Source organism: Manis javanica, chromosome 5 (genome assembly GCF_040802235.1).
Source record: "Manis javanica isolate MJ-LG chromosome 5, MJ_LKY, whole genome shotgun sequence".
Lineage (NCBI taxonomy): Eukaryota > Metazoa > Chordata > Mammalia > Pholidota > Manidae > Manis > Manis javanica.
The window spans coordinates 20,276,561-20,410,911 of NC_133160.1; the positions used below are offsets into that span (position 1 = coordinate 20,276,561).

The 134,351-nt window shown below is 38.8% G+C and overlaps 3 protein-coding genes across 8 annotated transcripts; 2 read left to right on the top strand and 1 right to left on the bottom strand.

The window, feature by feature from the left end:
* Positions 1-683: 683 nt before the first annotated feature.
* Positions 684-67,911, top strand: RBL1 (RB transcriptional corepressor like 1). Of its 2 annotated transcripts, XM_037012926.2 has the most exons (22): positions 691-1,204; positions 4,289-4,422; positions 14,013-14,213; positions 14,585-14,649; positions 14,751-14,879; positions 14,991-15,151; positions 16,859-16,908; positions 17,513-17,699; positions 18,413-18,579; positions 22,510-22,622; positions 22,812-22,915; positions 26,446-26,583; positions 28,135-28,299; positions 30,124-30,256; positions 33,950-34,216; positions 35,196-35,407; positions 42,164-42,340; positions 43,874-43,945; positions 45,350-45,440; positions 62,033-62,181; positions 63,407-63,571; positions 65,072-67,896. In XM_037012926.2, exons 1-22 carry the CDS (start codon positions 914-916, stop codon positions 65,240-65,242), a joined length of 3,342 nt encoding a protein of 1,113 aa, XP_036868821.2. In that variant the 5' UTR covers positions 691-913; the 3' UTR covers positions 65,243-67,896. The 2 variants fall into 2 exon arrangements, with proteins under 2 accessions (XP_036868822.2, XP_036868821.2); XM_037012927.2 differs by lacking the exons at positions 26,446-26,583; positions 28,135-28,299 and having other exon boundaries at positions 684-1,204; positions 65,072-67,911.
* A 6,637-nt stretch (positions 67,912-74,548) lies between these two features.
* On the top strand, positions 74,549-115,058 carry SAMHD1 (SAM and HD domain containing deoxynucleoside triphosphate triphosphohydrolase 1). 2 transcript variants are annotated; one of them, XM_037012780.2, is made up of 16 exons: positions 74,549-74,849; positions 78,455-78,521; positions 82,922-82,994; positions 87,424-87,584; positions 89,270-89,385; positions 90,823-90,893; positions 97,472-97,627; positions 98,635-98,735; positions 98,919-99,027; positions 99,825-99,916; positions 101,050-101,165; positions 106,210-106,349; positions 107,284-107,379; positions 110,534-110,638; positions 111,173-111,310; positions 112,441-114,213. In XM_037012780.2, the coding sequence occupies exons 1-16, from the start codon at positions 74,642-74,644 to the stop codon at positions 112,477-112,479; spliced, it is 1,788 nt and encodes a 595-aa protein (XP_036868675.2). In that variant the 5' UTR covers positions 74,549-74,641; the 3' UTR covers positions 112,480-114,213. The 2 variants fall into 2 exon arrangements, with proteins under 2 accessions (XP_036868675.2, XP_036868674.2); XM_037012779.2 differs by lacking the exon at positions 112,441-114,213 and adding an exon at positions 114,220-115,058 and having other exon boundaries at positions 74,552-74,849.
* Positions 115,059-116,293: 1,235 nt separating this feature from the next.
* Positions 116,294-129,511, bottom strand: TLDC2 (TBC/LysM-associated domain containing 2). Of its 4 annotated transcripts, none has more exons than XM_017674442.3 (7): positions 128,823-129,223; positions 127,157-127,232; positions 125,851-125,997; positions 125,181-125,333; positions 122,994-123,089; positions 118,598-118,671; positions 116,294-117,648 (listed from the first exon to the last, which is right to left on the bottom strand). In XM_017674442.3, exons 1-7 carry the CDS (start codon positions 129,125-129,127, stop codon positions 117,489-117,491), a joined length of 1,011 nt encoding a protein of 336 aa, XP_017529931.3. In that variant the 5' UTR covers positions 129,128-129,223; the 3' UTR covers positions 116,294-117,488. The 4 variants fall into 4 exon arrangements, with proteins under 4 accessions (XP_017529931.3, XP_017529932.3, XP_017529933.3 ...); XM_017674443.3 differs by having other exon boundaries at positions 116,294-117,619; positions 128,823-129,221; XM_017674444.3 differs by lacking the exon at positions 125,851-125,997 and having other exon boundaries at positions 128,823-129,511.
* Positions 129,512-134,351: the final 4,840 nt, after the last annotated feature.

Genomic DNA, 134,351 nt, shown 5'->3' on the forward strand with positions numbered 1-134,351 from the left:
TTGTCCCGCCGCAACAAAGAATTGAAAGGCAGAGACACAGTAGTGAAGCAGAATGGAAGTTTTCTTTGAATACACTCCAAAGGAGGAACAGGCTGAGTCAAGGTCGATAAAAGCAGTTTTATTTGATTACACTCCAAGGGAGCAGTAGGCCAGTTAAGGCAAAGGCAGGCTGATACCGTGAGGCTGTTTTTATGGTTTTTCTTTTGGCAAGGCAAAGAAGTCCTTGATTGACATTTTTTGGCCTTGGGGCTTGATCTGACTGGAGAATTGAAGAGGCTGCTGTGAAATTTTTTTATCTGGGTAAGTTTGTCATCTGCGGAGTACCTGTGCCCTTCATGTCACTCTCAGCCCCTGTAGGTTCATTTAATTAATCCTGAGTCATCTCTGGCTCTCTGGCCTCATCTGATTAACTCCCTGAGTTCTTGGTGGGCCCACAGTCTTTCATTCCGCTCACATCTGTCTTCCTGCTTAGCACCAGGAGTGCCCCCATCTCAAGGAGCTACTTTTTTATGTACCCGCTTACATCTCCTAACTCAGGGGGCAAGTCTCAATCTATGTTTGACGCCATACAAACCCAGGCCCATGGGTTGGCCGGACGGGGAGGTTTCTCCCTAAGACTGACGAAACCACCTCGCAACCGGCAGTCCGGTCCTGCCAGAGCAAAGAACCTCTGAGAAGAGGGCGGAGCCGTCGGCTTCAGGGTAGCATATGGACTACAACTCCCAGCAGACTCCGCGCTCGAACTGCCGATCCCTCCGCTACCAATTTGCCTCGCCGACTGTGTGCACCGCTGCCCTCCAAGCACCAATTCCAGGTTCATTCAGGATCCAAATTCCGTTTTTTCATCACATTTCCTGAGAGGGACCTCTGAGACCCCGGAAGGAGAAACGGACTTTTTTGAGGAGAAGCGCGGATGCAGACTATTAAAGGTCGTCGCTCTGAAGCTGCTGATTTTCGCGCGCTTTGGCGCGGGTGGTTGTGGGTAGCGCGCCCAGGAGTGAGAAAGGAGCTGGGGGTTATGATCGTGCCGCCCGCAGGGCCTGAGGGGATGTTCGAGAACGAGCCTCAGCCTGAGGGGGCCGCGGAGGTCGCCGCCGCAGGGGAGGCGCTGCAGGCTCTGTGTCAGGAGCTGAACCTGGACGAAGGGAGCGCGGCCGAAGCCCTGGACGACTTCACCACCATCCGGGGCAACTACAGCCTAGAGGTAAGCGGCAGCAGGTGGGGCGGCCGGACCCGACCCTCGCCACGCCCCGCCTCCGCCCCGCCCCTGGCCCGGCCTGTGTGGTGGTGGGAGTTTCCCCCACCGAAGGGGGTTCCTTCCCGGCCAGGCGCTGAGTAGCTTGAAGCCGGAAGGACGAGTGTAAAGCACCCTGTTCTTTTTTTTTTTTTTTTGAGGCGGGAAACTTAAGTCCGGAAAAGGAACGGCTTGTCCAAGGTCGCACCCCACTCGCGGGTCCCCTAAACTCCAGATCATACTTCCATACGCCCCGCCAAGCGCCTCGAACGTCATGGTGTTGCCCCTAAATGTATTTTAAAAATCAAGCACTATAGTGGTAAAAGTTAAAATGAATTGTAGTGCCAAGACACCACTGCCTTAAATATGTCATCTCATTTCGTTCTCGCCACGGCCCTCTGAACGCGTGCTGTGATCCCCATTCCACCGACGGGGAGGCTGAGCCCCAAAGAGGCTGCACTGCCGGCCCCAAGGCGCCGGTCCGTGTGGAACCCGACCGAGGAGGCCGCCGCCGGCCTCTCCAGCCTCCTGCCTCATCAGGCGCGGCGTGTGCCGCTCACGTCGTAGCGCAGCGTCGTGCCGCAGCCTGATCGAAGCCAGTCTGTGTACAATGCCCATCAGCCCCGCGCGCCTCCTCTCTCGCGGGAATAAGCAGATTATCCTGATGCTTCGCACAGTGGCTCTGAGTAAAATTAATGTAGGCTGACGTTATTGGCCTTTTCCCGAGCATTCTTGCATTTAGCTGTCACAACAGCCCTGTGGACGTGGGAGGGCAGTATTGAACCTGCTCTCCGGGTAATTCTGTCAAGGCCCAGAGGACTGTGTTGCCCGGGGTCATTCTACTAATTACAGGAATCGGGAAAAGCGTAAGCCCGGTGTGGAGACGGAATCGAGATGGAATGTATTTCATCTTGCTACTCCCAGTGGTCTTACGGCTTTCGTGATCCAAGGGCACAGGACTCACACGTACGAGTGCCCCGCTTACTCACCACCCAGTGAAATAATTAATTGTTGGATTCAAAGGCATAGAGTTGGGAATTTGGAGTTGAGTGTGACTATGTACGAGGGAATGAGTAGCTAAGAGAGACTTGTACGTCTCAGGGTGGAACTAGATAGACTGGATAAAGGTAAGTGATCTGAATCTGTGGGTGGTGTGACTGGAAAGCTGAGGGAAGAGGAAGTAAGGGAGACTATGGATTATGGCCTCGCAATGAAAACAGACTGATTTTTAAAAGCCTGAGAAAGCATTTCTGTTATCCGAGGCCCTCATTTGTCTCTCACTGAACAGGCATTTACCAAGTGCAAACTGGTCAAGGTATTAACCTAGGCACCTATTTCAGAATCTTGAATATGCCAAGCTTGTGCCCACTGTGTGCTTTCTCCATACCATTCCCTCTACTGGAACTTCTCCCTCTCACCCCTCCCCACTCCCTACTCCAAGCAAATTGAAGAGCTAAACCTCCAGTTAGGCAGAGTTGATCAGGACATCTTAAATGTTTGATTTAGAAAGCACAGGTGTGTGAATTAAGATTTTGTGAGTGTTATAATCTATGCAGAGTGTTTTATTTTCCTCTTCTTTTTTGTTTGTTTTTGGTGAAAGGCTCCTGGGAGTAGGCATTTTCATGTATCTGCTGTTCCTAAAAACCCCTTGCCTTGCCGCAGGCCCTACCCCTCCCTAGTAACCTGACGAGCTCCTGTTTACACTTGCCCTAGCCCTCCCACTTACATTTTGGTGACTTAACCTCTTACCAATTTGAAGTCTTTCTCTGAATCCTTCCCTGACCTCCAGTCAAAATCAGTTGCTCACTGCATTTTGTTCTCCCACAACACTGTTTTCAATTCTTCTTACATCATGTATCTCACCACTTACAGATAATAGTATTTGTTCCTCTTCTTAGCTCTACACTTGGAGTTCCATGAGGTCAGAAACCGTCTTTGTATTTCTAAGGCCTTAGCATCAAGGAATTAAAATAAATAATGTAGGTGTCTTCTTTTTTTTTAAGTAAAATATCAAAACAATCATTCCAGTACTTAAGTTTTCTCTGTCTTAGTGGAGTCTTTATCTAATAGCCTGTATCCAAAGGCTCTGGAATATTTGGTTGCAATTCCCAAACAATTTGTTAATCAAGACTTCTAAAAATATTCAGATTTACCTGCTTCATTCAATGACTTGAGCAAATAAGACTGCTCACTTACTTTAGGATAGGAACACTTGGTAGCTTTATTGGTGGCCTGTTATTTCTTCCCACCCCTTTTAGATTATTGCAAAAAATCTTTAATCAATCCTTTTATCCTCGGGTCTGGTCTTGAGGATCTGCAGAACAGAGTATTGAAACAGTCGTATGTTGTGCTATGAGATTTGTGCTTAATTCTTAATCCTTAAATTTCAATTATAGTTCAGGAATGAAGTCATAAAGTGATTCTAGCTTGGAGATTTCTCAAATCTAAAACAGAGAATTAAGTGTTGAATTCCCAAATGTCACCTTTTTTGTAGCATTGTAAATTGAGATATCTGTTAAAATAGAGAGCCATATATATATTTTAAAGATTGAGGTTAATAATTCCCCAAATTTGTTCTTCACAAAAATGACAGTCTCTTTTATCTTGTGCAAAATAGGCATTCATTTTTTAATGTGTCTCCCTTGCCATCTTTCTACTCTATTCTTTCTGTTCTCTGCCAAACTGATTAAAAAAAGAAACATAAAAACTAAGATGGTTGAAAGGAACTAAAGCATTATCAAGGCTATGACTGGTGTTTTAAAATCAAGAACATTAAACTGAGAAATAAGAGAACTCTTTCAATAATATTAGATTTGGGGTATAGGTGAGACATCTGTTCTGGATTAGTACTGGTTTAACCTGTTACACAAAACTGAGAGGAGTCCCATTACTGTAGCCAAATAAGCTTTGTGACCTTGGGTACATGTCTGAAGAATTCTGGCCTGTTACACACAGTGAAAATTAGACCAGATAATTCTAAGATCTCTTACGGTTCTAGAATTCAATCATTTTAACATGCTACATCCATTTTGCTGTTTGTCTTTTGCCTGTCAGGGAGAAGTTATACACTGGTTGGCATGTTCATTATATGTTGCATGCCGCAGAAGCATTATTCCTACAGTTGGAAAGGGTATCATGGAAGGAAATTGTGTTTCACTTACCAGAATACTGCGTTCAGCTAAATTAAGGTAAAGTACTTAGATTTTTTAATTAATTAATTTTTATATGTGTGTATTTATTGTAGGCATTAGTTTTGTGGTTACCAAAGGTTCAAGGACAGCTTCTTTACTATATAATAGTCTGTCTTAAATTGCTATTTCAAACACATACTGTAAAGGTATTTTTTTTCCTTCTTCCTCCTCCACATTTTTCATATTAGATGTCATAATCTGCACTTTTTGTGTATCCCTTGACTGATTTTGTATATAGTTGATTTTGCTTCTTTTGTTTTAATTTCATACTTGGTCTACTGCCTGTGGTTTATTTTCACTGGTGAAAGCTATTTAGCCTTAGGGTCATTTCCATCTACAACAATTCCATAACATCTGTGAGACTGGCTTAGTTGTGGTGATTCCTTCAACTTTTATCTGGAAATTGTTTAATCCCTGCTTCAAATTTAAATGATAATCTTGCATGGTAGAGGATTCTTGGTTGGAGATCCTTCTGTTTCAGTACATTAAATATATCATGCCATTCCCTCTGGCCTTTAGAGTTTCTGTTGAGAAGTCTGCTGATAACCTGATGAAATTTCCTTTATAAGTAATTTTTTTTGTCTTTCTGACTGCATGCAACAAACTCTCCTATTCTTGATCTTCACCATTTTAATTATTATATGTCTTGGTGTTGTCTTCCTGGGGTTCCTTTTGTTAGGGGATCTCTGTGCTTCCATGACCTGAGTGTCTATTTCTTACCCCAGATTGGGGAAGTTTTCAGCAATTATTTCCTTAAAGAGACTTTCTATCCCTTCTTCTTTCTCTTCTCCTTCTGGTACCCCTATTATGTGAATATGTTTTGTTAGATTGGTCACCTAGCTCTCTTATTCTTTCATTCCCAGAGATCCTTTCTTCTGTTTCTCAGCTTTGTTTTCCTGTTCTAATTTTTTATTTCTGTTCCATTTACCATCTCCTCTATATGATTTAATCTACTTTTAAATCCCTCCATTGTATGTTTCATTTCAGATACCATATTCTTCAGCTCTGAGTGGCTTTTTCAGGTTTTTTCTTTGTTGAAGTCCTCCCTGAGATCTTGAATACTTTTCTGTAAATCCAAGAGCATGTTCATGACTTTTATTTTGAAATCTTTATGAAGAAGTTTGGTGATCTGTTTCATTTAGCCCTGTTTCTGGGGTTCTGTCTTGTAGTTTTGTTTGGATCAAATACCTCTGCCTGCTCATTTATCAGGGATTCTGTGTTTCTTCCTTTGTATTAGCTGTCTCTGCTATGCTTTCTGGTCTAAAGAGTAATAGCTTTGTGAAGAAGGTGTACTATTGTGCCCAGAAGCTCAAGATTCTTTACTCTCTGTGCCTGGTTCTATTTTGCGGGGACCCCAGTTGTTGGTGTGCCGTGGGTGGGGTGCCTTTCTCTTTGGCCTCTGTAGTGGCCTAAAGTCTGGGTGGGCAGTTTGCTTGAGCTGCTGCCTTTGTGATTAGCTCAGAAATCTCTGTTGAGCTCACTGTGGGTGAGGCTACCCTCTACCTGGCCAGCAGCAATGGTGGGGCAGCGGAGTTAATGGGGTGGGCAGACAGATGTGTCCCGGCTGGACATGCAGCACTGGGTTTGGATACCCACAGGGAGGCAGGAGCTCTTGGGGCGGGCTCCTGCAGGCACCTCTCTGGTTGGGCTGAAATGGAGCCAAGCAAGCTGGGAGAGTCTCCCTCTGCCTGCCAGGCAGCAAAGTCTGATGCTGCCACTGGGCCAGGTGGGTTCTCTGTCAGCAGTGCACTTAGGGAGTAGCCTTGGACTACATTGCCCACAAGAGGAATGGAGCTTCTGGGGCTCCTGAGAGTTCCCAATCTGTTGGGTCAAGAAAGGGCTGAGAGGTATCCTCCACCTGTCCTTTCTCCTGAGGAGAGAGAGAGTTCCATCCAAGCCTCGTCCTCTGGTACCACTTTCACTGCTGGCAAGTCTTTCAAACTGCCGCTTCTGCTTTGGGTCTCAGGACTGGCAGAGCATGCCTGCTCTCCACTCTGGCTGGAGTCTCAGCCTCCCAGAGTGTTCTGCCTGCCCCTGGTGTCCAGCATCACCAGAAGCCAGTGTATGTGGACTCGTGCCCCTGGAGCCAATCTCCAGGGCCAGAAATGCAGCATTCCTGGCTCCTACCCCCTCCCTGGTCCATTCCTCTTTCTCCTGCCTGCAGGCTGGGGTGTAGGGAGGGCTTGGGTCCCACTCGATCTTGGCTTTGCTACCTCACTCTTTTCTGTGTGGTCCTCTATTCTTCCTCAGGTGTAGGGGGTCTGTTCTGCAGTCTTAGGTTGTTTTCAGGCCTAGTTGCATTTGCTGTATTTTCCTCTTTTATATGTTTTTGGGAGGAGGTTTCTGTCTTGCCTTCCAAGTCCACCATCTTTAATCCACTCTGGGCTACTCAGTAAAGTACTTTGATTTTTTAAACATTGTTTTATAAGTCCTACATTTAAATTTAGGTCTTAATTTCTCTTTATCTTAAATCATTTAAATCATTCCATTCTGTTTGTTATCATATAGGTGCCCTTTCCCAATTCTCACATTCTTCCACAGCCTTTCTTCCTCAAATTCTGACTACCGCCAGAGGCCTGTGCACTAAATCTTTATCTGTAATGTTTTCACTAGTTTTTAAAAATTTGGGAATAATTTCAAGCTTTTAGAAAAGTTGCAAATATAAGAAAAGTACAAAATACTCATATATACCTTTGACTCACATTCACCTATTACAGACATTTTACCCCATTTGCTTTGTCATTTGATCTTTCTCTCCTTAAATGTTTTCCACAACCATATCAGAGTAAGTAGCATACATTATAGGCTTTTACCCCTAAATGCTTTAGTACGTATGTCCTTAAATAACAATAGTACAGTTACGAACTTTAGCAAAGTTAGCTCTAATAGAGTAAATTTATGTAATTTATCATCTCTATTCTAGTTTTATTAGTCGATCCAATTATTTTTTTGATTCAATTATTTTTAATAGCTTTTTTTCAAGTACAGTCTCCAATCTAAGATCAGATACTATATTCACTTATCATGTCTCTATAATTTCCTTCAATTAGGAATATTTCCACAGCCTTTGTCTTATATGACCTTTCTGAAGCATAACTACCCCACTCTCCTTTTTAATAGATTGTTTCTCATTTTGGATTTGTCTCATGTTTCCTTATAATTAGATGCAGATTATATACATTCCCATATGAAAACTACATCAGTGATTGTCCTCAGTATATCATATCGTAGGCACATGATGTCCGTTTGCCTCTCATTGATGATGTTAATTTTGATCATCTGCTCAAGATGTTGTCCTCTTTTTCTACTGTTTGGTTAATGTTTTTTCCCTTGCAGCTACTAAGCAATCAGTGGGTCTTAGCTATAGCTTTTACTTACTCTGGTATCACCATATGGATCTTTTTGCCAGAAACAAAAGAAATGGAGTGATCCAGATTTGGATAGGCGTCAGTATTTGCTGTTTCTGTTTTTTTACCCATGACAAAAACTATTTTAGGTTGTTGTCTCTTTGTTATTCTGGGTTTCTAGCAAAGAAAAGAAACAAACCGTAAAGCCCTTTCCAGGGAGGGCAATTAGGTTTCAGTCCATGTTAAATAAAAAAATTTTTTTCTAGAGTAATTTTGATTCCTGTAAATGGAAAAAGAATAAAGTCAAGATAATTATTAAAACCTTAATAAGTATCAATTTTTGTCATTGATGATAAAAATTAATGAAAATACAGTTAGTATTGATGGAGTTCAAGTAATTTTTTTCATTGAGCGCAAAACCTTGTCCACTAGGTATAAAATAGTCTGATTTTTTTTCTATGTTTCTCATTGACCATAAAAATTTTTTTAATCTTTGTAATAATTTGTTGGGGAAACTGAACAAAAAAAGAACACCTTAAAATTTAGAGCAGTACAAGCACATGATAAAAACTGCAAATAATGAAGAGTCATGGTGATGGTAAAATGGTAAATTTTGTTATACTTTTATCACAATTTTTAAAGAGGTTTAAAATTTTCAAATAATACAGACACGTTGAAGAAGAAATCTCTTCCTTTTTTCACAACCCAGAATTAACCACTGTTAACAATTTACTGTTAACAAGTTGATAAAACTTGTTTTTCAGACTTTTGGTTGTTTTTTTAAAGTATAAATGAGATAATAATATTTACATTGTTCTGCAGTTGCTTTTCTTTATATTCTGGAAATCCTTTCATATCTACCTCATTCTTTTTTTTTTTTTTTTTAATGATTCTCAGATTTTAAGATATAAGGATGTTTCATAAAATTTAGCCAGCCCCTTATTGATGGACATTTAGTTTGTGTCCAGTCGTTTGTGATTATAGACAAGTGAATGTCATTGTGAATATGCATTTCATGTAAACTCCTAAAAAGTGTAGGGATGGGTCAAAAGATATGTTTTTTAAGTGTAGATTGTAAGAAAAATTCAAGTGTCAGATTTTTAATTGCTAAAAGAGTAGTAGACCAGTATTATCAGGTCCATTCAGACAAATTTTTAAAAATTGCAAGTGATCTTGTTTTGTGTTGATTTATGATAATTTGAGCTGTTTTCAAAATTTCAACTTAAAATGTAATTTTAAATGATTATGTAGATCTTTATGCACATGAGAAAATACCCATCAAATGTTGTTAATAAATTGTACTGCAAATATTATATAAGTATATGTGATATATAAGTATATAATCTGTAAGTATTGATTATAGATACACATGTAAAACTAGCAGATTTTTATTGAGTGCTAGGCACTCACTATGTGCTAAGGATTTGCAGGCCTTTATTCATTTAATCCTCACAGTTAATCCCATGAAATGGATCTAGTTTTACAGATAAGGTAACCCAGTCACAAAAAGGTTAAATTACTACCTAGTAAGTGACAGAGGCTCCCAAGTCCATGATGTATTAAACATATAGCTTAACAAAATGTTGGTATGGATTTTAAACTGTATTAATATTCAGCTTCAGTTTGCACAAAAGAAACTTTTCAACTTAAAAAAGTTTCATGTAAAAATTTATTTTGCTATTGTATTAAAAAATAGTATGTTTTAGGCGATTTGAATTTTTAATTCATTTTAATAAGGAAGTTGTCTTCATCTCACTGTTTTAAGTATTGAGAAGTAATTTTTCCATATTTTCTCTCAAGTTTTTCAGTAACTTGGGATTCAAATCAAGATGACTTTTACTCATACATCATTATTTTCATATTTGAACAGAACCTGAATGAACCTACATTTTAATTGAAACATTGATAATACTTATTTTTTACAAAGTAACTTTCTTTTTTATCTTTTGAGTGCCATTAAAATTTAGTAGACATATGCCCCATATTCACCATCCCTACTCAGTATTTGTTTTGGTGTGTGTATGAAGGGGTAAAATGTACATAACATAAAATTTACCATTTTGACTAATTTTAAGTGTACAATTCAGTGGTATTAAATAGATTGACATTGTTTTGCAGCCATTAGCACCAGAACCGTCACCTCCAGAGCTTTTCATCTTCCCAAACTGAAATCTGTGACAAATAGCAACTTTTTTCTTCCCTTTTCTCCTTGACAACCACCTTTCTACTGTCCCTATGAATTTGATTATTCTAGGTAACTCATGTAAGTGTAATCATACAATATTTGGCCTTTTGCAACTGGCCTATTTCACGTAGCATAATGTCTTCAAGGAATAGTTTAGCATAATGTCTTCAATGAAGGACACTGAATATGAATTCTTAGCATGAGAATTGTCTTCAAAGACAATTTTATCAGTATGTCTTCAAGATAATATTGTCAGTGTCTTCAAGAAAATGGCTGATTGAAAAGCTGGGGCAGATTAGTTTTTGCTGATGAACCTAGAACAACATATGCCAGAAAGTAAGGAAGTGGTAAAAAATCCCCCCTAGAAATATCTTGTCCAAGGAACATAGGAGCTAGCTTGAAAAGCCTCCCATTAGTAGCCAAATCTGGGATAATTTGAGCATCAAAATGAATGGGGATAGTAATAGATTGTAACTCACTAAGTGAAATCTGGACTGATGATAAATAGAGGAGAAGAAAAAGCTCTTCCTTACATTAGAATGCCAACTAATAAATGTGGAAGAAGTGATAAAGTTGGGGGGGGAAAAATCACCATTTTGTAACTTCATAGTCATTGATTAAAGCAAAAATCAGCAATGGATGCTAAAACTGGTGGATAGAAGTTTGATGAGAAGCAGAATAGTTACATAATTGCAAAGTTTCTCCCTATAAGTCACTTATTAATTACTAAAGGAAAAATAGTAACTTTGAAATAGAAAACCTGGCAGGTATCACCTAAATCAAGTACAGTTATCATTAATGAGACAAATGGGTATGATCTGTTAATAAAGATAACATCACTTATGTAGTACTCTGTCAAAAATACATAGCCTACGTCTCATAATGAGACAGACCCAAAGTAGGGATATACTGCAAAGATGCCTGCTGCTCCCTTCCAAAATGGGGTGTCATAAAAGATAAGAGTCTGAGCAACTGTTGCAGGTTGAAGGAAACAAAAAGAAATTAACACATAAATGCAATGTATGCTACTGGATTAGGTCTTAGATTTGGAAATTTAAAATTGTTATAAAGATCATTAATGAGACAGGGAGTCCTAAAATTAAATTTAAATATGGCCTAATAGTGTTTTATCAATGTAAAATTTTCTGATTTTGATAATTGCATTTGGTTATGTAAGACAATAAGTCTTTCTAAAAAAATAGAAACTTAAGTATGAGTAAAGGCATGATATCCACACTTAGATGGTTTGGAAAAAATTATATGCATATTGTATTAGGGTTTTCTGGACAAACAGAACCAGTAGAATGTGTAAATAAAAATACACACACATATATATATAAAAGAGCATGAGCAAGTGAATGCATGCGCATGTGTGGGGTGGGAAGAGGGATTTATTTTGAGGAATTGGCTTAAGTGATTGTTGAGGTTTGGAGAGTCCAAAATGTAGGGTAGGCCTGCCGGTTGTAGACCCAGGAGAGAGTTGCATTTTGAGTCCAAAGGCAGTCTGCATATTTTCTTTTTAGTTGGGAGGAGGTTAGTCTTTGTTGTATTAAGGTGTTCAGTTGAGAGGATATCTCACACTATGGAGAGTAATATGCCTTACGGAGTCCACTAATCTAAATGTTAATTTCATCCAAAAAAACCCCACCTCTACAGAAACATTTAGAATGACCAAATACCTGGGTACCCATATACACCTCCTTAAACTCTACTTAATCCCCAAATAAAGACAAAAACAAGATCATACTTCCACCTAATGACACAAGTATGGGTATCCCTGGCTTTTTAAAAGTTCGTATTATGCTACTTCACTTTTATGAAAGACCTACATTAGTACCTGTATTCCCTAACCAAAAGAAATCCAAGGAGGATTTCACTTTTATGAATAAAGGTGAAGCAAAAATTGCATTCAGCATTTGTTTTGTGGCTTGCTGATAGACAGCATGCACCCCAAGCAGTGAGAGTGGCACCACCAAGCTCTTTCCTCATGATCTCCTTCCTAAGGATCTAAGCGTCAAGCCATTATACCTTTGAACTGTGTGCAAGCATCTGTGCTTTATGTCAGTTTATTTTGTGTATCTGTTAGCAAGATGTGTTCTGAAGTATCAGAAAAGCTAAGAGAGGTTATTTTTGGAGCCTGGGAATACTCAAAAATTTTTCATATAAACTAATGGCAATTGCTTCTCCGCTTTTCACCATTTTGGCTTACAAAAGGTTTCATAGGAACACTATTAATTTTGAATAGTGGGGCAAATTTTTGTCCTGCATATAATCAAAATGAACTAATCCTTTCCCCCATGGAAGATGCAAAGTCCTTGGGTGATGTTTACTCTTCTTGATATCCTGTAACTTAAATACTATTATGTAAAGTTAATAATACCTAAATAGTATGGTATAAAGTTGACTTATATTATGACAAGTGGATAAGGAAAGGATACAAAGATGTTTGATAGACACGCAAATATATAATGAAGAAAGAAATATTCATGACATAGTTTTCAGCTCTGTAACTGGTCACATGTCGTAGTGGGTATTTATAACTACATTCTTCCACTAACCAGTCCATATTTCCTTTGTTTTGAAAGCTGTGAAGTTTACTTTGCTTCTTATTTTAGTTTAAAAAATCATAGTCATAATTTTAAGTGAAAGCGGTGCTATATGTTTTTTTGTTTTCAAACACTCTAATGCACTTTGTTATGGATTAGAACAGCCATTTTTGGGATGGCAGTAAGAATAATGTATGTATATGGGGATATACTAGTTAAAGGTCTTATTTATAAAAATACATACCAACTACCAACTTTGAAAAGAAGAAATTTACTAAAAGGATATTGGATATCTGAGAAATTAGACTTGGAAAATGGCCAGGAACAAAAATCAGCTGACTGCACAGCCAAAAAGCACATCACAGAATCCATCCAACAAGGACACAGTTTGCATGGCCGGAAGTGCCATCTCTGGACGTTGCCATTGTATTGTCCCAAAGAGCTGAACATTACTATTGATTGTGCTGTAAGAATTTACTACTTCCTCGGTTTTGTGTACCACCAGTTACAGATTAAAAATCCCAAGCAGATATATCTAATCAAAGACCTCAATTTTATGCCTTTACCCTAATTTGCAATAATGCTGGTCTGTCCAGTAGAAGGCAAGGCTCCAAAGTGGGAAGTTCCTCAAAGGAAAGGATTTCACATGTTGAGCATCCCCACCTCCAAAACACAGTTCCTCTGTAAAGTACTGTAATTTGGCAGCCAAAATAAATATTTAGCCAAAAATGGTAGTTGTTTTTTTTTTTTTTGCTGCTATTGATTAAATTCTTTTAAAAAGACTCTTAGATTCTCCGATATCAGTCAGCATGTCTGTAGCTTGAATACCTATAAACAGTCAATGATATATGTATTCTATCTTTTAAATAAAAATTACAAGTGTAATTCTGTATATACAGTGTTAGACACTTAAATGAGCTTTAACACTAGCATTTCAGTCTAAGATCATACTAACAGGGACATAAAAAAATGTGTTCTTAATTGAATTAAACCAGTAAGGTGGAGTAATAATCTGTTAAGTGATTTTCTGATATGTGCTACCTTCTTGATTTATATTTGGTGGTGGTCCCTCATGTTAGAACACAAACACTTGAATTTTTTCCTAACCTGTAACTGGTGCTTTGTGGTCAACTTCCAGGATTCACTATTTGGGAGATTTCTTTGTTTCCTCAAACTAATTTTGTGAACTCCTCAATCTGTTGACTGCCATTTACCTTGTAATTTACATGCAGGTTATTGTTTAGGTCCTATAAGGAATAAAAAGTAGGTAGGTACTGTCACTCCCTGCATAGTAGAAGACATTTTATGTAATGACCACTAATTCAAAACCTACATTTCTGTGAAAACCGAAGTAATTTTATAGCACTTAGAAGTGAGGATTTTTTTGCTCTTTTGCCTTTTTTTTTCAATTCAGGCTTTTAAAAAATATTCTTAGGCATACCTGGCATGTTTCCTTTTGTATTGATTATATGGAGCCATTTTAAAGTTGCTTTTTTTCTATTTGTTTAGTTTAATACAATTTTTCAGTAAAATGAAGAAGTGGATGGACATGTCAAACCTGACACAAGAATTCCGTGAACGTATAGAGAGGCTAGAAAGAAATTTTGAAGTGTCTACTGTAATTTTCAAAAAATTTGAGCCAATTTTTTTAGATATATTTCAAAATCCATATGAAGAGCTACCAAAGTTAGCATGGAGCAGGAAACAAAGGTGAGACTCTTAATCATTATATATTTGAACTAAAAATTATGATGTAAACTTATTAAGGGAACTTGCATTTCTAAAAGTCTACTTTTTACCAGAAGTATCCATCTACAAAAAACTTAAGCTTCTTTTTAAGTCTGTTTATAATTATCCATATCCAGAAATTCAGGATAAATATTTTATGCAAACTGAAAAGGCCTATGTAAGTCCATTTAATGAACCATAGGTGAACTAATTCACCTTTTGTGAATCAAATTTTATATGTAATTTGACTTTACTATTTCTTATTTATATTTGCTGTTTCAATTTAAATGATGAATGTGGAGTGATATTTATCAAGTTAATCCAATAAAAGTATTTTTTTTTCCCATTTCTAGGAGGATTCCTTGCAGTGTTAAGGATCTCTTTAATTTCTGTTGGACACTCTTTGTTTATACTAAGGGTAAGGTGACTCTTTCAGTGGCTTAACATGTCTACTATGGGAACTGGTTGCTATTTGATGTGAAAGGTTTCTGGCTTTTGCGTCTCTTTTTTCTTATAAAGGTAATTTTCGTATGATTGGAGATGATTTAGTAAACTCTTATCATTTACTTCTGTGCTGCTTGGATCTGATTTTTGCCAATGCCATTATATGCCCACATAGACGAGACTTGCTAAATCCATCATTTAAAGGTAAGGCCTTATTTGTTTTTAAAAACTGATCATCAATATTTAGAAAAAGAGTTTTAAAAGTTGACCATATTCTTTCTCTACCTTATTTCTCTTCACACATTATCAAACTAGGTTTACCATCTGATTTCCATACTACTGCCTTTAGGGCTTCTGAAGAGCCTCCCTGCATCATTGCTGTGCTGTGTGAACTGCATGACGGACTTCTAGTAGAAGCAAAAGGAATAAAGGAGCACTACTTTAAGCCATATATTTCAAAACTCTTTGACAAAAAGGTACTGTAATTAAATATAATTAAATAACTGAGATTTTTAGAGGTTAGCAGCAGCAGCCTCAAAATAAAAAACAACATTTTAAGCAAGTTATCAAGATAGGACTCAGGGTCAAGATTTCCAGGTTTCAGTCTCTGATGTGATACAAAATGGCCCTATGAACTTCCGTGATGTGTAAAGTTGAGCTATTGAAAAATTGGCCAAACCTATGTACTTTCAAGTAAATGCACTGTCAGAAGCAACTGTAGGAAGTTCTGATAAAGAATTATGAAGAACAGAACATCAGAGTAAGCTGCATAAAGAATTATGAAAAGCAAGAGGTCAGGGTAAGCTAATTTACTGCCACAATTTAAATAAGTGCTGACTGTCTACTAAAAGTAAGGTGATGTGTAACAACTGTAGCTTCAATTCCATGTAAATAGAGCATGAAATCCCTAATAGTTTTGGAGCCATTTATAGGCTACCTGCATGCCTTCTGGGTTTTTTCTCAGTGATTTATTTAGCTACTTCTGTATTTATGAATTGGCTTGTTCTTTTGGGTCTCAGTTTCTTATTTCCCCCAACATTTCACCACCTTATGTTTTCTCTTCGGTAAAAGAAGGTGTGTGGATTAGGTCATCACTGTGGTCCCCCTCTTTGCAGATATATATATATTATAAGATTTTTCTTTAAGCATAAGTCTTCTCTAGCTGGGTTCTCCCTTACACAAACTTTTGTATTTAGTCTTATCTTTCCTGAAGTGTATTTTATATATATACATCATGGCTTCTTACCTGTATATTAAATATCTCCAACAAAGTAAACTTTTAAAGGAACTCAAGAATTATATATGTTGTGCCCTGCAGAAGCAGCACACTAGTGGTCCTTGGTTGGTTTGTGTGGATTATCTGGTTTTTGGTTGTTGTCTTGGCATAGTCATTATAGCACTTTCAGTCCAGAAATACCCTGGTTTGAATGATGGTCCTCCTGCGTATTAGCCACAGATGTTTCTTTTGGCCTGTGTACGGTGTTCTTCATTTTTATTTTGTTCAATTTTTAATTTAAGTATAAGACCTTTTATATGAAAATCTTTCAAAAATCAGAAGCTATGGCAATACTGGCTTAGAATTTCTACATGAATTTCTACATGGGTAACAGTTGTTAAGCTAAATGATGGCTATCTCTTTTGGAATGAGAAGTATGCTTTGTGCCCTCTTCATTTATGTATGTTGAACTCTGTTCCCTGAAGGAATTTGAGTTTGTAAGCCCTGATGTGTAGTAATCTTAGCACACAGAAAATTCTAAAAGCAGTAGTTTCCCTCTCTTACCAGTGGGAGTACATATATCTCCCTTGAATCTTTTGCTTACCTGACACATATAATCATTTATTAAATGTTAGTTTCCCTTCTCCATTGACCAGCTCTTAAAATTGGACAGTTTGCATCAAAATCACTTGAGGAACTTACTGAAAATGCTCAGGTCAGACCTTGGTCTTGAGGTCCATCATTCTGCATTTTTAACATGTTCCCCAAAATGATTCTTAGGTCATTAAAATTTGGAAACTGCCGTCATAGACTAACTTCAAAGTATTATCAAAAATTGACTTAAAAAAATTTTTGTGTTTATATTTGTAACAACTACCAATGTGAAAATTTAGATAAATTTCATGTTTTTATGTGTATACTACTATGCTTAGTTATATGATATCACAAAATGACTTTTACTTTCCAGATTTTAAAAGGAGAATGCCTCCTGGATCTTTCCAGTTTTACTGATAACAGGTAAGTATCCAGCACTAATAGTATTTGCCATGTTATAGGCCATCAATAATTATTTTTTGTAGTTTGTTAAATTAAGCATTACATCAAGGTAACCCCTCCAAATTCAGATTCTTTTTGTGTTAGTGACACTGAGTGGTTGTTGTCACTAAGCCTTGTTATCTGTAAGTACATTTATTTTAAGAAACCATTGACACTTAAAACAGCTCCTCCACAGAAATGCATAAATAGACCCAGTGCCTTCTATATTTGAGTTTATATTCTTCTATTAATCAAATATTGACAAATTCAGAATGTGTTTATATTTCAAAGCCACAGTTGTTTCCTCAACGATCAGATATATCTTAATTAGGCTCAACTAGCTTTCAGATTAAGTGTATATTTTCTTTTCACTCATCTTTCAAAGTAAATTATTGTTCTGTATGTAAATGTGAAGAATGTCCATAATCAAATAGTAACCTCTGATCTGTTACATGGGCAGAGTTAATAAAAACTAGAAAGGTAACAGCGTTTCTAGGTTGTGAAGTCTAAATCTATCTTTAAGTCAAGATAAATCCATTGTGTAACTTGGTTGTATTCTATCAGCTTAAAATAATTCTCTTTTCAGCAAAGCAGTGAACAAGGAGTATGAAGAATATGTTTTAACTGTTGGTGATTTTGATGAAAGGATCTTTTTGGGAGCAGATGCAGAAGAGGAAATTGGAACTCCTCAAAAGTTCACTGGTGATGCCCCATTAGGGAAATGGACAGCACAGGCTAATGTGGAGTACAACCTTCAACAACACTTTGAAAAAGTAATATAACCTAGCCTTGTCTCAGTTTTGAATGATCTTTTTCTCTGTATGTGTGTTTCTACTAACAGCGGAAGCATCTTTCAAGTTAAATCTTGAGTTTCTTTTACTAATTCATATTTCCTATGAAAGCCTTAAAAGGTAATTTTTAAAACATAAAGATTTATGCTTTCTTACCATTCTTTCTTGGCATCACTTTAGCCACTGTTCTGCTGCTTTAAAATGTAGTTTGCTTTTCTACCTATGACAGACTATGTGCCCTCCCAAACTTCAGCCATGTAACTCTGGAATTGATTAAGAGCCAAGGCTTAATTCTATATATTTCTGTGTAAACTGGGTTGGAGAATGAGATCTAATGGAAAAGTCACTGGTCTAGCAGGTGGAAAACCTGTTTTAGTCCAAGCTATGCCATCCCCTCTGTCAGCTGAAATTTTTCTCTGTTCCTGTTTCCTCATATGTAAAATGAAAATGTGTGTTATGTTTTAAATGTGTGTTAAAAGAGAAAATGAGGTTATAGATAGTAAATACTTTGAAAAAAAAGTTTCTCAAATGTAAGGATGTTATTATCATAATATTACTAAAAATTTGGTGGATAACCAAAAGAGGGAGAAAATGTAATCTAAATATGAATAGAGAAGATGGTATGTGTTCTGAATTAAACACATAATGAGAGAGAAAGAAACTTTTTAATTTCACAGATTTTTCTCTTCTGACAGAAAACATCATTTGCACCTTCTACTCCACTGACAGGACGGCGATATTTACGAGAAAAAGAAGCAGTCATTACTCCTGTTGCTTCAGCCACTCAAAGCGTGAGCCGGTTACAGAGTATTGTAGCTGGGCTGAAAAATGCACCAAGTGAACAACTAATAAATATTTTTGAGTAAGTATAGCATTATTTTTTTCTAAGTGTCTCTTTTAGATTAGATTTTGTATTCCATTTTTGTTTTTAGTATATGCAGAATTCTTAAGATAGTGGATATACATCAGGCAAGTTTTACTATACCTTTTCAATCACAAAGTACATTGACCTAAAATCAGAAGCACCTATTAAAAATTGTATATAAATACTATTTCACATTATTATAGACTTTCATTGTTAAATACATCTTAAAGGTTATTTAGTTCAGACATTCTCCTCTTATAACTACCCCTAAATTATATATTATTGCTTTTCTTTTTCACATTGAATTTAAATGGATTCAATCTAAATGTCCATGAAATGAGACTTGATTATATATTGATGGTATAGTCATAAAATGGAATTTTATGCAATTAAGAAAAAGAGGCATGTTTCCTAGTGAAGATGGTAGAATGAAGCCAAATCAGAGAACCCTCTTTCCTAATACCTAATGAAATAAGAAAGTAGTAAAAACCAGCAAACTATTTACCAGCAGTGACCAAATGAAGAGAGTGATATGATTTCATCACTAAAAATCTCCGCAGCAGTGGTCAAGAAAGGAAATGGGTGGTTCTGATATGCCCATCCCCAAGAATTATTACTGGAGAAAGAGAGTATTTTGAGAGGCTCTTGAGAATGCTCATTAATACCCCAAATGTGGAGAGAAACAAATGGGTGAGTAGGAAGATCTTTAAAAAGTCATAGAAACCTCCCCACATGAAATTCCCTATGTACAACCACCATGATTCTGACAGAAAGAGGAAGACTCCCAGGGCCTGCCATTTTCCAAAGTTCTGTACTGATTTGGGGAAAGATCATAGAACTAGAAGATATCCCTGACTAGCTGTAGTGAACCCTGGAATGGGAGCATTTAACTAAATCTCACAATAGAAAGCAAGGCCCTAGGCCTCCAACAAAAGCTGAGTATAGCACCAGCTTAGCTCTCCCCCTACTGCCCATTCCTTCAGTCTACAGAAAACTGGGCAGAACAATTTCCAGCCTCAGAACAGCTCAAAAGATAAGCAGATTGTGGGTAAGTAGGAAGATTGTCATGAAAAGCTTTCCTCATAGCATTGGAATAAATACATCTGGACTGAACTACCCATTTAAGCAAGAACATGTTAAAAAGAAGTGGCAAGGCAAATATGCAAACATTTTATAGCCAACAAGAAAAGGAAGGAAGGAAGGAAGGAAACATAGTATGCAAAAGACGACCTAGAAACAAATAAATGGGAAGATATCCCATATTCATAGATCAAAAATTTAATATTGTTAAAATGTCCTTATTACCTAAAGCAATGTATAGATTGAATGCGATCTCTATAAAAATCCCAGTGACATTTTTTACAGAAATAAAATTCATATGGAATTGCAAGGGACCAAAACAATCTTGAGAAAGAAGAACAAACCTGGAAGCCTCACCCTTCCTGGTTTCAAAACATATTACAAAGCTATAGTAATCAGAACAGTATGGTACTGACAAAAAGACAGCCATGTAAACCAAAGGAACAAACTAGAAAACCCCAGAATAAACCTTCATGTATATGGTCAAATGATCTTTGATAAGGGTGCAAGACTACACTATGGGGAAAGGATAATCTTCAACAGATGGTGTCAGGAAAACTGGATATCCAAATATGCAAAAAGCTGGGACTCATATCTTACACTGTATGTAAAAGTTAACTCAAAATGGATTAAAGACCTAAATAGTAGACCTGAGACTATGCAACTAGAAAAAAACGGGAAAAGCTTCCTAACCTTAGCATGGGCAATGAAATCTTGGAATAACACCAAAAGTACAAGTAACAAAAGCAAAAATAGATAAGTGGAACTACATCAAATTTAAATACTTCTATACAGCAAAGGAAATAATCAACAGGGTGAAAAGGCAACTTAATGGAATAGGAGAAAATAATTGCAAACCATATATAAGATAAGGGGTAATACCCAGAATAGATTAAAGAACTCCTACAACCAGTAACAAAACAAAACAAAAAAATTGTTTAGAAATGTGCAAAGGACTTGAATGGACATTTCTCCGAGGAAGATATACAAATGGCAAACAAGCATGTAAAAACATTCTCAACATCACTAATCATCAGGGAAATGCAAATTAAAATTACAGTGAGATGTCACTTCACACCCAGGAGAATGGCCACTATCAAAAAAAAAAAAAAACACCTAGAAAATTACAAGTGCTGGAAAGTACGTGAAGAAATTGGAACTCCTGGTGGGATTGTAAGATGTTATAGCTGATATGGAAAACAGTATAGATGTTCCTCAAATAGTTAAAAATAGAATTTTTATGACCTAGCAATCCCACTTCTGTGTATATATACAAAAGAATTGAAAACAAGATCTCAGATATTTGGACACCTAAGTTCACTGCAGCATTAATCTCAATAGCCAAGGTGCGGAAGCAACCTAAATGTCTATCGGTGGATGAATAGGTAAAGAAAATGGAGAGAGTGAGTGAGAGAGAGAGATACAATGGAATATTATTCAGTCTTAAAAAGAAGGAAATCCTCATATTACAACATGGATGAACCTTGAGGACATTATACTAAGTGGAAAAAGCTTATTGTGAAAGGATATATACTGCATGATTCCACTTACATGAGGTATCTAAAGTAATTAGACTGATAGAAAATGGTGGTCGCCAGGGTTTGAGGGAAGGGGAAATAAGGAGTTGTTCAATGGGTATAGAGTTGTAGTCATTGGAAGATGCAAAAGTTCTAAGGATCTATTGTGCAGCAGTGCGCAAATAGTTAACAATACTGTAATGTACACTTAAAAATTAAGAGAGTAGATTTGTTACATGTTTTTTACCACATAATTTTAAAAAACACCTAGTTGGAAGAAAACATAACTCATTAAGCACAGATACGCATTAGAATAAGAACATAAAGTAGTTTTGAAATGTGTGCTACCTACCTCTCTGCACATGATGCTAGTCTGTTTGAACATGGGATTGGGAGTCCTGAGCCATGCACTAGTTTCTTGGCTTTGGGCAAATCACTTTCTCACAGTTTTGGATTTGTTTGTCTTTCAGAATTAAGACTTGTATTCTGTGTTTGAATGATAGAAAGGTAATAGAATTAATAATATAACAGGGTTGTTTTAGTTACAGCATATACTACATTATATACAGATATATAACATCTATATATTTTAATACAGGTAACTAATATTTAATATATATAACAGGGTATATTATAAAATACAATATAGTATATTACAATAATAGTTGATAGGGTAGTTAATTGCTTCTTGCCAAATGTCTTCCTTTTAGGTCTGTATTTTTCTATTTGTTATTCTTTTGGCTTTAATAAGAACTACATGCATTTATTGTTCTAGTGCTATACATATATATATTATATATATTTATATATAGCACTGCCACATCATCATCTGTTTTTCTTAAGTCAGGTTTGTTGAAGTATAATTTATATACAGTAGGACTTATCCTTTTTACTATACAGGTGTATGAGGTTTGACGAATGCATGCAGTTGTGTAACTGCCACCACCATAAGCAAGAATAAAACAGTTCCATTATCCCCCAAAATTTATTCCCCTTTGTAGTCAACCCCTGTGCCATCCACAGCCTCTGGCAACCACTGATACATTTTCTGTCTCTATAGTTTTGCTCTTCCTAGAATGTCATATAAACAGAAGCATAATGTAGAGAACATTGATTCTTCTAATGTTAAAATTCCAAAACAGTATGCCAAATTATTTTATTTAAAGGCTGTAAATTTATTTGAAGTATGCTATGTTTACATATCTAGGTTTACAACTGAGAGTAGAACTTGGTCACTAAAAACCAAACTAATTTCTTTCTTCTTGAAAGAACAAATGTTGGTACTCTGGATTTTTTTCTTGATAATTAGGTTCCTCTTGTATTTTTATAGATCTTGTATGCGTAATCCTATGGAAAACATTACAAAAATAGTGAAAGTAGTAGGAGAGACTTTCTGCCAGCACTATACTCAATCAACAGATGAACAGCCAGGATCACACATAGGTAAGAAGATAAAACTAAAGTTGACACAGTGTTAAAAGTAGATAGATTGTCCTCCAAAAGGTAGAAATTCAAGGTTTCTCCTTCCTTCTATTCTTAATTACCAGATTTAAGTTTCTGTAAGTTTTGTTCTTTGGTCCTTAACAGCTACATTTCTTTAGCGCATGTTTTCTCTTTATTTGCTCCCCACAGACTTCGCTGTAAACAGACTAAAGCTTGCAGAAATTTTGTATTATAAAATATTAGAGACTGTAATGGTTCAGGAAACTCGAAGACTTCATGGAATGGACATGTCAGTAAGTATATCCACTCCACCAGCTATTAGCAAGATCCAAAAATCCGCCTGAAAACAGTGTATTGAGAGGCTCTATAATGCATTGTGGAGGGTCAACATTTAAATGGCAAATTTAGACAATGGGACATATTAGTTGGCCTTAGTTGTCTTTCACACATTGAGAGCTACCCACATCCAGGCAGAAGTGTGAAATATATAAAATATGTCAATTCACCATCAGTACCCTTTCCCTTCAAGTCCTTTTTTTGTCTGTTCCCAGCTAGCTAATAATGAAAGCCCCCAACTAAGCCAACTGACAATTAAGATATTTGCCCATACTTGCCAGGGATTTTAAGGGAATGAAAAACTGGTGGCATTTTTTAAAAAACTGCTTCATTTTCTTAGAACATATCAAATCTGCCTACTCTCTCCAATAGTTACGTAAAGGAATTTTTCTAAAAAATCACACCCGTCATATGATCTTGCAGTTTCTTCCTCCTCCTCCCTTTCATCACTCTTAGAGTCTTCTGACCTTCAATTCCAATAAGAACAGGTTAGTGTCTAGGGGTGCTGCATAACTATCTTAATAAAGTTTCTCTTTGTTTTCATCCTGGAAATTTTCATCTCTCTTCTGTGTTGGTTCCAATTTTTCCTAGATTCCATGTCTTTCTCTTTCATGAATTACCCCAACATTTGATAGAGCATATGCTCCTATAACTTCCTGAGAAAGAAGTAAATTTTCAACTTTTTATTTTGAAATAATTATGCAGATTCAGAAAATTTCAGAAACAGTACAGAGAGATGCCATGTGCATAGTTGGTCCCAGTAGTTACATTTTACGTAGTACAATACCAAAATCAGGAAATTGACATTGGAACAATGTATGTGTCTTCCTCTTTACCATCATATCACATGTAGATTATGTAACCATTACCAAAATCAAAACAAAACTATTCTATCACCACAAAGATCTCCCTCATGCTACCCTTTTAGAGTCACACTCACTTCCTTCAGCCACTAATCTGTTCTTTATTTCTGTACTTTTAATAACAAACTCTGTATGAGTTCAATTCTTTTAAAATTGTTGAGGTTTATTTTATGACCCAGGGTGTGGTTTATCTTGATAAGTGTTCTGGGCACTTGAAAAGAATGTGTATCTGCTGCTGTTGGGTGGAGTGTTCTGTAAATGTCAATTCTATACTGTTGGTTAATGGGGGTGGTGAGTTGATCTGAATTCTTGTTGATTTTTTGTCCCGTCCTGTCAGTTGTTGAAAGAAGGGTACTGAAGTCTCAAAATATAATTGTGGATTTATCTATTTCTCCTTTCAGTTCTATCAGGTTTTTTTATTTACATATTTCGAAGCTCTGCTATTTGATGCATACACTTTTAAGATTGCTATGCCTTTTTGGTAGCTGATTGTTTATCATGATATAATGTTTCTCTCTGAACCTAATTGTCTTTGTTCCAAAGTCTGTTTTTGTGTTTATATTTAGCCACTCCTACTTTCTTCTGATTAATGTATTCCTGGTATCTTTTTCTATCCTTTTACTTTCTAGCTACCTGTCATTGTCTTTGAAGTGAGTTTCCTTTAAGCATCATATAATTGAATCATGTTTGTTTTGTTTTGATATCGTTAATATATAATTACTTGAACAACATTATAGTTACTAGACTCCCCCTATTATCAAGTTCCCCTCACATACCCCATTACAGTCACTGTCCATCAGTGTATTAAGATGCTATAGAATCATTACTTGTCTTCTCTGTACATACTGCCTTTCCCGTGTCCCCCCCAACCCCCGCTACATTATCTGTGCTAATCACAATGCCCCCGTTTCCCCCTTATCCCTCCCTTCCCACCCATCCTCCTTAATCCCTTTCCCTTTGGTAACTGTTAGTCCATTCTTTGGTTCTGTGAGTCTGCTGCTGTATTGCTCCTTAAGTTTTTGCTTTGTTCTTATACTCCACAGGTGAGTGAAATCATTTGATACTTGTCTTTCTCCACCTGGCTTATTTCACTGAGCATAATACCCTCTAGCTCCATCCATGTTATTGCAAATGGTAGGATTTGTTTTCTTCTTATGGCTGAATAATATTCCACTGTGTATATGTATCACATCGTTTTTTCTTTGTATCATTAATCTACAATTACATGAGCAACATTGTTTACTAGACTCCCCCCATCGTCAAGTCCCCCCCACATACCCCATTATAGTCACTGTCCATCAGCATAGTAAGGTGCTATAGAATCACTACTTGTCTTCTCAGTGCTTTTCTGTATATACTGCCTTCCCTGTGCGCCCCACCCCCCACATGTGTGCTAATCGTAATGCCCCTTTTCTTCCCCTTATCCCTCCCTTCCCACCCATCCTGCCCAGTCCCTTTCCCTTTGGTAACTGTTAGTCCATTCTTGGGTTCTCTGAGTCTGCTGCTGTTTTGTTCCTTCAGTTTTTGCTTTGTTCTTATACTCCACGGATGAATGAAATCATTTGATACTTGTCTTTTTCCACCTGGTTTCACTGAGCATAATACCCTCTAGCTCCATCCATGTTGTTGAAAATGGTAGGATTTGTTTTCTTCTTATAGCTGAATAATATTCCATTGTGTATATCTTCTTTATCCATTCATCTACTGATGGACACTTAGGTTGCTTCCATTTCTTGGCTATTGTAAATAGTGCTACGATAAACATGGGGGTGCATGTGTCTTTTTCAAACTGGGCTACTGCATTCTTAGGGTAAATTCCTAGGAGTGGAATTCCTGGGTCAAATGGTATTTCTATTTTGAGTTTTTTGAGGAATCTCCATACTGCTTTCTACAATGGTTGAACTAATTTACATTCCCACCAGCAGTGTAGGAGGGTTCCCCTTTCTCCACATCCTCACCAACATGTTGTTTGTCTTTTGGATGGTGGCCATCCTTACTGATGTGAGGTGGTATCTCATTGTGGTTTTAATTTGCATTTCTCTGATGACAAGCAATGTGGAGCATCTTTTTCTGTGCCTGTTGGCCATCTGAATTTCTTCTTTGGAGAAGTGTCTGTTCAGATCCTGTGCCCATTTTTAAATTGGATTGTTTGCTTTTTGTTTGTTAACAAAGACTATTTTTAAAACCAAAAAAACCTATGTTAAATCATAAATTCAATGGTGAAACTGTACTTTATCTTCTTAGTAAAATCTTTTTCTCAACTTTTTATAAGTCTTATCTGTAATATTATATAATGCCTTTGGTTTTAGTGTTTTCATTAATCCTTATAATGACAAAACAGTTATAAAAATGTCATTTTAAAGGGTGGAACCAATTCTAATGTTTTTTTTTCTTGATGGAAATATTCTCAAATTTCAAAGCAGATTGTTGTGTATGCCTCATTTAAATTTAGAATCTACCACCAATTAAGATTATATATTAAAAGAAAACTCTTTACCAGTTTGAGAGCTCAAATTTTCATCTCTGATACGCAAATTATTTTATCGTGTTTCTATGGTCTTCTTTATAGAATAGCAAAGACTGAAATTGCTGAGAAATATTAAACTGTGGTCTTTCTCTTCAAGGTTCTTTTAGAGCAGGATATATTTCATCGCTCCCTGATGGCCTGTTGTTTGGAAATTGTGCTCTTTGCCTATAGTTCACCTCGTACTTTTCCCTGGATTATTGATATTCTCAATTTGCGACCATTTTATTTTTATAAGGTGAGATGAGAGCAATGTTATGTTATGGTGTACCTCACATAAACATTCTTTTTATCTTGGTGCTAAAGAAACAAGCTGAAGTGACATCTGGAGAATATTTCCAGAGGCATTCTGAAAACGTACTTTTTTTGGGTGGAATCAAGGACAAAGGAAGAGGATGAGGATAAGGATATCAATAATAAATTAAGCTCATCTCACAGCTTCAGTTCTTTTTCCACCACTGATTTGCAAATGTGACCAGGAAATAAGTAGTTAACTCTGAACTTTCCATACGTATGAATGAAAATGATAATCCTGTTAAATAGACGCATAATGAACAACAAAAACTCTCCCAAGAGAAAGAGGTCTAAAATTGATCATGGTTATGGTCTAGCAAATGAAGCTGAAGTAACAGATCATGTTCCTTCCCCAAATTTGAGCTAATTCAGTGTGGATGAATCTTACACTCTTTTTCTGCTGTAACTATTTTATGAATGTTTTTCTTAGACAACATAGAGATCACAGCTACAATAACACTTAGTGTTCTCTGAATCTGTGTCCAAATTTAAGACTGATGCTACCATTACACTTACTGGCATGGTTTAATCAATATTTCATCATCAGTGCTACTTTCAAATGATTGATGGTAGAAAAGTTAGTTTGGAGAGTTAAACTTTTATACCCAAAAATGCCTAAAGTTGTAGAAAATGGAGATCATTGGAAAGCTTATCCATTTGAATTGTTGACTAAGTGGAATTAAATATTTTTTTCAGTTTTGTACGGAAAATTGCTTCTATGTATTTTCATATTGATGTGTCTGTTCAGATTTTCTATTAGAAAACATATGTAATTTTATTTAAGGAAAAAAGTTGTTTTGCCCTCAGCTAATAGCAATTTGTTTTTATTTGTAACATTTTTTCATTCAAGAAGTTAAATGCTTTTGTTTTTTAACCACATAAATAATATATAGCCTTAAAAAAACAGAAAACACACATAAATATAAATATTAAAACTACATACTATAGAGAGGGAAGGTGGGGAGCAAAAAGCAAAACAAACAAAAATACCAGACATTATAATCCTAATTATAAATAATAATCACTATTAATATTTTTGTATAGTATACTTAATAGGTTTTTTGTTCTAGATATTTACTCTTTTTAAAATGGAATTATCTATAAGCAAAGTTCTTTTTAAATATGTTATTATTTCTGTTCTTTGATGCTATTGGGAAGAATAGTTTGAGAAGAGGCAGTAAATTTAAAATAGTATTTGACCAGGAACTCAAGCCCTGCCTTCTTCCACTATTGGGCTTTTGACCACTGTCCATTTATCATTGCCTCAGTCTTCCATGAATAAAAGAAAACATGAACAACAGAATTGCATGTGAAAGTATTTTGACAGTGTAAAAAATTCTTTTATAAATTAAAATATATTAATAAGCCACGGAATTATAGTTCAGTAATATCCTTGGTTCTTTGTCATTAATAAGACCAGAGCTTGTATGTGTGCAAGCCCAGTCTAGAACTGACTGCTTGAGACTACTTACCTTCTCAATTACCTCTTCTCTAGGTTATCGAGGTGGTGATCCGCTCAGAGGAGGGACTTTCCAGGGACATGGTGAAACATCTGAATAGCATTGAAGAACAGATTTTGGAGAGTTTAGCATGGAGTCATGATTCTGCACTATGGGAGGCTCTCCAGGCCTCTGCAAATAAAGTTCCTACCTGTGAAGAAGTGAGTCAGGACAAGGCTGATAATCCCATTATTTTATAAAATGACAACTTTACTAAGATACAATTCATATACCCTATAATTCACCCATTTAAATTGTACAACTCAATTGTTTTTAGTATATTCATAGATATATGCAGCCATCACCACAGTCAATCTTGAAACATATTCATCACCTCAACCAGAAATTATACCTTTTAGCAATCACTTTCCTACCTCCTATCCCCCACCACCCCAAACAACCAATAATCTAGTTTATATCTCTGTTGATTTGCCTATTCTGTACTTTTTTGTAAAACATACTGTATGTGGTCCTTTGTAACTGGCTTCTTTCATTTAGTATGTTCTCAGAGTTCCTGCATGTTGTAGAATATATCAACACTTCATTCCTTTTTAAGACCTAATAATATTTCAGTGCATGTATATGCTGTTTTTGTTTATTTATTTATCAATTGATGAACATTTGAGTTATTTCTGTCTTTTGGCTATTATGAATAATGCTGCTATGAACATTCATGCAAGTTTTTGTGTAAATATGTGTTGTCATTTTTCTTGGGTATATGTTGGGGAGTAGAATTGCTAGGTCATTCAGTAACTCTGTTAAGCTTTTGGGGAACTGTCAGACCATTTTCCAAAGTAGTTGCATCATTTAACATTCCCACCATTAGTGTATAAATTTTCTAATTTCTCCACATCCTCTCTAACACTTACCTGTTGTTTTGATTCTAGCTGTTCTAGTAGGTATGAAGAGATATCTCATAGTTTTAATTTGCATTTCTCTGATGGCTAATGATGTTCAACATTTTTTCATGTGCTTATTGGTCATTTATATATCTTCTTTGGAGAAATATCTGTTCAGATCCTTTGCCCATTTTTTTAATTGAGCATATTTTAATTTTTTAATTCAGTCTTTATTACTAAATTATAGGAGCTCTTTATATTTACATATAACTTTCTTATCTGATACATGATTTGCGAAACTTTTCTCCCATTCTATGGTTTGTCTTTTGGAACATAGAATTTTTTTATTTTGATGTCTAGTTTGTCTGTTTTTTCTTTTATTGCTTGTGCTTTCAGTGTCATCTATGGAACCATTCATCCCATCATTTTTTATTTTCAAATGTCCATGTAAACATTTTCATTGGTAGTAATTTAGAATTAAAAAAATCAAAAGTTTGTGCTTAATACACACAAATCACACATTTCAGTTTTGTATCATGTGAGAAGTCAAGCCTTTTCCTCCACCTCTGTGTTGTTCTTTTACAACTCCTGTCTTTTCATTCTTCTGTGCTTTTCTGTGTCTCCTTATACTTCATTAATCTTCTTGAATTTTTCCTTAATCCCAAACTTTTGGAAGAATTGTCCAAGATCAGGAAGAACTAAAGAGATGTTTTCTTGAAATCTCTCTCATCTTTGGATAATCTTTGGTATTCATCAATATTTCCATTGTAGAATCTATTGAGAGAATGAAAAAAGCTACGAGCTTGAAGGAAAAGGATTTGGGTCAAAGCCCTTGCTCTTATTTAGGGGTGTGTCCTTGGGCAGATTTCACATTATAAGCTTCAATTTTCTCATCCCTAAATGGAGAATGATAGTGCCTACCTCATTGGTTTATTTCTAGTAGTCAGTAAACTTAAGTAGAAATTATAAGATCAAGTGAGGTGAACTGTTTACATATATTTAACAATATTAACTATTGAGTACTTTATTGTGAAGAAGCAGGAAAGAGAAAATAGTAAAAAAACACTTTTCCTCATTTTTTTCTGTTAAAAGTTTTCATCAGTGGGTTTATCTGTATGTAAAGCAAAGAGTTTTTGTTTTCGACAGGTTATATTCCCGAATAACTTTGAAACAGGAAATGGAGGAAATGTACAGGGACATCTGCCCATGATGCCAATGTCTCCTCTAATGCACCCAAGGGTGAAAGAAGTTCGGACTGACAGTGGGAGTCTTCGAAGAGGTAGGTTCAACATGAGTAAAACAGTGAAAAAATAACAGAGATCTTTTTTTTTTCTCAGAAAAGTTTCAAATCTTGCTAATATATTTTTAAAAATCTGGTTTCTTTATCAGGATTTGAAAAGGGGCTTAATGCTTATGCCAACACCCTGTGTGGCTCATTGCCTTCTTTTTTATGTTAGTAAGAGTTCCACTCTGATTTTGGAAGTAATTTTTTTTAATTGCAATGTCAATCATTGGAAATAATATTTTTGCCTTTTAATAAACACGCATAGCCTTTCCTAAATGCTAATAGAAAATTTTAAATGAGATAATTCCCTACTTTTCAAATGTGACAGAACTTACATTCTTCCTCTGTGTATGTCTAAGAGATAAACATTTAAAGCAGAGCAGAACTCTCTGGGATGCTTAAATTCATCTAATAAATGACTTATCTATACTCTCTTAAAATAGTTCATTTGAGCCTTTCAGTGAATTCTTATTTTTAATGAATTCTTATTTTCTTTTGTGATGTGACATAGCAAACCTATGTGTGCATCTTCTCGATTATGTAGATCTTGAGTTTTTTTTAAGTCAGTTAAGAAAATCTTTTGTCCACAGAATATCCTTGAACAAACCTCAGATGAACAAGTATTCAGATTACATATAGCTCCAGGTCCATTTTTGCACTATAATTATGTGTGTGTATGTGCATGTGTAGTCATTGCTTTATACGTACTGCAGGATCATAAAAATATGTAAGCTGTGCATGCAAAACAATCTTGGTAAGCAATGGGAATAATTTTAAGATTGTTTTATACTTTTAAAGATCTTGTGAAAGCTTTAAAAAACTATTATGTTTAGAGAAATGAAAAATAGTACAAATATTTAGTATAGTATAACTTAAAGCATTGGAAACATTAAAAATGAAAGTGTTTATTTTTTTTAATTAAAAAGAATCAATAGTGCTTACTGCCTTCTTCTCATATAACTTACACTGAATATGAGCATATTTTCTGTGCCTTGATTGAACTGTTGTATTCCTTTCTAAGTTTGGATCAACTTTCAACGTTTTATTCTTTGTGCTTTCAATGCTGTGAAATATCTCTGAGAATTCCTTTACTGTGAAGTTTTTTACCATCATCACTTTGTTTTGGACATCCTTAATCTTTCCATCTCAACAACTTAACTCATTTATATTTCATCTACACAAAGTTTTTTCTAGCTGCACATCTAATCTTCAATGGCATTGTCAGTGTTCCCAAAGTCAGCTATTGCTTCTATAACTCCACTGACACTCTATTTTCATTTTACTTTCAGCATTATCACTTTTTATTTTATTGTGTATTTTTGTCTTTTTTTAAAAATAATTCCCTCTTTCATTTTTCTGCTTTTATAAAATGTCACGTGAGTTTATCACTGGGAGGCAAGAAGGCAACATAACTATATATGCTTTGCTGTCTGCATGAACTGAATAATAGGTGTGCCCTGACCAGTCACCAACATACTTTGAAAAAAGTGATGTGATTGGGTCACCGATCATTATGCACATCTGTTATTTACATAATCATTTGTGGACTAAACCTAGTAGTTCATGGAATTATTCACAGTTAATATACCACGGCAACTGAAATTTGAAATTTAAACCATTTGGTTAGGGCTGTTGTTAATTTTAAAAACTATGTAACTGAAATTCATGTATATTGGAACTGCACAAAGCTTGAACCATGTGTGTATGTGTGTGTGGGTATCTGTGACTCTAACTTGTAAATACATATTATATATACGTGTGTGTGTGTATATTTGCAGCCTAGCTAGAGATCTGAGAACTAAGATCATGAAGAATGGTCACCAAAATGTGATTCTCTCCAGGTGGTGGGATTTTGAGTGAGTGTTAACTTTCTTAATTACAGTTTTTTGGCATTGTTTGAGTGTTTTTCAGTGACCTTTTTTTTTTTTTGAGGTAAAATTCACATACCGTTAAATTTACCCTTTTAAAGTGTACAATTCAGTAGTTTTTAATATATTCACAAGACTATCACCATTATCTAATTCTAGAACATATTCGTCATCCCAGAAAGAAACCCCCTATCCAATAGCAATCACTCCAGTTTCCCTTCCCCAAGCTCTTGGGACTACTAATGTACTTTTTGTCTCTGAATTTCCCTATTCTGGACATTTCATGTACATGGAATCATTTAACATGCTGCTGTTGTGATTGGCTTATTTACCTTTGCATGTTTTCAAGGTGTGTCTGTTGCAGTATGTATCAGCACTTTATTCATCTTTATAGCTGAATAATATTTCATTGTGTGAATATGCCACATACTGTTTGTTCATTAGTTGATCGGCATTTGGATTATTTTCATTTGTTGGCTATTGTGAATAATGCTGCTGTGAACAGACAGGGTATATATTATTTTTATAATTAAAAGTATTTTCTTGTAGGGGTTCAGGCAAGAGTGTCAAGTAATGGAAAATCCTTAGAGAACAATAATAATGAGCCTTGACTCCCTGGAGAGAAAAAGATAATTAATTTGCATATTTATTAAATTTTTGTTGTGTGTCCATAGCTTTTCTAGTGCTGTGCTAGGAAATGATCCTAAAGAGGTTTGCACTTCATGGCTATTAATATGAATCCTCTCTTGAATGTCAGCTTTGAACATTCCTACTCAGATTCAAGGACTGCTTTGGATTTCTTAAGATACAGGGTAAACAGGTAGACTCTATTAAAGAATAATAGGAGCTACAATAGAACTTCCCACTTTTTACTAAGGACAAGAAGTCAGAGCTACTTTCATAACCCCCAGAATTATGGGGAGATTTTTATTAAACTATGACTATTTCCCCACTCCTCTGGGCAATACAAAGAGCTGTCAAATCATTGCCAGAGATCATTTTTATACCTCTGTTTTGAAAATAAATTACGTGGCTGTCTATTTATCTAGTAAATGTAAAAATAGTGAAATGCTTTCAGTTTAGAAGTATATACCTGCAAAGAAACAGTGGGTTGGGGGAAGTTGGGGAGAATTGTGGAAAAACATGTAGCATTGTAAGGGGCTAGGAGAATCTTTGCACCTAGTTGAGATGGAAAGCAGTTTATAACACTGGAAGATATAATCCGTACCCTTACTTTCTTTTTGATCAACACTCTTATTGCCAATCCTCAGGTTAAGCCATATCAGGTTAACAGTCATATCAGCTTTCATCATCTTCATCATCTTGTAAAAGATGATTCTGTATCTACTATTAAATCAAAAAGCCATAGCTACTGCCTTAAACTGCTTGACACATAGGGGTGTGGGAGGAGGCAAAACTGTGAACCAAGTCACTGATTTTTCCTTCTCAGGTGTTATTTACTAGATAGGATTGGGAGACAGAAGCGAATTGGATTCCTTCTTAAATTTAGTGGTCACCTCATACTACCTCTCAGCTTCTACTTTACCTTTAATATTTTGCTACCGTAATAGAGGCACAGGTTCAAAAAACCAGAAAGGTGAGCTATCATAATTTTCAGTTTATTGTACTGACTTATTTCATGCCTCTCTCTCCCACTAGACATGATATCCCACGAGGACAGAGGCCATGTTATTCCCTGCTGGATCCCTAGTGCATAGCATAGTAACTCAATATCTATTTGTTGAATTAATGAGTAAGCCTGATTTATAATTTTGGAATACATATCAAACTGTTTTAAATTTATTTTTCTCTTTATTAGATATGCAACCATTGTCTCCAATTTCTGTCCATGAACGCTACAGTTCTCCTACCGCAGGGAGTGCTAAAAGAAGACTTTTTGGGGAAGACCCCCCAAAAGAAATGCTTATGGACAGGATCATAACAGAAGGAACAAAATTGAAAATTGCTCCTTCTTCAAGCATTACTGCTGAAAATACATCAATTTCACCTGGGCAGAGTCTTCTGACAATGGCTACAGCCATAGTAACAGGGACAACAGGACATAAAGTTACGATCCCATTGCATGGTAGTATTTCAATGCTTTTATTTTGTATTTTTTCTAAGTTGGATAAAAATTTAAGAAATGTTTTATTAGGTTGAATCACATGACCCAGTAGGTTAGAATAGGTTTTTATTTATTTTTATTTATTTTTTTATTTTGGTATCATTAATCTACAATTACATTAAAGACATTATGTTTACGCCGCTCCCCCCTTCACCAAGTCCCCCCCACAAACCCCTTCACTGTCACTGTCCATCAGTGTGGTAAGATGCTGTAAAATCACTACTTGTCTTCTCTGTGTTGCGCAGCCCTCCCTGTGCCCCAGAATAGGTTTTTTCTTGAACCTATACTATTTTTTTTTTGAAGTTGACTTTTCAGAGCAGCTTTAGGTTCACAGCAAAATTGGGTGGAAGGACAGAGATTTCCCATTTACCCACATGCAGCCTCCTTCACCATCAACCTTCTGCACCATAAAGGTACATTTGTTACAGTCTACACTGACCCATCATTATCACCCTAAATCCATAGTTTACAGTAAGGTTCACTTTGATATTATACGTTCTGTAGATTTTGACAAATGGTCTAATGACACATCCACCATTATAGTATTATACAGAATAGTTTAACTGTCCTAAATATCCTGTGTCCCACCTTTTGTTTGGAACCTATATTGTTTTATGAATTTTCATATTTTATAAATTTACTACACTCTTTGTTAGAACTTACTTTCTTATCTGAGCTTTGCTAATGAATATATTAAACAAGAATTTTGTTTTTTGATTAAATCATCTTAAGAGCTCAAAATAATATTGTTTCAGAGAAGAAATAGAAAATAAGAATATTATAACCTAACATTACTAATGTTGTGACTTTTCGCTCCTTTTTTTAACATATTCCTGTGCATCCATAGATAGGTAGGTAGGTAGGTAGGTAGATAAAGTTAACTTTTCTGAAACACATGCAGCTTATTACTAAAACAGAGAACTCTTGCTTGTACATTCAGGTGTTGCAAATGATGCTGGAGAGATCACACTGATACCAGTTTCCATGAACACAACTCAGGAGGCCAAAGTCGAGATTCCTGTATCACTTAATGCTCAGTCATTAATTGGTGCTTCTCCAAAACAGACCCATCTAACTAAAGTACAAGAGATACATCCAACTGGAATAAGCAAACCAAAGAGAACTGGATCCTTAGCACTGTTTTATAGAAAGGTATGTGTATTTATATCATGTAAAAAGATTTCATTTAATCAATATAAGAAAGATTAAGGAACAGAGAGCAGCTTTAGCTTTCTTTTTTTGTATGTGGTAAAATATAACAAAATTTACCATTTTAACCATTTTAGATGTTCAGTTAAGTGTGATTAAGTACATTCACATTGTTGTTCAACTTTCACCACCATCCACCTCCAGAACTTTTCAACTCTTTAAACTGAAACTCTGTACCCATTAAACAATAACTCCCCATTCCTCTCCCTTCCAACAGCCTCTGGTGTCCACCATTCTACTTTCTGTCTCTGTGAATTTGATTATTCTAGGTACCTCTTAAAAGTAGAATCATGTAATTTGTCCTTTTGTGACTAACTTGCTTCACTTATTCCTGTGGGTGAATGGATGGATGGATGGATGGAGAGATAGATAATTTGTCCTTTAGTCACTGGCTTACTTCACTTAGCATAATGTTTTCAAAGTTTATTCATGTCATAGAGTGTCAGAATTTACTTTCTGTATGTACCACATTTTGTTTATCCATTCATCTGTAGATGGACATTTGAGTTGTTTCTCCACCTGTTGGTTATTGTGATTAATGCTATGAAACATCTACTTGAATATCTATTCAAGTTTCTGCTTTCAGTTCTTTTGGGTATATAACCAGAAGTAGGATAATAATTCTAAATTTAATTTTTTAAGGAACTCCCACATCATTTTGCACAGCAATTGCACCATTTTATATTCCTGCCACAGTGTACAAGGGTTCCAAGTTCTCCATATCCTTGTCAACACTTGTTATTTTGATTTTTTTTTATTATAGCCATCCTAATGAGAATGAAATGGCATCTCATTGTAATTTTGATGTGTTTCCCTGATGATGAGTGAGGTTGAACATCTTTATATGTGCTTCTTGGGTGGTTGTGTATATTGTGTAGATAAATGTCTATTCATTTCCTTTGCCCATTTTTCATTTTAGTTTTTTTTGTTGAATTGTAGAATTTCTTTGTATATTCTGGATAATAATCCCTTATCAGAAATACGATTTGCAAATGTTTTCTCCCATTCCACCTGTTGCCTTTATACCATGTTGAAAGTGTCCTTAGATGCACAGAAGTTTTTAATTTTGATGAAATCTAGTTTAACTGTCTTGTTTCGTTATCTTGTGCTTTTGGTATCATTGAAATGTGTTACATGGTGCCATATTATTGCCCATGCTAATGTCCTAAAGCTTTTCTCTTGTTTTCTTAAAGGAGTTTTATAGTTTGAGCAATTATGTTTAGTTCTTTCATACATTTTGAGTTAATTTTGTATCTGTTGTAAGATAAAGATACATTTTCATTTTGTTATAAGTTGATATCCATTATCTCTACACAATTTGTTGAAAAGACTGTCTTTTCCCGTTTGAATAGTCTTAGCACTCTTATCAAGAGTCATTTGACCATGTTTGTGAGAGTTTATTTCTGGGCTCTCTATTCTGTTTATTGGCCTCTTTATGTCTGTCTTTATGCCAGTACCACACAGTTTTAATTACTAACTTCGTAGTAAGTTTTAAAGTCAAGAAATGAGAGACCTCCCACTTTGTTCTTCTTTTTCCAGATTACTTTGGCTATTCAGAGTTCCTTGAAATTCCATACGCATTTTAGTTTGGATTTTTCTATTTCTGCAAAAAACATCATTGGGATTTTGATAGGGATTGCTTTGAATCTGTAGACTGCTTTGAATAGTGTTATCATAACAATATTAAGTCTTCAAGTCCATGAACATGGGATATCTTTCCATTTATTTGTTTTTTCTTTGATTTCTTTCAGCTGCATTTTGGAATTTTGGTGTACAAGTTGCTGCATTGGTTAAGTTTATTCCTAAATATTTTACTATTTGTCATGCTATTATAAATGAAATCATTTTCTTAATTTCTTTTTTGGATTATTCATTGTTAGTGGCATAGGAGTGAAAGTGATGTTCGTGTAGTGATTTTGTATCCTGCAGTTTTGCTCAATTCATTTATTAGCTCTAACATTCTTTTATGAACTCTTCAGGCTCTATTTCTTTTCCTTGCCTAACTGCTCTGGCTAGTACTTCCAATACTAACTATACTGAATAGGGGTGCTGAAATTGAGCATCCTTGTCCTATTCCTGATCTTAGAGGAGGTTTTCTCTCTTTCACTTTGTAAGATTTTAGCTATGGGTTTTTCATATATGGCATTTATTATGTTGAGGTAGTTTCCTTCTATTCCTAGTTCATTGAGTGTTTTTTTAACAAAAATGTGTTGAATTTTTATCATATCCTTGTTCTGGATCACTTGAGATGATGATATATTGCTGGAGTCTAGCTCCAGCAGGCGGGTGTGAAGCCCGAAAGGATGAGACGGAGTCAGTGCATGGAGAGACAGGACACAGAGTCAGATGGAGGTGGTCTCTCGACAAAGTGCTGATGACAGCTTTATTTATACCATTTTGCACAAGGATATGATTATTTTTTATTGTTCTGTTGATTAATTGGTATAGGCAGTTGATTAATAGGTATAGGCAAGCTTTTTTCTTTCTTCTTCTTTCTAATCTATTCATGGTTGGTCAAGTGTTAGACAGGTGATCGTTTTCTGTTCCTTGACCAAAACTTTTCCTAGCAACATGGACTCTATTGTGTTTTACTTTTCTATGCAATGCAGTTTCTAAGTAGTGCATGTAACCGTAGAAGCGTGCAGTATGTAGCAGTGACTATGGAGTCTATCAGCTCAGGGTGAAATACAGGTCACCTACTGCCACAGTTAGCTAGGATTCTTTCCCACAAAAATATTCTTAGAAGCTTTAATAAATTTATAATCAATCTAAAATCATAAATTCATATCTTCATTATACACCCCTTTATAGGGCACAGTAAGCAGCAAACTACATTTCCCATTCTTATCTACATTTCTCTTTCTTCTGGGTGGATACCAAAATCTCCCTGACATGCTACACAGGTCTCCATGACTCCACTACTGCAGGGACTAAACAAGTTCTTACATGGTGAGCAGTGCAAGGGCATTCATATCATAGAAACTGTTTCTGTTTTAACTACAGACCTTAAACTATAAACAATCAAGACATATGATATATGATTATTCATTTGATTTTTATACTTTATATGCGAATCTAATAAAATGTTGATGTAGTAGGTAGATGTAAGATATAGATAGAAAGCATGATTTAGTGCTGTAAGAGAGCAAGTGTAGATGATGATCAGGTCTGTGCCTATAGACTAGGTATTAATTCCAAGCTGGACAAGGGCAACAAAACATCCACGGGTGTAGACAATGTCTCTCAACACTGGGGGGGTGAGGTTCTAAGTATCACCTCTGCTGGCCCCCATTTTCTCACCTGATGGCCCCCCTGCAACTGCGCCTGTCTTAGGTTGTCCCTCCCTTGAGGAATCTTACCTGTCTCTGGCTAACCAGCTGTCTTCCGGGGCCATACAGGGAGATGTAAAGCTGGTAAGTGAGAGAGAAGTAATGTTCTTTGAAAATGTTAGTTTTTTACTTCTTTGCAGATTTATGCCCTGTGGCTTCCAGGCCCAGCACTTGTCTTGAGGTATCCTTACTTCTTGGAAAATTATGATAATTGGTAATTTCACATATAAGGCACGAATTTTAGTAAAGGGCTGTAATTAGGAAGGAAGAAGAAAAACTATAGAAGTAGCACATTGAAGAAAACAGAAGATGGATTAAGTGTCAAACAGGGTTATTCTATTCAATATTCTCTCATAACTATTTCTATAAGACTTTCCATCACTAGTTTCACTAGCATTGTAATAAAAAAGGGGGGCATTCCCACTTAGTGGAGATGGGGCGGTCAATGTTTGACTAACTAACAGTAGGTTTCAGTATTTCATGCCAAGATCGCCATCTGGCCCCTGCGTGTTCCATTCTTCAGGGGCACAGTCCTGAAAAGCTCCTGGGAAACTTATGTTCTCATCCTTTCCACACTGCTCAGCAAAGGTTAGTTAACCCTTAGCAAAAATGCAAGTAAAAGCAAAGCCAATAGTATAATAGAGAATAACAAAATCAAGGTGGGTAATAGGGGGAGCCAGCTGCGAAGGCCCTTGATTTATGGGGGTCTTCCTCCAGCCTGAGCTTTGCTACACAGCTTGAATGGCATGACTCCCGCCAATATATCATTTTTTTTCCTTCATTCTGTTAATGTAGCATATTGGTTTTCATATATTAAACTATCCTTATATTTTGTCATACTGTAAAATCCTCTTAGTGAATGCAGTTACATTCAGTTTGCTAGTACTTTGTTGAGAATTTTCAGTAAATATTCATGAGATATTGGTATGTAATTTTCTTTTCTTGTGGTGTCTGTCTAGTTTGCATCAGGAAATGTACCATTAGCCTTTTTAAAAAACATTTGACCTCTTAAGAGAACACTGTGACTTTACTGAGCCATGTTTAAACTCAGGCTGATATGATTTGACTCCACTTCCTGATATAACTTATGTTTCATGTCAGTTATGTCTTACATAACTTTGAGTAAGTAGTTGGCCATCATCTAGAATTTACTGGAACTCCATTGTGTTATGTAGCTATAGATGGGAATTCACTGTGGGACAAATTCATTTTGGACCTATGGATAAGCTTAAATTACTGAAGAATCATTATAAAGATTGGTAGGATACTGTGGGGAGGCTACACAGTTTTTATCATAAATCCAATGTGTTACCTTTTAAATTAAGATTTGACCAGTTCCCATTATAATACCTAGTATTAATGAAAAGGGACTGAAATGTTTAACATAGAAATAATTTCAACTTGTTCTGTCATTTATAAGCACCATCAACTTCTGCTAAGACAGACATATTAATCAGATGTTTCTAACAAAACAGGATTTTTCTCTAAACCCCACACAGGAAAGTACCTCTCCAGTCGACTCCATAAGTGGCTAGCTCAGTCTTAAGAACTGTAAAGTAAAAAGAAGACACTGCTTTTTGGTTTTTTTCCCAGCATTTTTTTAAGCATTAGTGTTTTAAATTTTTCATTTTTAAGAAATTAATGTTTTTTTTTAAATTATCTCTTGATGCCAACCTAAGTTTATTTCCTCTAGTCTGTTTTATAAATAATTCTTCAGAGACTTGACTTTTCTCTGCCTTCCACTGACTTTTCTACTCTATCTACCCCCTCATCTTGGGCTTACCTATTAATGCCTAAGACCCATTTTAAAAGCACAGTTCCAAAATGCAGCATTTTCCTCCTTCATTCACTATTTTTAATTTTCAAAATGGCAAATTAGTGCCTATGATAATTAATATTGACAAAAATAAGGCTTTATTTCTGAATTCTTAATTCTGAATTTACTTCAGAATCTAGCTTTTTTTTCTTCCATTTAATTATAGCCTACTTGATGTAGATTAAAAACTAGAAAAATTTATCCTAAAAGGGACTAGGATGTCCTTATCTACAATGAACATAAAAGTCTATATCTGTAATGAGTTCAAAGTAACCATTCCTTGAATAAATTACAGCTATTATCATGTTGAATTCAGTATGATGCTAGTGTTCAATGCCTGAAAAGAATTTACTGTGAATTTTTTGTTAGAATCAGAATGCTTTTCCAGAGTATGTGTATCTTTATAAGGCACTGGATCAACTCTGTAAAAGACACTTACCAAATATTACATAATTAGATACTGTTTTTAATCTTTCTAGCTAGCCCTCTGTCTGTTATTTTCTCCTGCCATGAATGTAAAGTTCTACATCTTTCTTACCTCTCTGACCCCAGTGGTTTCTGTTTATCTTTCAGCCAGCTGGACCAGAAACAAAGGAATAGGGAGCAGAAAATGAGTTTGCTATAACATGAGTCACTGTTGGCTTTGGAGTCAATCAGTTAGTTGTCTGTCTAACAAATTAGTGTATTGGATGGCTTACATTTGCTTTTAAGTTCTAATTTATGGATTTTTTTCCTGCCAAAGATACTATTCTGCAACAGATACAGTAATCATTTTTTCCCTTCAACATTTAAGTTAAAGACTTAATTCAAAACAAGATAATCTGCTTTAGGAATATCATAGCAGTGTTGCCTATTCTAAAACAATAAAACATAATGCTTCTTGGATGTTTAGAAGCCATTTTAGAAACTTGTAAGACCTTCTGGTCCTTTGCAATAAGATCAATTCATATAAAGACTGTACACATGGAAAGGTTCCAGACATTGAACTGAATTTACTCTGATGTAGTTACAAACAACAAAAATAAAAAAATCTGGTATCTCATTTACTTTAACATTGTTTTCATGTACTCATAAAAACAATGTAGAAAACAATATAGGGGAAACTTTTGTAATGGTTTTGTTTTCTGACTCATTTTTAGAGTCAAAAATGTTAGTTCTTTATTATCTGACATTTTAAGCTTTCTAACAATTTAACCTGAAGCAAAAATGAAGAGAGAGAAAGACTTCTGAACACTTGAAAAAATTATGTATTCATAGTGATCCGGATGCAGGTAAATTCTGCATTTTATCTCACTTTACATTGATGGCAGCATAGAGTAGCAGATGACATCTTTTCAAAAAGAATTTTTAAAGTAGTTTTCCAAATAGAATTTGGCTTTAATCTATATTCTTCTGCCAGCATTGACTTAGTACTATAAACTAGAAATTTTATGCATTTAATATCTCAGCAACCTAGGTGTTAATCTTGGCCTGAAAGCTTATGTTCATGGTAAGGCATAAATTTGAGAAATTATTTACCTGTTGTTTGCATCTATGGACTATCTTCCATTTTAGGTCTATCATTTGGCAAGTGTACGCTTACGTGATTTATGTTTAAAACTGGATGTTTCAAATGAGTTACGAAGGAAAATATGGACATGTTTTGAATTCACTTTAGTTCACTGCCCTGATCTAATGAAAAGCAGACATTTGGATCAGCTTCTCCTTTGTGCCTTTTACATCATGGCGAAGGTAATGTAAAAGTTGGGGGAAAGCATGAGATGAAAATCTGTTGCACTTGATCATTAGTTGGCCTTAAGTGCTATAAGCCAGTAGTGCCCATCATTGTTAATTAAGTAGTAAATTCCAGCTACTTTATCTGTTCTCTGGGCTCCTCCATTTAGTTTTGTAATAATCAGCTTTCCCACTTCATAAGAATACTACTGGCAGTAAAGAAGTTGGAAAAGTTTGTAGAGAACATTTGTAGTAAAGTGGCTTTCCACACTATTAATATGAACAACCCCCACTCCCACCTCTGTGACACCTCTAATCTGGTACTTTCAAGTACAATGATCATACATTGTAGGTGATTAATTGAGGCTCAGAGCTGAATATCTTGGCCAAAGTTACACAATTAATAAGTGGCAACTGAGAATCTCCTAATTCATGATCTAGTGTAAAGTAGTTTCTATAACTTGCCTTCTGGTAATTTGTTGCACTGCCTCAGAAGAGCATTTTACTTGCTAGTTGCTATAACATGTTTTATGTTATAAAATAGCATATCTTTATGTGAACATAGGTTTTTATTTCACTTGAGTAAATACTCCCTGGTTAACTGACTCTTACAGCATAAATAAAAAAACTTGCCAGTTTCAATTTAAAAAAAAATAGTATATCTTGTTTTTTAAAATTCTCACATATCTGAAATGTTCATCTGGTAACTTTGGTCTTGACTATATTGGCCACATTGCCAGTCCTAGCCTATGTACACAATTTTTAAGCTTTTTGAGGCAAAGGACATGTTTTCAAATTCCTTTGTGACTCTACTCTCATGATGCCTCTTTGAAATCTCTATTCAAAATAGGTATTAATACATGTTACTAATTAGTCATTTGTGTTTACCAGAGAACTATCAGCATTCAGGCTTTGCCATTTTTAGCTCCTCATTATGGACAACAGATTTAATGCTAATGGACAGTGAAGCAGAGGAAAGGAAATTTAACTGAACTTTATCATAACAAATAGTCCTGAAGGGATTCCTTAATGGATCACTAATCCATTTTCCTCTTGACCACCACTGAGACTTTTCTGTATAAGCATTAGAAACCCTATAGTCCATCCTGAAATGTTAAAAGCTTAATCCTATAATAACTGCTCAGTTTTATTGTGAGTCACCACAAGACATTTTCTGTCCTTTAGTATGTGGTTAATTTACTTGGAAATAAGTACTTAAAAACTAATAAAACAGGAGCCTGTAGGGGATTCAGCAGATCTGAGTTTTCATATGTCATTCTTTTTATAAAGAAATGCATTTTCAGTGGAGTTATACCATAGCATCTCAGTGTTTTTGATTAATGAAACTATTAGCTGAGTCCTACAGGCCACAAAGCCTGAACTTTAAAGGTAGTAAAAAAATCATAAATGGTAGTGGTTTTTAGTTATGGACTGGCCTAGGGTTAATAGCTTTCTGCAAGACTGTTCTCAGTGCCAATCTGTAATTGAAGTTTTTGTTCAGAGCCATTTTTCTTTTAAAAGCAATTGATAAATGCAGTTTTTTTTCCTTAGGTAACAAAAGAAGAAAGAACTTTTCAAGAAATAATGAAAAGTTACAGGAACCAACCGCAAGCTAATAGTCATGTGAGTTACATTATGTTTCCTCCTGTCCAAACATAGATTTGTACTGTTTCTTTGCTGACAGGTCATATATAAAAGGTAAACTTCCTTATGGTTTTACTATACTTAAGGATTTTTAGTTTAATGGATACCATTAAACTCAAGAGACAGTTTCCAGTAGAAGCTAGGAAATTGGCTATTTCTGACTCATCCATTTATTTGTACATAACTTCTCATACATTCTTATCTTCCTTTGTTGAATGGGAACATTTTTCACTAGAAAATCTAATGAAAAGTATCTATTATAATCGTCTTTAATTATATGAGACTTTAATCTCTGATATTGTTTAAATCCAGTGAAATTTGATGATTTATTAAATCCAGCTTCTTTGCTATCTGCTAAGAATCCTTTTTGCATCTTGATATAGATGTCAAGCATTTCTGATAATGTTCTTACAATAGCCGTGGTGAAAATTCTGTACAACTTTTCAGTCATGAAAATATAAGATGTCATATTGGCCTGGCACTTTGTAAATATTTAGTGATCTTAGCTCCGTATTATTATTGTAACTGAAGAAAGTGTTTGGTACCTAAAGGCTTTGGTCATTCAAGAGCTTCCTTGCTCTGCTGTAAGGGAGCATTATGGCCTCTTTTCTAGCCCTGATGATCTGCCATTTTAGACAGGAAGAGAGGTGTGGTAGCTCAGATATTCCAGACCCAAGTACTGGTTGTCACACCCACTTCTAAGAGCCCCACAAATAGTTTCACTTCTTAAGCCCCAAAATACGGTGATACTGAGTGATACACAGATATTAGAAGAGCCATTTATTATATCCTGTAATAGAGTTTCTAGGCTTCTTCAGAAAAATTCCTCAGGAACAGGTCCTAGAAAGGTCCAGACGATCCTTAAAGATCATTAAGGTGACTTTAGTATAGATGAGGGGGAATGGATCATGCCTTTCAGCTATCTTGGAGGGAGGAAAGAGTTTGGGGTAAGAGAGGGGAACAGATTCCATGTGTCCATCTAAAAGGAGGTGGGAAAGAGATAGGAGTAGAAAAACAAGCCCCAATGAGATCAGATGATTCTCACATAACTAATTAAAAGGAAAGAGGAACAAATTGTCATTGAAGTTGCTTTTTTTTGGCAAAATCTGCTCATCAGTGTTTAGTTGCTGCTTGCTTACTTAATTCTATTGTAAACTCCTATAATGTCATATTTTAGATAGTAGACTCTGCTTTTGTGCTTTTGTATCCCCTCTTCTCAGATGTTTGCTATAATTTACATTTACCAGGCTATTAACATCTTGCCCTTGGTTATCACTCATATAGATAATTACTTTTTAATTGGCTTGATATTGTTCTTATTTTAGTTTTGCTTAACCTATGCCTCTTTGTGACTTAGCAATCTTTCCTCCCAACAACCTGTAGGTCTATAGAAGTGTACTGTTGAAAAGTATTCCAAGAGAAGCTCTGACATACAATAAAAACATAAATGGTGATTTTGAAATGACAGATTGTGGTAAGTTGCCCAATTTATTCTGTACTAATATACCTTTGATTACATTGTAACATAATATGGTGGATGTCAGACAACATGGAGTTAATGATGTAGGTGGAGTGGATGATGCATAAGTGTTTGTTTTAGAAGTTCCCTCATCTGTTTATACACATTAATAAAACACAAAAGGCACTTAATAGATTTTCAAAGTAAATCTGAATAATAAGGAAAGTAAGATAACTGTCAGTGACAACTTGGGGAGACAATTAAGGAAATGACCTGTTCATTAATAAGTATATTTGTATTCTGCCACTGCTAGCAAGGCTTGCCACACTTTGTAACTTTATCATTATGCTAAGATTTGAGGTACTAGTAATTTTTTCAAAGAAAAGAAAATCAAATGGTCAGTATTCATATATTGATAAGTTATGAAAATGCCTCTTCTGCACATCTCCTTTTCTTTGTTTTAGCTTTCCATTACTTAACATGTACATATGTGGACATGTGTATCATATGTACCTTGATTTATTCAGTTCCACAATGTGGAATATTTAGGTTGTTTCTGATTATACACAGCTTTGTGAGGAACATCTTTGTAGCTTAATCTTTGGTCCACATTCTTAGAGAAGATTGTCTGGGTCAGAGGCATTTTTTAAAATTACACAATATCTATGACCATTCTGGTGTCTGCTGGGATCTGAGCTTTTAAGATCTTACCAAAAACTCCTTTAATAATAATGTTCCAGAATATGACCACATTTAAGGGTACATAGGCCAAACTCAGTTCTTTTTACATATATTATTCTTGAGCCTTTTCAAGGCAATGAATGAGTAGTATATTAAACAGTAACCTGATGAAATACAAAAAGAAAACCAAAAACCCTATTTTTGTTACCCATGTTTGCTCATCTATCCTGGGTGGTTTTTCTGTCCTCACAAAATCAGGCCTCAGATGTTAGCTAAGAAAGAGTGAGCTCTATGAGATACAAAGTAACTGCTAGGAAGTATCTGGCATACAGGGAGAGTGAAGTTCAAGAGAACATAAAAGCAAAAGGAAATAGATCATGGTTTCTAATGCAGCATCTCCCAGTGAAGTTTGAGGTTAAATGAGGGTTAGCTACTCTCTAACCTAAAGGTTTCAGGTCAAATTCTGTGTTATATATATATATATTTGTTAACTAGATATTTATTAGCAGATAAAAAAAAAAAGGAAATTGGCAGCTTTTTTTTTTTTTTTTTTTTTGAGAGGGCATCTCTCATATTTATTGATCAAATGGTTGTTAACAACAATAAAATTCAGTATAGGGGAGTCAACGCTCAATGTACAATCTTTAATCCATCTCAAGCCTAATTCTCGTCAGTCTCCAATCTTCTGAAGCATAACGAACAAGTTCTTACATGGTGAACGAATTCTTACATAGTGAATAAATTCTTACATGGTGAACAGTACAAGGGCATTCATCACAGAAACTTTCGGTTTTGATCATGCAATATGACCTATAAACAATCAGGTCAAATATGAATATTCGTTTGATTTTTGTACTTGATTTATATGTTGATCCCACATTTCTCCTCTTATTATTATTATTATTATTTTTAATAAAATGCTGAAGTGGTAGGTAGATGCAAGATAAAGGTAGAAAACATAGTTTAGTGCTGTAAGAAGGCAAATGTAGATGATCAGATGATCAGGTGTGTGCCTATGGACTAAGTATTAATCCAGGCCAGACAAGGGCAGCAAGACATCCACGGATGCAGAAGATTTCTCTCAAAGCAGGGGGGGTGAGGTTCTGAGCCTCACCTCTGTTGATCCCCAAATTCTCACCTGATGGCCCCCCTGCGACTGTGCCTGTCTTAGGTTGTTCCTCCCTTGAGGAATCTTACCCGTCTCTGGCTAACCAGTCATCTTCCGGGGCCATACAGGGAAATGTAAAGTTGGTAAGTGAGAGAGAAGCCATATTGTTTGCAAAGGTTAGCTTTTTACTTCTTTGCAGATTTATGCCCTGTGGCTTCTATGCCCAGCACTTGTCTCGAGGTATCTTTACCACCTGGAGGAATTATACTGGGTAAATTCGATATGAGGCACGAATTCTATTAAAGGGTTGTAATTAGGAAGGAAGAAGAAAAGCTATAGATGTAGGATATGAAGGAAACATGGGAGGATTGATTATTTCTTTGACATATCTTCTTGTATAGTACCTTAAGTATGTATAGGTTTTAAACTACTAACTAATTTGCCCACACATATTAACATAATAGGAATACGGTGACATAAACAAAGCAAATCTATAATTACCATCCATCTCCAGTGAAGCCAAGAAAACCATTTAGGCACCCTAGGCATTTGTGAAAATTTATCTATGATATGATGGATATTGTCCAACTGTACTTGAACCATCAGACAAATTAAAGCAGCCCATTTCTGGGATCTGTTCACATCCCATATGTTCTTTTAACAATAGATAGTCTATAGTCATGAGATTTTGGAGTGCTACAACTTGCACCCCTTCCAACTCCTGGTTGAGTTCCAACAGTACAGATCCGGTCAAATTCGTTGTCTCACTGTATGCACATGCCAGCCTAGACATCTCCCTCCTCCTTCTTATGGCAAGTCCAGGAGATGGTGGGCTGGATGCAGCCACAACCGCAGCATCGTCCGGATCCCTGTGGAGGCTTTTTGATGATCATCCCCCGGCACAAGTCCTCCAGAGAGTGCTGATGCCGGAAGCTCCTCCTCATATCGTATCTTAGTTCATTTTCTGGGTATCCAAGCTAGGCCTTGATCTTCTGCGTAGAAACAAACAGCCCCTTTGCCCACACTTTGACATGCCCTCTATACCACTGTGCAGAACTCATTGGAGGTCAGCACACAGTAACTGCTTTTTTTTTTTTTTTTTTTAATTAAGAGAAAGGAATATTATCAGAAAAGAGTACCTCCATAGCTGATCATCTGACACCCTTTAAGTGATCAACATTAAGGATATTTAAAGCATGCGTTGATCTTTGATTTACCAATAGTTTTATCCTGTTAAGGAGTAATCCCCCTTTTCTTTCTTTCTTTCTTTTTTTTTTTTTTTTTTAAATTTTTAATCTACACTTACATGAAGAATACTATGTTTACTATGCTCTCCCCTATATCAGGTCCCTCCTAACAACCACATCACGGTTACTGTCCATCAGCTTAGCAAAATGTTGTAGAGTCACTACTTGTCCTCTCTGTGTTGTGCAGCCCACCCTCCCCTTGCTCCCTCCCCCCCATGCATGCTAATCTTAATACCCCCCTTCTTCTTCCCCCCCCTTATCCCTCCCTGCCCACCCATCCTCCCCAGTTCCTTTCCCTTTGGTACCTGTTAGTCCATTTTTGGGTTCTGTAATTCCACTGCTGTTTTGTTCCTTCAGTTTTTCCTTTGTTCCTATACTCCTCAGATGAGTGAAATCATTTGGTATTTCTCTTTCTCCGCTTGGCTTATTTCACTGAGCATAATACTCTCCAGCTCCATCCATGTTGCTGCAAATGGTTGGATTTTTCCACTTCTTATGGCTGAGTAGTATTCCATTGTGTATATGTACCACATCTTCTTTATCCATTCATCTACCGATGGACATTTAGGTTGCTTCCAATTCTTGGCTATTGTAAATAGTGCTGCGATAAACATAGGAGTGCATCTGTCTTTCTCAAACTTGATTGCTGCGTTCATAGGGTAAATTCCTAGGAGTGGAATTCCTGGGTCAAATGGTAGGTCTGTTTTGAGCATTTTGATGCACCTCCATACTGCTTTCCACAATGGTTGAACTAATTTACATTCCCACCAGCAGTGTAGGAGGGTTCCCCTTTCTCCACAGCCTCGCCAACATTTGTTGTTGTTTGTCTTTTGGATGGCAGCTATCCTTACTGGTGTGAGGTGATACCTCATTGTAGTTTTAATTGGCATTTCTCTGATAATGAGCGATGTGGAGCATCTTTTCATGTGTCTCTTGGCCATCTGTATTTCTTTTTTGGAGAACTGTCTGTTCAGTTACTCTGCCCATTTTTTAATTGGGTTATTTGTTTTTTGTTTGTTGAGGCGTGTGAGCTCTTTATATATTCTGGACGTCAAGCCTTTATCAGATCTGTCATTTTCAAATATATTCTACCATACTGTAGGGTTCCTTTTTGTTCTATTGATGGTGTCTTTCGCTGTACAGAAGCTTTTCAGCTTAATGTAGTCCCACTTGCTCATTTTTGCTGTTGTTTTCCTTCCCCGGGGAGATATGTTCAAGAAGAGATCACTCATGTTTATGTCTAAGAGGTTTTTGCCTATGTTTTTTTCCAAGAGTTTAATGGTTTCATGACTTACATTCAGGTCTTTGATCCATTTTGAGTTTACCTTTGTATATGGGGTTAGACAATGGTCCAGTTCCTACATGTAGCTGTCCAGTTTTGCCAGCACCATCTGTTGAAGAGACTGTCATTTTGCCATTGTATGTCCATGGCTCCTTTATCAAATATTAATTGACCATATATGTTTGGGTTAATTTCTGGAGTCTCTAATCTGTTCCACTGGTCTGTGGCTCTGTTCTTGTGCCAGTACCAAATTGTCTTGATTACTATGGCTTTGTAGTAGAGCTTGAAGTTGGGGAGTGAGATCCCCCCTACTTTATTCTTCTTTTTCAGGATTGCTTTGGCTATTCGGGGTCTTTGGTGTTTCCATAAGAATTTTTGAATTATTTGTTCCAATTCATTGAAGAATGTTGCTGGTAATTTGAGAGGGATTGCATCAAATCTGTATATTGCTTTGGGCAGGATGGCCATTTCGACGATATTAATTCTTCCTAGCCATGAGCATGGGATGAGTTTCCATTTATTAGTGTCCCCTTTAATTTCTCTTAAGAGTGACTTGTAGTTTTCAGAGTATAAGTCATTCACTTCTTTGGTTAGGTTTATTCCTAGGTATTTTATTCTTTTTGATGCAATGGTGAATGGAATTGTTTTCCTGATTTCTCTTTCTATTGATTCGTTGTTAGTGTATAGGAAAGCTACAGATTTCTGTGTGTTAATTTTGTATCCTGCAACTTTGCTGTATTCCGATATCAGTTCTAGTAGTTTTAGAGTGGAGTCTTTAGGGTTTTTTATGTACAGTATCATATCATCTGCAAATAGTGACAGTTTGACTTCTTCTTTACCAATCTGGATTCCTTGTATTTCTTTGTTTTGTCTGATTGCCGTGGCTAGGACCTCCAGTACTATGTTAAATAACAGTGGGGAGAGTGGGCATCCCTGTCTGGTTCCCGATCTCAGTGGAAATGCTTTCAGCTTCTCGCTGTTCAGTATAATGCTGGCTGTGGGTTTATCATATATGGCCTTTATTATGTTGAGGTACTTGCCCTCTATTCCCATTTTGCTGAGAGTTTTTATCATGAATGGATATTGAATTTTGTCAAATGCTTTTTCAGCATCTATGGAGATGATCATGTGGTTTTTGTCTTTCTTTTTGTTGATGTGGTGGATGATGTTGATGGATTTTCGAATGTTGTACCATCCTTGCATCCCTGGGATGAACCCCACTTGGTCATGGTGTATGATCCTTTTGATATACTGTTGAATTCTGTTTGCTAATATTTTATTGAGTATTTTTGCATCTACATTCATCAGGGATATTGGTCTGTAATTTTCTTTTTTGGTGGGGCCTTTTCCTGGTTTTGGTATTAGGGTGATGTTGGCTTCATAGAATGAGTTTGGGAGTATTCCCTCCTCTTCTATTTTTTGGAACACTTTAAGGAGAATGGGTATTATGTCTTCTCTGTGTGTCTGATAAAATTCCGAGGTAAATCCGTCCGGCCCCGGGGTTTTGTTCTTGGGTAGTTTTTTGATTACTGTTTCAATTTCTTTGCTTGTAATTGGTTTGTTTAACTTTTGTGTTTCTTCCTTGGTCAGTCTTGGGAGGTTGTATTTTTCTAGGAAGTTGCCCATTTCTTCTAGGTTTTCCAGCTTGTTGGCATATAGGTTTTCATAGTAGTCTTTAATAATTCTTTGTATTTCTGTGGAGTCTGTCGTGATTTTTCCATTCTCATTTCTGATTATGTTGATTTGTGTTGACTCTCTTTTTCTCTTAATAAGTTGGGCTAGAGGCTTATCTATTTTGTTTATTTTCTCAAAGAACCAGCTCTTGGTTTCGTTGATTTTTGCTATTGTTTTATTCTTCTCAATTTTGTTTATTTCTTCTCTGATCTTTATTATGTCCCTCCTTCTGCTGACTTTAGGCCTCATTTGTTCTTCTTTTTCCAGTTTTAATAATTGTGATGTTAGACTATTCATTTGGGATTGTTCTTCCTTCTTCAAGTGTGCCTGGATTGCTATATACTTTCCTCTTAAGACTGCTTTCGCTGCATCCCACAGAAGTTGGGGCTTAGTGTTGTTGTTGTCATTTGTTTCTATATATTCCTTGATCTCTATTTTGATTTGTTCATTGATCCATTGATTATTTAGTAGCATGTTGTTAAGCCTCCATGTGTTTGTGAGCCTTTTTGTTTTCTTTGTAGAATTTATTTCTACTTTCATACCTTTGTGGTCTGAAAAATTGGTTGGTAGAATTTCAATATTTTGGAATTTACTGAGGCTCTTTTTGTGAGCTAGTATGTGGTCTATTCTGGAGAATGTTCCATGTGCACTTGAGAAGAATGTATATCTTGTTGCTTTTGGATGTAGAGTTCTGTAGATTTCTATTAGGTCCATCTGTTCTAGTGTGTTGTTCAGTGCCTGTGTGTCTTTACTTATTTTCTGCCCGGTGGATCTATCCTTTGGGGTGAGTGGTGTGTTGAAGTCTCCTACAATGAATGCATTGCAGTCTATTTCCCTCTTTAGTTCTGTTAGTATTTGCTCCACATATGCTGGTGCTCCTGTATTGGGTGCATATATATTTAGAATGGTTATATCCTCTTGTTGGACTGAGCTCTTTATCATTATGTAGTGGCCTTCTTTATCTCTTGTTACTTTCTTTGTTTTGAAGTCTATTTTGTCTGATATTAGTACTGCAACCCCTGCTTTCTTCTCACTGTTGTTTGCCTGAAATATGTTTTTCCATCCCTTGACTTTTAGTCTATGCTTATCTTTGGGTTTAAGGTGAGTTTCTTGTAAGCAGCATATAGATGGGTCTTGCTTTTTTATCCATTCTATTACTCTATGTCTTTTGATTGGTGCATTAAGTCCATTTACATTTAGGGTGACTATTGAGAGATATGTACTTATTGCCATTTCAGGCTTTAGATTCGTGGTTACCAAAGGTTCAAGGTTAGCTTCTTTAGTATCTTACTGCCTAACTTAGCTCGCTTATTGAGCTGTTATATACACTGTCTGGAGATTCTTTTCTTCTCTCCCTTCTTATTCCTCCTCCTCCATTCTTCATATGTTGTGTGTTTTGTTCTGTGCTCTTTTTAGGGGTGCTCCCATCTAGAGCAGTCCCTGTAGGATGCCCTGTAGAGGTGGTTTGTGGGAAGCAAATTCCCTCAGCTTTTGCTTGTCTGGGAATTGTTTGATCCCACCATCATATTTAAATGATAGTCGTGCTGGATACAGTATCCTTGGTTCAAGGCCCTTCTGTTTCATTGCATTAAGTATATCATGCCATTCTCTTCTGGCCTGTAGGGTTTCTGTTGAGAAGTCTGATGTTAGCCTGATTGGTTTTCCTTTATAGGTGACCTTTTTCTCTCTAGCTGCCTTTAAAACTCTTTCCTTGTCCTTGATCCTTGCCATTTTAATTACTATGTGTCTTGGTGTTGTCTTCCTTGGATCCTTTCTGTTGGGGGTTCTGTGTAATTCCATGGTCTGTTCGATTATTTCCTCCCTCAGTTTGGGGAAGTTTTCAGCAATTATTTCTTCAAAGACACTTTCTATCCCTTTTCCTCTTTCTTCCTCTTCTGGTATCCCTATAATACGAATGTTTTTCCTTTTGTATTGGTCACATAGTTCTCTTAGTGTTGTTTCATTCCTGGAGATCCTTTTATCTCTCTCTATGTCAGCTTCTATACGTTCCTGTTTTCTGGCTTCTATTCCTTCAATGGCCTCTTGCATCTTATCCATTCTGCTTATAAATCCTTCCAGGGATTGTTTCACTTCTGTGATCTCTTTCCTGACATCTGTGATCTCCTTCCGGACTTCATCCCACTGCTCTTGCATTTTTCTCTGCATCTCATCCCACTGCTCTTGCATTTTTCTCTGCATCTCATCCCATTGCTCTTGCATTTTTTTCTGCATCTCTGTCAGCATGTTCATGATTTTTATTTTGAATTCTTTTTCAGGAGGACTAGTTAGGTCTGTCTCCTTCTCAGGTGTTGTCTCTGTGATCTTTGTCTGCCTGTAGTTTTGCCTTTTCATGGTGATAGAGATAGTTTGCAGAGCTGGTACAAGTGACCGCTGGAAGAGCTTCCCTTCTTGTTGGTTTGTAGCCTTTTCCTGGGAGAATAGCGACCTCTAGTTGCTTGTGCTGGGCAGCTGTGCGCATACAGGGCTTCTGCTTCCTGCCCAGTTGCTTTGGGGTTTATCTCCGCTGTTGCTGTGGGCTTGGCCTGGCTGGGGCTGTTCCTCCAAAATGGTGGAGCCCCGTTGGAGAGGGAGCGGCCAGGAGGCTATTTATCTCCGTAAGGGGCCTCTGTGCTCCCTGCTGCCCAGGGGGTTAGAGTGCCCAGAGATCCCCAGATTCCCTGCCTCTGGTCTAAGTGACCTGTCCTGCCCCTTTAAGACTTCCAAAAAGCACTCTCCAAACCAAAACAACAACAGCAACAATGAGAGAGGGAACAGAAAGAAAGAGAAAAAAAAAAAAAAAAGGAAAAAACAAGCGATTTTTTTTTTTTTTTTTTTTTTTTATCCTCAGGTGCCAGTCCTAGGCACCCGCTCACTGGTCCTGCTGCCCTGTCTCCCTAGCACCAGGGTCCCTGTCCTTTCAAGGCTTCCAAAAAGCACCCACCCACCGGTCCCGCAGGGAAGGAACGCTCGATATTCTTTGTCCTCAGGCACTGGTCCCAGGCACCCGCTCACCAGTCCCGCCGCCCTGCCTCCCTAGCACCGGGGTCCCTGTCCCTTCAAGGCTTCCAAAAAGCACTCGCCAAAAAGAGAGAAAAAAAGGGGAAAAACGCGCGATTTCTTCCGTCCTCAGGTGCCGGTCTCAGGCACCCACCCACCTGTCCCACAGGGAAAAACGTGGGATATTCTTTGTCCTCAGGCGCCGGTCCCAGGCACCCGCTCACCAGTCCCGCCACCCTGCCTCCCTAGCACTGGGGTCCCCGTCCCTTCAAGGCTTCCAAAAAGCGCTCGCCAAAAAGAGAAAAAAAAAAAGGGGGAAAAACGCGCAACCTCCTCCGTCCTCAGGCACCAGTCTCAGGCACCTGCCCGCCGGTCCCGCAGGGAGAAACGCGGGATATTCTTTGTCCTCCGGTGCCGTTCCCAGGCACCTGCTCCCGGTCCCGCCACCCTGCCTCCCCAGCAACGGGGGCCCGTCCCTCTAAGGCTTCCAAAAAGCGCTCGCCAAAAAAAAAAAAACCGCTCCGGTTTCTCTCCACCCGCCGGGAGCCGGGGGGAGGGGCGCTCGGGTCCCGCCGGGCCGGGGCTTGTATCTTACCCCCTTCGCAAGGCGCTGGGTTCTTGCAGGTGTGGATGTGGTCTGGATGTTGTCCTGTGTCCTGTGGTCTCTATTTTAGGAAGATTTTTCTTTGTTATATTTTCATAGCTCTATGTGTTTTTGGGAGGAGATTTCCACTGTTCTACTCACGCCGCCATCCTGGCTCCGCCCCCGAGCTTTTTTTTTTTTAAGATCCTAGCCAGTGGTGGTGAGCTCCCTCACAAAGCAGGGAGAGTATCCAGTGATAACAGACTCAGGAATTATGGCACCAAAAAAGGGAAAACATTACAAAGGACGATAGTCAGGCAAGTCTATGTTCAGATAAGGTAAGTTCCACTTATGAAGCTATGGCTAGATGCTATGACCTAGACTTGGACACACCAAGGAACACTACGTTGATAAGAACAGTTCTGGTTCTGTAAAATTCACAACTAAGTATAAAATACTATTTAAAAAGCACTCACAGTTTGTGCATCCAGTACATTAGCTCAAAGTCTCAGTTGTCCAACTACCACTTCACATAAAAGGTTCACTTGAGGCAGGTGCCAAGATTCCAGATGAAAGATTCTGCTAGCCTTAAAGCCAGGATCAAGCCAACAACATGCAGTCATCAGAGTTCAGGGCTGGGCATCATCTGTAACAGGAAAGCCCTGCAGACCTCCCCAGATCCCTCATCACTTTCATGGTATTGTGAATAATGCCTCACATATTTTAATCAATTTATTTAGATACTTCTAATATCCCCATTTTTAACATTGGGTATACTTAATCACTGGTCACTGTTTGATCAGTAAAAACCCATTTCTGATGTTGAGTATGTTAATTAACAATTCAGTGGTCACTGATTGAGATTTATGCCTAACAGAAATCCTTATAGTAGCCACCTGTAAAGAATGAGCTTCCTGATTAAAACATCAATTCAGTCATGGACCATGTATTTTCATTATCATATTAGCAGACATCTCACCAAGCTGGCATTCTTTTTGTTTTTTATTGAAGATTGCCAACAGTCTTATGTTGTTTGCAAATGTACAACACAGTGGTTCAGCAGTTACCCACATTATCAAAATGTCATCCCCTCTGGTATGGTTACTCTCTATCAACATAGAAAGATGTTACAGAATCATTGACTATATTCTCCATGATGTACTACTGTCCCCATGACCAGCTTATATTGTGATTACAAATTATTGCACCCCTTTATCCTCCCCTGCTACCTACCCCAACCCCTCCCACTTGGTAACCATTAGTCCCTTCTCAGTGCCTCTGAGTCTACTGCCATTTTGTTCCTTCTGTTTTGGTTTGTTTTTATATTCCACAAATATATGAAATCATATGATATTTGTCTTTCTCTGCCTGGCTTATTTCTCTGAGCCCTCTAGATCCACAAATGTTATTGCAAATAGCAGAATTTCTTTTCTTTTTATGGCTGAATAATATTCCATTGTGTATATATACCACATCTTCTTTATCCATTTATCTATTGATGAACACTTAGGTTGCTTCCATATCTGGGCTGTTGCAAATAGTGCAGTGATAAACATAGGGGTGCATATATCTTTTCAAAACAGGGATTTAGTTTTCTTCAGGTAAATTCCTAGAAGTAGAATTACTGGATTGAATGGTATTTCTATTTTTAGTTTTTTGAGGAACCTCCATATTGCTTTCCACAGTGGTTACACCAATTTGCAGGCCTACCAACAGTGTAGGAGGGTTCCAATTTCTCCACATCCTTGCCAGCATTTGTTGTTCCTTCTCTTTTGGATGTTGGCCATCCTAACTGGTGTGAGGTGATATCTCATTATGGTTTTAATTTGCATTTCCCTGGTGATTACCAATGTGGAGCATCTTTTCATTTGCTTGTTGGCCATTTGTATTTCTTCTTTGGAGAAGTGTCTGTTCAGGTCCTCTGCCTATTTTTTGATCGAGTTATTTGTTTTTTTGGGTGCTGAGACATATGAGTTCTCTATGTATTTTGGGTGTTAACCCCTTATCAGATGAGTCATTTATGAATATATTTTCTCATATTGTAGGATGTCTTTTTGTTCTGACAATGTTCTTTGTTGTACAAAAGCTTCTAGGCTTATGTAGCCCCACTTGTTCTTTTTTTATTTTGTTTCCTTTGCCCAAGGAGATGTGTCCAGGAAAAAGTTGCTCATGCTTATATTCAAGAGATTTTTGCCCATGTTTTCTTCTAAGAGTTTTATGGTTGCATGACTTACATTCAGGTCTTTGATCCATTTGGAGTTTACTTTTGTGTATGGAGTTAGACAGTAATTCAGTTTCATTCTCTTAAAGGTAGCTGTCCAGTTTTGCCAACACCAATTGTTGAAGAGGCTGTTGTTTCCCCATTGTATATCCATGGCTTCTTTATCATATATTAATTGACCATATATGTATGGGTTTGTATCTGGGCTCTCTGTTCTGTTCTGTTGATCTATGGGTCTGTTCCTGTGCCAGTATCAAACTGCTTTGATTACTGTGGCTTTGTAGTAGAGCTTGAAGTCAGGGAACGTAATCCCCCCAGGTTTCTTGTTCTTTCTCAGGATTGCTTTGGCTATTGGGGGTCTTTTGTGGTTCCATATGAATTTTAGAACTATTTGTTCTAGTTCATTGAAGAATGCTCTTGGTATTTTGATAGGGATTGCACTGACTCTGTAGATTGCTTTGGGCAGGTTGGCCATTTTGACAGTATTGAATCTTCCTATCCATGAACACAGGGTAGATTTCCATTTTTTCGTGTCTACTTTAATTTCTCTCATGAGTGTCTTACAGTTTTGAAAGTACAGGTCTTTCACTTCCTTGGTTAGGTTTATTCCTAGGTATTTTATTCTTTTTGATGCAATTGTAAATATAGTTTTCCTGATTTCTCTTTCTGCTAGTTCATTGTTTAGTATGTAGGAATGTAACAGATTTCTGTGTATTAATTTTGTATACTGCCACTTTGCTGAATTCAGTTATTAGTTCTAATAGTTTTTTGGTGGATTCTTTAGAGCTTTCGATGCATAGTATGTCATGTACTGATAGTGACTTCTTCCAGTTTAATTTCTTTCTTACCAATTTGGATGCCTTTTTTCTTTTGTGTTGTCTGATTGCGATGGCTAGGACCTCCAGTACTGTGTTGAATAAAACTGATGAAAATGGGCATCCTTGTCTTGTTCCTGATCTTAGAGGAAAAGCTGTCAGCTTTTCGCTGTTAAGTCTGATGTTTGCTATGGGTTTGTCCCATCTGGTCTTTATTATGTTGAGGTACTTGCCCTCTATATGCATTTTGTTGAGTTTTTATCATGAATGGATGTGAACTTTGTCAAATGCCTCTTCAGCATCTATTGAGATGATCGTGTGGTTTTTATCCTTTGTTTTTTAATGTGGTGTATATTACTGATTGATTTATGAATATTTTACCATCTTTGCATCCCTGGAATAGATCCTGCTTGGTCATGATGGATGATCTTTTTGATGTAATTTTTAATTTGGTTTGCTATTATTTTGTTGAGGATTTTTGCATCTGTATTCATCAGGGATTTTCTTTTTTTGTGGTGTCTTTGTCTGGTCTTGGTATTATTAGAGTGATGCTGGCAATGTACAATGAGCTTGGAAGTATTCCCTCCTACTTTTTGGAATCCTTTAGGAAGGAGAGATATAAGCTCTTCTTTAAATGTTTAGTAGAATTCAGCTGTGAAGCCATCTGGGTCTAGTTTTGTTTTTTGTTTTTTTTTGAGAGTTTGTTGATTACTAGTTCAATTTCATTGCTGGTCATTGGTCTGTTCAGATTTTCTGTTTCTTCCTGAGTCAGTCTCAGAAGGTTGTATTTATCTAGAAAGTTGTCCATTTCTTCTAGGTTGTCCAATATATTGGCATATAATTTTTCATAGTATTATCTAATAATTCTTTGTATTTCTATGGTATCTGTTGTGATTATTCCTTTCTTTCTGATTTTGTTTATATGTGTACATTCTGTTTTTTCTTGATAAGTCTGGCTAGGAGTTTATCTGTTTTGTTTTTCTCAAAGAACCCATCCAGGCTGGCATTCTTGATTAAAACACTTGAGAGACCCCAATCATTAATCTAAGTAACACAGACATGGTACTTAACTGTATTATAGTAAATTGAAAACTTACAGTTCTTCCTCAGAGGCTTGTTTTAACAGTTAAAGAGAGTTGGGTGGGGGTAGTGTTTAACACAAGGTCTGTTCATTATAAGGCCTCAGTAAATAGTAGCTATTATTTATTGTTTTGTATATAAGCAATGTAAAATGATTTTAATTAAGTTTGGCTCTTTACATGTCTTTTTTTTTTTTCATTTTTTAAAAATGCTAATTTGTCTAATCCCATATTCCTTACTTAAAATTCTTTAAATGTTGAAGACTAGTTCACACATGTACAAAAAAGGAAAACAGTTAAAGCAAATTCTCTCAAGGAACAAAAATTCTGTACATATGAGATGTAAAATTGTTCACGAATTAGTAATCAGGTGACTTTATTTTACATTATACCCATTTTATAGTCACCAGAAGACAACGAAATATAGAGTACATTTCTCCTGATTTTTAGATTATATTGGTACCTTCTAGAGCTCACAAAAAACTACCAAAATATCACTGAAATGGTTAAAAGTTTTAAATTGGTCTGTGGTCAGTAGCTTTTACATAACTAGAGCTAAATAGCATTGTCTTCTCAGTCATAAAGCCAGTCTTACTTACTGCATGCTGTGATTGTGAGGAGCGAAAAGGATGAGTGAGTAGTAGGAGAAATAGAAAACGAATGCCAAATGCTGCTATGCTGGTCAAGCCCACCATATCTCACCCTGAGCTTTTGATTTATAAATAAATTCTGATCTTGTTACTTTCATCTTAAAATAATTTTGCTTCTTTACTTCCTCCATTTTTAAGGGTAAGAATAAAAATATATGCTTCTCCATCTGAAGACTAATGACAGTGTGTGCAAAGAAACCAGCATCATTTAAACAGCTCCTCTGAGGGTAACAGTTTGGGTGTGCCCAGCCTCTGAAAGCAGTTCCCCTGAGAAATGATACCACTGTTCCCTCAACATCTTTCCCTTGGAAACAGATGTATTGTCCTGGAATATAAAACTAACTGTATATTATGGTTGCAGTAGTTAGCCACCTGTAACCCTGGGATAATTTGCCTTCTTCCTTCCTATGCTCACTTTAGAACCTTGGAATTTCTGAAGCCAACAACAGTCCAGGCTAAAAAATCAGCATTTCTCTCTGGAACTCAGCAGATATCTCCATTCTCTTAAAAGTTTTATCTCATTCACTGGTAATTTATATAAAACCACATTTTAATTGCTTGACAGTTTATACGATAATCCAAAAAGGACATTCCTCTTATTTGTGGGAGCAGTAGGGAAAATTATGAAACCATAATAGTTCACTGGTTCATTTCACAAATATATATATCAAATGTATATGTACCTTGTGCCTAAAATTATATATTCAGAGGTCCCTCCTACCCTCGGGGGAGAAAACAGATTTGTAACAATTATACCACCAGACTCTCCCAGTCTTTCATAAAATCGATCTGTGTATCGTGTATATGTGTAAGATAGTCACCAGGCCTACTGAGACTTCAATCTCAGAGTGTTAGAGTCCTTAAAGGGGTGAGGGTATGGGGTAGAGATCTTTCTCCTACATAAAGGATAACTGACATCTTGTCCATTATTTTGAAATGAGAAAAACATAGCTAAATAAAATCGTTTCATTAGAATCCAGGGTCCTAGAGAATTTCATGTTTAGTTTGTTCAAACTAAGTATAGCTCCTTATCTTATGTAAATATTAATAGCTGGAATTGGAATGACACAAATATAAAGACTATAGGCTCTGCCTCCAGAAATTGCTAATTCAAGGAAGACATTCAATAATTTTAATTGATCCACATAATAAGAATAACCTCCAACAACTCTTACCAAGTCAGTATGCCTTGAAACAGTGTTCCCCAGGATAGTAGTCTTAGGGGAAAGAGGGACTATACATGAAAAATTTGAGTGAAGTATGAAATTAAAGTGACCATGTGTTTTTTTCCAACTACTTCAGAGCCTCTAATATACTAACATATATTATAAATTTCCAAGAGGAAGAGATAATATGCTATATTTTGTCAACTTATTTGCGTAGCTTTTTCCCCTCTATTAAGATCCTTCAAAAATAGCAAGAGTAGAAAAGGCATCCAAATTGAGTCTGAGATCCCTATGATTCTCTGGGGCTGCTTGGCCCATGTTTGAGTTTTCTGGTTTTCCTAAGGTAGAAGCATGCATCTACCCATGTTCTCAGTGTTTGTGGGTCAACATATTGAGAATGAAAACTTTTTTTATATGCTGAATTCATTTTAATTGCCAGTGGTTTTCTTAGCTCCTGTAATCAGATGATTACTGAATGTATAAGTAGATAGTAATACTAGTTTATATACCAATTTATATATATGTAATGCTATAACACTAGTTACAAACTGAGAAATAAGTTTCCTGTTGTGCATGGTTAAATAAGGCTCTTTCAACATCTGTCATCTGCCATGTATTTGTAGAAAAATAAACACAGGCAATTCATCTTGCCTCTTCCTTAACCCATGAGGATATGCTTTACCTCATAAGAGTCTTTCCACCTTCTCAAAAAGCCAGTATGAATACCTGCAGGCCCTTTGATTATCTGAAGCTCAAGGCTTGCCACTGCCACCCATACTCTGGAGCTCATTTTAGCTAAACCGCAACCTAGGACTAGTGCCTCTCTAAGGGCCATCAGTAACAGAGAGCTCAAAAGGTATGGTTATGAAAACATTCTTGCCAAAGTGGTATGTAGAGAGTACCACATTAAGTTTATACATTTGCGTTTCTCAAGGTTCCAACTTCATTTATATATAATATAGATGGATTTCTGTTTCTGAAAATATTAATTGCTTTACATACATATTTGTGTTTACTTGATTTTTTAACATTATAGAGTTGTAATTCAAATCACCAACTTGTATCTTAAAGTACATCTATTATACCACTGAATTTTTTTAACAGACTTGGAAGATGTCACAAAAACACCTGACTGTTCCAGTGGCCCAGTGAAAGAGGAAAGATGTGATCTTATCAAATTTTACAATACAATATATGTAGGAAGAGTGAAGTCATTTGCACTGAAATATGACTTATCAAATCAGGACCACATGGTATGTTTTATATTTTCTACTTTATTAATATATATAGTCATAGTTGGACTATTACAAATTTATTTTGCTAGGTAAGTGTTTCAGAGTTAAAGCCTCCCTGATGCATTATATAGGAGAAACTATACTAGTAATTGATCAGTAATTAAGGCTGTGATACAACAGAGACAGGAGGAACATGGAAAAAGGAAAACAATTCTGGTAGCTTTTCTCTTGTTTTTTATTTCTACTATTTATGAGATAAACGTCTTTTTCAAGATAAAGAGAAAATGAAGTATATAGGCCTGAATCATTAATAGAAGCAAACCCTAGATTTGGCAGTACCAGCAGGCCTGTCTGTGAAAGTATTACCAGTATATGTCCTAAAGTTGGTTCCCAGGAGATCAGACTTTAGTTATATGAAAGAGGAACCTAGTCTAGTAGAAGCTGCACCTGGCCCGTATCCATGTATGTGTGTCTGTATGTCTCTACATTTCTGGCCTTTGAAGAAATATGGTCTGTGACTATCCTCAGAGACCGTGACTGCTCATTTTACTCCATCAGTTCCACCTTCCCCATCATGTGCTGTATACTATAAATGTCTCTGTCATCTGCCAATAGGAGCTAATTTTGCTAGCTTGAAGTAAAGATGATAAATGAAATATTAAGGAGCTATCTCCATTTATTCTTGGAACATTGTACAGAATATTAAAGGAAAGTGCAGTCTGCTCACCTGACTTTATTACTAAATCTTTTGTAGTTCAATATAAAATCTTAACCATTTTGCTAACAGATTTGTTCCATGTTGGGCTTAACCTGCTGGCTCACAGAATACTCTGCCTCTCTTTTATTCTCTCTGCTACCACTTTGGTTGTAGAAATGTGTCTGTGTGTAAAGAGCTTCTCACTGCAAGTGTTTGCACATTGACTACCTTTTGCCCCTGCTTTCTGAGCCTGAAAACGAGGCTCCTATGCTTCTCTGTCTCACCACTTCTGGTGTCTTGCCCAGAATTCTTCAGGATTTCCTGAAAGATCAGAGGAGTAAATTTTTAGATTCTCTGTTAGTAATTATTGAAATGAGGGGTAATGAGCCATTTCTTTGCTTTTTTGAGCCATAAATAAACCCTTACAACAAAACAGAATTCTCAGTAGGAGATGCCAATAAGAATAAAAATATGGTGGAATTCCAAAATTCCAAAAAAAGAAAGAAAAACTTTCATCTTAAAAAAACTTACTTTGGTTTATTTCAGATGGAAGCTCCACCACTTTCTCCTTTTCCACATATTAAACAACAGCCAGGCTCACCACGCCGCATTTCCCAGCAGCACTCTATTTATGTTTCCCCACACAAGAATGGGGCGGGACTTATACCACAAAGTGCTCTGCTATATAAGTTCAACGGCAGCCCTTCCAAGGTAAGGTACACACAAAGTTTACTCCAAAACAACTTATATATGTATGTTAAAAATTGGATTTCAGTTACCAATTAGTAATCTTTAATCTTGCTCTTTTTTTGCAAAGTTACTATTAATGAATATGAGCTAATACTGTAGCAAGTTTGCTGTGAGCAAGAGCAATATATTCAGCTGAGGTAGTTTAATCCATTACTATTGATGTAGTTTTGGGGGAGTTCACTATAAAAGCCCAGTGTGTCTGTGCTCAAGCATGATCTTAAAGCAATATTGTTGAAAAGGAACCAGTAAGGCCACACCTGCAAGTGATCAGACATGGGAAACATTAAGTTTAAAGAAAGGCCTTGGAAGTAAAAGTTCATGGTGGATGGTAACCAGGATAGGGAAAAGTCTGAAAACAGAGGCCTTCTCTAGTTTGTACAGACAGTTCTGTGGTTATCTCCATCTTTATTCCTGTACAGTGATGACGATGTGACAGGGGCATGATTGCTATTTTCAGATGTTTCAAGGGCTATCAAACAAATATATTCACTGTGTCTTCAGGAGCCAGAATCACTACCAACTGGAAGAAATTGTAGTTGGAAGGATTGTAATGCAGCCCAAATGCAGTGGCAGATCCTTAACTCAGCAATTTCTCATTCAGTTCCACAAACATCTTTAAGTTCCTACTAAGCAAAGTTGACTGAGATACAGTACCTCCCAGACTTGCATTTTCTCTTCACAGAAGTTGATTTTCTTTAAGGATATTTAGGAGAGATTCTTGCATGAAATGAAAGATGGAACCAGTTGACTCCTGTTGAAGGCAGTGATCTCAAAACCATCAGGCAGAATCACCTGGGGAGCTTGTTGAACACAGTTACCTGTTCCATAGACCTACAGAATCACAAAGCTCAGCAGGCAAGCTCCCTAGACAATTATGATGCACAGCTTTCAGGAACCACTTCTCTAAAGGCCTTGCTGCTCCAGAGTGTGGTTTACACACAGCAACATCAGTATTTCCTGGCAGCATGTTAGAAATGCAGAGCTCAGGCCTCACAGCAGCCCTGTAGATTCTGCATCTGCATTTTCACAAGATCCCCAAATGATTCGTAAGCACATTAAAGTTTGAAAAGCATTACTTTTGGAGGAGGATCTCAAACTTTAGGGAATCAGAATTACCTCGAGGGCTTGATAACACAGATTACTGGGCGCTAACATCTAGTCTGTGTGATTCAGTAGGTATAACGTGAGGCTTGAGAATTTGCCTTCCTAGTAAGTTCCTATATGCTTCTGCTGCTTCTGGTCTGGTGTCCACACTTTGACAATTACTGCTGTGATGTAAATCCAACTTTTAAAAATCTACAAAGATTAGTTGTAATCACACTCATTAGGTTGGTCGAGATTCAAAAAATAATCTCTACCTCAGTGTTTAACTTTGTATAGAGGATAACAGGAAAAAAGCAATTAGCTTACTTCTTTGCAGCTATTTCCCCTTTTACTCACACATGTCCTGTTTTTGCACAGAGTTTAAAAGATATCAACAACATGATAAGGCAAGGTGAACAGAGAACCAAGAAGCGAGCAATAGCCATCGATGGTGATGCAGAATCACCTGCCAAACGCCTCTGTCAAGAAAATGATGATGTTTTACTTAAACGACTACAGGATGTTGTCAGTGAAAGAGCAAATCATTAGTGTCCTTCCTGTTTCTATGATAAAAGCACTTTCAGTTTGTTTTGCAGAAACCTGGGGCTCTGTCCTTCAAAACTTTCAGCCCTATAAAGGATATTATCACTGAGTGTTAAGAAAAATTGCACCAAAATTATGTGCTTTTTTCCCCCACATTTATCCAAAATGTAGTTGACAGAGATATGTTTTGAGTTGGATTAGAAAGGAATGTTTTAAGTGCCTTTTAAACACTTTAATAGTCATAGCATTTTTTTAATGTTTGTTCCTTGGGTTAGTTTTTAAGATGAAGTAAGGTGAAACCTCATAATTTTTTAGCTCACTTTGTAAAATAGTGCAGTGTCTCCAGTGCTTTGTAATAGAGGGTTAATAATCTATTTTTAGTAAGTGTGCTTTGATATATTTGCTTCCTTAATTTAATATTGAGTAGGGGTTGGTTCCCTTAGCACCTGGGCTAGAAGATGACGTGCCAGCCTGTCTCTGCCCCACCATGGCAACTCCACATCCAGTGTCACTCTACCATTCTGGGTTGCCCAGACCCTGTCTTGTGCCCTTCCTCTGGTTGACCATAAGAAGATTAGTTCCTGAGCTCATGCACTACCCAACCCCATTTCTTTCCCTCCAGCCTTAAGCACTCAGCCTGGTATCACAATCTGTTAAAAAGAATACTTGCTCCTTTTTCAAATTACCATCAATTTATTTTCTGAACCATTAATTTAATTATCCATGATTGATTCTGTTTGTCATGTGAGTCTCAAGATAGAAAGCTGCTTCTCAAGCCAGTAAAATACAATACAGGTAAGAGTTGTAAGAAACTGAATTTTCTATTAGTGATGTAACACCATAATAATGTGAGAGATACTATTTCTGAGGTCATAAGATTAGTCATTCTAATCATCTAATTGATTTCCCAAGAATAACTGAATTAAAAACCACAGTAACATCACCTCATGCTTTATATGTCAGTGAAACAGCTGCTTATTACTTCCCCCTCTTTTCTTCTCATTTGTACATTTTGAGTGTACTGTTAGCATTTAAGCACTGGGGCCCCTTAAGGATGTTTTCCAATACTAGGGGTGCAGCTTTCCAAAGAATCAGTTGTTCAATATTCACATTTTCTAATGTGTTTCTAGAACCTGGAAGGATATGGATAAGCCATTCTTAATTAATTTTGAAAAAAATATTATCAAATATGTATTTTTCCAACTGTAAACCTTATTTAAATGCAGTGTTTAACTTAATCCATGTCTAGCCCTGGTTAATTTTAATTAGTATAATATTTGGCTATAAACTAGTAACTACTATTGTCAGGAATTTAATTTAAAATTTTAAGAAAAGTGATGGTCACATTTTACTTTTCTGAAAATTATGTCCTCATTTTTTGTGTAGTATCTACACATTATAAACCAAATAACATAAAATCTGTCTTGAATCCTTGTATATATTTTTATGTAATTATAACTATTGTGTCATTGTCATCTTCATTATTAATGTGTAAAATATAAATGAGTATTTTGTACATTGACTATATAAGAAACTGGACATGTTTTTAATCAGTTTTTAAGACAGTATCAATGTACATAAAATGGTTAATAAAACATTGGGAGTTTTTAAGATTATTGAAAAAACTAGTGCTCTTTTCTGTGTGACTAGAAACAATTGTGCAGCCATCTAAAGTCTGTATCTCTTAAAAATCTGCTTTATATCTTTTAAACACCTTAGTGTAACATAGAAGTTAATGTTCCTGGTGGTTTTCAGGAGGTAGGATGAGAATGGGGAGGGACTGACTGTTTGATGAACAGTTTTCTTTCAGGGCGGTAGAAATATTTTGGAACTTAATACAGATGGAGGTTGTATAACATTGTGAATTTACTAAATGACACTTTTAAAGTGGTTTTCACCTCAGTTAAAAAATATGCCTTAGACATATATAGTGAAACAAGATTATTTCAAGCCCTTGGAATGAATATGTGGACCACATTACGATACTGACTTAAAGAAAATGCATGTTTCTCTCTTAGGAGTGCTTCAGGTGTACTTATCCAAATGAGGCTCACAGGTCAAAAGTTTTTTTCTAATTAAGATTTGCATAAGGTTAGATTATATTAAATCCGATTTTTTTTTTAGAAGGTACTATTCTTGCTTGTTTTTATTTTGTTCCTCTGCAGTACTTTAAATCAGCAAGCATATTGGCTGCCTACTGTACGCCTGCTGCTTTGCTAGGTCCTAAGAATATAAAGATAAACTAGGCATGGTTCCTGTCAAAATACAGTATCTGTAGCCCATTAATATATGTGTGTGGATAAAGTGAAGATTCCTATGGCCAGGATTCTCACCTGGCCCTGCTTGGCTAGCTCACTGCACACGTGTGGGCAATACGTTGTTATTAACTCTATATAAAGAGCTCTGCCCAGTGCTCTGGGCAACACAGTGGTATGGCTGCAAGGCTGCAGCAGAGCAGAGACAAGTTTGGAGTGGTAGCAGCACCGAGGACAGAGGCTGAGATGGCAGGGCGGGTAGAGAGGCCCAGAGGCAAAGACCGGCTTGCTGCATGCAGACTTGCTCTGAGTGGATGGGATTCTAGTGATTGACCTGCCACCGTGGAAATAAAGTTGGGTATAATTTAACCCTTTCACTCCAAGAATGTTCTACTGTCATTTCTTTGGTCACATTGAATCCATAGTGAACTTGCCCAGGGCTGAAATCTATTGACAAGTCAATGTGATATGTATGATAATACAATTCTACACAAAAGAGTGATGGTGTTAGCACAGAGAAGGGAATGAATGATTCACTCTGCCTGGGCAAGTGTGTCAGGGAAATTAAAATGACTCTAAAGGAGAGGCTAAGTGTTAATTCAGTCCTTAGGGACAAGTAACTTTGCTGGGGGCGTAAGTATTCAGACAGCACAACCTATAGAAAAGCCCAGAGGCATGAAAGTACTATAGGTTTGGGAATTGCCCATGGGTTAGTGAGGCTGTGTTAGGGTTCGGGGGTTGCAGTTGAGGTTTTGGGGCAATGTGGAGAGCGAAGAAGTAAGCGGGAGTTGTTACGGAGGGTGCACTAAAGAGGCCACTTTATTCTGCACAAAGCTGTACTTTTTCTACTGTGATGCTGATTCATGGTCACATGCATATGGCCTTCATGACCAGGTGTCCAGCCTTCAAGGCCCTTATCTAGCTCCTTAAGGCCAGACACATCTGGGGTGAAGCAGTGGACCGCTGACCTCAGAACAGTAGGGCGAGTGGGGAAGGGAGGGGGGGTTCCCCACAGGCTGGCGGTAGGGTGCATATGCAAAAGTGCAGTGCAAAGTAGGCCTGCCTAGAAAAGTTCTCAGGGACCTTGCATGTTGTTTCCTAAACCAGGTTAGAGAGCTCAGGCTTAATCATTTGCAGTGATTCTCAACACTGCACAACTGATGAGTTTTGAAAAACACATTGATGGATGGGTCCTTCCCCCAAAGATTCCTGATTTAATTGCTTTGGGGAACAGCCCAGCATCAGGATTTTTAAATACTCCTAGGTGAGCACCAAAGGTTGAGAACCAGTATTATGTGAAGCCACTACAAATTTTTAAGTGGGTAATGACAGCCGCAGCTCCCAAACTTGCCCAAGGACAAAGTTTACCTGAGATAAATGTTAACAGTACAGATTCTTAGGCCCCATTTCACCATGGAATAATAATCTCCAGGGAAAGGACCTAGAAATTCTGTTAACCTGTTCCACATGATATTTACCCTCAAGCAAATTAAAGACCTGGCAGTGCTTTTCAAACTAAAAAGCATAGGAATCACCAAGGATTATTAATCTTGTCAAAGTCGCCCAGTGAATTCGGTAGATCTGGGGATGGGCCTGAAATTCTGCTTTCCTAACAAGCTCCCACGTAACACCAGTGCTGCTAGTCCAAGGACTACACTTTGAATGGCAAGGTTGAGAAATCTGGAAGCTCTGCAGAGGATGGATCAGAGGATGGTTAAACAGATATGAGAGAGAAATTAGATTAGTGGTTCTTGGGGTAATTTTGCCCCTTTAAGGGACATTTGGCATGGTGGGAGACATTTTTGTACTTTGGTTGATACAAGGAGGGGGTGTTACTGTTATCTACTAGAAGCTAGGATACTGCTAAACAATGATCAGGACAGCCCTCCTCTCCATACACAGCCCTACCAGTAAAGAATTATCCAACCCAAAATATCAATAGTGCCCATTGCTGAATAATATAAACACCTGAGCAGGAAGAGCTGTACACTTTAAGATACTGGTACCGGAGATAGAAAAACCACAGAGGGTCACCTAACTCTAGGCATGTATGGAGTCCCAGTTAGAGATGGCCTTATAAGGAAGATGACTTTCTAGAAAGGATTAATCATAATAGATTCCAGATGGGGTAGCTAATACACATATGAGGTTATTTGGCATCAATGACAAACCCTTACTATGTTAAGAAATGCTCCAGAGGTTTCAGATCCTATATCTATGCAGGGCTCCATTAAATATTCCAAAGGTTAGAATCACCTTAGAGGGTTTATTAACTATACAGATTCAATAGTGTGATGAGTATTAACAGTTTTCTTAAGCATCCCATTTCTTAAGCTGTTTTTTTAAATTAAGGTATCATTGATACACACTCTTATGAAGGTTTCACATGAAAAACAATGTGGTTACTTCATTTACCCATATTGAGTTCCCCCACATATCCCATTGCAGTCACTATCCATCAGTATAGTAAGATGCCACAGAGTCACTATTTGTCTTAGGTTGTCCTTACCAGGGAAGTTCAGAAGTACCTGTCTAGAGTCCAGCATAGGACTCTAAGGGCTGAGACTGTGGAGGTCTGGGTTCAAATATTCCGTGTGACACTGTACTACCAAACCAAGTTGGACTTCACTATTTACTTTATTTGTTCAGTTAGGTCATCATCGCTTCAGGAAATAATTGGTTACAGAAAATACCATTCATTGTAGAAAAATTAGAATATATATGAGCGAATATTAAAACTTTCCACCACTCAGAGGTCACCTTTTAAATTTGTTAGTTATTTTTCACCTGAAGGAAATTATGTGAATCTAAAGTTATATACTATAATGGATTTTTTTCCAGCTTTATTGGAGTATAATTTACATAGAATAAAATACCCATTTTAAGTGAACAGTTTGATTAATTAAGCCACAATCCATCACTTTAAAAAGTTTTCCCGTGCCCTTTGATCTTCCTTCCCCTTCCTACATTCTCTCTACCATACACACAAGCAACTGTTGGTCTTCTTTTTGTCATCAGTTTTGCCTTTTCCAGAGTCTTTGTCCAGAAACAATTATCTTCTTATCCTCTCACCCAAGGGGTAGTATGTGACCTGATTGTGTCAGTTATTTTTAGCACAGCATTTGGTCCAGGAGTGAATACAATCCTGGCTTGTTGAAGTCATTCCCTTTCCAATTTTCCATTGGAACTGAAGAAGCAGAGGCTTTCTCTCATCTCTGGATGTGCAGCTGTAAAGACGGGACCCCTGAACTGCTTGTAACTTGTAGCCCTCATGTTCCTCTATAGTTTGCTCCGTCTTTGACCTCATCTCTTGACACTTCCCTCTTTACTCACTTTACCATCCACACTGGCCTCTGCTGTTTCTCAACTCCAGGCGTGCTCCTGCTTCAAAGCCTTTGTACTTTGTCCCCATCTGGAATGTACTTCCTCCAGACATGCACATAGCTGACTCCTTTATCTTCTTCAAATCTCTGCTTAAATGTCACTTCCTCAAAAGGCCTATTATGACCACCTTATTCAAAATTGTGACTCTCTCCCTCCATTCCCCTTTAAAAACACTTCCCCCCCCAAACAACAACTTCTAACATAAATTTATTACTGTTAATTATATTATTATTCACTACTCATATCCCCAACTAGGATATGGGTTTCACTAGGGCAGGGTTTCCTGTTTCTTTTGTTCACTGATATGTCTCAGGTGCCAGGGAAATTAGTAAGTACCCAGTACTAGTATAATACCTATCTAAAGAGGTTGTTATGAGGAATTGAAATTATGGTTATAAAGTAAAGCACAAGTTGGATGTCTGACTCATAGTAGGTACTCAAATATGGTAGCTATTGTCATGTTGCAAGGTCTCTGTTTTCCGAACAATTCAAAAATCCAGAGATAAATTTCTATAAGCAGGAAAAGACTTACGAAGCATATATCAGGAGGTGATCTTTGGATCTGTATGTGAGTATATACAGAGTTTGGTTTGTTTTCCAAGTTTTCTTTCTTGAGCATTATCTTTATCAAAGAAATTGATTTTTTTTTTAATAAGAATTTTGGCTTGGCTTTACGATTTGGGCAGTAGAAAAAAAGAATGTTTTGAGGAGAGTAGGTTCAGTGAAGGATGAAGGGGAAGTAAAGCAAAGAACCAGAGAGTGGTGGTAGCTGACACTGAACCAGCCACGCTGGTTGAAAAGGAAGCTGTAAAGACATGTAAAACCACAAGGTTAGTGCTGCCAGTAATAAAATTGCCTAGTTAGCTGGGTGGGTAAAGGTAGCTGGGGAAGGGCAGGTAAGAATTGTGAGGGATATCCAAGGCTATTAAGCAATGGGCCTTACATTCACTAAATTTACAGTCTTTTTTAATTCTAACTAAGGCAAGATTAACATCAGAGAACAACTTGAGCAGTCATTTCTCTCAGTATGACCAGAACACAGGGCCTGTGTCTAACAGGTATTTGTTCCCAAGCTGTGGAATAACTGGATGGAATAAGATCACCAGGACCCTAAGCGGAGTTAAATGAAGTGGAAAATTGGATGTACTCAAGTTTTGGAGTCAGCTTTGAATCTCTGTTCTGTTACTTACCAGTCATGTGATCTTGAGCAAGTAACCAACCACCCTGCAGAAGATCTAGGGCCCTTAGAAAGTGGGGAATTAGGGTGAAAACAATAATTATGGCATTAAATTACTCTTTAACAAACAAAATCAAAGTTCTCAAAAGCGTCTGCTTTGAACAAACCCATCGATTAAACTTAAAACCCTGCTTATATCCCTCCTACTGAGGAGGAAACCTTGTCGTCAGGGCAGGTTTTCCCATGAGTTTTATAAATACAGGTTTTCCAACCAACCATTTCCAAGCTGAAATATGAGTTTTTCACTCACATGCTATTTGTTGCCTCTTTCACCCCCTTGCTTCACAAGTCCTGGCAACTGTTTGGGCTTTTCTCAAATTATAATGGGCTTTAAGGGCATGTTTTTCTGGGCCTGACCCTTCTGTGCTGAGGGATTGCTATACTTTTTTCGTGGGTCTGTGGGACAAGGGAGCAATTGAAAATTTGGCGTAAACTAGTATAAGATAATTTTATATCAAAACTCCAATTAACAAGCAATTGTCGGAAAGTGATTAAGAGCATGGATTTTGGAGCCAAGCTTGATTGCCCGGGGTTTGAATCTAGACTTTTTCACTTCCTACTTGTGTGACCTTGGGCAAATTACTTATTTCTCTGTACCTCAGTTCCTTACTGTTAGGAAAGAGTATAAAACCTAAATGTGATTTATTCCCACTAGGATGTTTCAACATTTTTAACAGTAAGGTATTAACAAAGAGCCACGTGGTAGAAGCTGCTCGGGCTGAGTGGGGGTGGGGGAATTGATGTGGGTCTGACAATACCTGTTTTAGTTTTTTCAAACCTGCCAATAAGGTTAAGACAAATGGAAAGGAACGATATAACGGGCTTAGGCGACGTCCAGGGAAGAATGTGAACCCTGTAGTACTCAGCCAATGAGGAACCAGGGGAGGGATTCGCGCACTAGGAAATAAATTGCTAGCGCCAAACTCCTCAGGTGTGCCTGCCCACCAGACACCTGATCCTGCAAGACCGTCATTAAAGCCTCGCTCTGCTATTCTCTTTGTCTCCGTGTCCACTTCTAGAATTTGGACCAGTGAGTGTGTTTCTCACACTTACATTCCAAGATTATTGTGATACTTAAATGAATTAATATTTGTAAAACCTGTGTAACAGTGTGTAGTACAGTAAAGCTCTAAGTGTTTGCTAAAAATATTTTGCTGTCCAGTAGACCACAAATTCATACAACTTGATAATCGGCTTCATTCATCCTGTATCCCTACATGGGTCTATGGCTGGTTTAATGGCTGTATGGCTGTTACTAGTGGTAGTAACACCACTTTTACCAGTTAATTAAATGGATTATGATTTATAGGGAAGTTTGGGTCCTGCTCCAGAGTGGCTAAGTGAGGCGGAGTTGCCTGCCATTTGCACAGGCTGTTAGGACTAGGTAGTAAAAATCTTTGAAGATACATTTTAAGAAATGTTTAAAAAGAAACAATAGGCCCCAAATGGAATCATTTGTGCTAAACCCCACATCAGCAAACCAAGACTTAATACCTAACCTAATGGCAGCTTCAGCCTTACCCAGGAATGTGACTAACCAGTCAGTCTGGAACTTCCTGGCCAGCACTAGTGAGGTAATCAGCTTGAGAGACCCCTGCCTTCCCTGGAAAGGAGCTGGCCTTGCCTGAAATAATCCTTTCTTTTGTTATAACTTCCATGTCCCACCCCCTTTCTGCCAGTAAAAACCTTCCGTTTGGGGCAGCTCCCCAGAGTTCTTTTCTACTTGCTAGATAGAAGGCTGCCCAAAATTCATGAATCAGTGAATAAAACCAATTAGAGGTTCTATTTGTTTACTTAGTTGAATTTTGCTTTTTAACGGTAACCGGATCAGCCACTTTTCCTCTGGGCAAGGAGCTGGAGTGGAGAGAGGGGCTGATTCTTTTGCAGAGAAGTTTGAAGTCCGCTCCTGTCTGACAACCCAAAGACAGGCTGAGTTCATGGATAGGCATTCCCAGGGCCCTTTAACTGCCCAGCAATACTGTAGGACTTGTAAAAAATGGAAGAAGAGACCTCCACATCAGATTTGAAATCATTCCCGGGTCTTCCAGTTTAGCTTCTTGCCCACTTTTAACGGGGAAGATGCTGGCAGCCTGATGGCCTTACGGTTTCTTGTCTAAATTTGGGGCATTTGATACACAGCCAAGGGTAAGCCTGGAGTACTCATTTGGAGAAAGGTACACTCAGTTCACCAGAAGAACCCTTACTCCCGACAGTGGTTAGACTTCCACGGGTCTTGGGTACATTCTTTCTCCGCTTTCCGCCTTATCACCACCCTTGGTTCTGCTTTTAGTGGCTCCCGAAGCCAGCGCGGGATTGAAGACCATTGGATTTGCGCCTGCGCAGGGGGTCGGGTGGCTGAAGTGACTGGGCAGCCAGGCCCCAGGGTCTGCGTGTCAGGGCGCCTGCGCAGGAGGCCAGTAGGCAGGGAAGGTTAAGCGGACTCATTGCCAGCGCTGAGCTGTCAGTGCGCCTGCGCGCGGACCCGGCGCCGCGGTTCTTGACCGTGTGCGCCCGGCGCTGGTTGTAGCCATGCAGCGAGCTGACTGCGAGCAGCCCTCCAAGCGACCCCGATGTGGTGGCAGCCCAAGAACCCCGCCAAACACGGCTACCGCAGTGGCAGGGAGATCTCCGGGCCCCGAACTCCACCCCAACCACCAGACCTGGGGCCCGGAGCAGGTGTGCTGCTTCCTAAGGCGCAGTGGCTTCAGCGATCCCGGACTGCTGGAACGCTTCCGAGGTAGCCGGGCTGGAGGGCGGAGGGTCGGGCTCGGCCACCCGAGGCGGGAACTGCGGGCCTGAGGAGGGGGTGTCCTGAGGCAGTGAGCAGGGGCCTCAAAGGGGACCCAAAGCGGAGAAGGGAGACCTGGCGCGGGAGGCACCCGAAGGGCTGGACTTGAGGCGGGAGCCGAGGCGAGGATGACCCGAGGCGGAGGGGCCTCCTGAGAAGGACGCAGAGAGCGAAGGCCTGAGGCACCCGAAGGGATGGACCTGAGATAGAGGAAGGAGAAGTGGGGCTTCCCGGGTTGGGGACCCGTACGAAGGAAGCAGACTCTGGGGATTGGGAACCTGGCTGGGACGGTTGGTCTAACGCTGGTGGGTCTTCAGGAACGTGCCACCCCATTGCCAGATAGGCGAGACTCAAGTCCCTTTTTTAAGTTCGAAGAACGTTTTCCCCCAGACCGTGCTCCGAGGGTTGCTGTCATTCAGAGTCATGCGTCACCCCTCTGTGCTACTGCAGCTCCTTGAACAATTGCCACCTTAGAATATGCTTTGGGGCTAAGTCCCCTTGCCCCAACTGGGGGTTTTCCTAAAGGGGAAGGGGCATGTTTTGTAAATCTCTGAATCCCCATCTCCTACCATAGCATGCCTGTAAGTAGGGCTTGTGTATGTTTGTTGGCTGGACTTGTAGAGCTTGGTAATGATCATGTTTTGCTGTCCTTATGCAGTTGTTGACCACGGAAGTCCCAGCAGCCTACAACTTGACCATGTCACATGAGAAATTGCACAGGTTCTGTGTTTTAAGCGACTTACTGGCTCAAGTTCAAGCATCCGCCCACTTGACATCTACTCAACTTCCCCTAATGGGTGTGAAGCTTAACCCCTGCCTTATTCTTTGAGATGTTCAATAGGAAGGTGGTGTCATTGAAGGTGGTGTCATTTGCAAATTCAGTAAACTTGTGCACTTGTGGGGTGGAGCCCCGTTCGCCTAGGCTGGGGGACTAGGGTGAGAGGAAATTAAGTGGTTCAAGACTTAAAAATAGTTTGGTGGGTGTAGGAAATTGTGCTTCTCTCTTTGCCTTTCCCCCTTTTGTTTTCCTTCAATGCTGGGATGGAATTTTCTTTGAGTAGCAACAGGTGGGGATGAAGTAATTTTACATTTTCTGTCTCCAAAACGTGACTGTTGTTGGCTCTCTGTTTCAGTGGTGTTCTGTAGATTAATTTATCAACCTTCAGAATTACCTGTTCTCTTGAACCCATTGTCTAATGCTAGCAGAAGACACTACATGCTTTTAATTGGTAAAAACTGACCAAGTGTTTATAGTCGCTCATTTCTTATGTGCTTTGTCTTGATCAAACTTTAGTCAGGCTTCTCTCTCTCTCCCTGAACTTTTGCTTGCCCCCACACCTGAGCAGGCACTAAAAAAGTGGAATATGCCCCCTCACCAGCTTCTGGGAACCAGCTGACTACAGTGGGAGACTGTCCTGTCAGACCCCACGAGGGTCACTTCCTCTCCAAATATTTCTGCTTTTTTCTGTTTGCCTCTCCTTTATCCTGTAAAAGAAACACTTTTTTTTCCCTTTTGATTTTTGAGTTGCTTGCTTCTGAGATCAGAGTGTACTATTATTGCAGTACTTTCTTTCCAATTAAAGTCTTTATTTCTATGGTACCTATCTAAGTCCAGGTTTGGTTTTATTTGATAAAACTAAGCACAAGGTGCAGGTCCCTTTCCTCATTTTGGAATACAGTCTCACAATTCCCCTGAAATTTAGAGACTGTAATCAAAATTTTTTTCAGAGGATGTATTTGAAGTCCAAAGATGTTAAGTAACTTTCCAAAGAGCATTCAGCTAGAAAAAAGCACAGCTGGATTTTAAGGTTAGGATGCATACCATGCCAGTAGGTAGGGCTTAACGTATATTTGTTGGCTGTACTTGTAGAGTTGTGCGTTTTAAGCCACTTACTTAGGGTCCGCTTATAAAGTCCACTTAAAGTCTGCTTACAAAGTAAGTCCAAACTTACTTTAGACTCCAGAATTTGTATCTGCTATACCTTAACAAGTGTTCTCATAAACAAAACAAAACAAACAGAAAAACACTGGATTCCTCTCAACAATAATAGAACAAACAAGCCAATTAAAAAAAAAAACATTGGAGAACATAACCAGTTTTAAAATCATCTAAAAGCAAGGGGAAAAAAAAAATTGAAAAATGAGCAAAACACAAGAACAGACAATTGACAACCAGCCAGCAAACACAGAAAAAGACATTCAGTCTCAGTTGTAATTTTATATTTAGATTGGAAAATTTTAAAGATGGATAATAGAAATGGGTAAACCAGTAAAGTTGGTGGAAGTGTCCATCAGCTTGACTGTGGACAGTTTGGCAATACCTTTTTACTTAGAGGAAATTTTATTTACAGGAATTTACAGATGCCATTGTACAGTGCCCAGAGAAATATGTTCAAGATCATTCTTTTAACCATTGGTTGTAAATAGCAAAAAAAGTAAAAATGATCAAAATACCCATCAATAATAGTAGTAAGTAATAGTGATAGCTATTTGAGCATTTAGTGTGAAGTACTATTCTATGCTCTGTACATGTTTTATCTTATAAAATCTTTACACCTCTTTGACATAGGTTCAGTTATATTCATTTTTTTATTTTTAAAGTTTTTTATTGAGGTACATAAAATGCACAAATCTCTATAGTATACTCATTTTAGAGGTAAGGAGCATAAGGCTCAGAAACAATAGGTTAAATGTATTATGGTACAAGACAGCAGTTGAAGGTGATGTTTAATAATTGACAAGAAAGATCCTTATGGTATATTGGGTATGAAAAAATACATAAACAACATAATTTCATTTGTGTAAAATTATGTACTTGACATAAATATCTCAAATGATACTACCCAAATGTTAATATTGGTTAATGGGAGAATTTAAATAAGTTGATATTTTATATTTTTATATTGTTTGGATTTTTTACATTGGATAGTTTTTTATGATAGAAAAATACAAAAAATGCAATTTTCATTGAAACATTTTTTCTTCTTGAAAAATTACTTCCTCATTTTCTGTTACCTTTAGAAAGAAGATTGTTTGAAAATACTCCAGTTCTGGTATCTGAAGTCAGAAAGGACTAGAATTAATTATATAGAAGAAATAAACCACATATATGTCTTTTAAAATCAAGTGTTATATCCTTTCTCTGGAGGTTTTGAAACTAAATCACTAAGTTGGGCACCCACAGGCTACGGCTTTGACCTGACTCTTTGAATAACAATAGACTACCTTTCTTTACCTACCCCCACCCCAGCCTTACCTGTTCTAGAAGGAAGTGGTGGTTTTGCAGCTGAACTTCCTTGCAAATAATTTTCTCCACTAACTTTACATTTTTCACCTGATGTATCAAAAAAAGCCTCCCGGGATAGTTATCTAGTTAAAATTAAGGCTTTCCAAGTGGCAAATCAAAAAAGTAGTACTCGGCACAGTCCACCTGTAGTGGGTGCTCAGTAAATGTTGATCTGAGTCAATTTTAGGAGATCCAAATTGAAGAAATCGAGAAGCATATGCTGTAAATACTGAAATCATTCGTCTTTTTTCTCTCTTTTATTCCATAGAAAATAAAGTCACAGGCTCATTACTGCCCTATCTTGATGAGTCTCATCTTGAAAATCTTGGAATAAGGTAAGAATGATAAAATTCAAGTTATAGCCAAGCACACTTTGACCTTTTTATTTGCCTTTGAGGGAAAAAGCCCACAATTTCTGTTATTAACTGTCCTCCTTTTAAATCTACAAAGTTTTAAAACAGAATCCCCCACCTGTTAACACAATTGTTTTTGTTGGTTTTTGCTGTGTGTGTCTTATGTTTAATGTTACTAATGGCTCCTATTTAAAAAATTTTGCTGACAAGCCTTCGATGAAATTTATAGTGACCAACCATTTTCTCTTAAGGTCAGAATAATTTAATGATAAACCTAGAAAATTTTTTACTCTCAAGTTAAGAATAATTGAATTATACAGAGTAGAAAATATACCCAATATAACTAGAAAATAGAACCAACAGAAAAAAAAATGTTGGCAAGAAAAATTAAGGCTACAACTCTATCTTGAAGTCTATTTCTAGGACTTTTTGAAGCTGTCTTAAGACTGGAATGTATCTCTGGTATTAGATTTAAAGACATTATCCAAGGTAATTTGGCATTTTTTAGTTGTATGATTTGGGACAAGTTATTTAACTCTTCATCTTCTGCACCTATGAAATGGATAATAATAATGAGACAATGTAATGTATGTAAACTGATGATCATATGATAAGCCCTTAATAAACTATGTATATCGGTAGAGATCCCTGTGTGTGGCTGAAGGTTCTAGGGTCTAGGTTTGTGTAGGTCCACTTTAAAGATCTCAGTTGAGGAGCCAAATAATTAAATATTCCTTAAAATGGAGACTTTGTTTTTATTAGAGAATTGGCAACGTGGTGAAAGACTCTTTTGTTCCGAAATTCCACTTAGCTGAATGTTGTTTGTGGTAACAGTAACTAAAGAATGAAAACAAAGGAGTGTACTGAATAACTTCATGCACCACTGCTTAGTGATTGATAATGGAATTAGATTGTGAAAAAAGATCACCTTAGCACATTTAACTAACTGACCTTTAATAAGTGTCCTTTGGATGTACTAATCTTCAGGGCCCTCTTGCCTCTTTCATAATCAAATTTCAGCCCTTTCAATCCCCTCAAACTCCTCCTTACTCCCTGTTTCTTATGTATAATCATTCTTACTATTTTAATTGAATGGAATTCATTCTGATAGCGTCTTCCTTTGAAAGGAAACTGTATACTTTGTGGACCCAAATACTATTGATATATGCAACAGATATTTATAGAGGGCTCACTATGTATTAGGTATTATTCCAGGAACTTGGGACACATGAGTGAAAAGAATAAACAAACTTCCAAAAGAACCACTACAGGCACAGCTTTTGTGTGCATCTCATTACTCTAGGTGGCTCCTGCAGGACTCTTCAGAACTATGTTTTTTCTATACAGCAGCCACTAGATATATGTTTAAATTTATTAAAATTAAATTTCAATTCCCCAGTTATGCTAGCCATGTTACAAGTGCTCAATAACCACTTACGGCTGGTGGCTACCATGGTGGACAGGGCAGATACAGAACATTTCCATCATGAGAAAGTTCTGCTGGACAGAGCTGCCTTTGAAGATTCCAGTAGGATAAGCTGAGGATGTTCATATAGTACCATAAGTGCAACCAACATTACTGTACCCTGACACTGTCTCCCGCCATTTCCTCTTTCACCTTTCCTAGTCCCCCACTTATATTCATAGGATTCATGTCCCAAAATAAATGACCTGTATGCAAACTCTTGTCCTAGACTCTGCTTTCTAGGGGGAATCCAGTTTAAACAAGTACTTCTTATAATTCCTCAGTTTTATGATGAACTGTTGATATTTGAGGTTTTTCTAGGAAATAAGAAACATTGTCACATTAACTGTACACATCAGTTCTAAGAAACATTAGATTTCAGAAAAAATGAAATACAGCAATAAAATCTTACTATAATTTAACTATAGTCCATGACCCAGTAGTCATCACTTAATTAAAACCCAAAAAGACTATTCATGAAGATATCACTGATTAAAATATGTGACAAGAGCCACTGGAGGGTTTTTTGTTTTGTTTTGGCAATGGCTATGGCAAAATAAATACTTGTAAAAGAGATTTACTGTAGTATTGGTTAAGGAAAACACTGGGCAGTGAGGTTGGTTTAGATTTGGCACTTGATGCTATGATTCCTATTATGCTCAACTGTGTAACTCTACTTAACCTGGTTAGTTATCGCTCACCTATAGGTACTTCACAAAGCTTGGTCTTTTTCCTGCGCTTGTTATGTCAAACTGATGAGGAGGCTAGGGGAATAATAAAACATGAGATATGTTGCTTTAATGATTAATCAGTTGTAATAATGTTTCCATACATCTCAAGAAAGTCATTCTTAGTTTTAGTAGTTATAGTAGATGTCAGGGTACAGCATAGAGGCCAGTTGTAGTGTTCCTGAATTCAAGTCTGTCTAGGGCTTTTAGCAAAGGATTTATTTTTCAATCTAATTAGCTAGTAGATCAATAAAGACTAACTCCTTGTCTGATGCTTCTTTTGACATTTATCTGGATGTCAGGCTGATATGCCTGAACCTATTATAGGTGTAAATGAAGCAGAATAGTGAATTACAGGATTTCAAACTGTTTGATTCCTATGAAGTTCTTTCTCAAAATGGGAGGGAGTATTAAGAGGGATTACTGACAAAGGAAAATGGATATAAATAAAGCTAAAACCTTCATATGTGTTTAATTTGTGCATGAGTCATACCTGGTTCTTTTAAGTCAAACTCGAACCTTTGTAATTGACCACTATAATCAATAAAATAATCCATCCATGGACTGATCATGCAACCAACAGCCACCCCTGCCAAGGAATCTTCTACATTTCCAAGGCTTGCTTTGTATCCTAGACATTTGCATTTGATTTGATTGTATCTTAACTGCAGTAACCAACAATTACTTCTCTTTGATATGACAGAGGCTCAGTTTTTTAAACAAATGTAGCCTTCCCATATATAACATCTTTGGCCAATTTAGATAACCTTGTATACATATTCACCCTTTGGTTACATAAGCTCCTGGGTTCTTGTAGTTAAAACAACTGATGGGATAAATATTGAATTTATAATCAGTTATAATTTGTGTAACACCTGTGATCATAGTTGAAGTTCTCCTGTAGTTCTCAAGGGCAGGAACTGAGTTTTTATTGTAACCCACTGCAGAAACACACTGTTTAATCCCTCCCTCGCCCTGTGGGGTAAATCCCTGTGAGGTATTATCCCTGTGCTATAGATGAGAAATAAATGTCCTGAAAATTTAAGTGATTTGCCCTAGGTCACACAGATAACATGTGCAGATGAGAGCCAATTCTGATTCCAAAGTCCTTTTTTCATTATTATGCTCTACTTTATTTTTTTATTTTTATTTTTTAATTTTATTTTGGTATCATTAATCTACAATTACATGAAGGACATTAATTCTGTTTACTAGGCTCCCCCTTCACCAAGTCCCCCCCACATCCTTGTTCACAGTCACTGTCCATCAACATAGTAAGATGGTGTAAAATCACTATTTGTCTTCTCTGTGTTGCACAGCCCTCCCCATACCCCCCCCACTATACATGCTAATTGTAATGCCCCCTTTCTTTTTTTCCCGCCCTTATCCCTCCCTTCCCACCTGTCCTCCCCAGTCCCTTTCCCTTTGGTAACTATTAGTCCATTCTTGGGTTCTGTGCTTCTGCTGCTGTTTTGTTCCTTCAGTTTTCTTTTGTTCTTATACTTCACATATGAGTGAAATCATTTGGTACTTGTCTTTCTCCGCGTGGCTTATTTCACTGAACATAATACCATCTAGCTCCATCCATGTTGTTGCAAATGGTAGGATTTGTTTTTTTCTTATGGCTGAGTAATATTCCATTGTGTATATGTACCACATCTTCTTTATCCATTCATCTACTGGTGGACATTTAGATTGCTTCCATATCTTGGCTATTGTAAATAGTGCAGTGATAAACATAGGGGTGCATCTGTCTTTTTCAAACTGGAGTGCTGCATTCTTGGGGTAAATTCCTAGAAGTGGAATTCCTGGGTCAAATGGTATTTCTATTTTGATATTATGCTCTACTTTGAAGAGTGCTATGTTGAGTTTTCACTTACGTGAGCCATGCAAATTCAGGATCATGAGGATAGGTGTTGACTTCAGTTAGGTTAAAATAAGTTTCAAGTATAAATTGAGCATTCAGTAGAGATGTAGGAGATGTTGAAATCCCAAGAGCAGAAACTCTTCCTGGAGGGTTTCATGTCTTAGAAGCAGAGGAAAGAGAGAGTTTCTAGGAGGAGCATGTTTGAATTATGAATTCTAATATGACATATTTTTATTAGTATAGATGACCTAGAGTTTATTATATACTCTAGGTATTATTATTAAGCAAATAATGATGTTTGCTTATCCTGTTGTAATTGTAGAACCTTGGGGGAGAGAAAGAAGCTGCTTAATTATATCCAACGACTGGGTGAGATGTCCATTGATACAATGAAGGTAAGAGGAATATGAGTTTATGATCATATTTTTTAATATAAAATGATATAACTCAATTATGTAGAATTCGTTTAAAAAATAACGGAAGGAATCTCAGTAATAGAATTGTGCATAATGGATTTTTACTTTTCTAAACTTGCTGCATGTTCTAAAATAAGAACAGAATATTTAAATCAGAAAAAAAACTAAAGTATTTTAAGTATATGGAAAAGCATAAGTAGACCACTACCCAGTTTGTCAGAGCTTAACATTTTGCCTAATTTACTTCAGATCTGTTGTTTTTACAACAAAATATTAGAAACAGTAGGCCCCCTATGTACCCCTTCTCAATTCTGTTTTTGTCCTTTCTCCCCGAAAAGTAATCCCTGTTCAGAATTTGGTTTACTCATTTTCATAAATACTTTTTTATTTTTACTACATGTGTATGTAGCTATAAACAATGTATAGTATTATTTCACATTTTAAAATTTTTATATAAACTATTTCACAGAAAGTAACCTTCTAAACTCATTTAACATTGTATTTTTGAGAATCATTCACATCAGCACACATAGCCCTAATTACCCCTCAGTCATAGAATAACTTTTAAAGTTGTACTAAATTTTCTTAAATTTGGTAGACTTTTTTGTCAAATACTAGTCCAAAGCGTGGATATATTCCTAAAGTTTAATCTATCAATAATTGTTGATATTCTCCTCTTCGAGGCCCTTCTAGATGTCAGAAACCCTGTTTTTCAAACCCAGTGTCCCAAGAATCATTTTAGCAAGCTATCAACTGGCCCCAATCCCAGAAATTCTGATTTTGGGAATATAGAGTCGAGACCACAAAATTTGCATTTTTTTCACAGACTCTTCAGGATAATTCTAATAACATAATTTCAAAAATGTTTCTCAATTGGTTTGTGACATTAAGTGTACCTTACTGTTCACCCTTTTGGCATCTATAGGTTAAATAATAGTTTCAGATCTAGAAGAATGTAGCCCTATTCATTCCCCTTTTGCACCCTTTTGGGTGATCATCATTTGCATTTTTCATCAGGTATTTTATGTATTTAATGTAGTGTTTGAGTTCTCTCAGATCCTTATGCGAACACGTTTCAGTTTTACTTTTGCAAGTTAGCCTGCTTATCTTCCCTTGAAAGCCATGTTTGAAAATATTTAATGAATTCATTTGGTTCACTCCTATAAGAATGTTCTTTTATAGACAAAGTAGCTGCTCTTCCAATAGATATTTTATTTGAAGAATAATCAAATCCCAGCCCTTTCTGAAAAAATTACCTAATATTAAAATAGTTCATTCTTTTTATGAAGAAATAAATAGAATGATCACTTACCAAAGACGATATCTAACTATTTGGTCCTGCAATTGGAAGAAAGTTACTGTCCTGTATTTTATTTTCTCCTTCCTCAGTACCAGCAGCATAGGATGTAGAAGCAGGTAGGGCATAGTTCAGAAGGTGAGTTTTCTTTATTAGGTGGAATCATTTCAAATGATCTCTGAGATCACATTTTCACAGTTATAATTCACAACAAAAATATTTTTGAAATAATAGTTAAGGCAGCCAGTGGTTTCATTTGGTACTTTTTTTCTTTTCTGTTTTTCTTCAGAAACAGGAAATTGTTTAATCTCATTTGTAAAGTATAAATTACAGTTGTAGAAAATAACTTTTAAAGGTACTAAGTACTTGAGTCACCATATAGTGATAAAATTGATACCTTATAAGATCTAGTTAGCTTCATTAGCAGTACAGTTGAAAAAGAATTGACTCCTACCCTAATTTGGTATCTACCTTTTACTCTTTTTTTTTTTTTTAAACAGCTATTGTGAAATATCATTCATATACCTTTCAACTCAGGCAAAGTATGTAAGTCCTTGTTTGTTAGAAAGTTCACAGGGTTGTTCAGGTCATCACCACAGCTGATTTAAATTGTAAGAGTATTTATTCTAGATGCAAGTCTCCTATCAGATGTATGATATGCAAATATTTTCCCCCATTCTCTGGATTGTCTTTCTTGGTGCTATTCTTTGGAGTACAAAAGTTTTTAATTTTAATGTTGTCCAGTTTAATCTATCTTTTCTTTTGCTTGTTGTGCTGGTATCATATCTAAGAAACCATTGCCTAACCCAGAGTGACAACCTTTTATTCTTGGCTCTGGTTTCTTCATGCTAAAATTAGTTCACTTGGCCTCTGAAGCCAGAATTGTATAACCGTGAGGAGGAATTGCAGTGTTTGACATAATTGACATTGATTTGTCCTATGGGTTAATGAATTTTAAGAGAGTGAAATATCCACTTTCTGTACCTTCTCTTGCTAGTAGGTTTTAAATCTTAGAATCACTAGCTCTGAATCTTTTTCTGGCGTTTTTTCTCTCTTTTCTTCTAAGTAGAACTGACCCTCCTTTTTTTTTTTTTTTTTTCTCCATTCTATTTTCCTAGTACTCTTGACATAGATTCTGTTGTCTTTCTCAGAGAGCTGTAACGGTGCCTTACTCATTTTATATCCAGTGCTTGGTATATACAAAAGACACCTAATAGACAATAAAATTGTTTGATCCTTCGTGGCTAGTAACACAATAGAATATCATATAGCCTTTAAAAGTGACAAGTAAATGAGCCATGTGACTGTATAAAGAGTAGTTTAATTAAATAATACTGGAAGAACAAAAATAAAAGATTGCAAACAATGAACAAAACATGTCAGTAGCACATACATACAAAGAGTTTGGAAGGGAATATGAAATAATGTAATTAGAATTTTCAACAACTCATTGCCCAGTATTAAGGGAATGGTTTAGAAATGTTGGTTCATCAATGAAAAGGAACCATTAAAATGGCAATTATTAGGATTAGTAAAATGAGAAAGCGCTCGTGGTGCATTTTGACATGAAGAATGTGTATATATATTAAGTTAAAAATAATTTTCATTGAGTTACTTTTTTGTAAAGTTGTTTAAATTTATTTTGTTTTAGTATATTTAGGGTGAAATAAATGTCTTAAAAAAAGTTATACACATACACAAAGTTAATATACCTGAAAAATAGACTGAAGACTTCTAGTCCTTTAAATGAATTAAAATTGATTGTAGAATTTGTCTTTGATAATTTTTAATAAAATAGATGTAAAATTTTTCCTTGATAATTTTTAGTAAAATAGATTCTCATTTGTTTTGGTTACCCTAATCTTATATAAAAGAGAAGGAATAGACGAGTGTATGATTTTCATATATTTAAAGATTATGAAACTTTTTCTGACTGATAAGGACATTCACAGGGTTGAATTAAGACATCTCTTGTTCCTTCTATTCCTGAAATACTTTGACATCATTCTTGGTGTATTATTAGAGATGACTGACTTGATAAAGTGGTTTTATAGAGCAGGATGGAAAAAACTAATATAATACTAAACATCAACCATAAGTCTAATCTTTATTAATGTACATGTATTGTTAAACAAGTTATAAATTCTAGTCATTATTTGACTCAGGCTGTTGTTACCCAACTTGAATTGAGCTCTTTTTAAAGGAAATAACTTCCGTATTAACAGTATGTTCAAATAAATGTTAGATCAGGTGACCCCTTTAAGTTACTTTACAGCATTGAGCTTCTGTAATTCATACTTTATAAATTTCTGTGTACAGACATGGTACACTTTAACTATAACAGCATGTTAACATAGATATCTTTGCAGTAGTGGTTCAACTATAGTCATTTAAAACATATTTCAGTTCCTACAGTATACCAGGCACTCTCTGGTAGGTTCTGAGAAAATGGCAGTAAACAAGATTAATAAGGTCCTTCATTGCCCAGAATTCCATGTATTTTTAAAGAACTTCATGGAACAATTTGAAGCAGTTTGAAAATCATGGATTAGATCATTTATCAGGTTCCTTTTTTATTCTGTAGCTTTCTCTTTAAAAGGCAGTTATGGACGGTTAAGAAAGATGTATCTTTATTTAAAGAAGTATAGAGTGGCACTAATTTATGACCCATATGTAAAGCCCCTGTTTAATCTTAGAGTAATGAATAATTGTGAAGTTATAGACACATTTAGGGAAAAAATAGGCACAGTATGGGTACTAATATGGCTTATATGATCTGAATGAGTATGTTAAGTGATTATGTTTAAGTTGAATACAAGACTAGCTTATTAAAGGCTAATTAAATAATATGCATAATAAAAAGATTGAAATCCTTATCTCTGTGTTATGAGAATCCACTAGGAAGAAGTAAAATATAACCAGATTCTAATACACTTGATCTGTCTGATAGTGAAAAGTTAAATAAGGGGATATCAACATCTTATCATTTCCCTAAGTAGTACTCTTGAGGACATCAAATAGCTTTGACTTTGCACTGTAGCTAGGAATGGTGCACAAAATTTTTAGATGGAGTTAAATGTTATTACTCATTAATTAAACTTAATTTTCTAGGTAATTAATGATCCTATCCATGGCCACATTGAACTCCACCCTCTTCTCATCCGAATCATTGACACTCCTCAATTTCAGCGGCTTCGATATATTAAACAGTTGGGAAGTGGTTACTATGTTTTTCCAGGAGCTTCGCACAACCGATTTGAACATAGTCTAGGGTAAGAAGGGAACTGATGGGGAATTTACAGTTAAGTGCCTTCTGTCTCATGAAATGATTCTTATCTTATCTTATCTTATCTTTTGTATCCTTATAAACTATCTCACATCTTTCCTGGAAAGATAATGAAAATATCTATTGACAGGTCATTTGGATGCAAAAATTTGTGTTTATTATTTAAAAACCAATAGTGTTGGTTACTGATATAACTAACTTTTTGAGTTTGATTATTTAATTTTCCTGTACCCCCTATTTTCTCTTGTATAGAATTGCCCTTTGAAACCAAATCATGTTCTTACCTGACAGGAAATAATGTAAATCAGAAAAGCATTCATGAGCTTAGAGAAGGTGGCACCTTAGTTATGTGTCACTGAGTTGAGACTTTGGTCTGCTTTCCCATTATACAAATAATGGGCTGGGAAGAACTGGACAGATTTTTAGATTTTCATGAAGTACTCCCAGTGTATTACTCTTTGGGTTTGTTTGTTTTGAACCATTTATTTTTAGCCAGACTATAGGTATCTACTCAAATCTTCATTGATCAGCAAATATTTATTGAAAACTTACTAGCTCTGCCAAACCAAAAAGATAACAATGGTTTCTATCTTCATGAAGCTCAGGGTTTAGGGGAGAGGTAAGATAATTGTATTTATTCTGGAATTACTTTCAGGGAGAAGTGCTGAAAGTGCATTTAACATTTGTTAGGCATTTTATCTTCAGTCTATGTTGTAAATATTACAAGCCAGAAGTCCTGCTTTTTTAAAAAGAAATTGTAGTAAAATACACAGAACATAAAATCTACTATCTTAATCATTTTTAAGTGTACAGCTCAGTAGTATTAAATATATCCACATTATTGTGCAACCAAGCTCCAGAACTTTTTCATGTTGCAGAACTGAAACTTCATACCCATTAAACAACAATTCCCCATACCCCTCTCCCTCCATTCCCTGGTAATCACCATTCTAGTTTCTGTTCCTATGAATTTGACTGCTCTAGGTATGTCATATAAGTGAGTTTGTTTCTGGCTTATTTCACTTAACATAATTTCCTTGAGTTTCATCCATGTTGGTGCATGTGTCAGAATCTTCCTTTTTAAGGCTGAATAAAATTCCATTGTATGGATAGACCATGTTTTGTTTATCCATTCATTCATGGGTGGACACTTGAGTTGCTTCCATCTCTTTGGCTTTTGTGAATAGTGCTATGAACGTGGGTGTGCAAATCTCTCTTTGAGGCTCTGCTTTCTATTATTGTGGGTATATACCCAGAAATGGAACTGCTGGGTCATTTGGTAATTTTATTTTTAATTTATTGAGGAACTGCCATACTGTTTTCCATATGGCTGCACCATTCTACATTCAGACTAACAGTGTACAAGGGTTCCAATTTCTCCTCATACTGGCCAACATTTTTTTCCAGATAATAGCCATCCTAATGGGTGTGAGATGGTATTTCATTGTGTTTTAGATTTTGCATTTCCCTCATGATTAGTGATGCTGAGCGTAGAGGTCCTACTTATGAGATTGTTCGTGTCTTTCTACCTTATTCTGAAGTAGACTGTTCTGTTAAGTTGTCCTAGAGATATTTTAGAACATCTGAGAAACCATACTTGAGTACCACACATATCACTCATCTTTTGAACAGAAGAGTAACTTTATTTTTGTTTTGTTTTTTGCTCCGCAGTGTAGGGTATCTGGCAGGATGTTTAGTTCGTGCACTGCATGAAAAACAACCAGAGCTGCAGATCAGTGAACGAGATATGCTCTGTGTTCAGATTGCTGGGCTATGTCATGATCTCGGTAAGCCATACAAAAAGCCAAAGTTGTTACATAAAACCATAACATGCTACCTCTTTGAAATTTAGAAATCTGACTAACCAAAAGAAATACAGAAGTTGTATTTTGACGTTCCAGTTAACATTAATAAATGTGCCATTGCTTCATCCTAGAATGATTCATAAACCCAGAGCTTTGCTACTTTATTTTTTATAGTCTTTCAGCGAATTTCCCCTGTTAAACATCTTTGCTGCAAGTTACATGAAAGGACTTGACTTTCTGATAGTGAGGTTTTCTGACTACTGTGTTTATAAGGATGTGAATTTTATTTTATTTTTATCCTTCTTGTTGAATAAAATTGCCATTTTTCTTTCAGTTACTTCATCAAATACATTATTCTCATGCTTAAAATACATAATCTGCTCTAGCAGATTAACAGCAGATTTAGAGAACTCCTTTTCTTCCCTGACCCGTGTGAGGTCTTAGGCCACTTAAACTAAGTAGAAGAATATCCTTTTTCTTTGACAAAGAAAGAGAAAAGAGACTGTCTTCTTCTGTTGCATGAATTTTTACTGCTATCATTGTAGTTTATTCCTACCTCTTAGATGATGCTGAGAGTTTGTGTGTGCCCTTAGGTCAGAGAAAGAGAGGTATCTGTTTCAGTAGCCAGATACTTAAAGGGCACTCTCTTTAGTGCGTCCCCTTGGAGATTTCAGTAGGACCAGTAGCACCCTCAGATGATAAAGATTCTTGGGATTTTTGAGAGGTAATCAAGGGAAACCTTTGCCAGTCCCCAGGAGTCTGAGCACTGCAGTCGTGAGCCCTTGTGGACAGACTGACATGCAAAAAGGCCCAGGGCTACTCCAGGTGGGCTGCCTCTCCAGCCAAGTAACTCACTTCTCAACAAAGTTCCATATCACCAAATGTTGTGGAACATTAAAAATCACTTACAAATAAGATAAACTAGTGACCTCTATTTTTGATGCCCACATCATCAGTAAACACTCAGAAAACAGTCCCCACACATGTATATTTATTATAAAATATATTAATATACATTATGAGATTCACATTACACTAGATGTTTTTAAAGGATGAGAGTAGTAACATAAAGTTTAATATTTTCTTCCTGCACCCCAGCATTAGAATCGCTGTTCTGATATACATAATTCAATCTGAAGATGCCAGAAGTTTTTGTCATTAACATTCCTTTCAGTTACACAAAACCGTCCTTTCGTCAGATTTATTTAAATTCCAGTGACTCAGAGATGCCTCAGTGGATAGCTTACTTTTCTATTCTTTTATTTTAGAAAGTAGGAAAGGAGGATTTGTCCCTTTTTGTGATGTATTTATAGATGATTAATTTCTGTTGATAATTAAACTAAAAAGATAAAACAAGAGATTAGCTTTTTGTCAACTATCAAACATTTTTCTTGTTCTAAGGCTGCTTTTGTTTTTAAGGTCATGGGCCATTTTCTCATATGTTTGATGGAAGGTTTATTCCACTTGCTCGTCCAGATATGAAATGGACGGTATGTATTCATATATGTAATAGTCAATAAAACAGAAATATTTAAGTAGCCATTGCAGTGTTAAGTATATTTACCCATTACAGTTTTCATAAATAACTACGTGACATGCTGTATATATAAATATGTTTCATATAGGGTGCTTTCATATATAACTATGTGTTTTCATTTGATCCTCACAGTTGTCTGTAAGGAAGGAATCATCTCCATTTTTACAAGTGTGAAGGAACTTGAAGCTCACAGAGGTGTATTGATGCACCAGAAAAATCACAAAGCTGTTAAATGGTATAGCCAGCACTAGAAAACTAGCTTTCCTAATTTAATGCTCTTTTTACTCTATCACATTAATGTGAAAAAAAAAACTTCCACTCTTGACTCATTTTGTCTGACCACAAAGTAACTGATACCAGCAAAGTTTCATCCTTTTTATGAAATGAGCCATTTTCTAATTATGGGTTTGCAGGTGGCTAGCCTCTATTTTTGGAATGAATTTTTGAGAAGTAAAGTTAGATTGGCTCCCATTTTTTTTTATCACACCATTATTTCTGGAACTAGAATAGAAAAGGGTATGCTTCCTAGTTGTCAACCACTATGTCCTTTCTCTTTCTTAGTTCACATACAATAACTGTACATATTATAAGTGTACATACAGGTCAGTGAGTTTTGACAAGGGTATACATCCACATAACCACTACAAGTTAGGACAGAGAATGTTTTCATCTTCCTAGAAATTCCTCTGTGCTCCTTTCAGCCCATTCCTACTCTTCACTCCACCATCACCTTCTGATTTTTATAAACCAGATTACTTTTGCCTATTCGTAGACTTGAAATAACTAGAATCATGTAATAGGTACTCTTTTGTGTCTTTTATTCACTCAACTTAATGAGTGTGAGATCCATTAATTCATGTTGCACACATCTGTTGTTGATCCCTTCTTATTGTCGAGGTAGCAAAAAGTAAGTCATGATTTGTTTATCCTTTCTCCTTTTTTTTAAATTGAGATATTGATATACAATCTTATACTGGTTTTATACATACAACACAGTGGCTCAGCAGTTACACATATTAAATCATCACCCTCACTAGTGCAGTTATCTGCCAACATAGGGAGATGTTACAGAATCATGGGCTGTATCTTCCATGCTGTACTACCGTCCGCAAGACCAACTTCTTTTATGACTGAGAATTGTTGTGCCCCTTTTCCCCCTCACCTTCCCCACCCACCCACCCCATTCCTTGCCCCTGGCAACCTCCAGTCACTTCTCTGTGTCTATGCATCTGTTGCTATTTTGTTCATTTTGTTTTGTCTTATTTTTATATTCCACAAATAAGTAAAATCATATGGTACTTGTCTTTCTCCACCTAGCTTATTTCACTTAGCGTAATACCCTCTAGGGCCATCCATCCATGTTGTTGCAAATGGCAGGATTTCTTTTTTTATGGCTGAATAATACTCCATAGTGTGTACGTACCACATCTTTATCCATTCACCTATTGATGGACACTTGGGTTGCTATCCTTTCTCCTTTTGATGGAATTTGGGTTGTTTTGAATAAAGTTGCTATGTACATTTCTGTACAGGATTTTTGTGGAAAATTTTCCCATTTCTCTTAGGAGTAGAATTGCTGGGTCATAAAGTAGACACATATTTTAACCTAAGACACTTCTCAGGGTAGTAGAGATTTCCTGTTTTCCACAGCCTCACCAACCTGTGGTTTTTTAGATTAGTCCTTTCAGAGTATGAAATGGCATTTTGTGGTTTTTTTTTTTTATTCTATGATGTATGTTGAATACAGTTTCCTGTACTTTGTTTTAGATAAATCTTTTGTGAAGTTTTTTCAATGTTTTACCCATTTAAAAAATTTGATGTTTGTCTTTTAATTACTGATTTGAGTAATATATTAATCATATATGTGATTAGAAAATCTAATTATAATAGAATTATATAATAGTTAACATATAACTATATTAATTATATTATCTATTTATAATCAAGAATGTATATAGTCAGATACATGTATTGTGAATATATTTTCTCCAGTGTCTGACTGGCCAATTCATTTTTTTTAATGGTGCCCTTTGAGAAACAGAATTTTATTTTATGTATTTATTTTTTAGCAGTTTAAAAGGAGATTTATTGAAGAACTTTGGAATGTTTGCTTGAGTAGTAGGGATATGAGGGAAAACTCTCCAGTGGGGGGGGGGGGGTTGTCAGACATCATCCTTTGTGCCCAGAAATCTTAAGTGCTTGTGAGGTACTCTGGTTCTTTAACTGACTAAGATGGATAGTTTCTCTCCAGTTTTCCTGCTCTGGGACCTGCCCTCAGGCTATAAGACATAGAAGAATTGGAATATTGCCCAGTGCCTTTCTCTTCCGAGTGTTGCCTTCCTGGTGACATCTGCCTACTTTTGTTTGCTGTCAGGTACCTTCAGAAAGTTGTCCAGAGTTCGTGGTTTTTTTCAGCAGGGTTGATCTAAATGAGATTTACTCAACCACCCCCAAGTTTTTTTTATTTTTTTCACCTTGAAAGATGGTTTTTATTATTCAGAGAGTAGTATCCTAGAATTCTTCTGAATTATTTATTTATTTATTAAGGTATCATTGATATACAGTCTTACGAAGGTTTCACATGAGCAACATTGTGGTTACTACATTTACCCACATTATCAAGTACCCCCCAAACACCCCATTGCAATCACTGTCCATCAGCGTAGTAAGATGCTATAGAGTCCCTACGTGTCTTCTCTGTGCTATACTGCCTTCCCCATGACCCCCCCTACATTATGTGTGCTGATCATAATACCCCTTAATCCTCTTCTCCCTTCCTTTCCACCCCCTTTCCCTTTGGTAACCACTAGTCACTTCTTGGACTCTGAGTCTGCTGCTGTTTTGTTCCTTCAGTTTTGCTTTGCTGCTGTACTCCACAGATGAGTGAAATCATTTGGTATTTGTCTTTCTCTGCCTGGCTTTTTTCACTGATCATAATACCCTCTAGTTTCATCCATGTTGTTGCAAATGGTAGGATTTCTTTTTTTCTTATAGATGAATATTCCATTGGGTATGTGTACCACATCTTCTTTATCCATTCATCTATTGATGGACACTTAGGTTGCTTCCATGTCTTGGCTATTGTAAATAGTGCTGCAATAGACATAGGGGTGCATCTGTCTTTTTGAATCTGGGATCTTGTTTTCTTTGGGTAAATTCCTAGGAATGGAATTCTGGGTCAAATGGTATTTGTATTTTTAGTCTGAGGGACCTCCATATTGCTTTCCACAATGGTTGAACTAATTTACATTCCCACCAACAATGTAGAAGGGTTCTCCTTTCTCTGCATCCTTGCCAGCATTTGTTGTTGTTTGTCTTTTGGATGGTGGCCATCCTAACTGGTGTGAGGTGATATCTCATTGTGGTTTTAATTTACATTTCCCTGATGATTAGTGATGTGGAGCATCTTTTCATGTGCCTGTTGGCCACGTGAATTTCTTCTTTGGGAAAGTGTCTGTTCAGATCTTCTGCCCATTTTTAAATCAGGTTATTTGCTTTTTGATTGTTGAGGTGTGTGAGTTCTTTATCCAAGTCTTTTTCTTTAAATATTTTGCCTTTACATTTAAGTCCTTAAGTCATGTGGAATTTTTTTTGTGCATGTGTATAGTGGCAATCTAATTTCTTGTTTTTATTTATTTATTTATTTATCTTAAGGTATTGTTGATATGCACTTTTATGAATGTTTCACATGAAAAACAATGTGGTTACTACCACATACCCCATTGCAATCACTGCCCAACAGTATAGTAAGATGCCACAGCGTCACCATTTGCCTTCTCTGAGCTACACTGTCTTCCCCATGATCCCCCTCACACCATGTGTACCAATCATAATACACCTCAGTCCCCTTATCCCTCCCTCCCCACCCACCCTCTCCCATCTCTCCCCTTTGGTAACCCCTAGTCACTTCTTGGAGTCTCTGAGTCTGTTGCTGTTTTGTTCCTTCAGTTTTGCTTCGTTGTTATACTCCACAAATGAGGGAAATCATTTGGTACTTGTCTTTCTCTGCCTGGCTTATTTCCCTGAGCATAATATCCTCCAGCTCCATCCATGTTGTTGCAGATGGTAGGATTTGTTTCTTTCTTATGGCTGAATAGTATTCCATTGTGTATATGTACCATATCTTCTTTATCCATTCATCTACTGATGGACACTTAGGTTGCTTCCATAGCTTGGCTATTGTAAATAGTGCTGCAATAAACATAGGGGTGCATATGTCTTTTTGAATCTGAGAAATTATATTTTTTGAGTAAATTCCTAGGAGTGATATTCCTGGGTCAAGTGGTATTTCTATTTTTAGTTTTTTGAGGAACCTCCATGTCGCTTTCCACAATGGTTGAACTAGCTTATATTCCCATCAGCAATGTAGGACGGTTCCCCTTTCTCCACATCCTCACCAGCATTTGTTGTTCTTAGACTTTTTGATACTGGCCATCCCAACTGGTGTGAGGTGATATTTCATTGTGGTTTTTATTTGTATTTCTCTGATAATTAGTGATGTGGAGCATTAATTTCTTGTTTTTAAATATGGATAATTCTTTATTGATCACTGATCTGTAATACCAACCCCAACATTGATTAACTTCCCATATATAATGAATCTTTCTAGATTCTGTTCTGTTCCACACTTTCTTAGTTATTATTACTTTATAATAAGTCTTGGTAGTTGGAAAGACAACTGTTCACACCTTGTTCTTTTTTTGGATATCTTTGCCCCTTTTCTCTTCTATTATAAATTTTATAATTTCTCCATGAAGGTCTGATAACATCTTTTGTTATATGAACTCCTAAGTTGCTTATAAGTTGTAATTGATATGGGCTGTGCTATCTTTGTGAAACTTAGATTTTTCTGTATCTGTAAAATCTTTTCTGAACCATTTGAAAATAATTTGTAGATATACTCATTTATTCCTTAATACTTCAGTGGGTATTTCCTGAAAGCAAGAACCTCCTCTTATATAACCTCAGTACATATCAAAATCAGAAAGTTAATATTGGTGCAGTATTATCTACTTTACAGACTTTCTTAAATTTCACCAATTGCCCATATGACAAAGAGGGAAGAAAACATTTTTTTCCTGATCTGTACATGCATTGCATTTAGTTGCCATTTCTCTTCAGTCTCTTGATCTGGAATGATTCTTCAAACTTTGTCTTTCATGACCTTGTCATTTTTTGGAGTACAGTTGAGTTTTTTTGTGGAATTGATTTTGAGTTTCAGTTTTTCTGATGTTTTCTTTCCAGGTGAGAATGCATTTTTGGCAGAATGCTGTTTGTCCTTAGTGTGTCACATCAGAGACACATAAAGTATATTTAAGTCATTACTGGTGATATTAACTTTGATCACTTGTTAAAGGCAAACTCAGTCAAATCTCTCCACTATACTCTTTTTTTCCTCTGTAGTTAATATGTATCTTTATTCAAGTAAGGAAAGAGTTATAGGACCTTTCAGGTTTTTGTTTTTATCTTGAGTCAGTTTTTGGTAAGACCTGTGATAGGACAGATGTCTCAAGGTGGTCGTTTGATCTTTACAGCAATTATGAATGAGTAAATAGAGATAGTTGAATAAAATGAGGCCAATTTTGATTCCCACCCAGGTCTTGACTTCAGAGCTTAAAAACATTTTTTACTGGCAAGTTTGCAGTTACCCCTTTTCACCACTAGATGGAAATGTTATAGAACTTGGAACTACATTTGAAGGATGATGAAACAGTAGAACTTACAGTGATATTTATTAAAAATGGGATTCTACATGTATGATTTGGTAATATTCTTCTGTACTTACTATACAGCACCTCTGTACCTCAAGTGGTATATCCCTTTAGTGTGTTTATGAAATAATGATGAACATAGTTTGAAAAGGTTTTAGGCTAGTTAAATACAGACATACCTCGTTTTACTGTGCTCCGCTTTATTGTACTTTGAAGATACTATGTTTTTAACACATTGGAGGTTTGGCAACTGTGCATTGAGCAAACCTATTGGTGCCATATTTCCAACAGTATTTGCTCACTTTGTGGCTCTGTCATATTTTGGTGATTCTTGTAATACTTTCAGTGTTCCCATTATTGTATTTGTTGTGGTGATCTGTGATCAGTGTTATGAGTTGCTGATAGGTCAGATGGTAGCACTGTTTAGCAGTAAAGTATTTTTAATTAAGGTATGTATATTTTTTTCTTAGACATAATGCTGTTGCACATTTGGTATTGCACACTGAATAGACTACAGTTCAGTGTAAACATGATTTTTGTAAGCATTGGGAAAGCAAAACACTCATTTGACTTGCTTTATTGCAATATTTGCTTTAGTGCAGTGGTCTTGAACCAAACCTGTAATCTTTCTGAAGTATGCGTGTAGACACAAATTTGATAGGTTTTTAAAAATATCTGTGGGACTGTAGCTGGAAACTAGATCTTTAACATGCAGTAGAAATTCACCTCTGAATTACCTGGAATCAAGAGTTAATTTGGATAATCTGGGTCCTAATGGACTAGAGTCTCTAACAAACCATATTATGCTGACTTTTCCTAGCATGAACAGGGCTCAGTTATGATGTTTGAACACCTAGTTAATACGAATGGACTCAGAGATGTCATGCAATACTATGGTCTCATCCCTGAAGAAGATATTTGCTTTATCAAGGAACAAATTACAGGACCACTTGAATCTCCAATTAAAGATTTTTCGGTAAGTTTGTGTACAACTTAATTTGAACTGACTGGTACTTTCCATCTAGTCTTTTCTCAGTTCCTTCAGAGCTTTTTAAGGAGGGGTATTTGGCTACTTAGAGGGACTAAATGATAGACTATGTTATATATTTCTACTACTTAATGCAAAAAAAATGAAAGGCTTATATATTTTTTCTATCTCTTAACTGAGTTCTTTAGAGGTTATCCTCCCAAATTAAAATACACATGTAAATATTTTTAATGAATTTGTATTCAGTATTTTACGTAGAAGCCTAAAGTTACTTTTTTTTTAAATGAAAGTATGTTTCTTATTTATTCCTTAAAATTAACATATTTGAAATATTTAGCTATATGAAGAGCTAGAAAAATGTTGAATTAGTTCAGAGGAAAATCTGTTTTGTTTCCTTTATGATTATTTTTTTAATTTAAAAAGAAGTTGAAAAATAATTTCCTCCTGAAGTTTTTAAGGTTTTTTCCTTAAATATAATGCAAATCTACTTATAAGATGTAAGATAAAGAGGTGGATTTTATAGCAAATATCCTATTTCTAAAAAATTGAGCTCTAAAAATTCTTTGGACAGTACAAATCATTTAGACTAGATGTATAGCTACTTTGAAAGATAGTACTATTTTCGTGCATGAAGTCAAACATTAGTATATAAGGAACATTCTTACTAGTTCATAATTATATTTTATATATTTTTAGAAACTTGTAAAGCAAGAAAATAAGAAAGCTTGTTGGTTATGGGAATTGTAATGAAGTTAGGATCCTTTCAGTGGCACAAAGTTTATTATTAATAGTATGTCACATACCTTAGCATTTCTTTTCCTTTTTCTACTAATTTAGGAATTAAGTAGAAGAAGGAAAAAGTAGAAACCTTCTAAGTTACACATTCCCATTTAGGTGTATGTTTATAATTTTTCAGATTTGTATAGTGCTTTGCTTTTGCCTGTAAACAGAGTTGGTTCCTATCCTAAAATTTTCTGTGTTTTCTTGTCTTTCAGTGGCCATACAAAGGGCGTCCTAAAGAGAAAAGCTTCCTATATGAGATAGTGGCCAATAAAAGAAATGGCATTGATGTAGACAAATGGGATTATTTTGCCAGGTATGCAGAAAAGTTGGTTAAAGTCCTTGTATATTTCAAATATATACAATTTCTATTTAAGTAAGCAAAATAAAAAAATCCTTGTGTAAATTTAGAGTTAATATTTAAGGTACAGTTTCCTTGTTAAAAAATTTACTGTTAAAAAAAATGAAATTTCTTCTCTCTGCTTTGGAATGTTTCCAGGGACTGCCATCATCTTGGAATCCAAAATAATTTTGATTACAAGCGTTTTATTAAATTTGCCCGTGTCTGTGAAGTTGATAACAGGAAGCGTATTTGTACTAGAGAGAAGGTAAGCCGTATTGGAAGAACAACAAAGAAGATGTAGTTCACAGTTTGAAATCTAGAAATAACCATTCACTAATTTGTAAAAACCAGTACCTGGTAAATTGTCAATCCTACTTATGCTTAGCATTTGTAAGTTTCTACTGTGTGTGTTTAGTAACAATCAAATTACATTTGACACTGAGTATTGTATTAGGCACTGTTTCGAGTGTTTTAGATGGATTAACCCAATTTTTACAACCCTATGAAATAGATAATACTATTATCCCACTTAACAGATGTGAGAGGAGCAAATTGAGTTACAAAGAGGACATGCAATTTATAAATGGCAGAACTGGAATTTCAACCCAGAAAGTTTGGCTCAGGTTTCACCCTTTATCACTATATTAGTGTTTCATCATAGTTAAAATACTCAAATTCTTAGGTCCCATGTAGCTGAAGAGTAGTACAGTATTGTTCTATAGAAAGTCTTTCTTTTGAGAATAAGGAATCTAAGAAGAATAATATCTAATTTCTAGAGTTATTAGGAAGATTTAAAAATATATTGATGGTGCCTTAAACAAAAACTATCAAAGTTAAAACACTCAATAGATTTGGGTTTACTAAGAACAAAAGATGCAAACCAATAGTTTTACTCATCTGCCTTGCCATTTTTTCAGTGGACTCAGGGGTTTTAGTGAAATAGCCCCTGTACATAGCCCTCTTGTCTGCCACCATCCCTTTTCCTTATCTTATATACTTATCTACTAACAAGGGTAACATAATGTGATCCTGTATTAATACTAATCTCATGTTTTCTTGCAGGAGGTTGGCAATCTGTATGACATGTTCCACACACGCAACTGTTTGCACCGTAGAGCTTATCAACACAAAGTTGGCAACATCATTGACACAATGTAAGGAATCCTATTGTTATTTCTCTATGAAATTTTCCATGATGCTTTGCTAGAGTATCATTCTTGGGTCAAGTTGAGATCTCTCAATAAATTCATGTGAATTCTAAGTGAATAAACCTAAAATGGTTTCCTTAAACAAGCAAGAAAACTAGCATAAAGTAAATGTAACTTAGTTGGAGAAAGAGGAGGAGCATGGATAAATCAGATAGATGAGTGGCAGAATAGCTGGCTTCAACTAGACAAAAGAGGCAATGTTGGCATGGCTGAGACGTTTGCACAGGTATTCACTTATGTACCAGAAATTAGTCATCAAGGTGAGATGGGACATGGATAATTGACATTCCAAATTAATGACAAAAAATAATTTTAAGGGTCAAGATTAATGTCTGTCCTTACCCTATCAGTTATTTATCAAAATTATAGCAAATAATAAAACAGACAGGAATTTCACCTCTTCTCCATGATCCAGTCAGAACCATGATAGAAAAATACAATCAAGTACAGATGTTAAGTGCAGCCATACATCTCTGTCACCCAAAGTATCCACAAGGAATTATCAAAAGTTAGGTGTGAGTTGAGTTAATTCCATGTCTTTAAAATAGCTTTAAATTGAGTTATTATATGCCTTTCATACTCATGTTTACATTTGTGGTGAGAAAATTTATTCCTCCTATTTTTGCCCCATCTTTTGTCATGAGCAGACTACTTATAATGTGTTCTATTTGTATTGTTACTTTGGTAAGAAGTTTTTGTTGTTTTTGTTAATTTGTTTTTGATTTGGAGAGTTGGAGAGCTCTACATTCAGAGCCTGGCATTATTTCTTCCTAACTTGGTTAAATGAAAATTACTTAATTTCTGTATCAGTTAAATTGAGGCTGATTACACCCATCTTATTGGCAAGGTTAAATAAGGTAATGTATCTAAAGCTCTGCCATAATGCCTAGAACACAGCAAACATGGTAGCTCGTGAATCATCATGTGCTTATTACTATGTTCGAGAAGCAGTTGACTTTAGAACATTTTATCTCAAAAGTTTACTTCCCTAAAGTAGAAAGATTTCTTTAATTTTAAGTCAGGCATAAAGCAAATATTCAAATGTTCTTGTAAACAAATTTTTATAAAATGATCTTTAGGATTACAGATGCTTTCCTCAAAGCAGACCCCTACATAGAGATTGTAGGTGCTGAAGGAAAAAAGTATCACATTTCTACAGCAATTGATGACATGGAAGCCTTCACTAAGCTAACAGGTAAGAACCAGAAGGTAACATAAGCATAGGTAGTACATCTCAGATAAAGTATAAGCTTCTCTTGGATTACACATGGGTTATTTTCCAAACATTCCAACATATTTAGCTTCTCAATGACTGTATATAACTGTATACTTTTAGACTTGAGTTTTGTCTGTGCTTTGTACTAACAAGGTAAACTTTGATAAAGTTATTTAACTTCTCTGAACCTTGGTTTCCTCATCTATAATATGTAGGTAATGACACCTAGTATATATAGCTGTGTTGTGATGCTTAAATTTGGCATAGCACCTAGTAAAGTGCTTGGCACATAAGTATTCAATATTTATTTAACTTGTAGTAGAGTTGGATTAATACCAGAAAAGCCTGTTTTGCCCTTTTAACATTTTTGTTGTAAAACACAGGATGCAGGAAACATTTCTGCACACTTCAGCAGAAACAAAATCTGCAGCTTAGGGTGGGAGGGAAGAGAGGTGAATGTGCTGCAGTTGGTTAATGTGGGCAAGTGTTGACTGAGAAAGAAAGATCAGTAAAGCGAAAGAGGTAGAACAAAAAGAGTTCTTAGTTGCATGTCATGAAATTAACTCTGCTTAACTAAAAATAAAATTAGAATCACCGAGCTTATAAATAATAGAGAGGCTTAGAGGTTCTTAATACAAGCCAAAACAACAAAAGCTGAGAGGCCAAAGATAGCCAAGGAGGTGTGCATCAGCTTCCAGCCTGGGGCTTCCCTGCTGTCCACCCCTGCTAGATTCTGTCTGCAGCACACTGCCAGAGTGAAACCTAAACCATTCTTAAACTCTCTTTGAAGACCCAGTATTCTTCATTTCCAACCCCTTGCAGATTGATGCTTTTGTAAAATGTGTATTAAATTACTTAAATCATTACATAAATTACTAGGAAAATGAAAAGCAGGAACAAAAACATACACAATACAAGCCCAAATATTTATTATTTAATCTGACAAACTTAACATAGCTTTCAATAAATATAATCAAAAGAAACTTAATAGAGAAAAATTTTAATTACAAACACTCTATATAGTGTTTAGAAAATTTACATAGGCAGTTAATATAGAGTCCCTATTACACTTGTAACTTTTTAGTCCTTTTTCATTCATAACTAAACCCCAGATTTGAAGTGACATAGTGATCCTCCAGACTGAATGTCTTTGTGCGCACTGAGAACACTGTGTACATCTATGTTTAAGGTTTATAATGTGATAATATGCTTCTTGCATGTTAATCTAGGTTGGATTAATGAGAGTTACTCATGGGGGATAATGTATAACTGAATTGTATATTTTGTTTTAATATCATAGTAGATAAACTAATCTATTGTTAGGTTGATAGAAACGAAAGAAACAAATAATTTGAGCAAGTTGGTATTTATTTATTTATTTTTAATTTTTTATTAAGATACTGTTTTTTAAAATTATTTATTAAGGTGTTATTTGTGAACGTTTCACATGAAAAACAATGTGGTTACTACATTTACCTGTATTATCAGGTCCCCCCCACACCCCATTGCAGTCACTGTCCATCAGTGTAGTAAGATGACACAGATTCACTATTTGCCTTCTCTGTGCTACACTGTTTTCCCCGTGACCCCTCACACCATGTGTACTAAACACAATACCCTCAGTCCCCTTCTCCCTCCCTCCCCACCCGCCCTCCCACACTAGGTAACCACTAGTCCCTTCTTGGAGGCTGTGAGTCGGCTGCTGTTTTGTTCCTTCAGTTTTGCTTCATTGTTATACTCCACAAATGAGGGAAATCATTTGGCACTTGTCTTTCTCTGCCTGGCTTATTTCACTGAGCATAATGTTCTCCAGCTCCATCCATGTTGTTGCAAATGGTACAATTTGCTTCTTATGGCTGAATAGTATTCCATTGTGTATATGTACCACATCTTCTTTATCCATTCTTCTACTGATGGGCACTTAGGTTGCTTCCATATCTTGGCTATTGTAAATAGTGCTGCCATAAACATAGGGGTGCATATGTCTTTTTGAATCTGAGAACTTATATTCTTTGGGTAAATTCCAAGGAGTGGGATTCCCGGATCAAATGGTATTTTCTATTTTGAGCTTTTTGAGGAACCTCTGTATTGCTTTTCACAATGGTTGAACTAGCTTACATTCCCACCAGCAGTGTAGGAGGGTTCCCCTTTCTCTGCATCCTCGCCAGCATCTGTTGTTCTTAGTCATTTTGATGCTGGCCATCCGTACTGGTGTGAGGTGGTATCTCACTGTGGTTTTTATTTGCATTTCCCTGATAATTAGTGATGTGGAGCATCTTTTCATGTGTCTGTTGGCCATCTGAATTTCTTCTTTGGAGAATTGTCTCTTCATATCCTCTGCCTACTTTTTTTTTTTAATTAAGGTATTATTGATATACACTCTTATGAAGGTTTCACATGAAGAAACAATGTGGTTACTACATTTACCCATGTTATCAAGTCCCACCCATACCCCAATGCAGTCACTGTCCACCAGTGCTGCAAGATGCCAGAGATCTGCTATGTCCCGTCTCTGTGCTACACTGTTCTTCCCGTGATCCATACCATGTGTATTAAACATAATACCCCTCAGTCCCCTTCTCCCTCCCTCCCCACCTGCCTCCCATAACCCTCCCCTTTGGTAACCACTAGTTCGTTCTTGGAGTCTCTTGAGTCTGCTACTATTTTGTTCCTTCAGTTTTACTTCAGTGTTATACCCCACAAATGAGGGAAATCATTTCGCACTTGTCTTTCTCCGCCTGGCTTATTTCACTGAGCATAATGTCCTCAAGCTCCATCCATGTTGTTGCAAATGGTACGATTTGTTTCTTTCTTATGGCTGAATAGTATTCCATTGTATATATGTACCACATCTTCTTTATCCATTCATCTACTAATAGACACTTAGGTTGCTTCCATATCTTGGCTTTTGTAAAAAGTGCTGTGGTAAACATAGGGGTGCATATGTCTTTTTGAATCGGAGAAGTTGTATTCCTCTGCCCATTTTTTAAACGGGTTATTTGCTTTTTGGGTGTTGAGTTGTGTGAGTTCTTTATATATTTTGGATGTTAGCCCCTTGTCAGATATGTCGCTAACAAATATATTCTCCCATACTGTAGGATGCCTTTTTGTTCTGTTGATGGTGTCCTTTGCTGTACAGAAGCTTTTTAGTTTGATGTAGTCCCATGTGTTCATTTTTGCTTTTGTTTCCCTTGCTAAAGGAGATGCTTTCAGGAAGAATGCTCATGTTGGGGATATTTATTTTTAACTTGTTCATGATGATGCAAGTGATGCTGTATTTTTTTTTGGTATAATTAATCTACAATTACATGAGGAACATTATGTTTACTAGACTCCCCCCATCACCAAGTCCCCCCCACAAACCCCATTACAGTCACTGTCCATCAGTGTAGTGAGATGGTGTAGAATCACTATTTGTCTTCTCTGTGTTGCATAACCCTCCCCGTGCCTCCCCCACATTATACATGCTAATCATGGTACCCCTTTTCTTCCTGCCCCTTATCCCTCCCTTCTCACCAATCCTCCCCAGTTCCTTTCCCTTTGGTAACTGTTAGTCCATTCTTGGGTTCTGTGAGTCTGCTGCTGTTTTGTTCCTTCAGTTTTTTCTTTGTTCTTATACTCCACATATGAGTGAAATCATTTGGTACTTGTCTTTCTCTGCCTGGCTTATTTCAATGAGCATAATACTCTATAGCTCCATCCATGTTGTTGCAAATGGTAGGATTTATTTTCTTCTTATGGCTGAATAATATTCCATTGTGTATATGTACCACATCTTCTTTATCCATTCATCTACTGATGGACACTTAGGTTGCTTCCATATCTTGGCTATCGTAAATAGTGCTGCGATAAACATAGGGGTGCATATGTCTTTTTCAAACTGGGCTGCTGCATTCTTAGGGTAAATTCCTAGAAGTGGAATTCCTGGGTCAAATGGTATTTCTATTTTGAGCTTTTTGAGGAACCTCCATACTGCTTTCCACAATGGCTGAACTAATTTACATTCCCACCAGCAGTGTAGGAGGGTTCCCCTTTCTCCACAACCTCACCAACATTTGTTGTTGTTTGTCTTTTGGATAGTGGTGATCCTTACTGGTGTGCAGTGATATCTCATTGTGGTTTTAATTTGCATTTCTCTGATGACTTTACATTTCTCTGATGACTAGCAATGTGGAGCATCTTTTCATGTGTTTGTTGGCCATCTGAATTTCTTCTTTGGAGAACTGTCTGTTCAGCTCCTCTGCTCATTTTTTAATTGGGTTATTTGCTTTTTGTTTGTTGAGGTGCATGAGCTCTTTATATATTTTGGATGTCAACCCTTTATCGGATCTGTCATTTACGAATATATTCTCCCATACTGTAGTATGGCTTTTTGTTCTATTGGTTGTGTCCTTTGTTGTACAGAAGCTTTTCAGCTTGATATAGTCCCACTTGTTCATTTTTGCTTTTGTTTCCCTTTCCTGGGGAGATACGTTCATGAAGAAGTTGCTCATGTTTATGTCCAAGAGATTTTTGCCTATGTTTTTCTAAGAATTTTATGGTTTCATGACTTACATTCAAGTCTTTGATCCATTTCTAATTTACTTTTGTGTATGGGGTTAGACAATAATCCAGTTTCATTCTCTTACATGTAGCTGTCCAGTTTTGCCAACACCATCTGTTGAAGAGGCTGTCATTTCCCCATTGTATATCCAGGGCTCCTTTATCATATATTAATTGACCGTATATGTTTGGGTTAATGTCTGGAGTCTCTATTCTGTTCCACTGGTCTGTGGCTCTGTTCTTGTGCCAGTACCAAATTGTCTTGATTACTGTGGCTTTCTGGTACAAGACGTTTTTTAGAAAGGTTTTTTATTTCAGTCTTTAAAAATTTTTTTTCCTACTGTTACAATCATAGTGAGCTTATATTTGTAAACTTCTGCTTGAAATCATTTCAGAAATACCACAAGCAGTATATGCATCTTTTAAAATCTTGGTGTTTTTTTTTTTTATATATATAACTGAAATTTCATCAAATTGGCAGATAACATTTTTCTGGACATTTTATACTCTACTGATCCCAAATTGGATGCAGCACGAGAGGTTTTAAAAAAAATTGAATACCGTAATCTATACAAGTATGTGGGTGAGACTCAGCCAATGGGACAAATAAAAATTAAAAGGGTAAGTTGAGTTGTCAAGCACCTTTTCACTAGTGAAAGGTTGTCTGTCTTCCAGGAGGAACCCATTAACCCATCACAATACAACAGCTCTGTTCTAAGCCCTTTAAGCTCATTCTTATTTAATCTTCACATCATTGGCCTGCCCCAAAGGTGAAGGAAGGAACTGAGGCCTGAGGAAGAGATTAAATAACTTGCCTACAGAGACACAGTGAGCCAGGATTCAAAGCTACATCTAATTTAAGTCCAAACCTTTACTCTCTCATCCCAGAAGTTCAAGGGAGCCTCACATTTTGGCTAGGTTCAAAGGTAAAAAAGTAAATAAATAAAGGAAGGGAAATGGGCCTCAAAATAAGGTATTTGCATAAGCTTCATTGAGATGCTAAGGACCTGCTTTTAACTCTTCTGTCATGGCATATCAGGTTCTCCCAGATGGCACATGCCTGCCCTCTTCAGGTCAGATAACTATTTTCCACTCCTGCTTGTTGAAGGTTTTCTCTTTGTCAGAAAGCCAGTAACACAAGCCTTGCTGATAACTACAACCTGCCTCATAATACTTCTTTGGGTTACACTTTACTTCCTTTTCTTTTACTAGTAGGTTAATAACACTTTTTTTTTTAAGTATCGATACACAGTCTTATATTGGTTACAAGTATATAGTAGTGTTGTTCAATAGTTACCCATATTACTAAATCCTCACCCCCCGCTAATGTAGTTACTATCTTTTACCACCTTTTTTTAAGTGTGAAAACTTATAAAAATTGCTGTATTATAATTGGATTAAAGGATGGCATAGGCAGAAGCTATATATTTGTTAGGGATATCTCTGCTCACTTTTCTTAGTAAAGTGCAATTTTCAGAGAGGGAACCTCTTTGTGGTACAAGCCCTTAATGATGAAAAACTGGGGTTCTAACACGAGGAGTCTTATCTTCTCTAGGAAAACTATGAATCCCTTCCAAAAGAGGTTGCTGATGCTAAACCTACTGAAGTATTGCTAGAAGCTGAACTGAAGGCTGAAGACTTCATAGTGGATGTAAGTAGTTCGCCCAATGATGTACTAAGTGAAGAATTTCTTTAAAGATAAAGACTCCCTCTTATAAAAGTAGTATATGTACATTATAGAAAATTTGGGAAATACAGAAGAAGGGAGGAGGAAAATCACGTGATCTCACAGAGAACCAGTATTAAGCAGTTTAAAAATTTTCTTTGGCATGTCAATTTATTTTATATTTTTTAATTGAAGTGTAGTTGATACACAATATTGGGTTTAAGTGTACAATATAGTGATTCAGTAGTTATGTACATTATTAAATCCTCACCCCAACTATTGTAGTTAATGACATGTCAATATTTTTTATGTAAATTGTGGTCATGTGTTAGTAGAACATTATATATATTGACTTTTGAATGTTTCTTAATCACAAAAATAATACATACCAATTATTGTTTTTAATTGCCTACACACACACACACACACACACACACACACACACACAAAGGAAAAGTTAAGACTTTAACTCCTGTTTTCATAAAGGCTGTGGTGTCTTCTCGTATCCTAATGAGAATGCCAAATAGCATTTTAAAAGCCATATTTAAATTTTAAAGTCATTAATATAAGGTATAATAGAAATACATAGTACTTTAGTTGGAGTAACTGTGTGTTTCAAATGCTCAGTAGTTGAAGCAGACAGCACAGGCAGAGAACATTGTCATCACCACAGAAGGTCCTGTGGCATAGCTGTGGTCTAGAACATAAGTAGAACGATTGTCCTTAGCCTTTGATCAGAAGATGTTCACCTGTTGTACCAGAGGGAAGGCTGAACACAGGTGCAAATGGGGGCAAGCTTGCTGCTTTGGTGTGATGTAGGGTGAGGGAGTTCCTACCTAATAGCCTATATTTTGTTTCTGAAATAAGAGCCAAAATGGGGTTAGTCACTGAGGGTGGGATTGGGGAGCAGGGTCGGAGGTCAGAGAAGAGGGCAGTGGCTTGAAATCTCATTATGGAGACTGAGAGGATTGCACTGAGCCTGCTGGAAGGTCCAGAGGGCCCGGGCAAAGGCTGCTGACCATGGATTGTCGTGCAGCTTTTTGCTAGATCAGTGGAAAGAAATACAAGGAAATTGAGGGTAACTGCAGAAAATTACTGGATTAGTGGATCACAGAATCTAAGTTAGATTGGGGGAGAAACAAAGATAGGTCATTGGCAAGCTCGAAGGAAGTGAAGAGGCACTGGAGGTCCTGATGAGATAGGAACAAGCAAATAGGAAGAAAGGGATTTTAGGACAGAGACAGGATGCTTAAACTAGTGATTTTTTGAAGGAGGATATTTTTAAATGTTGATAAGGTTCAGAGAGTAATCTGCTGAGAGTGTTGACTGAGTTGGAGTGGAAAATGTGAGGATGAGGATGATGAGATTGGTTGGCCAGCCACGCGTCATTGAGGATAACGGCAGGAATCAGAGTAGGGCGAAGACTCTAAGTCATGCCTGAGTCTTCAGCCAGGAGGACAGAATGCTTGAGGATGTCCGTCTCAGCACAGGGATCTTGAACAGGGCCTTGAAGTGGTACCAGGGAACCGCGAACCTGATGAGCCGGCAGGTCCTCTGACCCTGGGGGATGTGCATTTCCTGAGAGAGCTTCAGGGGAATCATGCTCGCAGGAGACGGTTGCAACAAAAACAAAGAGATCGCAAAGAGGCTGAGGATATAGGGGGGTTGGTTAATGACGGAGTAGAAATTCCGAAGCGCTGCATGGACAAGTTTGGGAGAACGGGAGAGACTAGAAATTAAATAATGGGAAAAAATAGAGTAGTGTGCCGATGCTGGTGCAGAAAAGAACAGATGGAAGAGGTGCTCATCCTGTGAGCGGTTACTGAGGAAAACGGTTGGTGGCTGTTCTGCCAGCACCCCGGGAGTGAAGATGGGCATCTGAGACTGACCTATGGGCCAGAAGTGAGACAGGAGTCTGCAGTGTACTGCCTGCCCTCCCATTCTGTGCGGCCTCCTGGCTGTGACAGCTGCAGTGAGCTTGCTGCGTCCTGTTACCTGGCAGGGAACGGTTGCTCAGGCAGCCCATGACCCCACGGCCAGCGCTGTCAGAGGCCTCCCTCCTGGTGGTGTTTCATGTGGGGAGGGACCTGATGCAGCTTTGACATTCTTACACATTATGGCAACATATGAACACTAAGCAAATGTTCAGCAGCTTTCAGAAGTGCCACCAGCTCTTTGGTATTTATTCTGTGGCTGTAGAATAGGAATAAAAAGCAATCCCTATTTTCCCCATGATGTATAAGTGGAAATTCCTCCCTGAAACAGATTTGACAAAACAGCTATTTTTCCAGTAGAGCAATATTGTAATAGTTGGAGATCCCATTCTTAACCAAGGACTCAGGATGTGAGATCCCTTTATTCTGGTGGAACCTTATCTAAAGAAGCAGGAAACTGCAGCCTGTCCACAGGTCCAAGGCATGTCAGCCTGCAACCAGGTGAACAGAAGCAGGTCCAAGGGCAGTTCACTCTGAAATCTTGGGACAGTGTTCCCCATGTATTTTGCTTCATAAACCTCATTTGTTATTTTCTAATTGGTGCATCTTTGAGCAAAGAGCAATCTTTCCATAACCATTCTTTGCCAAGGGACACAATGAGTGTGCCTGGAATTTTTTTCTTTCCTACCTAGGCCTGGTTAATTCCTGCTCACTTAGTAAAGTCACTTTCCCAGGAAAACATTTCCAGTCATTTCCTGGGAGTCTCAGACTACTAGGTTCCCTGATTACAAAATTTCCCAGCACCCTTTGCTTTTCCTTGGTATTTCTTATAATAAATGTACTTTTATAATTATTTGTTCAACCTCAGTCTGGGCCATATGGTCTGTGGGGACTGGGATTATATCAAGTTTCCTTGCGATATCTTTAGTGCCTATCACAGTGTATATCACACAGTAGCTATTGACTTTATACCCTACTTCTGTTGAAAGTGAAAATACCTCCCCCCAACCCCACCCAGAGTTTAAGACCAAACCCCTGCAGGTCATGGACCAGTTACTTTTATTGCACTATGAGCTACCCTGCAAGTGATCTTACTTCTGAACCTCCAGAGAGCTGTGCCCCATTTATTATGATGCCCCTACAACCCTGGATTCAGTTCTCACTGTTCTTATGTAAGTGATTGCTTACTTATGGCTTTTATTAAGGTTATCGACATGGATTATGGAATGGAGGACAAGAATCCTATTGATCATGTTCGTTTCTATTGTAAGAGTGACCCCAGCCAAGCAATCATGATTACTAAAAATCAGGTAATGACTTAGGTAAAACAAATATACTGAAGTGGCATCTGGCAACTCTTTATATAAATTTGTATTTTACATGCAAGGTCAGTCCTAAAGTCACTGTGTACAGTAAAAAGATAAGCAGCAGCATATCTTTAAAATCAAAGTATACCTGATTTTGTGTAGACTAGCCCATCTTGCTAGTCAGTTTTCCACGTTGGCTGAACATAGATGAAAGCTCTGTTTTTGGTACTGAGGTTGGGTTATAAATCTGCGGGAAGGAGAGTGTTGGAAGTTAAATGTGTTTATTTGTGTATTTTCAGCATGAGAGTCTGTAGTGTATACATAATTATACAAGACTTTAGTCTCTTATTGATTGACATAAAATTGTGGGACCCTTTGCAGTATGACAACTACCTTGAATTCTTTTCATTATAATTGGGATAAAATAGCAAAACAATGTGGTGCTTTTAATATAACTATAATGGAGCTTAGGAGCAGCTGATCTCTCTTCAATGTGTGATTTCAAGGCGATAGCAAAATCTTTTCTTCTTTAAAAAGGTTTCACAGCTTTTGCCAGAGAGGTTTGCAGAGCAGCTAATCCGGGTATACTGTAAGAAGACTGACGAGAAGAGTCTGTTTGCTGCACGCCAACATTTTGTTCATTGGTGCTTAATCAAAAATTTCACCAAGCCTCAGGTGAGTGGCTTATTATTCACATACTTTGTACAATTTTTTTTTTAAGTAAAAGCCAAAAGATATCCTCACTTCCTTCTGGAAAGTTCTCATTTAAATTACAGTCATTTGGTTTTGGTCTTGAAAAGAAATTTTTTCACTTTAAGCTTTCCTTTTAAAATGTCTGAATGTATGTCTGCCAGTGATTTCTTCCTCCACCAATTGTGAGTGGGTACTCTGTTTACCATTATTGTCCTATAATGAAAGTGTAAAATACTTTTACACTTCTAAGGTCTTCACCGGGTGTCTCATCCAGTCCTTCCAGTGACCCTGAAAGGTGACTTAAAGTGTCCTCATCTTTCACAGTTACCAAAGCTGAGTAGATAACTTGTTTAAGGCCACATACAACTGATATGTTTTCTAACTTATTGTTTCAAACTCAGCATTTCCAAACCTGTAAACTATTTAAATTCTCTAGAATAAGAGGATGGAGAGGAAGAGGAGGCAAGCCTGTAGAGAATGTTGTTACAATTGTCTGTACTGACCTACATACAGTAGGTGCCTGGCACAGCAAGTGACCAGTTGGGATTTGTTGACTGACTGAATAAATGTGATTGGCAGGCGGGTAGGAAACGGCATTCTGCTTCCTGGTTCAGTGCTCTCTCACAACACTGTAGCTGAAGGAAACAGAAATGAAAGGCCAGATGTGAAGGAGCAGTCCGAGTGTGTCAGCGCTGTATCAGGTGCCAGATGGGTGATGCGGGTGAGTTCCCTTAGGGCTCAGAAAGTTGGGAGCGCTGTCACAAAAGGCTTACGGAGGAGAGAGGATGCTGCTGGGTCCAGAGGCTGGCTTGTGTTTGGGTGAGTAGCAGAGAGAAGGCGGACATACTTGGCAGTGAGAGCAACACGAAGGCAGACGCCAGAACCGGTTGGATGTTAGGGGGAACCGTGAGGAGATGTGCTGACCGGAGGAGAAAATTCTTATTGTTGAGTGGTTAGAGGGTCAACGGGAGGAGTAGACAAGATTATGGAGAACCTGGATAATCAGCTAGGAAAGATTTCTTATGTTCAGCGGGGAGGGAGTCACTGAGAAAATTCAAGACTAACCTTGCTGCCATAATGATTATTTACTTCTGTTTGTTGTCTCCAACTAGACTGAGACCCGTGGGAGTAAGGAAGTACGTCTCTCTTAGCTACTGTGGCACCTACAGGAACTAAACCACTGATTGGTTTCGCATCAGCTGGGTTGGAACTTGGAGATACTGGAAGCAGAGAGACAAGATGCTATTAAAATTCAGCCATGTGGTGATAACTACTTTAAATCTAGATACAGTCACTCACTGTTTGAGTATTTTTGCCAGGCCCTGTGTTAGGTACCAGGGATAGAAAAGTACCTAAGACATAGATCCCATGCATCTCACTCTGGTTGGGGATAACAGACCCAGAAGAAGTAAATAACAATTACAGTGGCGTGGTTCCGTGCTTGGGATGGGGGCAGCATGTAGAGTCTTAGAGGGGCCAATGGGAGAAAGCTTTAAAGGCAGACTTGGTTGGTTGGGAAAAGCTTACTTAAAGAAAGACATAGAGGCTAAGACCTGAAGGATAGATGAGAAGAGTCAGGTGGATCAAGAAGGTGAGGAGGAGGCCAGAGGAGGAGAGGGAACACAGGGCTTTTGGGGAGGGCTCACAGTTCTGAGGGCCATTAAAATGTTTTCAACAGAAGAGTGACATATTTAAATCTGCATTTATAAAATCAGAGTTGAAATTTGGATGGGTAGACATAATAAGGAAGTTTGGTAGAGAAAGAGATGAGTTTGCAGACAAGTATTATTGACTTTGAGATAGACTGGTCTTCCAAACATGAGTACCATGGCAATTGAATGTGTCTATCAAGTCAGATTCCTAGTAGCTCAACAGAAGAAATTGAATGTGGGGGATGAGATACACACATGTTGGCAGAGCTAAATGAGCAAACAGGACAGTGAGACAACAGCAGGATGCTGCGCCCACCTGTAGGGTAAGAGGTGGGAGGCCAGGTGCTGGGACCACCTGCAGAAGGTGGAACCACAGCTGCCCTTGCCAGGGAAGCTGGGAGGAGAAATACTCTGGCTTCTCTGCCCTCCTTCCTTCCAGGTTTCCACCCGGGCCTCCCATTGGCCAAACTTAACTAGAAGCTAATAGGCATGGAGCTGGGAAATGTACTTTACAATGGCAGCTCCTGTTACACAGAGTAGAATGGAGGCAGGGTGGAGAGTGGGTCTGTGAGCAGATAGGCAAATGAGGGGCACAGGGCACCACCACACACGTTACATTCCTGGTGCAGCCCAGGCCCTCAGAGACCTATACCCTCGTATGACCTACGAGAGTCTATCCGCAAGTTCAGAAATGGTTTAGCATAGTTGGGTGTTAGAAAGCATAGCTTCTTACACTCTGCTTTCAAGTTGTAGTGTTGCTTCACTTTGAGGGCACTCCTCGTTTTGGGTGGAGTCTCTGCTGGTGGACCAGAGTGAAAGCTTTGGTTGCAGAGACAAGCTCAAGTTCTGCGGGTATGTACTGTCCTTCCTCTTGTTTGCCATCTTGTAGACCAGGACCATGTGTTACAGAGGGGCTAGGAAAGAGAGGAGAGGGGTCCAGTGAAGTCCCTCTTTCTCCTGGAAAAGCAGGCCAGAGTTTGTGTTGCACAAAAGGTGTTGGGGGAGAGGTTTGTAGAGCCAGGCCATGTGCTGCTTCTGGAGCACCTTTGCAAAGAATAGTCTGGCTTTTGCTAGGAAGGCTGTCACCTGCTTAGGACTGTAAGCATATGCTTAGGTTCTGAAGAGCATGTCTAGAAGCCATCTACCTGCAAGACAAGGATGTACCCCTATACCTGAGACTTTGACTCAAAATTTTGAAAACTGGCTTTTCTCCATTCCTAGTTTTTCTCTCCTTCACAGGATGGTGATATTGTAGCCCCACTTATAACACCTCGAAAACAGGAGTGGAATTACACGAATTCAGCCCAAAATCCAGCTCTCATCCGGGAAGCATCCAAACTCAGAGTCCGGCTTTTTTCAGATGACTCAGTGTGAATGTCTGCAGTCAGTTGTTTACAAGCAGCCCTCTCCGTCTTAACCCAACACTATTAATTAATGTAGGGAATTCAGTCTAGAGTTCTACAAATTTAGTGACGTGGCTTTTATATTTTGAATGTACGCACAAGCTGAAGCTAAGTAATTTTTACTCAGGCAAAAAGGTATTAGGCAAATCCTTCTATACATGCTATGAAAAGCATTACTTTGCCTGTTTTTTATATTAAAGGCTTTCTCCTTTAGAAGTCTATTTTCTTAGAATAACAATTATTTTATGTACTCTAAACTCTTTTGACATATGATTGTTTTTTTTAATTAAGGTATCATTGATACACACTCTTATGAAGGTTTTACATGAAAAACAATGTGGTTACTACATTCACCCACATCATCAAGGCCCCCCCTATCCTATTGAAGTCATTGTCCATCAGTGTAGTAAGATGCCACAGAGTCACTACTTGATTAGATTTTTTAAAATACTTTTTGGACATGAGGCAAGGGTGCACATTGGAATTTGAAGTTGAGATGGTCACAAACAGCCATGGTTAAAAACAAAACAGAATCCTAGCACCCTGAGGAGGTACCCGTCACCCAACTTTGAGGAAAGTTTTCCCTAAGTGATTTAAATATTAGTGAAAGACACCTTTCTTTACCTTTTTAGCCAGGTGGGGGCAAAAAATAGGAGATGAGGGCCAGGAGTGGGCTCTAACTCTTTATGAGAGACCTGGTTAGTTTACTGAAAAGACCTGAGGGCTCTGGCCTCCTTTGAGGAGTGGCAGAGGGAGCCCCCCAGTGGTCTGGGTCAGCTGTGGCTCCGGACCCAGGCAGGCTGTCTCCTGAACCCTCACTGCCCACGTGCTCGGGGCTTTACACTGCCCAGCGGGAGGACAAGGCGCCCCTCTGACCTGTCCTTTGCATCTCCCTTGTCTCTGGGTCAGAGGTCACTGCAGGAACCATCCTCGGGTCTGCTCAGAGCTGGGGTTTTGGTTTTTCTGGTTCAGTGCGTTTTATGGGTTTCAGCACAAAGACTGAGCTGCCTGTGCTGAGGTGAGTGATGACCCAGTGAATTCCAGGTTCCCCTTTGTAGCTTGGTGTTCCCAGCATTTGCTCTTTACCTCCAGCAGTGGAGTGGTTGAGCAGTGTTCTCATACTGAATGCCCCCGCCCGACCCCAACACATCCCCAGTTCTACGGAAACTCACCAAGAACAGAGTCTGCAGTTAGAGCCAAAGCGGGTGGTGGCCAGAGGGTCCTGAAAATGCAGTAGGGAATGGGAGTCATGAGCCCCTAGCCTCTTACGCTTGGGCACTTCCTTAAAAAAGCCTCCGTGGCAGGCTGGGGCGAGGAAGCCAAGCCCTGGCTCTGGGCAGGAGAAAGTGGGAGGAAGGGAGGACCTCAGACCACAGGCCGGCGGATTATCCTGTCTTGAGTGCTGCCACTGTCTCTGGCCACAAGGGTATGTGGAATGTCTGCCATTCTATATTATCACCCACCTTCATCCCTCAGATAATCAAGAGTTGACCCTAATTTATAGGAAGATAGTTAAAACCCTCCTCTCACTCCCACCGTGAAGCCGTGTAGGTGGGGGTGTGTTCTTAGGTGGGCTCTAGACGCACAAGTGAAGTCAGCCGTGATATTGGGTGCTATCCGTTTGGCCATGGTGCCTCTAAAGCATTCAGTGGGTCAGAACTACTGGTCTCAGACTTCACGCATCCAGCCCCAAGGTCAAGAATGTAATGTTTTTCTGCTAAGATTGTTTTATTTCTGCAACTCCTACCTTCAAATCATTGTGGCTTATGCTGGAATTTTAGAGCTCCAGTATTGTATCATTGTGCTATCTGAAAAACAATTTGAATCTATTTTGTTTGCATCTTTTGTTACATGTAAGGCAGCTGCACTTTATGTTCTTTGCAACTGTTTTAATTACAAGAAATGAGCTATTTACAAGGTTAAGTTTTATTAAGAAACATCTTCACTATTTGTATAAAAACGGAGACTTTTTAACAGCTTAGCCTCTGTAGTCAGTGAACATTGTCACCTTGAGAATGTAAATAGAACTGCAAGTTGAAATGACTGGTTACTTCATTTGGGTGAGGGAAACATCTGCAATAAAGGTTTGTGAATGTATCTCCATCTTGAAACCAGAAGTGTCATGGCTTTCTCTCACACTTGTGTGCCCAGCTTTGATGCTGTTGTACAAAGGAAATGTGTCTAGGAATCTACCCAGATGTTTCTTAGTCCCTCAGCAGTATGTTGGGTCTGCGAGAGAGGAGACAGTATTTAACAGGGCCTGTGTTACTTGATTTTCCTCCTCCAATAATGGCCAGTAATGGCATCCTAAGATTTTTTTTCTTTTGGCAGGAGGCAGGCACTAGCGTGGGAATGAATATGGATTTTTCTTAGTTTCCAGAGCTCCTGTTGTTCCAGAAAGCATATCCTTCTTCCTTTTTTAACTCCCCTGAGGTTCCTATCTACAGAGTTTCAGTATCTTTATCCAAATGCACATATTGTTCATTTGCCACTTTTCTATCTTCTTCATGAAATTAATTAGGCAATTTGCAAGCCCCTGGCACACCGGTGGCAGACAGAAAGCCCTCAGTGTTCTAGAGAAAGAATGATGGTACTGAAGTCTTTATTATTTTGTTGCTTGAGCACAGGTGTCTGTGGTTTGACAGTATTCTTTAAGTTAAAATAATTTCCAAAATTATAAGAGTTCCATTTTTGTCTCCATGGAAAACTCTGGAAGGATACATATGAAAATCCTGGTGTTTTGAAGGTGGTTGAATTTTAAGTAATTTTAATTTTTTTTATGTCTTCTGGTTTTTCTACAATGAACATGTATTATATAATTTTCATGATGATTCTGAGGGACTTTGCACTGCTTGGGATGAGGCCTAAGTGCCTTTCACTCCTTGCAAGTCTGCTCTCCCAAGAGAGCATTCTCCGTGCCCATGCCTGTCATGGCTCCCCAGGCTACAGGGAGGCCGGCTCACAGCCGTAGTCAGTCCTAGGGCCCTGGGCCATCCGTGTTTCAGAGAGAATGGGCTTCCCAGTACAGAGGAGGTCTGGGTGGCATCCGTGAGCAGGGCCAAGCATCTGTTGCCTTAGGAAGCTATCCACCCTGGGGCCATCAGCTCAGAGCCCAGGCCTCCAGCTCCTGGATGCAGAACTCCTCCTGCCGGGCCAGCACCTCATTGTTGAAAGTCGCACAGGGGTGGCTTCCGCCATGATACAAATCTCCATCCAACCACAGCCCAAACTGGCCACTGAAGAGAAGAGGAAAACCTGGGCGTGGCTTCGTCCGTGACCACAGCCCAGTTTTACATATATTTCATCTTACCTTTCATTTATCTTGAATTATTGGGGACTCAGCATGTTCCCCACAGGATTTAGAGCATTTTTTTAAACAGTTCAATAATTATAATACGTGCAGTGGTGTAACCATCACCATAATCCAGTTTCAGAACGTTTGTAACATCTTTAAGATGTCAATACTTAACCAGAGGAGTGACTCTCAGGCTTGGGCTCGGCTCAGACACTTCAGAGAGCATCCATTCTCTTCCCCTCGTTTGACAGTGAACCTAGGCAGGAGCTAGGAAGCAGGGTGCCGCACACCAGCAGTGGCTGCTGTGTATTCTGTGCCAGGCAGCCCCTCAGTGGAGGCTCTGCAGGCAGTTGGGAGAGCAAAGAACTTGTCTGGTACTAATCAAACAATGCTTTCATCTCTGCCCCCAGGATAAGATTTATTCTGCCTTCATTTACAGGTCACACCAGGAGCAAGAATAAATAACCTTTCTTCCTAACCCACTCCACCTCTGCACGCACACACATACACACACAAACACGTAGCAAGGTTTCTGGGCAAAGCCTGCCTTCCTCCAGTGAGTCACGTCCCCTAGGATAACAGACGGGGCTGTCAGGTAAATTTGAGGCCTGCCCATCCCTTGACCCTAGGCTCATCCAAGCATGTGGAATGCTGTTCCCAAAATTACATAAATTCCGACTAGGCTGTCACTTTGGGGAAGAGTTCATGCCATCCTTTCCCTTCAGTGTTGATCTGGAGCCGAGGTGAGGGCTTGGCTGCAGTACTGGGCAGTGCGCTGGGGGTGGTGAAGTGAGAGGCCTGGAAGTTAGCCACCAGCCTCCCCGTTTTGTCTGGGGCAGTCTAGCCCCAGCATTTCTGGACAGGACAAGGGACCAGAACGCCAACCGCCCTGAAATTCGGGGAGGACTGGGACACGCACCTGCCACTGCCCATCATCAGTGAATCCAGGTCTCCTTTCACAAAGAAAGAGTTGTTTCCTGTCCACTTAAAGACCTGGGATGACAGGAAAAGGCTCTGGTTACTGCATGAGTCCTGCCCTCGCAATCTGACTCTATACCACTGGGTGGCAGTATGGTGGAGGGAACAGACCCGTCCAGGCTCTTGAGATTTTCCAGTCTCCCTGGAGGTACCTCAGCCTGCCCTCCGTCTGAATTCCCACAGGCCCAGAGCTCCTCCGAATCCACCTAGGCTTCCTCCCTCCAGAGCGGGAGAGGAGCGGAAAGCCCAGGTCAGCAGTGAGGGCCTGATTCTACTACTATCTCCCCATCTCCCCCTGGAGCTTCCCACTTGCCAGCGCTGTCTCACACCCAGTTCCTCAGCAAGCCTTGCGGGCCCTCCCCCAAAGAGACACCCTGTCTAGGGCATGTCTGCCCCACCACCATGTACACTCACTCGTGCCCAAGTGTCACTCCTGCTGGATCACAGCCTCCTAACAGGTCTCTGCTTCCACTGCCTCCTGCCCCCAGCACGTCTGCATGCTGCAATCTGAGTGATCTATTCAAACTCTTAATTGGATATTTTCACCCCCTGCCTAAAGCCCTCCTGTGGCTTCCCACTGCAGTGGCAACTGCTCTAGCGAAAGCCCAGTCTGCTCTGACCCCCGATCTTCTCTCTGACTTCACCTTACTGACTGCACTTGAGCTACACTGGCCTTTCTGTCCCAGGGACATCCACAGCTATTCCTGCTTTAGGACCTTCATGCTTGTTGAGCCTTCTGCCCAGAATACTCTTCCCTGAGATCCTCAAATGGCCCACTTCTCATCTTTTAGCCCAAATGTCATCCCAGAGAAATTTCCTAGACCACTCTCTCTGTAGAAAGTAGCCCTTCCTCCCAGTTCTGTTTTGTTTTCCTCAGCATTTGCCTTTCTTTGCCATGACCCCTTTCATGTGTCAGTGGGACACTCTGCCCCACTAACATGTAAGCAAGGGCTGTCTTGATTCCTGGCATTATTCCTGAGATGTGGTATAGGTGTTAGTTGAATGAATATATTATTCAAGAGTCAATTTAGCTAATAAAAATTTTTTTTTAAAGTGTAGTATATTATTGTCTATAATTAGTTGGAGAAAAATGTTGTGAGCAACCAGTGGTTTTAGCAAGAAAATGGGCTAAACCTTGAGCTCAGAAGAGATGAGATAATGTAACATGTGACCATGAGAATACAGAGCCATTCAACTCCTCCTCTATTCTCGGCAAGGATCATGACCTCCAAACTTGAAGGAGTAAGATAAGGATTGCTACAGAAGAAATAAAGAGCATGTTCCTGATGCTGTTCGGACACATGATCAAGGAACTGCTGGGAATTCATGCAGAGCACAAGAGGTACCAGAAGACAAAAGATAGGCAAAAAGTAACCAGTTTTTGAGAAGATGAGATTTCATGACAATAGTCTGGGAAAACAAACCCTTGAAAAAAATCATTCGTTCAATATATTTTTTAAGCATTTGCACCAGGCATTGTTTTAGGTACAGGGTAGAAGGGTGTAATAACAAAAGTTTCTGCCACCTGTGACTAATTCCATTTAGTGTGGGGAGGCAGGTAAATAAATAAATAGTATGTTAGGTGGTGATATATGCTAAGGAGGAAAAAGTAGAGAAGGACAATATGATTCTCAAGGGATGGAGTGTTGTAAATTTAAATTAGGTAGTCAGAGAGGGCCTCGCTGACATGGTAACAGTAGAGTCCTGAAGGAGGTGACGATTGAGCCATGTGGAGATCCAGTGGAGAGCATGCTAGGCAGAACAGCATGTGCAAAGGCCCTGAGGTAGGAGCTGGCCTGCATGTTTAATGACCAGCTCAGAGGTCAGTGTGATTAGAGCAAAGTGAGGGAAAGGAAAATTAGTAAGACACAACATCAGAGTGAGTCCAGAAGGTGTAGGGCCTTACAAGGACACTGGCTTTTCTCTGAGTGAAAAAGGAAGCCATTGGCAGCTTGGAACTAAGAAGTGACATTCTTTGACTTAACCTTTTAAAAGCAACACTCTAGCTATCGTGATGACTAACAGTGGAAGCAGGGAAATCCATTAGGAGACTATAGCTTTAACACAGGCCAGTAATAATGATGGTGGCTTGAACCAGAGTGACTGCAAAGGATATGGGAAGAAGTGGTAGACTCTCGATACAGAGAAGGCAGAGCCATCAGGATTTGTTGACAGTTCATAGGTAGAGTGTGAAAGAGAGGAGTTAAGACTCCAAAATTTTGGGTCTCAGCAGCAGGAAAGATGGGTTGCCAATAACTTCACTGGGGAACATGGCAGGAGGAGCAGATTTCATGGGGGAAAGTCAGGAGCTCCGTTTTGGACATGTGAGGCTTGAAATGCCATGTATTGGGATCCAAGTGGAGATGCTGGGTGGTGGTTGGGTATATGTGAGTTTGGAGTCCAGGGAAGAAGCCATCAGCACATGCATGGCATGCAAAACTGGAAATTGATAAGAGCTTGGAGGAAACGAGGGTGTTAAGAGACAAACCAGCAGCTGAGCTCTGGGCCCCACTGATGTTAAGAGGTTGGGGAGATGAGGAGGAAGTAGCAAAGGATTCTGCCAAGGAGTTGTAAGTGCAGTAGGAGGGAAATTCTGAAACTTTAGAATTGTAGCATGTGAACGCAGCAAGGCAAGTGATGAAGACTACAATCCAGCACAGGTTTACTATGAACTAACAGCTTTCCTGTTTTCTGAGAAGATTACCAGGCTGGCTGATGGAAGCGATGCAATAGATATGGTGGGATTTGACTTAAGCAAAGCAGTCCACAGCTTCTTGTGACCTTGTCATGTGACCAGATGCTTGTGTCTGGAGGCACCTGTGGATGTCCTGGTCTGTGATTGGAGAAGGGTCTCTTGGAGCAAACCAAAGCACCCAAAACTGGCTCTTCATCCACTAAACACCAACACCCTCCACTACCTGGTGGCCTTCTATTTGTCCATCAAGCCTGTGAAGACTGTATGAGCTTGGGCAAGTGACTCAACCTGTCTGTGTCACTTTCCTCATCTATAAGATGGGACTGATAATAGAATGTACCTCACAGGATTGCTGTGATGATTAACTGCACTAATTTGTGAGTCTCAGAACAGCCTAAGGCAATAAACAAGTACATGTTAGCTGCTATTACTTGTATTAGTAGTAAAAGTAGTGTACTTCGTGCCAAGCACTAAGTTTTATTCAATGTGCTTACCCAATGTGCTCTGTAGTTTTATTCAATAAGTAACCCAGAGATGGAAAAGCTTGAGATGGGAGAAGTTTGGAACTATTCTCCTGCCTCCTTCAGAAGCCCTGTTCCCAGGCCATTGGTGCCATCTGGCTTGGTAACAGTCATCCTGTCCCTGTCACTCACGCATCTCCTTGTCATCAGTTGTCATTAGCCAGAGACTTGAGCTCTGGCTTGCCATCCTCCTGCCTTCCTCATTCCCGCTGTTGTCCTTGGTGAACTTGACCATCCACCTGGAACCCCCACCCCCCACTGCCCTTCAGCCCCTTTGCTCTCCTCTCTAGGGGTTTTCTCATACCCACCTCAGCCCCCATCTCCCATGGTCACTCCAGGAACTTGTCCTCGCCAGTTAGTTTCAAATGACCCTCTCTGTATCTTACATTCCAACACGGTGCTCAGCTGGCTTCACTGCTCCAAGTCTGACCCCGAGGCTACATCCCGTCTGTTGTTCCTGGCTTTGTCTCATTGTCCCTCAGTCCCCTTGAGCTCCCCTTCCCTACTCATCCAGCCCAGGTTCTGCACTCCATTTTTTATTCCCACCCCTGCTCCCTCTCTCCCTCTGGTAAAGCAGCTGGGCAGATCTCCACCCCCAATCCTGGGTGAACCCTCCCATCCCATGCCCCAACCCGAGGGCTACAGTAGCTGAAAGAAAGCGCACGTGGGGTTGGGCTGGCCTGTAAATTCTCACACCCACCTCCAGCAGCACCGCCCAGCTCTCTGCTCCTCTCCTTTTCTCTGAGGCATCCCTTCCCATTCCCCTCGACCCTCACACCTGCTCCTCCATCTTCCCTCTTAGCTGATGACCCCCCCTCTATGTCACAAGAAATTTAAAGCCACTGGATGTGCCTGTCTTCATCTTCCACCCCCACACCTACAGGGTCTACCTGCACGTGAACCCATCTTATCTTTACAGCCTGTGTCTGCTGAGCAACATCCCTCCTGCCCCTCCTCTCGTCACAGCTTGTCAGTGGTTGCCGGGGGCCTACTGCACATCTTTAAAGTTGAAGATGGGCAGGCCAAGGGGATGCTTTACCCACCGCTGCCCTGTTGCATTCCCTCTTTGGAAAGATGGAGGGACCAGGACCCCAGCCCTCCCCAGAGGTTAGGAACATCACCTTCAGCTGTGGGGAGAAGGAGAAGAGGAATGCCTCGCCTGTGCCATAGAAGCCTTTGCTGAGCCGAATAGCTGAGGAGGAGAAGGCCCCAAACATCTGGAAAGCAGAAGAGCATACGGTTTGCAGCTGGAAGGGAGCTGGAGGTCCTCTGGCAACCCCACTCTCTAAGCTTGGTAATAGGGGCTCATCCTCGAGGGGCACCTGGGGAGCCAGGGGCTGGGGAGACCCCCATGGGCCCATCAACACCCATCTTTTCCCTTAACACTCCACAAAGAAGTGCTCTTGCTGGAGTTCTACTTTTTCTTAAATGTACTTATTTTATACAAGTATTCCATGTAAAAACATATTTGAAGTTACTGACAAGCAGAAAGAAAAAAAGCCATCCCAAATCCCCATTCTTCCTCCCCAAGGTAACTACAGTTGACCCTTGAACAGCATGGGTTTGAACTACACAGGTCCACTTATACATGGAGTTTTTTCAATACATTTAATAGAAAACTTTTTTGAGATTTTTGACAACTTGAAAAAAACCTTTTCCCTAGCTTATTTCATTTTAAGAATACAGTATATAATACATATAACTTACAATATATGTATTAATTGATCGTTTATGTTATCAGTAAGGCTTCCAGTCAACAGTAGGCTATTAGTAGTTAAGTTTTTGGGGAGTCAAAATATATCGTAGATTTTTTACTGCACTGGGGGTCAGCATCCCTAACCCCTACACTGTTCAAAGGTCAACTGTGTTCTTAATATTTCAGTGCATTTCCTTCTAGCATCTGTTTAATGCCAGTGTACATATTCTCTTACAAAAAATGAGATCCTATAGTGTACTTGTAAGTTGTTCCCCCCACACTGTCATTTATAAAATTTCAAACATACAGAAAAGTTAAAATCACAGTACAAATACCCATGATGTAGATTCAAAACTGTTAATGCGTTTGCCATATTTTCTTTCTTTTTCTTTATACTTTTTTCTGTTCATTTAAAAGTAAGTTACAGATATTTCTAATATCTATCCCTAAGTAGTTTAGCACCTATGAATGGGGACTTCCTCTTATATAACTATAATACTATTATCTCACCTAAGAAAATTACTATCAGTTCCATAATAGTATCTAGTATCCAGTTCATAGTCCATTTTCTGCAATTGTCCCAAGAGTGCCATTTATATCTTGCTTTAAAAACCAAAATCAACACTTAATAACTATGGTTCTACATCATTTTTCTTGCCTGCCTAATATTTCACTATATAACGAGACCAGACCATAGTTTACTTAGCCATTTTCCCCTGTAGGAGAGTCAGGTGGGCTGCAGTTTCTCACTCTTGTAAACAATGCTGAGTGGCACAGGCAGGATCACTGGGAGGCAGCTTTGGGAGTAGGTTTTGGCTTAACAGGAGAATCTTCCTCATTCTCCCAAAGAAGGGGCTCCATCCAGGAGGAATGAGCTTCCTGGCATTTTGAGGAAGGAGCTCGTGCCCAAGTGGGCATCCCCTGGAACCCTAAGATCTCTCCCAGTCTGATATGTTCCTTCCACAGAACAACAGTTGAAACCAGTGGCCACCCCCTCCCTGGCCCCTGCCTGGAGAGCCTGCCTGAAATCCCCCCGTTGCAGAGACCAGAGGGGCTTGAGGCAGTGGCGTCTTGAGGTCCCAGGTGTAAAAGGCAGGAGTGTCTGTCTAGTGGCTGCCTCCTCCCTAGCTGGCTTTCATTCTTACCTCCTTGATCCATTCTTCTCCCACCAGCAGGGGGATGATTTCAAAGCCTAAACAGATCATTAAGGTGTATAAGCCCTGCTTAACCTCTCTCCTGTTTCTGGTGCTGCTGAGGAAAACGCTGCCGTTTTACATTTAGTCAAATGATTTATTTGCTTAACATCTGGCCCTTCCCCTATTATGCCCTTTACTCCAAGAGGGCTGGCACCTGATCCTGCTCTGTTCCCCATCTAAGCTGGGCACATAGAAAGTGCTTAATATACATGTGTGGAATGAATAAATTAGGGACTGAATGAATGAGGAAATGGCTGTGAGTCACATAGGTCTCAATGGCATCATCAGTAGTGTCCATTATAGGCGATTTAGACTTTCACCTCTGCCCTCTCATCCCTGAGGCTGCCCTGGGCAGGATCCATTTGTACATGGTTGGTGCCCACAGGGCCTCAGGCTGGGGCCCTGGCCCAGCTCACCTGCCCATCCTGGTCCCGCAGTGCCAGCAGCACTGGCCCGTTGTGGCCCTCCATCTGCCTGTACAGGTTCCGCAGACTGAAGCCATCCCTGGATGTACAGAAGGCCAGACTCCAGGAATGTCCGATGACTCTTGGGGGGAGGTGGAGGCTGAGCTGGAGACAGGGCTGGAGGTGAGCAAGGGATCATCCTCGTCCTCCTACCCTCCTTCCACCATATCCCCGGGACCCCAGAAACACTGAGGTTAAACAGGCTCTGCTCACACAGGCAGGCTGCAGAGTATCTTATACTGTTTCCAGACGACTTTCATGCCCATCAGCAGTAGCCCTTGGAGAGAGGAATTACTGTTCCCATTTACAGATGAGGAAACTAAGGCTCAGGGAGGTGAAGCAACTTGCCTAAAGTTTACATGGGGAGTAAGTAGCAGAGTGAGGATTTGAACCCAGGGCAGGTCTCAAGACTTCCCTGGCCACCCTGGCCCCTAGAGGCTGGAGAATAGATGAGGTGCTGAACTCCTCCTACTAATCCCTCCATCCCACCCTCCCCCACCCACCCAGCTTTGCGACAGAGCAGGCCTAAACCCAGGAGTCCCAGCCCTGGCTGGTGTCACGCAGGAGGGCAGGACCTTCAGGCTCAGGGCTGGAATCCTCGAATCACGGGTCTTGCCCGAACCTGCCGGATATCTGAGGCTCCCAGAACCTGGCTGCCTTCTGCTAGCTGGGTCTCCACAGGATCTTCAGGAGCTGGGGCTGGGGCTGTCTCCTCTTCTTCCCCTTCCTTTCCCTCCTCTGCAGACAGAGCATCCTCTACCTGGCTGGGCTGCAAGGACACACGGGCCTGGTGAGTAGAGGGCCCAGGAGCTCCCGGCTTCCACATCTCCTGAGCCTGAGAGCATTGGCTGCCTCACACTGCAGAAGCCCTGCAACTGCCAGCCCAGCCAGAGGAGGCTGGGAGCACCCATGGCAGCCGAGACCCTGTCCCTGCCTCCAGCTGGCTCCCTCCGCAGTCCCTACCGGCTGCGGGTCAGCACGCACATGCCCGTCGGATGTGGCCATGGGCCTTGCGTTTGTCTGCCTGTCTGCTCTGCACCCAGAGGGGGTGCTGGGGATCAGGTTCTAAGCTTGGGGGCAGGAGACGAGGGCAGGTGGCAGCCCCAGCCCTGGGAGCTGCAACTGTGCATTTGAACATGAAATACTGATAATGACAACAACCGTGGCTGACATGGATCGGCACACACTTGGCCAGGCTGAGTGAAAGGCTTACAGTGCATGATCCCTCTGAATTTTCCCAAGAACCCTAAGAAAGTGCTTCTTACTATCCCCATCTGACAGAGGAAGAAAGTGAGGCCAGAGGCTTCCCTGTCAGCCAGGGAAACCACACATGTAGGTGAGACAGTGTGTGCAGGTTTCTGTAAGACGTGCGTTCGTCTGTGTGAACGTCTGTTAAAATAGACTTATGTAGGCAAATCAGTGTGAGGTGTTGAGTGTAACTTTGTGTGTGTACCTGTCAGTGTGATGTGAGTGTAAAGTAGGAGTGTGTGTGTATGTCAGTGTGCCAGTATGTTGGTGTGTTCATTCATTCATTTGTTTCAGTTTCCACTCTGAACCAGAGTGCATGTGTGTGCAAGCAAGTCACCTGGGCACTTCTCGTGGGGAGGACATTGCTCTCCTGTTCCCCAGGTCCGGGCCTAAGGAGGGGTCCCTGTTGTGTAGGACAGAGCCCCATCTGGCACCCAGTCCACTGGGGAAAAGACAGAGGCAGCGGCCTGTGGTCCTCAACGGTCTCAGGACCAAGGGCGGGGAGACAAGGCCCCGGGTTTCTGAGTCTGCCCTCTGTGCCCCAGGCCAGCTGGGGAGAGACTTGGAAGGGGAACAAATCACCCACCTGCACTTAACTCTAGCCCCGGCCCCACCCTGCCAGAGAGTTCCCCATCTCCCACCTTTCCTGACCTGCCCCCAGCCCAAGCTGTGTCCTTTACCAGCCGAGAGTAACGCCAGTGGAAACCTTTCATTCTCCTGGGCAAGCTGGCCTCAAGGTTAAGCACGTCCTCAGCCCTGCAGGGGGGAAGAAAGACAGCTGGGTGAGGCGTAGAGGTGAGAGGGAGAAGCCTGGGCCACACCCGCTGGCTCCATGCCCATCAGCTGCCCTTTGCTCCCTCTCACTTGTCACTCCCAGGTGGAGTTGTCACTGGGCATGTTTGTGAGGTCAGCTGCACTTGGCATTCGAGGCCTCACTTAACATTAGCAACTAACACTTTAACCATGCATAGTAAATTCTAGTTGTGACTCCCTTCCACCTCTTTGCCCTTCTGGCAGCCTGGCCTATGGACTGTTGCCCTTTGGGCAGATGCTTGAGCCCCACGCTGGGGGCCCAGGATGTTGCTTCCCTATATTATCTTGAATAAGTCCCTTGCACCTCTGGGCCTTAAGTTCCCCAATGGGACATGTTGGGCCAGATCATGTCAGAGGCTTTCACAATACTGGCAGCCTGCCATTCAGTTCCCCCTCACAGCCAATGAGTGCATTATAATAGAAGCTTCATAGGGTCCAAGCCTCGGCAAAAAAAGACAGAGCTTTCAAAAAACACAGAAACAGACTTTAGTTTTCTAATTTAAAAAGTAATGTTTATTGTAGAAAATTTGAGAAATCTAGAAAAGAATAAAAAACACTACAAAAATATTCATAATTCCAATTCTCAGAGATAAACTCAACCCCTGAGGGTGTTTTTCCAGTCTTTTATATTTATTCCATAAACATGTAAATATACACATATATAAATAGATCATACCATGTATAATATTATAAAGTGCTCTTTTTCCACTTTAATAAATGAGAATTTTCCAGTGACATTCAGTACCCTTTGAACACATGATTTTTAATGGCCACATATTATTTCTTCATAAGATGTACATCACTTATTCTTCAACTATTGGGTACTTTGCTTCTGATTTTGGGAGATCATAAGCAAAACTGTAATGAACCTGCCTGTTCATAAATCTGATTATATCCTTTATGATAAATTTCAAAAGCTGAACGCTGGATCAAAGGGCATACAGAGGGTTCTTGATACATGTTTTCAACAAAGCTTCCCAGTGCTTAGAGCTGATCCATGTCCAGGTACCTTCAGGGAATCTCAGGGTAATATCTTTCTGATCATGAAGTCTTACACCCTTCAATTACAGATAAGGAAACACACTTAGAAAGTGGGAGGGACTTAACACAGCCACACAAAAGAATAACATGATGGTTAAGAGCACAGGTCCCAAAGTTAGGGAGTTCAAATCCTGGTTTTGCCACTTACTTACCGTGTGACCAATTAAAAAAATATCTCTGTACTTCAGTCACCTCATCTATAAAATACTAATATCTACCTCAGAGGGCTGTTGTAAGAGTAAATAAAGATAGTGGCTAAAGAAGTAGGATGCTAAACCAGGCCTCTGTCCTGTTCTCAATTCGATGAACTAACCCACAGGGCCTGGTGTTTGGTGAGCGCTGGATAAATGACAGCACTTACTGCTGTCCCCCCACACTGCTTGAATCCCTGCTGAGCAGCTGCTCAGTCCCCTCTGGGTACCTCTGCTGCAGTCACGCAGTAAGAAGCTCAGTGGGGAGGGAAAGGCAGGAACCGTGGAAGAATGTGCTCACCCTGATAGCCCCGGCTCCGGCTTCTGGCACCTCCTCCAGCCTGTCCAGCCTGATGGTTTCCTTAGGGCCTCTCCCAGATTCCCCAGAAAGGGGCCACTTCCAGAACCAACCCTGTCCACCTGGCAGTCCGTATGCAGCAGCTGTAGCTTCACACCCTGCTTCCCTGACAGGTGGCGGGTCCCTCTGCCCCAGCTCGGCTCCAGGCCCTCCTCCCTGGCTCTTATACCTGCCCAGAGGGTGGCAGGCCCTGGCCCTGTGCCCACTCCAGTTCCAGCTGGGAAGGCCTGGCAGTGATCATAATCCATCAGAAACTCAGATCCCACAAACACACACAAACAAGACCTTGTCACTCTCTGGCCCCGGCTCTGCCCCCACCAGCCCAAACAGGTGGTGGATACTGAACTCGTTGGCTTTAACCTGGAGCCTCTCACCACAGCTACCAGGTGCCACCTGCAGCCCACCACCAAGACCTTTCCCTTATGGGGCACAAACGTTATAGGACAGGGAATGCTGTGGGGTTTTCCATCAGTCACCCCCATGCTGCAGGGGAAGCCCAGGGCTGGGAGGCGGGGAGAGAAGCAGTCCTGCTCTGCCCTGCTCATGTCCCCCTTCCCAGATGGATGACGTCTCCTTCCTCACTGGTCTGTCATGACATTAGATGAGATCATGCACAGGCAGCCCAGCACTTGGCACACAGTAGGTCTCCATTAGTGGGAGTAACTTCTCTGTCCCTGGCTCATACTAGGACTTCAGTGAATGCTGTGTTGCTGAATCACAGAACTCAGGGCTGCAAGAGTCTTCCACCAGTCCCAGAGCAAGCAGCCTCTGGTCAGGCAGGATCCCCTGGAAATACGCCTCTGCTGGGTGGGTGAGCCTACTGTCTTGAGTGGTTCACTCTGTAATTACAGGCCTGAAACAGACCCCTCCTGCTGGGCTCTGTGGAGGGGCCTTGAGTCCCCAGATCCTCTGCCCATGGCCAGGTCTCCTGTAGCAACGCCCCCTCCAGGGAGGGTGGGATGCCCAAAGGACTTGTATTATTGGGAAAACAGGCAAGTGGGGGGCCCTGTTGCCACCTCAAACATGCCTGTTGCAATATGTGTTTAAACTGTAAATGGCTCAAGGGTCACCACCTGGCCCTCCTGCCTCTCTCCCCACTCCCAATCCCTCTTGCGAACCCATTTCCCCCACACTCAATACCTGAATCAGGGAGAAGCCTGCAAGATTTGCCTCGCTGCCCCATTCTCTGTCCTCATGTCCAGCAAAACCCAGAATGTGACCCATTGGGAACACCGACTGCTGTACAGTAGGCCCTTGAAGAGCTCTGTGTTGGGATCCTAGGTGCCAGAGTGCCCTCTCCCTAGCAGCCTGCCCTCTGCTTTCTTCTCCACCAGACCCCATGCCACCTGGTCCAAAACTGTCATTGCCAGGAAACAATTTAAATGTCCAGTAAAGGGGGAAAGGTTAAATGACCCATGGGACATCCACTCCATGGATTATTTCTAAGTATTCAAGTGATGTTTGCAAAGTGTTTATAAATGTCTGGAGAAACGCTTCTACCCTGTTAAGTGAAAAGAAGCAGGATATAGAGTTGTATGTGTAGTGCAGTTTCAGCTAGGCAAGATAAGCTTGAAAATATCAAGAGAAAATGACTAGAATCCCTTGTGAAATACACCAGGTGTTCCCTGGGCTGAATGGCCTCACTTGGAACCTCAGACGGGTGCATGAGATGGTCTGAGTAGCCCCCCCCCACCGTCATTGCATTCTGGGAAGTCTGATCGCCATTGTCAGGGAGCGCCTTTACATGGGTCCTTGCCCTCCTCAGACTCACTCCGTCTCCTCACCCCCTGCCGAGACTGTTCCCCTTCTCCTGCAGTGCTTCTCCCTGCCTCATCCACGTCAGGCTTGCCCCTCCTCCTTGACGTGACAGTCCCCGCCATGACTGCTCCATTTCTCTTCTCCATGTACTCCGCCTCTTTGTCCTCGCCCACTCCCTCTGGTTCCTGTCCTCACCACCCCTGCTCTTGAGGTCCCAGCAGCCTCCATGTCGCCTGTGCAAGGGCACTTTTCTGCTCTCTTCCCCCAGCTTCTCTGCCACTTAGTGCGATGTCTTCTTCCTCATCTGTCTCTTCTAGCGCCTGTGCTCCATACAGACCTCCCTGTGTGACCTCACTCGGGCCCTTGGATTCAAATATTGCCTAAACTCTGATGACTCTTCATGACTCCAGACCTGCTGCTACCCTGGGCTCCAGACTCACATGTCGGTTGCCTGTATGAGTTCTCCACGTGGATGTTGCCATAAACATCTCAGACTGAATGTGTCCAAAAAGAACTCTTCATTTTGTCCTCCAAACCTGGTCTCTCTTCCCCAGACCTCCTCCAAGCTGACTTCCCTGTCTCGTTAAAGGGCGCCATCATTCAGCCTGTGACTAAAACCAGAAACCTGGGAGTTGAACTTGACTTCATTTCTCTGATTCCCTCATTTCAATCAAGGGTATCTGATTCTTTGAAGCTCCAGCATATATCTTAAGACTACCCTCTTCTTTCCCTCTCTGCTACCTCTCCCCTCATCCTAGCCTCATTCTCTCTCAGACACTGACTTAACAGCCCCTTAACCCATCTGTGAGGATCTCTTCCTGCCAGCAGCTAGAGTGATCTGTTTAAAACACACATTAAATTATATCATGCCCCTGCTTACAGCCTCCAATGGCTTATCACTGCATTTGTCCCTTCCCAAGGCACGCCGTGGCTCCTGCTGGCCACCAGCTTTGTCTCGTCCTTCTTCCATCACCCATCAAGTTCCAGTAACATTGACCTTCTCACGTCCTTGAACATCTATCAAGCTTTTCCTGCTTCAGGGCCTTTGCCCTTGTTCTTCTCTCTGCCTGGAATTCTTTTACTTTGGCTCTTTGAATAAATAACTCAGTTTAAACCTCCTCAGAGAGGCCTTCCTGGCTGCCCTATTTAAAGTAGCTTCCCTTACTAATTCTTCTAATTCCACCTCAGCCAATAGTTTGGTTCTTTCATGATTTGTATAACTAAAAAAAACCCTCAAAACAAAAAAAAAATTTAGTTAAAAAAAATCACCTCCTATTTGAAGCCTTCCAGGATTTAGTCTCCATTCAGTTTCCATCATGTTGGTCAATTTAGCAGCTTGATGGGAGAAAATTAACTCTTTTTCTACTGGGAGCATCTTCATTTCTTACAATATGATATATAATTCTTACAATCATTTAATGCTTTATTCCTTGAGTAGAACTTTATACAGCATACACTGTGTGCCTAAGCTGGACACTGCCCAATAATGCAGCACAATAGGCTCTGAAACTGAATGGCTCTGGGTTCAAATCAGTCCCGGCCCTGCCACTTCCAAGCTGTATGACCTAGGACAAGCATACCAGTTATCCATTGCTGCATAACAAACTACCCCAAAACTTAGTGACTTAAAACAACAATATTTACTCTGCAGTTCGGGACAGCTCATTTCTGCTCTGGTTGGCATGAGTTGGGGCAGCTCCAAGGCTGGGGCTGAATCATCTGAAGGTTCACTCTCTTGAATGTCTGGTAGTCACCAGGACCAGAGGTGGAGTTGTAGGCTGAAACACCTGCACATGGCCTCTCCCGGAAGCCTGGTCTTCCTCCCAGCATGGTGGCTGGGTTCCAAGGTGAATGGCCTGAGAAAGAGAGAAAGAGTGGGAGAGAGAGAGACTGAGCTGGACAAAGCCTTTTATGACCTATCCCTGAAAGTCAGGATCACTTCTGCCATTCTCAGTCACAAAGTTCTGCTCAGGTCCAACGGGAGGGAACACAGACCCAGTAACTCAACAGGAAGAGTGTCAATGCCACATTGTAAAAAGAGTAATTGGGGTGAGCTGTACATTACTGTGTCCATCTTGGAAAATACAGTCTGCCACAAGAAGTTCCTAACCTTTCTGAAATCCTCTACGGAAGCGCTAAGCACAGAGCCTAGTGTAGGTGAGCACCCATGGGTCAGGAAGCTGCAGACAGTCTCCCTGCCCACTTTCTGGACTACCATCAAGGCTAGTTGCTTTTGCAGTTTCCCACGTCTGAACGGAGCCAAGTCCAGAGTCCCTGCCTTGGCCCCACCTAACCCCTGGGACCCCTCCTCACCAGGGCCTTCATGTTCCCAGGTTCTTCTGAAGCTGCAATGGAGATTCATGACTCCCCAAATCCAAAGACTCTCCGAGCCGGAAAGGCCCTCAGTTCCCTGAACAGCCACGAGTATAGGGGCCCAGACGGGGTATGTGGTACAGCTGGGACTTAGGTCCAGGCCCAAGTGGGGAGATTTAGGCCACTCTAATATCAAGACTACCAGTGTGACCAAGGGTATCTCAGGAGTGGCTGAGCCAGCCTGGCTTAGCATATCCCCTGCCTAGATTCACAAAATACAGCATCTACAAGCCCACATTCTGCATAGGGGAAGAAACGGAAGCACAGAGAGGGTAAACAATTTCCAAGAGCTACACAGCATTTCTCTGTGCCAGACCAGAACCAGCCTATAAGAAATGGGGGCATCAGAACTGTAAGGACCCTGTGGTCCATTACATCAGACTAGACCAGGTGGGGACTGTGAGGCCCAGGAAGTAGGAAGGCCTGCCCTTGGCCCTGTGTCATGCCGTGTCCCCTTGTTTGTGATGAATATTTGGTGGCCCATCTACCCCTCTACTGCATGCTTTATGAGATCAGGAATGCAGACCGCTAAGTCTACCACCATGTCCCTCAGGGTCCCACTTGGTGTCTGGGGACTGGGTGAGTGGACAGTCAGCGGGGCAGGGGAGCCCATGCCTTGCTAAGGCGGGGTGGGGATGCCCTAAAGTGTTTGTGAATCTGCCAAGAGACACTGCTCCCTACCTGGAGGAAGGATGAAAGGGTTGGGAGGTTATTCACACACCTAGATGCACCTGGATCAGGATGTAGCCATGCTCGGGTGAGAGGGCATACCCCAACACCCACTGCTGTGGGGGCGTGGGACACAAAGAAGTGGACCTGGTGCCAGCTGTGTGTCAAGGGCAAGAGGAGAAGGAACATAACTGGGGGAGGAAGTGAGAAAGGAGGAGAGGGGAAACAGGAGGAACAAGAGGCTGCCGAGGGGTAGACACAGCTCTGGCTCCCAGGGGCGGCAATGGGCTGCCCTTCGGAGGATGCGTGCCCACCCGCAGAGCAGCCAAAGGGTTTAATGTGTCTGTCCCGTAGTGGCTCTGGACCCGGAGCAGCCGAGAGGAGCAGAGAGGGACAGGGGCCGGGGAAGATGTGATAGACCTGGGGGTGGGGGTGGGGAATAGACAACATAGCAAGGAGCACAGCCCTGGAAGAAAAGAAACAACACCCCCACAGCAGGGCTCCAGGGTCGTCTGCAGCTGCTCTTGGGAGGAAACGTGTGGGGGTCTCCAGCCTGTCAAGCCCCCATCCGGGCCAGAACCTACTCCCAACGTATCGCTGGTCTGACACCTCATTATGGCTCGCCTCCATTTTAGCCTTGCAGAGCTTGAAACCGGGGTCAGAGGAGAAGGG

Bases quoted from the DNA above. Each gene is read 5' to 3' on its own strand.
- RBL1 (XM_037012926.2), top strand. From the start codon at position 914: ATGCAGACTATTAAAGGTCGTCGCTCTGAAGCTGCTGATTTTCGCGCG. The intron at 15,152-16,858 runs GTACTGTAATTA...TTTACTTTCCAG, and splicing joins CAAAACTCTTTGACAAAAAG to ATTTTAAAAGGAGAATGCCT. The intron at 62,182-63,406 runs GTATGTTTTATA...GGTTTATTTCAG, and splicing joins TATCAAATCAGGACCACATG to ATGGAAGCTCCACCACTTTC.
- SAMHD1 (XM_037012779.2), top strand. From the start codon at position 74,642: ATGCAGCGAGCTGACTGCGAGCAGCCCTCCAAGCGACCCCGATGTGGT. The intron at 74,850-78,454 runs GTAGCCGGGCTG...TTTATTCCATAG, and splicing joins ACTGCTGGAACGCTTCCGAG to AAAATAAAGTCACAGGCTCA. The intron at 107,380-110,533 runs GTAAGTAGTTCG...GCTTTTATTAAG, and splicing joins CTGAAGACTTCATAGTGGAT to GTTATCGACATGGATTATGG.
- TLDC2 (XM_073236628.1), bottom strand. From the start codon at position 129,424: ATGAGCAGGGCAGAGCAGGACTGCTTCTCTCCCCGCCTCCCAGCCCTG. The intron at 125,998-127,156 runs GTAAAGGACACA...GTGTCCTTGCAG, and splicing joins ACTGGCGTTACTCTCGGCTG to CCCAGCCAGGTAGAGGATGC. The intron at 123,090-125,180 runs GTGAGCTGGGCC...TCTGCTTTCCAG, and splicing joins TGCGGGACCAGGATGGGCAG to ATGTTTGGGGCCTTCTCCTC.